The sequence below is a fragment of the Panicum virgatum genome, chromosome 3K, assembly GCF_016808335.1.
Source record: "Panicum virgatum strain AP13 chromosome 3K, P.virgatum_v5, whole genome shotgun sequence".
NCBI lineage: Eukaryota > Viridiplantae > Streptophyta > Magnoliopsida > Poales > Poaceae > Panicum > Panicum virgatum.
In genome coordinates, this window is record NC_053138.1 from 62,739,949 (window position 1) to 62,881,953 (window position 142,005).

At 48.1% G+C, this 142,005-nt stretch overlaps 7 protein-coding genes and 1 long non-coding RNA gene across 10 annotated transcripts; 4 read left to right on the forward strand and 4 right to left on the reverse strand.

Annotated features, from left to right (window-relative positions):
• Positions 1 to 12,487: 12,487 nt before the first annotated feature.
• LOC120700179 (protein downstream neighbor of Son-like) lies at positions 12,488 to 19,701 on the forward strand. The gene is made up of 15 exons (XM_039984399.1): positions 12,488 to 12,743; positions 13,270 to 13,456; positions 14,416 to 14,483; positions 15,571 to 15,688; positions 15,807 to 15,889; positions 15,974 to 16,133; positions 16,207 to 16,406; positions 16,632 to 16,843; positions 16,924 to 17,019; positions 17,375 to 17,493; positions 18,033 to 18,134; positions 18,258 to 18,367; positions 18,449 to 18,536; positions 18,849 to 19,048; positions 19,133 to 19,701. The coding sequence occupies exons 2-15, from the start codon at positions 13,355 to 13,357 to the stop codon at positions 19,335 to 19,337; spliced, it is 1,863 nt and encodes a 620-aa protein (XP_039840333.1). The 5' UTR covers positions 12,488 to 12,743; positions 13,270 to 13,354; the 3' UTR covers positions 19,338 to 19,701.
• Positions 19,702 to 20,598: 897 nt separating this feature from the next.
• LOC120700181 (protein AMEIOTIC 1 homolog) lies at positions 20,599 to 25,477 on the forward strand. The gene is made up of 7 exons (XM_039984402.1): positions 20,599 to 22,355; positions 22,456 to 22,519; positions 23,551 to 23,610; positions 23,802 to 23,864; positions 24,029 to 24,112; positions 24,280 to 24,846; positions 24,983 to 25,477. Exons 1-7 carry the CDS (start codon positions 20,902 to 20,904, stop codon positions 25,091 to 25,093), a joined length of 2,403 nt encoding a protein of 800 aa, XP_039840336.1. The 5' UTR covers positions 20,599 to 20,901; the 3' UTR covers positions 25,094 to 25,477.
• A 449-nt stretch (positions 25,478 to 25,926) lies between these two features.
• Positions 25,927 to 40,023, reverse strand: LOC120700180. Of its 2 annotated transcripts, XM_039984401.1 has the most exons (4): positions 30,279 to 30,750; positions 30,157 to 30,221; positions 26,650 to 28,609; positions 25,927 to 26,546 (listed from the first exon to the last, which is right to left on the reverse strand). In XM_039984401.1, the coding sequence occupies exons 3-4, from the start codon at positions 28,570 to 28,572 to the stop codon at positions 26,256 to 26,258; spliced, it is 2,214 nt and encodes a 737-aa protein (XP_039840335.1). In that variant the 5' UTR covers positions 28,573 to 28,609; positions 30,157 to 30,221; positions 30,279 to 30,750; the 3' UTR covers positions 25,927 to 26,255. The 2 variants fall into 2 exon arrangements, with proteins under 2 accessions (XP_039840335.1, XP_039840334.1); XM_039984400.1 differs by lacking the exons at positions 30,157 to 30,221; positions 30,279 to 30,750 and adding an exon at positions 39,483 to 40,023.
• Positions 32,371 to 35,245, forward strand: LOC120700182. The gene is made up of 2 exons (XR_005685792.1): positions 32,371 to 34,504; positions 34,591 to 35,245. It is a non-coding gene; the product is annotated as an uncharacterized LOC120700182 (long non-coding RNA).
• A 2,158-nt stretch (positions 40,024 to 42,181) lies between the features above and the next one.
• On the forward strand, positions 42,182 to 69,937 carry LOC120701154. The gene is made up of 6 exons (XM_039985297.1): positions 42,182 to 42,664; positions 65,141 to 66,015; positions 66,110 to 66,338; positions 66,593 to 66,702; positions 66,871 to 67,013; positions 69,726 to 69,937. Exons 2-5 carry the CDS (start codon positions 65,631 to 65,633, stop codon positions 66,975 to 66,977), a joined length of 831 nt encoding a protein of 276 aa, XP_039841231.1. The 5' UTR covers positions 42,182 to 42,664; positions 65,141 to 65,630; the 3' UTR covers positions 66,978 to 67,013; positions 69,726 to 69,937.
• LOC120701153 (putative cyclin-dependent kinase F-2) lies at positions 43,628 to 43,978 on the reverse strand. The gene has a single exon (XM_039985296.1). It carries the CDS (start codon positions 43,976 to 43,978, stop codon positions 43,628 to 43,630), a length of 351 nt encoding a protein of 116 aa, XP_039841230.1.
• A 37-nt stretch (positions 69,938 to 69,974) lies between the features above and the next one.
• LOC120700183 (cationic amino acid transporter 3, mitochondrial-like) lies at positions 69,975 to 74,906 on the reverse strand. Of its 2 annotated transcripts, XM_039984404.1 has the most exons (14): positions 74,435 to 74,906; positions 73,430 to 73,631; positions 73,245 to 73,329; positions 72,994 to 73,134; positions 72,788 to 72,906; positions 72,603 to 72,699; positions 72,301 to 72,473; positions 72,154 to 72,220; positions 71,724 to 71,882; positions 71,282 to 71,531; positions 71,070 to 71,178; positions 70,860 to 70,972; positions 70,694 to 70,769; positions 69,975 to 70,595 (listed from the first exon to the last, which is right to left on the reverse strand). In XM_039984404.1, exons 1-14 carry the CDS (start codon positions 74,580 to 74,582, stop codon positions 70,433 to 70,435), a joined length of 1,902 nt encoding a protein of 633 aa, XP_039840338.1. In that variant the 5' UTR covers positions 74,583 to 74,906; the 3' UTR covers positions 69,975 to 70,432. The 2 variants fall into 2 exon arrangements, with proteins under 2 accessions (XP_039840338.1, XP_039840337.1); XM_039984403.1 differs by having other exon boundaries at positions 69,981 to 70,595; positions 72,788 to 73,134; positions 74,435 to 74,833.
• A 7,022-nt stretch (positions 74,907 to 81,928) lies between these two features.
• On the reverse strand, positions 81,929 to 84,635 carry LOC120700184 (plant cysteine oxidase 2-like). The gene is made up of 5 exons (XM_039984405.1): positions 84,035 to 84,635; positions 83,671 to 83,795; positions 83,363 to 83,537; positions 83,037 to 83,240; positions 81,929 to 82,402 (listed from the first exon to the last, which is right to left on the reverse strand). The coding sequence occupies exons 1-5, from the start codon at positions 84,321 to 84,323 to the stop codon at positions 82,266 to 82,268; spliced, it is 930 nt and encodes a 309-aa protein (XP_039840339.1). The 5' UTR covers positions 84,324 to 84,635; the 3' UTR covers positions 81,929 to 82,265.
• Positions 84,636 to 142,005: the final 57,370 nt, after the last annotated feature.

Sequence of the window (142,005 nt, forward strand, 5' to 3'; positions counted from 1 at the left end):
TTCTGGAGTGATTGGTTCGCCATCTGGACCAACTTCCGTTATAATGAACCGCCCTTCTAGTTTTTTTGTCGGGCCTCGCTTCGTCTTTTTCTGCTGCGACGATGATCCAGACGGCTATAAAAAACATTCATAGTATTCATATAGATTCAGATGAAAATATGATTTTCACTATAAATAAGTATAGTTTTTTTAGGGTTACAAATAAGTATAGTTGTGATATGTACATTAGCACTTTGTTCACCAGCAGCGTCATCCTGAATAGATGGTGGCTCAATTCCATCACCAGACATATTCAAATATATGTCAGTATTGCTGCCATCATCAGCTTGTTCAGGGATATCTCCTTGACCTTCGGCAATCATATTCAACAGGAACTGTTCAACCTGTGATCGACAAACATGATGGTGTTGTAGACATTCTGCCCCTGATATATGTATGTATCGCCGCCGTGTGGTTTTATGGTTGTGGAGCGGCAAGCGAGATGAAACCAAGAACGGGAATATCGCCGGCCGAGAGCCTGCGTGGCACGTAAAACTGGCGAAGAATAATAGTTCCCTGTATTGCTATATTTTTCTTTATTTAAAGAAATTTAACTAGGGAGATTGATGGATGCAGTGTACAGCTTAGTGTAGTATATCATCAGTATTACTACTTCATTGTGCATGGCTAATTTGTCTTTATAGCAAAAAGAAATATGTTTCAATTACCAATATAATGGTTAGACCAAAATACTGGGACAGTTTTTTCTTAGAATTGTACGTTTCGAATATATATATTTTGGTCTAACCCAACAATTTGCTACAATGGAAGCTGCTATAGTGCTCCTTGGAGTATCCAGACTATATGTATATAGTGGCAAAATATCTGCCAATGAATTACGGCTGGACCTTCTCATAGCTTTCGTCTCTACACCGGCCATGGCGATGTGGTGACCGTACTAACTTGTCGCCGCAGTCGAGGTCAGACATCAATTCAAGCCTAGTAGAGATTAGAAGCTCTGCATTAGAAGTGTTGCAAAGGTTCAGAGATGACGACGGCGTTCGTATTGGCCATGAAATGAATCCGTTATCTCGAATGACCAATACCAGTCATGCTTCGTGCCGGCCGACTCGAATATCGACGCGTGTCCGCGCAAGATTGATAGCGTGACCTTTTGGTCACTTTAATCACCAGCACAGGCGTGCAGGCCTCCGCACCGACCATGGTGATGGCGACTGTAGAATCTTCTCAGCGAGGTGGACGAGACCACCATTGCACGCTTTATCTTCATGGTGGTCGAAGCCTCGCCCATGTCAGTTGGCCACAACCTGCAACACAGAAGGTAAGGTGTGTTCATGGATTCAGCGGTGGACAAGCTAAGCTGATCTGCAGGTAGGAATTTGGATATAGGACGTACAATTGCTTATAGCAAAGGCAGCAAGATCATGCACGGTGCTTCCACAAGTGACCAAATGGGCGCAGTTCCTGATGCCTCCTTCTCCCAGCATTGTGTTGCATGCCATGCATGCCATTGGTGGTGCTAGCCAGAGGAAGAACAAAAGCTATATACGGTAAGAGAAGACAAGCAACACCGCCGATTGTTTGGTGGCATGATGTGCCTTTCTTTATAGCCATGCGCTTCACTGATGAGCTTGTGGGTCTGTGGGTGTGGTACTGGTGCATTTGATGTGCCTTTCTTTATTTTTTTTAGTGGATTTTAGTCGCAATTGATGGAATATTGCCCTCCAATTACAGCATTGCAAGTAGTAATCATTTAATGCCTACAATGTACTCCCTCTGTCCACAAATACTACAATCATTTCTGGGTTTGACCTAATTAAGTAATAAAACAATAAACATGATTATCAATAGCAAAAAAGTTACAAAGATTACCAATGTAACAAATTTGATGTTACTAGTTTCATTATGAAATCAACTATCATAATATATACATGTACCTCTTTCCATTTGAAATTATTTATTTTTATATTATTGGTCATATTGAAGATCATGGTTTGCACACCTTGTGGGTGAGCAACTTTAATGAGCTGAGCTAATGTGGAAAATATGTGTGGCTCAAAATTCATGTGTATTGCGCACCTACCCCTTCAATGTTGTATGAAATGAGTTCCTATATATATACTGATTCAAAGTCTTCAAACCAAGGAAAATTCCTTCCAGAAGGAGGAATAATGTATTTTGCATCGATAGACAGATAGGTATGTGAAGCATCTGGAATGTTTGACCCACTAGGTACTACTCATATCAAGAAGACAGTCGCAGCCAGCGAGCTCTGGTGGTTGCTGCTAGTCCTATGGGCGGGCAGCAATTAGATCCCAGGTCCATTCCTTGCTGGCCAGATCTAGCATCTTTCAGGGGAGCTGTGGCGGTGCTTCTTCATGTGCCTACTCCCCCGATTCGAATTGCCCCCTTCTTGGGAGAGGCAACGCCGGATCTTGGGCCAGTGAGGCCGGATCTGCTCAGGAAATCGGCGCGGCGGCAGATGGGGGACGTTAAGTGCTCGCTGGTGGGTCGCTAAGCATCGACAATATGGCAGATCACTTGCATGGAGAGACCTAGTGGGTGTGCTGCTTAGGAGTCTGGCCGGCGGCGTGCATGGCGACGGCCTCATCGTGTCCGACCTAGCGCGAATCGGATTGTGTGTAGGTAGCACAGGTAGAAATTCCAGACCGGCCGGCCTGGTGCAAGCCAAAAATGGTGCCGCTTTCCTACTTGGAAGCTTTGTCGATGTGCTATCCTGCTTGCTGATCCATAGATGTTGGGTGTTACATAAAACCGTTTGAGAAAATTCTTCATCGGCATTGTTGACACCTCTTGGTGCCATTCCCTCTCTAGAGGCAATGTCGATAGTTCCTCACACCCATAAGCTAGACGGATGTTTATATGAAAAGGACAAATAATAGATGATCCGCACATCAAATTTATAAATAGACGAGAGATGTGAATGATTTATGCTCGTGAAGACATTGCAAGGTTGAAGCAGGAACGAAAAAGAAGATCGAAGTTTAGTCTTCTAGCTTTCTTTTTTTTGTTTTATAGCTTTTTTATTGTATTTGCGAAATCCCTTATTTGAGATTTATAGTATAAGAACTCTTGCAATATTTGGTAGCATATATCCACATAGTGGATATAGAGGCTGGGTTAATCCTTTATCTAAAAAGGTACTACCCATATCTTGGCGTGGCAAGCCGACGTGGTGGCCATTATGGACAATGCCACACTACTACTATGTGGCGTGATACATAAAACGCGATGAATAGTTCCCTGTATTGCTGTATATTTTTTTTATTTAAAGCAAAATCAACTATGGGAGGTTGATGGATGCAGTGTACAGCATAATGTAGTATATCATCAGTGTTACTTCATTTCATGTCTAATTTGTCTTTCTAGCAAAATGAAATATATTTCAATTAAGTATACCAATATAGTGGTTTGTTTCAGAATCATTTTGAACATAATATTTGGTGTAACCCAACACTTCACACTACAACGCAAGCTGATATCTATTCGCCTTAGAGTATCCAGACTATATGTACAGCAGCAAAATATCTACTCAATTATCGATATCTTTTTTTCTTGAAACTTTTTTGAGATTTAAAACCGTGGACAGGGCAACTATGTGAGTAAGTACTGATGAAGTGATGATGCAATCAGAACAAGAGCGCCACTCTATTGCCAAGCAGATGTTGTATTGCGTGCCGTGAGTTGGTGACTTGGTATTAACCAGCGGAGCAAGAAGTTAGCAATGCAGTTTTTTATAAGAGTCATGCATGTCTCACGCAATGAGGTAGTACTAGGCGGTGCATTTGCTGGATCTCAGTTACACTACGAAATGATAATTGTGTCGTATCTTTTTTTTCTGTACAAAAGGGGTCAGAATTCATGTGCTGCGGACCAATGCATGCATGGTCATGTGCTGTCATACCTGCCCTGAGATAAATGGAGACACGATGCACATTCATAACCTCTAGTTACCCGCAGAGATAGTGTACGTAATGCCATGATTTGGTTCTTTCTCTTCCTCTGGCTCTGATGCATAAGTGCATAAAACTACAGTCGATCCCTACTGTTCTTTCAAGTTGCAATCCTCCTCCTGGCTCCTATCAATTGTCATGCAACCAATGAGCAACGATTCATGGCATCCAAGCAGCCAGCGTGCAAATAGAGGACATTTTGTCATTTTTTGGAGCGAAAAGGACATTTTGTCATTGCTCGTCCACACCACACAACCGGAGCTACAGGTTTCATTGCTGAACAAAAATTTCAGAATTTGGAAATTTTCATATTGCAACCGGAGACAGAAACGGGATTTAAATTCCATTTCGAATATACTTCGGTCAGAGCGAATTCACAAAAGTTCATCAGATTGTTGGTCTTTATTTTTATACTGCATAATATTGGTCTATATACTAGTGTTTGAAAAAGACCAGTATAGAAATATCCGACGGCTCAGATTAATTGTATATTACTGAAAAGTTAAGTAATATATAGTATGGGGAGCATAATGGATTAATGGTAACTATATATGGGAGACCATATGTAATAATGGTATAAGGATCCATTTCTTTTGGTCTATTTTTCTAATTCTTTCTCTTCTTCATTTATAACTGAAAAATAGTTGCAAAATTATCTTTACTAATGAAGGATTATATTTCCTCTGTACTGTAGACCACCAATGCAAGTGGCGATATTGTGCACCATTAGAGATCTTGATCTCATTCGAAGCCTAGTAGATTGGAAGCTCTTGATTAGAAGTGTTGCATGCATGGTAGATGCCGACCTTGTTCCTTGTTCGATCATATTCCATGGAAATGAGTCTCTCGAAAAACCAATGACACCTGTCATGCATGCATTTGTCATCACATCGGCCGAGACTAGCACCTCGATCGACATGCGACCGCGCAAGGTAGAGGCCGGACCTCCTCATGGCGGCTTTTCATCTCGAGCACAGGCGCATAGGTCACCTGCCATGGCGACTACCATCACTGCACGCCTCTTTTGGTTCACGGGCCAAATCAAAAGGATTCAAGCCGGCCGATGCCTGGACCTGGTACGAACGTGTGGCAAGATCGTAGCTACATACCCAAGCTTATTACAGGAAAGGCAGAATGATTCAAGGTGCCGCTTGCCTCCATGAGCAAGCAGATCCAGTTCCTGATGCCTCCATGAGCAAGCAGATCCAGTTCCTGATGCCTCCTCCTCCCACGCATCGATCACCCCTGCCTGTACCACATGCCATTGGTGTTAACCAGCTGGAGGGAGAAGCTATATACAATTACATATATGGTAACGTGGTAAGAGAGACCAGCCACATTGATAGTACAATGTACTCCCTTTGTCCACAAATACAATTATTTATGGGCTTGACCTAAGTCAAATATTTTTTGTTAACTTTGATTATCAATAGCAAAAAAAACAAACAAAGATTACCAATGTAAAACTGATGTATTACTAGTTTCATCATGAAATCAACTATCAAGCTCTTCTTTCCATGAACTATTTTTTTATATTACTGGTCATATGGAAGATCATGTCCATGTCAAAAATGCTAATATATATTTGTGGACGAAGGGACTATGATGACTTGCACCTTGTGGGGTGAGCCACTTTAATGAGCTAATGTGTAAAGTATCTGGGTCTCAAAATTCATGTATTGCACCGACCCCTTGAATGTTGTTTGACATGAGTCCCTATATATACACACTGCTATCAAGCCTTCGAACCAAGGAAACATTCCTTCCGCCGAAAGGAGGAATGTATTTTGCATCCATATGCAGATAGGAGATAGCTAGGTATGTGAGGCATCTGGAGTGATTTTTTGAAATGAAGGCATCTGGAACGATTGACCCACTAGTTAGTACTCATATCTTGGTTCCATTCAACAGCTACATTGTGCATGAAGCATTGTTCAAAATAGCCCGCTATGCCTTTTAGCAGCTGGGTCTTCGAAAGGCTAAAAATGCTATAGCCGGCTATATCCTCGAATAGCCACGTTTAGCGGTTTAGCAAAAATATATATCAAAATCAGTGGATTATGGTTAGGATGTGCCAATATTATGGTTGGACCAAAAGAAAATACAGGGAAACTTTTTTGAGAATAATTTTGAAAATATTTCGGTCTAACCCGAGACTTCGCTACAATGCGATGCAAGCTGCTATCTATATTCACCTTATTAGAGTATTTCCCGATCACTATATGTATAGTGGCAAAATATCTACTGAATTACCAATATATTTTTTCTTTAAACTTTGTTGAGATTTTAAACTGTGGACACAGAGAGAGAATAAGTACATGATTGAATCAAAATATAACTTATTTAAAAAAGTCAAAATATAGATGAACTGTGAACAAAGTCACCTCGCAAGCCAAGACACTAAATAAAAAGGAGTCGCGAGGCCTTTGAAGCCTGTAGATTTTCTTGGATCTGAATAATGTAAAAAGAGCTCTTTATTTTTCTTTCTAATAATGACACTAGCTACCATATGTAAGCATAATTAACTACTATACACATATATATAACACCATTTTTAAGCCTCACACGATCGAGGCCCCACAGCCTTGAGCTCCCTCATACGTAAATCCGAGCCTAGATTAGAATCTCTGGATTGGAAGCCTTTCAATGGTATGTATGTATATATATATATATATATATATATATATATATATATATATATATATATATATATATATATATATATATATGACGTTCACATTGCATGAAAATGTGATGAATTCATTATCTGGAACAACAACCAATACTAGCTGGACTTCCTCATCGCTCTCCATACCGGCGGCCCTGGCGATGGTGATCTTCTGATGAGCAAGCTGGACCAGATCTCCACTCAGAGGTCAGATCGAGCCTCGTTTGGTTATTTTTGGGCCAAGTCACACCCGTGTCGATTCAACGGCAACTGCATGCAACACAGAGTGTAATGTGTATGAATACAATGGATCAAATCAGCATGGATCAAGCTGCTAGCCAACCTGTAGCTGGCAACAAGATGCATATGGTAGGGAGCTAGCGAGGTACATACGGTTCCTTTCAGGAAAGGCATCAAGAATCATAGCGCCGATCCACTCGATTGCCAAGCGGAAGTAGTCCCTGATGCCTCCTCCTGCCAGCACTAACCCTTGACTCCATGGCACAGCGTTGTTGCATTGCATGCCCTTGGTGCTAATTAACCAGAGGAAGAAGAAGCTGCTAGCTATATATGGCAAGAGAAATTAAACCCACTGGAAGACGGCCTGCTTCACCAATTGTAATCTTTCAAGAAAGCTACACTACACCAGTTGTTTTTTTTATAAGGGCCATCTTTATTTCATTCACTGGTGTGGTTCTGGTGCATTTATTTGCTGGATATTAATTACTATAAACTACTCGATCCTGATCATATCGTGGAGTATATTTTTGTGCACAATGTGATGGTCGTCTATATATGTTGGTGTGTCGCACCTGACTCTGAGATAACATTGCCCGGGTTGGAAAAAATGGCATGTAGCCCTGTGGGAACTTCCAAGCCGAGCAAAAGCCTGAATTTCATTATCAAGGCAACGAAATTACAAAGTTTTGTTCATCCAGAATTACTGGTTCAGCATTTGAAAAAATCAAAAAGAAAAAATAGTTCGTCTTCAGTTTAGCAAATACTCCACTGGTTACACCTAGAAAAAACGACTAGACAAAAGGCCAGACTACTAGCTCCACAGGCAGCGGCCACACGCTCATCACTGGAGGATTGCTTGGCGATTCTTCACGATGAAAGAACACAGGGCCACGTCCTTGATAAAAACGATAGTAAAAAAAAAAGGAGGCTGCTACGTGGAGAGCCTCTCATTTTAGTGCTAACCGGAGAGCCCTGTCAATTTCCATTTATGATCTGTACGCGGGGCCCAAAATTGGAAAAAAAAATCGAACAACTAGTCGCGTGCGCCGGGGGGGCGCCAAAAATGGCGTCAGATGCAAAAAGCACGGGAAAAAAGGCGGGGGAGAAAAAGCCCAACAAGACCCAGAAAAGGAAAAAAGTAACAAAAAATCCAGCCCACAAAAAAATGAAGCCAAAACCCTTGATCTGAGAAACAGACGTCGACGTTCCCAGCCGCCGTCGCTGCAGAAATCACCGCTACAGGAATAGGATCAAGTTACATGCTCTGATGAATTAGACCATTATATAACAAGTAACTTTCTGCAAGTTTGGAAAATAGTACAATTGTACTGAACTGGATTGCTACATGATGGAAAGAAAAATGTAAGAAATATTACCATTAGGAATGTCAGGCATGGTTTGAACGAGTGCTTCTTGGGATCAGATGAACGGCTTAGCTTCAAATTCAGGATCACTAGCTCGCACCAATTTTATTCACGGATTTTTTTTTGAATCAACAACAGCTGAAAACAGTCTTGGGCTGACCTTGGTACTGAAAGTTGGAGTTATAATCGAGCATGCAGCAAAAAGAGCCCATGTCCTGAGATACTTTGGGTTGGCACTCTTATTCATCTTCAGTGAGTTGAGAAGCTCTGAAATCTTTGGTTGATTCCCTTTTGTAAAACCAAACTCATTTTGCATGAAAGAGCTTGCAGATGCATTAATTTCACACTTTATTAACTTGCTGCCCCTTGGAATGCCCATAACTCTGTGCACAATTGCTTCTGTAATAGGTATTCTACCTCTTCTAGGTAACACCAATTCTGATGATTCAGGGTCATAGCAATCCAATAACCACTGGCACATGTCTGGAAAAAGTTGTGAGCACCTACAATTCAGTAGACCCCCAAAGCCGGCATCATCAATCAATCGACGTTGATTATTAGACATATGAGAGTACAGCTTCACCAGCATCATTGGGGAACCACGGTTGTTCTCCTGCTGCATATGACAGAAAAAATACATGGTACAAAATAGTTAGAGACATAAAAAGCAGTTTATGAAAGAGATATCTAGAAATGAAAAAAATGGTAGAGTCATTCGATCTGCTGAATAAAATGCACATAATTGAAAACAATTTCTGGATAAAGTTACTTTCAATCTTATGTATTGATTGATAAGGTATTTCCTAATCAGGTCAAACTACTTTATGTCTCAAAGAATTCATTGGAAAGTTACTCCATGATAAGTCTCAAATTAATGTTTACTTCTGATATGTTCCAAAATTATCGATAAGTTACTATGTGCTGCACATGTCTGGCAAGGTACTTCCTATTTCATGTGAACAAATAATAAATTACTTCCTGAACCAAATTTGTAGTGACAGGTTACATACTAAACTTACAAAGATATAATAAAGAAATAAGCATGATAACACAAGCAAAAAAAGGAGTGAATGTGTATCTAGCAATGGATTTACAAAAAAGTAATGGATAATGTTAAGTTTGGTCTATCTCTAATGGCTTCAAACGTCAGAACAAAAATAACATGCATGTACAAATGAAAATAAAAATGCTTTGATTCTCTGAGTTAGTGAGTTTCACAAACTTTTCCAATCAGACAAATAAATCAAGCACCTAAAAACTAGCAAAATACATCACATTCCTGAATCTCCAAGTTCAAGAAAAATTATATGTTGAATTTGGTCTTTGAAATCATGCTACTAGAATATAACTTGGATTGTCATTTGCATCATGTAAGACAAATTAGCTCAATATTAAAGTAGTGTGGCAGCCACATGTGTGTGTGCATGACAAGCAGCATTAAACACCAGTGTGAATACTAGTAACTTAAAAAAAATGAACACACCAGCAAAATAAAACAACTAGATAACAACCCCTACAAACATGAGATACTAGCTGTAGTGGTGTGAAATTTAAAAGAAAAAAGTGGCAACATGTGATAGGAACAAACCTGAAGCTTCTTCTTCGGCATTTGTTCATCACCAACAGTAGAAGTACCTTGATTTACTTTTTTCATCCTGATAGGGATTGGCCTGAGCTTTCCCTTCAATTTGTTATCTTGATTTTTACTGGTTGACTGCTCTTCCGCATTGCAAGCAGGATTACGGGTTAACTTCATGGTGCGTACAAAAAAATATTTCTTTAAAAAGCAGCTTTCCTGAAAAACATATATTAATAAAACAAACACAAACATATCAGTTATTGTAAAAAAAACTAATTTATTATGTTGTAAATTTATTGATAAGTTATTTCCTGTTCAGTTTCAATTAAGGGGCAAGTTACTTCCTATCTGATGAAAATGAATATCTAGTTACTTCCTACATGTTAGAAATCATGTAGAAGTTACTTCCCAAACTCATGTGAGATGGTGATAAGTTACTGTATATGTCATGCAAAGCAGAGTCAAGTTACTTTCTAACACATGTCAATTAGTAATAAAAAATTACTTTGTATGTGCTGTAATTCAGGGGGGAGTTACTTTTCTACCCAGTGTCAATAAATAATAAATTACTTACTAAACTAGATTTGTATAGACAGGTTTCATGCTGACACTATATATTCAGATTTTGTAAAATATGAACATAGAACATTAGAGGTTAGTGTGCAGAACAAACCCCATCCAGTTTAATTAGCACAAAAAACACGGAACAAAACAAATCCATATTGTAAAACTAAATACCATGAAAACCCACTTTGAACTCAAATCCACTTGAAGGGTTTAGTGGGAAGTGCTAAACTACTAAGAAGACATTATGCAACCATTTAGTCCCTAAAAAACTGGCTGAATATAGACAAGAATTATAGGCGTTAATCAGGAAAAAACAATCCAGAACAAAATAACCATCTAGACAAGAATATAGACAAGAATGGAAAAGGGCTAGACAGATTACAACCTGTGGGATGAAATCGCCCCGGCCAATTCACGCGTAACCTTGACGAAGACAAGAAACTCCCCTTGATCTGGTGTGGAATAGCCGAGATTCAGCACCACCGCGCCTCACTTGGTCGCGCACGTGGTGTGGCGCGTCGAAGAACCTCAGCAAGGATGGCACGCGAGCGGACTTATGGCTGCGAAGAGCGACCCGTGGAATCCAGCCGCCGATGTGCAGTGGCGCACCGATTCCGCGCCTCCGCTGCTGATGTCTCTCCTCCTTTTGCGCCGAAATCTGCGGCCCGACTCACCTCCGCTGCTGACGCCTCGCCTACCTCTCTGCCGAGGAGAAGGGGTGCGTTGAATCCGCGGCCCACGCCTCGCCAACCTCCGCCGTAGATCCGGGCCGCGGCTCGCCTCCCTCTGCCGTGGATCCAGCCCGCGCGTCGCTTCCCTCCGCCGTGGTGTTGCGCCTCGCCTCCCCATTCTCCACCGAAATCGCCCCCAATACCACCGGAGCAGCAACTGAACAGAGAAACAGAGGGGAGGGAGAAAAAGTGATGAGGAGAGAAGCGAAATGATCTTCTCTATCCTCGGCATGACTCCCCAAATTCAAAACATTTTGGAAACAGCTGCTCGTGTCCGCCGCTGAAGTGGTGCGTTGCCACTTCCAGGTGGGGCCACCCCACAGCGACCGACACAATAGGCGCGACTCCCAAAAATTCAAAAACAATTTGGGGCCAGCTCCCGCATCCACGGCCGCGGGGCTCACGTGGGACGCCCAGCCCGTGGGATATATGATGGACGGTGATTAGGAGGGGTCTCGCGATAAGCGTAGATAGAGAGCCCTCTTCAAGTAGGATACACGAAAAAAATGTGGGCGAGGGGTGAATGGACCCCACCGTTTTTCATTAAGAGGAAGCAATACGGCTTCACCTGGCCGCGTAAAAACCCCCGAACCCTGGCCCATGCCCGAGAGGGCCAAGCCTTGCGGCGAGCACAGCGAGGGAGATTTTTTTACCCACAAGCAAAAATTCGTCCCAGCTGGGATTCGAACTCGCGACTTTGTGGGGACGACCATACCTCAGCTCCTCTAGCCAACTAGACTCGAGGAGCTTTGATATAAAGAAAAAAGGACCCTAATGTCCAAATAAATAGCATCGGTATAGAAACACAAAGTCCAAATAGCATCAACTAAACCTCAGTGGGAAAAAAAGGAGAACAAAACATCAGCTGCTGCGGCAGATCGTGCTAATTATTCAGTCGCGTTCAATTAGGCAACTTGAGACCCCCTTTTTGCAAGGAAGACACGGCACTACGAATCACAACAAACCCTGTACCAGAAAGGTTCAGAAATAAGTTTTTTATTTCTTTTTCAGAGGGAAGTTTCTTTTTAGTAAGTGGAGGAATTTGGTGTGCGGACAGATTTTGCTGTGTCGTCAACCATTTTTCGCCAACCACTAGGGGTCCCGAAACATGAATATTTAGCTCTCTCCGGCCCATAAATCCACTGCAGGTATCAAGCCCGGCCCACCGCACCCCTCGGCGGCAAAAAAAAAAAAAATCAAAAGCGCGGGCTGCACCCGAAATTTGGCTCCCTCGGTCGCGGGGTGGCTTCACAAAATTTTCGGCTCGGTGGTGGGTCTCTCTCTGCTCCGAGCCTCCGACGCGCCCACCGACCACCACTCCACCACTAGGCACGGGGGCGTTTTCCCCGCCGCGCCGCCCCGAGTAACCCAACCAAGCGAGCGGGCAGGCGCGATCCCGCCTTTTCAAATCCCGCCTCCCAAATCCCCACCCCCTCGTCTCTCCCTCTCTCTCTCTCTCTCCCCCCTCGCCGTCGCCACCACCTAATCCAGTAATCCCTCCCGTCCCCGCCGCTCGCCCCCGCTTCCGGAAGCTTCCAGAAGGTCTCCGGGGGGGCGGACGGACCGCGCGGGGCTGCTGCTTCCGGAACCGAACCTTCCGCCGCCCCGCCCTGCCGTCAGGTAGCAGCGCCGTCCCGGGGCCTACTCGTCGCCTGCTCCCCGTCGCCGTCGCCGGCCCCGATCCGCCGCGCCTCCGCACCCCCGCCGCTCCGCCGCCTCCACCCCATCCCACCGCCGCCGCCGCTTGGTCGTCCCACTGTAGCAGCCACCCAAACCCTAGCTCCTTCACTCCCGCCGCCGCCCGTCGCCGCCCCGCCCCGCCCCGTGGCCCTTGTGCCGGGACTGTCCCCACCGTTGCCGGTGAATGCGGCAACGCGCCGCCGTCCCTTCCCCCGCCGCACAACATATAGCATTGTTTTGAGGAGCCTTGATTTGGGACTCGAGCGTATTCGCGTGATTTAGGGGTCGGATCCAATGCGCCTGCCACTCTATGCCATGCTCCCCCACAAAAAAAAAGATACATTGGTGTGGAGTTCATGATCTGTATGCCTCGTTTAGGAACGAGCTAATTTGTACAGTAGCGAGCAAGTGATAACCAGCGAACGAATGGTATCTGAGTTTGTGTTTTCGCTCTGTGGTGGTGTAGGCCGAGGGACTGGGCAGTGGTGGGCAGGGGAGGAGGAAGCAGAGGGGGGGATGTGGAGGTAGAGGATTGATTGGATGCTGCTACGATGGCGCAAGCTGCTGTCGAGTCCGCTCTGAATGGTGACTCGTTGATTGGGAGGCAGGCGGGGGTTCCGAAGATGAAGAGGAAGACGCCCTCCCAACTGAGAGTAATGCCTTGCTCCACTTGATCTTTTATGCTCACTGATGCTGGATTTATTCTCCCTAGGAATGCGCACAATAGGATGAAATGCTTGCTGAAACACTAAAGCTATTTCAAGAGATCTCCAAACAGATTGTCATGACACAATATTTAAGTTGTTCCTGACATATGTATGACACCTGCCAAGATTACATGGGAGTTAAAACGTGAAAAAAAATGCACTGTTTAATCCCGATTGACCTCTTTAGTCCATAACTCCATATCCTTGTTGCATTGCTTTGCTTTCTGAGGTATTTCTCCGTAGATTATGCTTTGTAATTTCTCATTATCCTAGTTCAAAGTTCTAGTGTACAAGCACATAACAGCAATGTATAACATTAAATGCTCTTCTTCTTTCATTGTTTTTTTTAAGAACTAAAGAAAATTAAAACTAGACCAACCTAGGAAGAACTAGGTGGTTTTATATTAAGAAGAAAAATAGGCACCCAAATTTGCCTCGATGAGGACTTCAACCTGGGTGATCTAGGTGTACATTCACACCCTCATCCAACTGAACTAGTCTCAGCTACCTAGAACTGAAGAACAATGTTATTCGTCCACTTTGTTATATAGCTGGCTTAATGAAAATCTGACTGGATTATCACTTTTTTAGAACCACGATGGACATAGGATATATGGGGAAATTCATCATGCGTGTCCATGACACTTGTTTTGTCATCATATTTGGATGCTTCTGGCTAGGATTTGCTGAGGGCAGTCTGCTCTCAGAAACTACTGGAACACATCCTGATGTAGCATTGTATGTCACGGAGTTATTTAATAGTGAAAATATCCACATTCCTGTTGTAAACATCATATAAACATAGGTGCACAGTAATACAGAGAGATCTCACATTGTATTCTGTGCATATTATTGTACAAAGTGCAGATAAACACTGAAAGTGTTTCAATAATTATTTGTTGCAGGGTGAGCAACTGAAGCGGCGTACCTCTGAAAAGCTTGCAAATGATCAATTACCTTCTGCATTTGATAGGTAGCTTTCTTAACCTTGTTATGTTCCTGAGTTTCAATTATGCTCTAAGTTGCACGGATACGGATACGTGTATCGGTATCGGAAGGATACGGATACGCGGATACGGCAATTTTCTAAAAAACCCGATACGCGGATATGTTTACTATTTAAAAAATAAAATAATAATAATAATAATGCAGCGCCACAAAGTATTTCCTCCACCAATAATAATAATGGCTTCTCCAGAATGGAGCCAGTTCATGTTAGTACCTAGATATTTCATAAGAAATATGGCACCAGCATATCAACTACTAACTGCGGGTCCCACATATCATACACTTCATTTTTTATCCACCCACTCCCCCCACCCCGTCGCACTCCACTCTCTCTCCTCCCTTCACTCTCCCCAGGCCGGCGGCGGCGCTCCTCCGGCCTCCCTCGCCGGCACCGGGCTAGACGGCGGCAGGTGCGGCGGGCGGCCACCGGATCTGGTCAACGGCGGGGGCGCGGCGGCCCTCCTCCCTCGTCGCGCTGGATCCCCCTCCCTCCTCCCTGCTCCCTCCCTTGGCGGCCATGGCGGCCGCGGCGCGGGGCGGAGGCGCGGTTCGTGGTGTAGCGGAGGCGCGGGACGGCCCTGCTCCCTCCTCCTCCCTCGATTTGGGGCGGCGGACGGCCCTGCTCCCTCCTCCTCCCTCGATTCAGGGCGGCGGCGGCCGGAGCCCCTCTCTGGCTCTCTCTCCCCGGCGGGCGACGAGCTCGGCGGCCTCGATGGTCTCGGCGGGCGGCGAGCTCGGCTCGGCTCCGGTGCCCCGCACCTCCATCCTCCCTCCTCCCTCCCCCTCCCGCGGCGGCGGATCTCGAGCTCGCGCGCTCCTCTCTCTGCTCTCCGATACGGCAACAGATACGTATCCAAACCTGAGTTTCAAGGCCCATTGCGGCCCAGTACGCCGATACGCGATGGATACGTATCCCCGGCGTATCCCTGGCGTATCCGTATCCGATACATATCGGATACGGGATACGTGGTCTCCTGGACGTATCGGGGTCATGGAGATTATGCTCCTTTTCTTTTGTGTGACAAAGTTGACTAATAGCTTGTGTTATATAGGTCAACTAATGGTCTTCGGAACACAGAACAACAAAAGATATCCAAATACATTAGCACACGTGTTACAGAGGTCTTCCCTGTGAGAAAAGCAAGAAACCTTGGGAAGGAAAACTGTAAGGTTAGAATTCGACATGCTTTTCATTTATATGGACTAATTAATGCCCAATCAGTCTTTTAGCACCAATAGTGGCTAGTTGGTTCATTGGTTTGGTTCTAAATGTAAAAGTATCCTGCAGGATGTCTTGCAGAGTAATGAGAAGATTTGTAAGACTATTGATGCTACAACAGTTTCAAGTTTTGCATCGTCTTCACTTACATGGTAATTATCTGACTGCAGAACTTTAGGTACATACTTTTCACTATAACATGCAACCTCTTATTTGGCTTCTTTACCATAATTCAGTGGCAATGGTGACTCAGCTAAGTCGGATTCTTCATCAATGATGGAGGCAGTGAAGCCAGGTTTCAAGAAAGTTGAGAAATGTAGTGAAAATGCTCTGCGCAGTGTATCAGAGCTTCATGTTGGAGATGAGAAGCAGACTGGTTCTAACAAATTTGATATGGTAATAATCATTCATCTATTACAGTTTAGTATATGTTATCAGTTCAGATAATATTTGTACCACATAATGTTAGGAAAAAGTACTGAAAGGGTTTGGAGCTCGTGATGCTTCTGTGGCATCTGGGTTCAGCAACCTTAATGCACAAGTTGGTGATGCTGAGTTGAAGTCTTCAGATATGTGCCCTTCTAAGATCACCATTCCAGGGAAAAGAGCTCCTTTGGATTTTACCTTAAAGACTAGTTTGCAGTTTGTTTCATCATCATCTGTGAAATGGTGGGTTTGCACTAGCTTCTCTTGCATTTCTCTTTTGTATTCAGATTTTTTTTCAATTAGAAATCATACTCCTAATAAGTATCACATGTCTATTTTGCTTGAACCTTTAATGTCAGTTGGAATTCTGAAAATTATATTTGATAAATGATAACATGGCAATTATAACATCTTCAGATTCTGTACTGATCTGCAAAATACTGTCAACAACTCTTGTGCTTGTAACAGGTGTCACAAGCTGAATACGAGTTTTGGCAGGAGCAGCATCACTGGAGCCATAGGTCAGAGCTGTCTTCGTGGGTGTCAAAATTTAGAGTGTCCAAAGCCTGAGAGCAAGAAGGAATTCTTGTTCTCAAAGGCACTGCAATCATGGGTATATCCACAATCTTTGTTGCCTTCATCCATCATATCTGCTATGCTCTCATCAACTGCGCGAGGAGGTAATTACTACACCAGAATTGCTCCTTATTCTTTTCGCGAACACAATTCCATAAGAGTGATTTAATCTCTGGCCTTGTAGAAAACGACTTTCTTCTCAAAAGACATCAGGACTGGGAAGATTCGTTTCAGAATCTTTACTACATGCTCCGGAAGAATATGCTGAATGTATTTTATGGTACCTTCTTACTCCACATAACATTATTCAATGTTCCACTATGTATGTATGTTCCTATATGCACAGAAAAGTAGTGATATGTTCCTTTTGTAACAAAAAACAGTAGCTAATTATAATTCATGCAAAAACCTATAACCTATCTGCTTTGAGTTTTCTTTGCTGGAAACTCGTTACATCCTGGGAAGTTGCATTTCTATTTAATTCTGCAAAAATACTGATACATTTTGCTCAAGGTCAGCTCCATCTGCGATTCCAGTTTGTGTGCTTTTGTAGTTATGGATTTTATTGTTCTATTAGAATAGTAATTCTCTGTCTAACCTCATCAACCATTCTGAGCATCACTTTCTCATCACAGTTTATACGACACAATTTGTTGCTCTCTTCATTGGTGGAAGCCATTTGGAGAAAAAGCAGTCCTGTAATGCCTACTTGTCACAATCTACACGTGGCCTACGCTCATTACTGCGGAAACATGTGAGTTGCTTATTCTGATTTCAGTATCCGCAGGAGTGATTCCCTATGTTTTGCTTTTTGGGATATGATTATCACACTTTGTAGTTGCTGACCAGCAATGCCACTGTATGTTTTTACTAGAAAAATGTGCTTGAATGAAACATTGAAACTAGATACCTCTGGCTATTTTTATCAAGAGATATCTATTTTAATTGAAGTCATTTGTCTACCATTGCTTGGTATAAAAAATGTGTTTGAATGAAGTAGATAACTCTGGCTGTTTTTATCAATAGATATCTATTTTAATTGAAGTCATTTTTCTACCATTGCTCGGAATTGAAAATATGTTTGAATGAAGCAGATACCTCTGGCTGTTTTATCGATAGATTATAGATACCTATGTTTGTTAGTAAAGTCATTTGTCTACCATTGCTTGGTATATGATGGGATCAGGATCGTGGGGCTGAAACATTTGCTCCAGATATTGGTCTCCGTTAAGCTTGTTTTTGAGCTTTGTACCATGTTTATCATTGTAACAATATATACCTTGCTTGTTGCAGGGTGTTTGCTTTTCCATGCCTCTTTGCAACACTGAAGTAGAGCAGTCTACTGAAGATGACCTGATCGAACTCTCAGAAATCCAAAGGCGCAATCTTGGCCAGGTTTATTTTCCTTCCGATTTGTGTTTGGGAAAAAAAAATTCCTTCCAATTTTGTGTGGTGTGCTTGATTAATCAATATGCAGTAGAAGTAACTATTGGAGAACAAACATCATTTAACTTGCAGGCACTCCATTTAGATGCTCTATCTGATGTGGACAACACCGCACAATCATTACTTATGTTTACTGGCAATGAGAGTGTTCATGGTTTATATGACATTCTGTTGAACTGCAAGTAGGGTGACTCTATTCCCTTATCCCATTCTTGTTTTGATTCAAAAGTTCTGTTGCTTAATCTGATATTGCGGTTCTTCAGGTCCTTGCTGAATTCTTTATCTGCTGTGGACGTCCCAGTCTTGTATTCACCGCAGCCATTTCAAAATGGCTGCCTACATATTCCAGAAGTTGCCTCATCTCTAGTCTTGTTTTTTTACTTCTTTTCTTTTGAGGTCGTTTTTAATACGAGATATACTAGATAACTTAAATCTTCAATTGTTTTCTGATAAAAAGAACCTTTTAAATTTGCTTGACAATTATACTGTAGATGCAAACTGTTCCATGCAGAAGCCTTTTGCTTTGGCATGTACCTGAATAAGAATCAGCCACGTGTATTTTACTGTTTTAATTTCTGAGCAGTCAGCTTTGACATGGCTAGTTATCTTAAGTTGCATTGCATAATTGTGAAATCATATCATCTGCACCTATGTATGTTGCAGGTGAAATGCAGGGAGATGAGGCGAGCTGACATGGGGCTGCTCTCTTCCGGTGGGTTTGACACAGAACCAGGGTCAGCATTTGCCTCCACGACTGGCAATATCTGCTACAGCATGGAAATAAAGGGCCCGATCCTCCCGCCCTGGGTTGTCTCCGGAGTATGCACTGCGATGAGCTCGGACGCAAGGAGCTTCGATTTAACGTGAGTACAAACCTTCCCCAACCCATGGCCGCCTATTCGGCTCATGTCACGCGCTAAGGCTTCACCATTTCACTTCTGCCGCAGAATTGCTACAGAGCCATCGTCCCTAGGCTTGAACGCTGCCCTCAAGTCCCTGACCACAGCTCCTCAACCCGAGACGGCACCTCCCACTGATGGCGCACCTGTGGGTGGCATCCCCAATGCAGTCCTTGTCCACTCCTTGCACTCCGCCTCGCTTCGGCGGCTCAGCTACACTGACGGCGAGTACGTAGCCTACACAACCGTGTGAGCTCGAGCTCCGACAGCTGCAGCTCCCTGGAGCATCGTGATTGCAGGGATGGAGGGCGGCTCTTATGGGCAAGTGCAGCCACTTTTGTTGTCCGGTGGGAGAAGGCTGCCGCCGTCTGCCCGGACGGGCTCCATGTCTCGGTCTGCAGAAATCCTGCACTTTTCAGAGCTGCTTTGTGTATCATGAGCAGGGTCTTTGTAATTTTGGAGGCTGTGTGCGCGGTCACACGGGCTGTCACGTACGTTTGGATGCTAGTAACTTATGAGGTCTGGTTCTTGGGGGAAAAGAACAGTTGTTGCATGCATCAGTGTTCGCCTGTGCTTGGTGTTGTAGCTCTTTAGACAACCTGGTTACCTCTCCTCTTGTTTATATGTTACTGTTTTACTTGATTTCCCCTGGCTTAAAACTCGACAATGAGAGTCCCTTCGTTTGTTTGGTTGAACTACTTTTGCTGCAAGACGCTGGAGGGAGGCGCAGGGGTTTTCAGCTTTGGGTCTCCCGTCTCCTGCCAAAACTGCCCGTCCCAGTGTGGAAGCGGGAGGAAATAGGAATAGCTGCTGTGGACCTGTTTGGCTCCAGGACTTTTTCCAAAAGTCCTTATCACATCAAAAGGAATCTTACTATTTTATATTATTAAATAAAATCTGTTTATAAATGTTTTTTGACAGCTGAGTGCTTTTTCGCGAGACGAATCTAATGAGCCTAATTAATTCATAATTTGCTACAGTGATGCTACAGTAACCATTCGCTAATCATAGATTAAGATACATCATTAGATTCGTCTCTCAGTTTAGTCCCAGGGTTCTGCAGTTAGTTTTATAATTAATATTTATTTAATACTTCTAAATACTAAAAAGTCCCTGGTACTTTTTTGAAGTCCCTGTTCCTAAACACCCCCACTTGCTGGACGCTCCCTGCGTTGCAGCATCTGTGGGCAGGATCAACGCATGAAAGGAGTGGTGATGATCAGGCAGGTGGAAAAAGAAGTGCAAGGCGCCCAGTTCTCAGAGATGGAGACCAGTCTGATGCTCTCAAAAACTGCTACTAGTACATGAGATTGTTTTGAAATAACCTACTGTACAACGGCTCTTTCTCTCTCGCTCTTTTTTTTTTTGGAACCAGACCCATTTCCCGCCATTTCCCAGCCAGTTTCGGTACCACCAGAAATGCGCGCGAAAATTAAAATTTGTAAAACCGCCCCCGGCCCGGTTGGCTCTCCTCTCTCCCAGTCGAAGGGAGTCGGTTGCGTCTCTTGTCGCCACTCCAGGGATCAGACACAGGCGGCGGATCAACTTCGAGTGGTGTGAGTGGCTGTTGCCTGATCATGCGACAGGTGATTAGCGCGATCCCCGAGGCAGACGCCGCAACACGACGAGCGGCCGAAACCGCAGCAGCTGCCACCTGCCACGCCCCTCCGCTCCTCCTCCACCCTTTTTGATCTCCCCTCTGCTTCCCCTTCCCCTCCAGGCTCTGCTTCGCGCAAAAGCTTTGTCCTTTTTCGCTCTCTCCCCGTCTCCGTCCCCTCCTCCTCGGCTCTCTCCCCTCGTGACTGCTCCGCCTCGCCATGAGCATCTGCGGCGGCGGCGGGGGCATCATCCCCGCGTCGCGCTTCCTGCGCCGCCGCGCCGCCGTCCGGGACCTGGGCCGCGACGCCGACGCCGACGCCTTCTGTGTCGCCGCGCCCCTCCTCTACGACTTCTCCCAGCAGCAGCCGCAGCTGGAGGAGCAGGTGCCGCCCGCGGTGGCCGCGCGGCGTTCGCCTCCGCCGGCGCCCAAGCCGCGCAGCCCGCCGGCTCCCGTCGCCCTGGAGCGCCCGCGGTCCCCGCGGCCGCCGCCGTCCCCGGCCGCGCGGCGCTCGCCTTCGCCGGAGCCGTGCAGCCCGCGCCTCCTCGGCCTGCAGCCACCGTCGCCGCCCCCGGCCGCGCGGCGCTCGCCTTCTTCGGGCGGCAGCGGCACCGGCCTGCTCCTCGCCCTGCAGCGCACCTGCGTGGGCTGGGGCGCCACGAGGCGGGTCGAGTACCCCAGCCGCCACCGCCCGGCCTCGCCTGCCGCTCCTTGCGCGGCCGCCGTCGAGGGGACGGGCCGCCCGGGAGCGCCGGCTCGGCGCGGGGACGAGGACCAGGAGAGCATCGGCGGCGGCGCCAAGAAGAGGAAGCGCCTGGAGGAGGAGGAGGAGGCGCAAGAGAGCGGCCGCGAGGACAAGCCCGTCATGGCCAAGGCGGCGGGGAAGTCGAGGTCCAGGAACAGGTGGAAGGCGAGGTGGAGTAGCCTGCGCCGGCGCCGCGGCGCCGCCAGGCTCGCCAAGAAGGCCCCGCGGGTCGTGAAGGAGGAGGAGGAGGCGGCGGTGGCAGAGGACGAGAGCAGCCGGGACGTCAAGCCCGCGGTGGAGGCGGAGAAGACGACGAGGAGGAGAAGGAAGAGGGCGGGGTCGAGTGCCCGTGGCGGTCGCCCCGGCGCCGCCAAGCGCGCCAGGAAGACCCCCCTCAAGGAGGAGAAGGTGGAGGAGGCGGAGTTGGAGGAGGAGGAGGTGGCGGAGAGTAAGCCCGCCGCTTCCGCTCCCGCTCCTGCTCCGGCTCCCGAGCCCAGCTCGCCGCGGGGCAAGGTCGACCGCTGGTCGGCCTGGAGGTACGCGGCGGCCGAGGCGGCGCTGCTGGACATCCTGCGCGCGCGCGGCGCCAGCGCCGGCAAGCCCGCGCCGCGCGCCGAGGTGCGGGCGCAGGCGCGCCGCCACATCGGCGACACCGGCCTCCTCGACCACCTCCTCCGCCACATCGCCGACAAGGTCCCGGCCGGCAGCGCCGAGCGGGTGCGCCGCCGGTACAACCCCGCCGGTGGCTTGGAGTACTGGCTGGAGCCGGCCGAGCTGGCGGCCACGCGGCGGGAGGCCGGCGTCGATGACCCGTTCTGGGTGCCGCCGCCTGGGTGGAAGCTCGGTGACCCCGTGTCGCCGGAGGGCCGCGCGCTTGTGGTGCAGAAGCAGGTGGAGGAGCTCGCCGGGGAGCTTGACGTTGTAAAAAGGTCTCCTTTCTCTTCTTCTTCTTCTTCCCTCTAGTCTCTTCTATTGCAGCATCTTCTTCTTGCAGTGCTGAGATTGACTTGTGATTTCTATGAATTGAAGGCAAATGAAGCAGCTCGATTCCAATCTGATGCAAGTGAGCAAGGAAGCCTACATCTCATGGAAGGTGATCATAAATCATACCTTGATCTGAATCCCATTCCTGTCTCAGATCCAACTTTTTAATCAACTTCTGGTGCAAAACTGAAAATGGGTTATCCATTTGTGACACTCACATAGTTGTGCATCTGCTCAGCACTTGTAATGCTGTGCATATATCTGGTTCTGGCAGAATGTTATTGTTTGATTTGGATTTTGTCGGCTAGATTTGTACTCTGCATAAAAGAATGGCAGACCAGAAGTATGTTTTGCTTGGCATTGGTCCACTGGTAACTGTCACCTCTCTGAAGTTCTGAAATGCACTGCAATGAGACATAAAATTGCATCAGACTAACATATATGTGCCTTACTTCTTGCATTGCTTCATTGGCTTAAGTAATATTCTGCACATACACTGGAACATTACTTATACTTTGGTAGTGTTAAGCTGCATATATGTTTCCATTAGTTTTTGGAAGAACATGAAGAATTCACACTAACTTGAAATATCTGCCTTACAACATGCCTTCGTGTGAATCTCGTTCCAGTCTTACATTGTTTATATCTGTTGCAATGTGTAGGGCAGCACTTATGAGATATGCATGTGTGAAACACTCTTACTTGTAGTTGTGGTGTGCAGATGTCTTGTTATTGGTTGATGTTGTAGTTTTCATGAGTAGCAAAGTCTTGATTTGAATTTTGTGAGGTACATTGTGTTGTGCACAAAAAAATTGGTGCAGCAGCAGGACCAGATTTTGCTTTGCAGTAGTCCATAGCTCTTCCTTCCTGAATTCACTGCATGAACATGTACTATACTTAATATGTGCTTTGTTTCTCATTGATTCATCAATATCCACTTTTGATCTGCAATCCTGCACTTACACTGGAAGCTCACTTGCGCAAAGATAGATTGATATACAATTCTGTTTCCATAGTAGTTAATGAACTTGGATAATTGAATGTTCATATTTTTCTGTTCAGTGTAGCATTTTAATTTAGATAGGTAACTACCCTTCTTGGAGTACATATATGCAGGAATCATGATGATCTTGTTTGCAGGGGTATGACTGTATGGTGAAGGCCAATGGCAAGCTGGAAAAGGAGGTGCTGTCCTTGGAGGTATGCTTTTTACCCTTCTTCCTAAGTTTAATCTGATTTGATGCAATGTTTATCTTTCTGATCCTCGCCTACCCCACTCTCCTTGCTTGGGAGTTGGGACTAAAGGCTTTATTATTTTAATTGTACCCATTAATTATTTGCTAGCTTAATTTGGTCATTGCCATGACTTGCTGTTGGATTTTTTTTCTCAGGAGAAGTATGAGAACGCAACACAGGTGAATGGTGAACTGAAAGAGCTGCTGCTGTTACTGAAGGTACAACACTCTACATTCAATCAATCTTCACAATTTGCACCTCATCAAATTAATGAATGATGTTTTGTGTTCGATACTGCTACCTTGTCTATATATCTTCTCATAACATTTGGCCTCTATATTAATAATAAGTGTTGATATGAAATTTTGGATCTGTTTTCCAGGACAAGTATGAGACTGTGCTTGAGAAGAATGACAGACTGGAGGAGCAGATGGTTGCCTTGTCCACTTCTTTCCAGTCCATGAAGGTACACTCCCTATTTACTGCAAAGGACTTTTAGATTTAGCAGACTCCTGCGATGTAATTTCTTGGTTTTGCCACACTTTTATGCTGTGCCTGATTGCGTATTTAGCAGTTGTAGTATGTAATCTACTAACGAAACATTGCTTGATGCATTGGACTATATGTGTGCAGGAAGACTTGCTCCTGGAGAGAATCGGAGAACAACCCATGCTGATGCTAGCGCAAGAGCCTTGGGATGCTGACAATCAAGAAGCCAGTGCCGGCAATACTGCTGCCAGTGCAGGCAACCAGCTGGTGGACGCTTATGCTGTCGATGGCAACTTCAGCAGCAATGGTGGCACCTCTGGTAGCACCAAGAGGGCGTTGAGGAGGTGCAGCGTGCGCATGCACAGGAGAGATGGGATGTTGCAGTGGCCAACGGCTGCATCTGATGGCACGACCAGCAGCCCCAGGGAACTACCAGAGCCGCTAACACCCGGCGTCGATTTGGTCATCACCGATTTCGATGCAGTGATCAACAGCCTCGCGCCACCATCCATGGAGGAGTACCTGATGGCTGAAGGCCTCCCAACATCAACGTCCGCGTCATCCTCCAGCGCCTCTCCCAAGCTCGCGCTCCTCCCCGCCCCAGCCTCACCAGTCCAGGTCCAGCCACTGCAATCAACAACCGTGGCTATGGCAGACCAGCAAGCGGTGCAGCCATACTCTGGTGACTTCAACCTGCAGCTCCAGCACAAGGTGAGCAAGTACTTCCCCTGATTCATGTTCAAAATCCACTCTTTGGTCCCCTTCATCAGGCGTCAGTAGCACACAACAATTGACCATGAAGACGACTGACCTCTACCTGACCAGTGCTACACTGCAACTGCCACAGGACACGTCATCTTCACCACGGCCATGGGGTGCCAAGGCGCTGAAGCTCGACGCCGGTGCTGGAGTCGGCGGCGTGGGCACCGAGCTGGCCCTGGCGACCCCCACTTACTGATCCAACCAACGCCGACAATCTCCAACGAATGAGCAGATCTCACCACAGAAGTTTTGCCTCACCACCGTTAACTAGCAGTAACTCACCTCAGAACATAGCTCACGGGTCCACAGGATAAGCTGAAGAAAGACAGAAGAACACCAGAGAAGATAGATTACCTTTTACCTTGCTTAGGCAATGCACTTAGTTGATTTTGTCCGTTAATTACGTGTAGTTATCGCTATTGTCAGTTTCTAACTTGATTGCAGATGGCTTTGCTTACAGTTGAGCACCACCATGCTGCTGCTACTGCTGCTTTAATTCCTAGTCTGGACTTATGCCAGGATAAACGATCTGCCACTCTGTTTTAAGTCAAATTGTTGCCAGGAGCCAAGTTTCATGCCTGTGTTGTCGCTGATCTTGTGATGAATTGCACGCTGTTTCTGGATTTGCATATGCAAGAGCAAGTCTTGGTACTGGTTGATTGCTTCTGGGGACATGATGCACATGCACCTAGGCAAGTCCGGCATTACGTCGAACAGCTTGCTCGCGCGCGCGGCCACTCCAGCCTCGCGCCCTTATCCCGTCAGCCGTGGAGCGTGACAGGCGAGGGAGCCCCTGAGCAGCTGCGCGGAAGAGGGCTCCTGAGCGAGGGCAGCGGTAGATAGAGCACAGGGATGAGTCGCCGGCGCCGGCAGCGGAGGAAGCCGAAGTGCGCAGCGCAGGGGGACCTCGAACCGCCGCGGCCGGGAACGAGGTGGGCCAACTCGGTGGGGGCCAAAAGTGTCTTTGCATTGAAATCTCTCCTTGCCATTGTACAAATCCGTGTGACATTGTAATCAAATCGAGATAGAGAAATTAAGGAAAACCAAAGTTCAAATTCAACGTAGTTTTGCTTGGTCTCCCAGTAGCATCCAGGAGAACCAAATATTACTAGCAGCAGAACGCAAACGGCTCACAGGAATGCCGAAGCATCTGCTCAAGTAGATAGATAGATGTTCAGTACTCCTATGTATGTTCTTAAAATAGTACAATGAAACCAACCAAAGAAGCACTTTGTGTTCAATTATCCAAGGCCACGCAAGACACACCGGACATCCTCATGAAACATAGAGTAGTTTTCTATGAGGATTGAGGACTCATGATCAACATAAACAGAACACTGCAGATGAATGTGTACTTTTCAAACTACTAAGAGTGATTTGAAATACTTGAAAGACTTCCCTTGTTGCTTACATATTTCAGGTGCAATCTTCTTGAACTCAGGCCACAACCAGAAGTTTCCCATATAGCCATCCCGGCACAAGGATATCAAGGCTTTCCGCAGTCGTCCATTGTCAGTGTAGCCATCATCCTGGCACGTCCTGCTTTCCAGGGCACAACCCTGTGAGACACCACCATTTTCCACATCAGTGCCCTGTGCTTGCCTTTCTTCTCTTGTGGACGCACAACGAACTAGTATTTCCTTGACCACCTGCGACATCAATAGTATAGCAGTCTGAAATGGGTGATAGGTGATGTGGGTGAAGCTTAAGAAACTGCTTTTAAAAATTTTAAGTTGGCATACATAGGTTTACCTTTGGGATCACATCGACCAACATCTCTTTCACTTGCTTGGCAAGGGCAAGGTCAATATAGCGCCTGTAACCATAACATAGACCCTCCATGATTATTGCTGCATGTGTTCTGATTGAAATATCTTCAGCATCGTCAACAAATGCAGTAGTTAGGTCTCCAAGAGCAAGAAGAATTAATTGCAACTTTCTCTCACTTTCTTCTGAAGGTAGTTCATGCTTCTCTTGAAGCATGTCCTCTAGCTTTTTACGTGCTAAACACCTGATGCTATCGAAGTCACACTCGTTCTTCTTCGTATCTGTGAAACCGCAAACCATCCAGTACTTAGAGTCATCATAAGATTCACAAGCAATAATAAGAAGCAGTATCCAGGTGAGTCTTCTTGTCCCGCTTTCATTGTCCATGATTGAGGATAGATCCAAAGAAAGATGCAGGAGAATCTGTATGCCTTGCTTTTTTTGCGTCGCTCGACAGTCGAGGCAGTCAAAGATAGTTTTAATGCTGATGATGATTGCATTCTCAAGGGTGGAACCAACCTTGGACCGAAGAAGATCCCCCTCTTGTCTTCTGTCTCCTCCACCAGAAGGGGCTCCCTCCAAGATACACCCTTGGTTGTTGCTGTCTTTAACAGCAGCCCCGAGCCCTTCCGTGACTACCCAACATTTCTCTAGCATCTGGAGCTCTGACTTTTGATATACCCTACACGCATAATGATTGTTCCTGTGGAATTTGAGGGGCGCCATGGCAATCTTGTGCTGTAGCATTGTGTTGCTCGTAATCATACTTATTCGATTGTCCTCATCAACTGCGAGCTGGTGAATGATATTCACGGCTTCCGTAAGCAGTCCGTCGAAGCCATGGACTGTGTTTTCCCTCCGTCTTTCCTTTTTTTTTCGTTTGCACAGAAGGCATTGGACTAACCACTGTATTAGACTGCTTAAGGAGAAATCAGGAGAACCTTTATTTTTATGCTCACTTATTAGGTAGTCTAGATCATATTCCTCAAGCAGCTCGACTCTCTCATAATTGTTGAGTCCGTTACATGCCTCTAGCTTATGGATTCTCACATAGTAGTACGCGGATTTTCTACGGCCATATTTGCGGTTTATCCGGTAGAACTGGCTGTCCTGCTGATTGGACTCCTCAGCAGATGTGTCAAGCATGGAAGTTATGACCTCAATCATTCCTGGGAACTGCTCCAAACGGATGCCACGGGCAATAAGAGCCACTATCCTCGCCGCGTGCTCCCTGACATCTCTACTATATGGGCTTCTAGGACCTATTACTGTGTCTAGCAGTCTCTGGATCATGTAACTCCAGGAATCCGATCTAGTCAACAGATGTTTTGCTAGCACCATTCGACCCCTCAGGTAGGGATCCTTGATAGCCCCACCCAGAACCCTTATCCCAGCAATGAAACCCTCATTTGACTTAGCTTCCATCATTAAGTTCACACCATACGTGACAAAATTCCTTCCGGTAGCGAATGATGGGTCCTTCTCGCACCCTGCTATGGTCTCCTCTAGGTACCCTGCAACTAGCTCTTCGTCCACCGTGCCAACCACTTCTGCCCCAAATTTCGCTAGCCTGTTTCTTGGCCCAAGAGCATGTATGGTCTTCTTGTATCCAAAGAGCATGCCTTGTGCCACAGCTAAGCCATAGAGGACTTGTAGTGCCGGCTTCTGGTTGGCACCCCCAGCATTACCGAAGTCATGCTCTATTAGACGCCACAATGAAACTCCAGTAGAGATGTACAAGCCAAGCATGTAGAGAGCCCCAAGAGGACATAATACAATAACATGCACAAATACTTGAATCACCACTAAAAGTATTGTTACCACCATTTTTTTTCCTTCAACTTCTTCTTTGTCGTCTTTGATTGCGACAGATACAGCAATCAGCAGACCCCACCAAGAATGCACCATGTCACTTAACTTTTCCTTTAAAAGAAAATTGAAGACGCTGTTGTACATAGCAAGTAGCAACATCATCAGTAAGATGCAAAGTAACGTTTGTATGTGTCAAGGTTCAACGAAAATCTACTATATATATATATATATATATATATATATATATATATATATATATATATATATTCAACGAAAATCTACTATATATGTATCCGTCATCAGGTTGAAATTAGAACCTGTTTGTGAACTGAAAATAACTTAGCTCGCTAGGACTTATGGTATAACTATGTATGTCCCATTCGGCTCCGAGTTTGACAATCAGCACGTGTACACGATTACAAATTGTACATGGACAGGTTGGTGACTTTTATACTAAAAGCTCGTGTCCATGGTATGGACATGCAAGCCTCCAATGTAGTTTAGGCATGCGCTCTGACACAATGATAATTAAGCGCGGTGTGCAGTGTGTGCATACTTGGTTGTAAGAGCATCTCCAGCAGTTTGACAAATTGAGTTGCCATCTTTAATTTTTGACAAAAACATTAAAAATACTCCTCCAACAGTTTGGCAAAAGACTTGTCAATTTTTGGCAACTTGGGAAAAACCAGCCTCCAGCGCGTAAATATACGCGCGCGGTTGGCATCGTGGTTTCTAGTCATGTGGGAGGGTGAAAAAAGAAATAAATAACAGAGAAGGGTTCCTGATTTAAGTTTTCAAGAGGTGGAAGGGCATAAATATAATTTTGTTTCTCTCTCAGGGTTTCTGATGTAAGTTAGATCTAGATTTGACAAGTGAATTATGCCAAATTGTTGGAGATAAACTCTTTTTTACTTGGCATATCTTTTTAGAAGTTGGCAAAACACAAGATATGCCAAATAAAATATGGCAAGCTCTTGGAGATGCTCTAAGTACAACAATTAAAACCATCCCAAAAAAGGTATTAATTGTGCAGTTAATTTAGATTGGAAAATACTAGGTATAGCGCCTATATTATAAAAAATTACTTTATTACCTGTCTCTCGCTAAAATTAAAGCTCTGCAAAAGATGGCCTTGTTTGGATGCATTCTAGGAATTCTAGAATGCCACTTCTAAGATCCGCATGAAGGGCTAAATGAAGTTTATTTCCAAAATCTCTTCAGGGATGAGTATAACTTTTCGCGACGAATCTAATGACGGTAATTAATCCATAATTTACTACAGTGATGATACAGTAACCATCCTCTAATCACACAGTCAAAGGGCTCATTAGATTCGTCATGGTTCCTAGCGCAGGGGTTCTGGAGTTGGTTTTGTAAACTCTATTTATTTAATACTACTAATTAGTGGTCAAAGTGATAAACAGTGTCACTTCTAGAGATTCTAGAAGTTATCCAAACAAGGCCATTAACGACCCAAGATAGCATTGTACCTCAATAATATAACTAGCCAGCTTGAGTAGTCGAGGTGGCTCGCGAGCCAAAGGCGAGTCTTCACTTCAAAATCAATATATTTAGAGGGGAATCAAAATCAAAGCAATTTTAGGCGCTTCCCTAAATTTCTCATATTGCTATGATTTTATTATAAGGAAGAACGAAAAACTGGGCCAAGGTTTCACATACCTGTTTATTTGGGGCGGATGGAAGACTGGAGGCTTTTAATACCAAGTGATAATATCAATCGGTGTGGACGGCGGATGGAAGACTGGAGGCTTTTAATACCAAGTGATAATATCAATCGGTGTTTAAGGGTCCACATTAGTTCCGGTTGTTCGCATTAGTACCGGGTGGTATAGCTTTTACTAAAGAATCCTCCACGTGTTAACTTAAAAAAAATATCTCTTCCCCAATCACAATTGCTGTGTAGGTAAGATGATAAGCCCGATACACATGATGCAAAAGGTCCTAAGTTCGAATCCAACGGACCTTCTCCATGATTATTTTTTGAACGTCTATGCTTTGGTACTGGTTGGTGTTACCAATGGTACGAAAGTTACTTTTAGTACCGGATCATGCAAGCGGTACTAATGACTGAGATTTTTAGTCTACCGATCGCGGAACCGTCTATGCTTTGGTACTGGTTGGTGTTACCAATGGTACGAAAGTTACTTTTAGTACCGGATCATGCAAGCGGTACTAATGACTGAGATTTTTAGTCTACCGATCGCGGAACCAGTACTAACAGGCCTTATGACCTGTTACTAATGGCCTATTCTCTAGTAGTGCTTAAGGCTGGACGAAAAACTCGTGGCTCGCTAGCTCGCTCGGCTCGGCTCATTAGTGGCTCGGCTCGTTAAAAAATGTTACCGAGCCAAGCCAATGTTTCAGCTCGGGCTTTTATCGAGCCAGCTCGAGCTGGCTCGCGAGCAGCTCGCGAGCCGAATCGAGCCAAAGGCTAATTAGTAGCCGGCCCAGCAACCAGGCCCAGCCCAATCCACAAGACAACAACCTGTCGCAGGCTCGCAGCTCTCCTCTCCCTCGTCCCTCCGCCGCCTGAGTGCTCTGCCCGATTCCCCATCTCCCCGAGAGGTCGAGACGGCGAGAGTTGCGATTCGCGAGACCCCAACCCGACTCCCACCCTCGCGGCCTCGCCCCGCGCCCCGCCCGTCTGCTATCGGCCCTTCACCCCCTAGCCCGTCGGCCATCGCCCGTCCCTGGCCACCACGGCAGCGCCGCCTACCCGGATCCAGCCTCCGCCCCGATCCTCCACCCCTCGAGCCAGGCAGACGTGCGGCGCAGCCTGCACCACGGCCCTCGCTCAGGCGGCCAGCGCGCAGCCACGGCGGTCGCCCCTGCACGTGTGACCGCGCGGCCCCTCGGCCTCGCCAAGATCTGCTTCGCGAGGTAGAGCTCGAAGACCTAGCCCCAGTCGCTGCGGTGGATGGAGTCGGGGTCCCGATTCCTGAACTGTCGGGTGCTCCGCCCCAGCATCTCCATCAGCGAGCTCTCCTCCACACCCACGCTCTCCTCCACGCTCACGCTGTAGTCCAGGTACCTCAGCCCCATGCTCGCCGCGGCCTCCGCGAAGTCCGCCCGCGCCATGGCTGGTGGCTGCTAGCATTTTGTCGAGCCGGCTCACGAGCTAAACAAGCCAGCTCGAGCTGGCAAACGAACCGAGCCGAGCCAAGGTTTTAGCTCGTTCTAATATTGAGCCGAGCCGAGCCAGCTCGTTATCCTATCGAGCCAGCTCGAGCTGAGCCGAGCCGAGTCGAGCTGGCTCGATAGCCAGCCTTAGTAGTGCTAGCGGCTCGTGGTTACCTCGATTGAACTTTATATATTATTTAAACGAATCAAGCTAATAATTTACCTTATTTATACTATAAAGATAAAAAATAATTAAAAGTATTTATCATCTATATTAGACCCACCGTACCTCTCACGCTGGATCCACATGTCGGAGTTGAGAGTGTGGGAGAAGGTGTAGACACGTAGAAACCTCGGGCTAGAGCATGTTTGTGCCAAAAAGTAATTTTTTTGAAATGCTAAATCATACCCAGGCATTTTGTCTTCCCTCCACACCCGAATTTTTCTTCACCCCCATCCCTCCTCCTTCTCCAACTCCGGTGAGTTTCTAGCCGGGTTAGAGGGTTCGGGGTTAGTGTTTCGGGGTTGCCGGGGGGCGAGTGCTCACCATCGGCCTTGGGGGGGCAGCGGCTCGGCGGAGGAGGCGGGTGTTGGGGCGGTGAGGTGCGGCAGCAGGGGCGCCGCCACGCCGGGCGGAGGTTGGGCGGGCCGAGGCAGGGGCATCTATGGTGACGGCGGTAGGCCGGCAGTGGCGGGAGGCGGCAGCAGGCGGCCGGTGCGGGTGGGCTAGGGTCCCGCCGGAGCTCCATGCCGGTCCCGGACAAAAAATAATAATTTTAGAACCCCCAGCCCATGAAGGCCCAGTAGCCCAGCTACGTTCTTTTCCCTGAAGTTCAATCGGCAGCCTGCCAAGCTCGCAGACCCCAACGTGCGTGTGCGACGTTTGGTTTCTAAATCCATCTGCTATTTTCGCTTCCGCCTCTGACTCCCTCACGACTCGCCGCCTCCCCGACGCGACGCCGCAAGCCGCGCGCGCCAGACTGCCGACGGCCCGACGCCGTGCCAGGCGCCAACGAGGCAACGACGGTTGACGGCGAGCAGGCAGCCAGCCAGCCGCGGCAACCCATGGAGGGAAACGACGACGGCGAGGGCGAGCAGGAGCAGTCGCACCCGCAGACATCACGTCGGCCGGTGACCACATTCCTCCTCCAACTCAAACCATTGTAAGCAAGATCCTATTTTCTTAATAATCCATGTCCCCTAAATAATCTTATCTCAAAATAACATAGAATTTTTTGATGAAATTATGCCAAATCCCTGTAGGAAACCAATGCAATCTCTAAGTGTATGCTTGTGTGGATAATGAAAAATTGGGGTAAATTATCAAATTCTTGAACCACGTATATGTTTATCTGGCCCCCCTCCCCCCTAATTTTGTCCCCAGTTCCACCACTGCCTAAAGTAGCTCATAGGTTAGCTTAATTGGATTAGTTCTAAGTTACAAACATTTATAGGTGGTGGGTAATACACTATATAAACTTTAGAGCGCATGTAGACAATATGATTTAGGTTTATTTTTGTGCAAAATTTTAGTCTAGCACTTGAGCCCTAGGTTTAGTTTTCAAATGTCCCAATTCAATCCCTCCCTATAGAATGACATGGCACACCAAGTTCCTACAGTTGTGACATGGCACCCGAACAAATATTTGCAGATCCAATCCTTTTGGTCGCGCCGATCCGCGATAATCTTAGTGACTTCAAATGAAAAAACTCCAAACTATAAAGTTGTAGATTTCGTCGAGAGCTACAATTTTCATATAAAAATTATCTTCATCCGAGTTCATATAAAAAAGATATAATTTTTCTATGGTGAGACCATGTCGCGCCGGTGGGAATGGCATGACAAGACTGCACTGTCACGCCTGTGGGAGTGGCGCGCTGGCAGACCCCTCCCTCCTGCTCCAACGTGGCATATCTTGTCACGTCAATGCATGTGGCGTGACAGCCTGTTTTTGTTATGCCACGCGGACCGGTGCGACCAAAAGAGTTAGTTCTGAAAATATTTGTTTGGGTGGGTTATTTTTAAAATAAAATTTTAAAATAGGTTAAAAAGTTCTATGGGGACTTGAACAAACATATTCATGGCGATAAACGTAATGGTGTTTTGCAAGAAGAATATCGGATGATTTTACTAATCATGTAGGCAAACACAATGCTAAGATATCAATGGAAGCGCATGTTGCACCAATATTATGAGCTAAATTTACCCTACCAATTTTCTTCCACTCGAGCATAAGACCATATTTTTAGTTTAATATATAGTCTTGGATTTTTCTTGCACACTTGGCCTAAAAATATATGCACATGAAAAAATAATCATCAAATATATATAGCCAACAAATAAAAGCGAATTACTTCTTACTGGACGATTCAAACATAAACACATTAATGGTAGGGTTAATTGGATCTGTGCCATTACAATTTTCCAAGTTCACTGATCTACCATTACAATTCGTCTATTTCAAACTGTGCCATCACAATTTTACCACTCTTCAAAACGTACCATTACTTACCTCTTTGTTGTGTTTCTTAAAATTTAAGGGCCAAAATACCCTATCTTCTTCCTCCTCTCACCGCCTCTCTTCTTCCTACCTCCCCCCCTCTCTCTCTCTCCGTGACCCGAGCAGATCCGCCCCGCCCGCCATGGGCCGGCGTCCCTCCATCCCGCGCCGCCGCAAGGCCCGGCCTTGCCGTGGACGAGCTCGAAGTACTCTCGGGAGCCGAAAGGAAGGCAGCTGACACGGCGGCGCGAAGACCCCTCTCTCTTCTTCCATGGCATCCACGACAGCGCTCCTCCTCCAACTGCTCCGGGTGGCGGACGGCGGCCAGCCGCAACACGCTAGTGCGCGATGTCATCTTCCTCCTCCAGAACCAGATGCAGAGATGGGTAATTAATTACATCGATGCATGCTTGTGAATTTGCTTCTCAGATTAATTAATTTCGTTGCCGTCTGATCGATGCTTCTGCAAAAGGGGACATTTTGTGGAGAGATTTGATGTGCATGAGCTAATCGAGAGGGCAGCGCTGACGGTGAAGCCGGTGGGCATCGGCGGTGGTGACACTGACACCGCCAGCACAGCGGCACCCACGACGAGTTCCGACAAGAAGAGGCAGGATGGGGCGAGCAGCAGCTGCCCGTAGCTGAGGCCCCATCGACCGTTCAGGCAGAGCTGCTGACGGCGCGGCGTCGGCATGAGCGTGGAGCACTGAGAACGGCGAGGCGCCGCGGCTGCGTGCTCCCATCGGCACGGTTGAGGCCCTGGAGTTCACCGACAACGACGGCGCAGCACCCTCCGTCCTCGACGTGCAGCTCCGACGACCAGGAGCGGCGTGGGATGGAGGGGCCCTGGCCGATAGGGGTTGCGGCGGATTTGCCCGCGCCATGGAGAGTTGAGGCATGAAGGAGAGATGGGATGACAGGAGGAAGAAGATGGAGGTATTTTTGTCTATAAATTTTAAGAAACACAGTGAAGAGGTAATTAGTGGTGTATTTTGAAGTGTTGTAAAATTGTGATGGCACGATTCGAAATAGACGAATTGTAATGGTACATCAGTGAACTTGGAAAATTGTAATGCACAGATTCAATTAACCCTTAATGGTATATGAGGGATTATGAGTTTTCTCGATGGCGTATAATGAAACTCCCCAAACATATTACCCTAGCTAGCTGATCACCAATTTTTGTTTGAAAGACATGACTTTTGAAACCATACAAAGCAAAACATGTAACGCTATAAGCACCACTTCAACTGTCTTTCTGATGGGCATGCGCTGATAAAACAAATTGCCAAATCGAACAAAGGACGTCACACTCCCCTTTTGGAGTTTGAAGAATTATATAAATCCCGTATATGTCACTTTGATCATGAGTTTACCCTATAATCGATTTATTTCGGCACGGTATAGTTCTTTCTCTATTCATGCCCGTGATGCATTCATCATGTTTGGTTTCCTACTTTAGTTTCCTCATATCTCCAAACACGAATTCCGCGCTCAAACCGGACGAATCCATCGCGCCACATCGCCCGTTAGCCGTCTAGCCGTTGGATCTAGCGAGCTCGCGATATCGACCATTCGATTGGCATCATTGTGGGTCTCTCCCCGTTATCCTGCGAACTGGGCTCTTGCGAATCCTCAGGAATCCGCTTGTCTGCCCACCGTCCTCTACCCTTCCTGCTGCTGCGCCTCACCCTATCCTCCATAGTTTCGGCTGCTGCGCCGGCCACCGACCTCGACCGCCGGCCCCCAACACTCTTCCCCTTGAGGCGACTGCCCCCTCGTGAAGCAACCTCGCGCATCTCTCTTCCGTCCCCTCCCCTCGCCGACTACCTCGTCATCCCGCCGCCGCAGTCACGTTTGTTCAAGCCATAGATCCTAGGCGTGCTTTACCCCCTCCGCCTCTGACTGCTCCGGACGCCGAAGCTTGAGGAGAGCTTGTGCTTCTCCTTCTCCGTCCAGTACGCTGGTTGGGAGCTCGAATCGCTCTCCTCACCATCGACTACGTCGCCGCCACTGACCTGCGCCCACCCCCATGCCCCCAGGCGGCCAGGCCCCAACCCATTCCCCGTTGCACTCGCCGTCGTCTCCGTTCTCTACCTGAACTCTCACCGTATCTGTAGGAAAGGTAGGATAAGTATAATGTGATCAATTGTATTGCAATGAGCCCTTTGGGCGGTATATATAGGAGTACAAGGCTTGGAGGGCAAGGCACCTCCCCTAGAGATAAGGAAGGCTATCACGGGATTACATCAATCCTAAACTACCATATCTGGAGTTGCTTAATATACTCTTTAGTGCCGTAGTAGCCGAGGTCGAGGTGGACGTGGTCGAAGCCGTGGAGGGGGCGCGGGTCGAAGCGTCGTCGAGGTGCTCGAGTACGCAAACTCAGCAGCTTCTTGCCGAAGACAGCAGCAAGACGGTGCGGCGGATGATGATGGTAGACGACGCGGTTTGCAACTTAGGTCACGCTCAGGGCAGGGGTGGCGACGGCGCAGGTTGCAGCAAGTGTCGTGCTCAGATCAGGGGTGGCGACGACGTCTTCCTTCAGGAATATCGGTGGCGATGTCCGCGCGAGAACGGCTGGAGGCGCGGAGGCGGATCGAGCGCCTGCTTGACGAAGACCGGCGGCGAGTGGCGCCACTGCCTGAAAAGGCGGCGACACCGGTAGGGTGGCTTGATCACGAACGTCGTCGCTGCAGCCTAGAGGGCGCAGCAACAACCTCGTCCTTCGGGAGGGTCGACGATGGATCGAAGACGAATGGCAGGGCGACGCAAACTGATCTTAGATCGGAAAAAGAGAAAATCAGCAGCAGCATCAAGACGAACCTGCAGGTACAATCTCGGGTGCACCAAGTAATGCCCCCCCAAACCTTATCCTCATCCGCCTGTTGGCCAGAGGACAAAGGAAGGGACAAAAATAGAGGGGGCGAGACCCGAGTGGCCTCTGCTCCAGCTGCGGAGTGGACCGGCGGCCCCCGGGCCGCCCTAGCTGCCGCATCCTCGCGCACAAGGCGGCGGCGGAAGCGGCGCTGAGGACGAAGGGGACGCAGGCTTGACTGCGCGGAGGAGAGAGCTGGCGATGGAAGGCGGGAGGGGCGAAGCCCCTGGGCGCAGCGGCCCGGAGGCGACGTCGATCGGCGGTGCGGTGGCCCACCGGCCCCGATGGTGCAGTGGCCTGGCGTCCCCACGGTGGTCCTCCGCAGCCACGCACTCGCGCTCATGGCAGCGGTGCGGCGGCGCTGGTTGGAGTCGGGGCGCCTGGCCTGATGCGCGGGAGGGGCGGGCGGATCCGGATGCGGAGCCGAGAGGGAGGACGACGCGGAGGCATGCAGGCCCAGTGGCGCCCCCATGGCGATGTGGTACCTGACGGGGACGTCGAGCGGCGCCGCCATGGGGCGGCCAGGGAAGAGGTAGGTCCTTCTGCTGTGCTTGATGACGACGGCGGCGCAGATCAGAGGGATCCGCGGTGCATCCTAGGAGGGCGCTGCCCCCAGCGGAGATCAATCTCGATCTCCCCGGGGGCGCGCGGGTGCAGCGGAAGCGGCGGTGCGGCTAGGGTTAGGATCTCGTAACCTAGGCCTCTGATACCATGTAGGAAAGGTAGGATGCGTATAATGTGGTCAATTGTATTACAATGAGCCCTTTGGGCGGTATATATAGGAGTACAAGGCTTGGAGGGCAAGGCACCTCCCCTAGAGATAAGGAAGGCTATCACGGGATTACATCAATCCTAAACTACCATATCTGGAGTTGCTTAATATACTCTAACAGTATCAGTTTAGGAGAGTGCTGCATTGCTACGAATCTTGATGCCTCCTCCCTGGACTCAGCACCGCTGCCGCAAGCGCCCCATTCTCCGGTGTCGGTGTGACGTTCCCTGGACGCAACAGCCACCGGCGGAAAATCCCCCGTAGGAACGCCACTTCATCCGACACTGCATTCACAAACCGCTGTGGATTTTGTATAGTTTTCCAAACAAATGTGCTTCTGAGGCTCCTAGGAGTTCTTATTGCTATGGGTTTGTGAATGCATATCGAGTTTGAGATAGAGTACCATGTGAATGTTGGTAATGCCATTGGAGTAGATGGTTCAGAAGGTGAAGCCGCTCATGGTTGCATATCAGAGCATCCAGAACAAGAAGGAATGGAAGGTATTTCTTCAACTGTCCTTGCACTGAAGTTGGTAATATTTGTAGTACATTCTATTCTTTGTTACTTGAATTAGGGATCATACTTTTTTTTTATGCATTGAAAACTTCAGGTAACCAAGGAGCACCACAGGAAGTTCCTTGACAGCTTCAGGTAGGCAGGCAAAGAAGAAAGAAGAGGCATATCCAAGAAACTTTGCAATCAAAAAGATACTGATGCCAAAGTTTTGGTTATGAATTATGTATCCCGAGCTAAGTAGCAAAACAGAAGACAAGGAAGAGTTTAATTTCCTACAAGTATTATCTTCAGAGCTAACTAATAAGATGTTTGCTGCCCTTTCTATATACCATTCATCCTTAAGCTTTTGTGCTTCTGCCTTTTTATGCTTATTGTCATGAGTTGACCATGCCCGAAAAAAGAAGCCACGGAGAAGCAATTTTGCTTTCTAACAAACTATGACTAGAAATATATTTGCCATGGTTTGGCAGTTCCGAATGTGGTAGATCTTCACTAATCTATTATGAAACCATTTTTAAATGGTTTTAGTGCTGAATCTAAAACATAATCAAATCTTAAGTTACAACCTGATTCTCCCATCTCAAAATTTAGAATGAGATTTTTTTTCTATATGAGATGCTAATACCAATATAAAGCAATATGGACATCCACTTCTGCAGAGCTGGTAACATAAGCATCACTAGCCTGATAAGGAATGTTCATTCTGGCAAGATTTTATTATGCTATAATAGCAGATGCAAACCATTGTGGCAGTATGTAGATATTGTTTATGGGGATACATTTATTAGTTTAGATATCATGGAATCTAGATTTAGACGGACACAGTGTGGCCACTTTGAAACTTTCTTATCACCAATTTATTCCAGCAGTTACAAAATACTACAGGTAATAACTGTTGAATCATACTGTGTTTTTCTGTCCCTTATTAACTAATATTGTTCTAAATTTGTCAGTAAATGTATACCAGGCCTCTTTCCTTGACTTTTTTTCGCTTAGTCATATGATTATCAAGTATTCATGAAGCCACTATGAACTGTGAAAAAATACAGTTAATACACCACAAATATTAATCTTCCTCCTTTGATTTTGTACAGAATGCCATCAATGGATCAATTTTATGCCATCAGCTCAAATAGTTATAACAAATTAATTTGTCAAGATGCATGAAACATGTACTATATATGTTGAGGAGACTAACCCAGCAGTTTGGACGAGCGTGATTCCTGTGAGACACCAAAAGTCCTTCTTCTGAAGATCAGAGACGAAGCCACCGAGGAGGACGACAGTGGTCCAGGTAACAACCAATAAGCCCAACCCCCTTACGCCCATCATCAGGTACCCCAAGAACACGGCGTACCCATTGATGGCCAACACTTCAGGCCACATGGAGTCATCCACGGCATATCGGCTAGCCATATTGTTCCCCTGCTCAAGAGTTGAGGTGGGCGCTGCAACAACTCAGCAAACCTTGCTTATATAGAGAGAGAGTCTGAGGCATGCTCACACACTTGCTTATTAGCTATTACTGCTAACAAGGCTTCTAATACAATTGGGAGCCGATTTGTTTGTTTTTTCTGAGAACGAGATTGGACGATCTTGACCAACAACAGCGATCGCGAGGTCGGCGGCGGCGTTCTTAATTCCAACACACAACAGTCTGTTCAGTTCATACTACTCTAATTTTAGAGCCAAGCTGCAGGTGGAATGAAGGCCTTTGATATATGTTGAGGAGACTGTAATGTTGCTACGCTGTCGTTGCATTCCTTTTAATGCAGAGTAGCCCCAGCTTACTTAGCTGTAATTAAGCTATAAATATCTTGAATATTACAAAAAAATAAACTTGTGAAGAGATGTAGTAGGGCCAGGGGTCCAATAATGCAAGGGAGGTGAGAGGTGCCCGCCACCAACTCTAATGATGCCCGGCCGGTGGCGGTGGACTTGGAGTCAACTGCCACCAACTTTAATGATGCCCCGCCGGTGGTGGTGGACTTGGAGTCAACTGCGTGTAGGATACGAGGACTTTTACAATGTACAATACTACCATATAATACTATTTGAAAATGAGTCGTATTTAAATATCGGACGGTCAAGATTTATTCTATACCATTGGAATATTAATTAGTAGTATAAGGTAGTATAGCTAGGTAGTATAGTTAGTATAAGGGTAATATAGAAAAATCATTTGCATTATCATCTCTTTTTTTATCTCTCTTCTTATCATTCTTTTATTTTTCTTTACTTCCCAATCCATTCCCGAGTCTCTTCTATTATGCGACATGTACTTCCGGCGCCTAGGTTTCCAGGCCCGGCGGCGCCTTGTAAAACTGAAAACTGGAGCACATGGAGACGAATGACGCATGTCAGAGACTCGGTTCACGGAAGAGCACGTCTCTCGCATGGTAGATGGCAACACTGGACCAACGACCCTTCACAATGTTAGGGATTGGACCTTCGGACAGCGTCCCGAAGGTTGCTCCCAGCACCAAAAATATCTCCTGGTCTGTCTGCAGGTTTGCGGTTCTGGACGGCGGCCTGGCTCGACTGATGACTCGAAGGTCACAAGGGACCTGTCACGCTGACGTGCGCCTAAGGGGCCACCTTCGATACAGCGAGGGTGCTATAGCGCCTGATGAGACCTTCGATGCCGAAGGAGGCGAACGGCTTCACGAAGGCTGCAGCTCGCTGATTGGAGCATGCGGTGCTTCACGTCGCCCGAAGATGGAGAGCCGTGAAGCCTGAGGCATTGGCGAGGGACTATGGAACCTTCATATGTCGCGTGTGCATGTGTGAAAAATATGAACACGTGAGAAGGTCCAAATTGTACACTCTTACCCGTGCAATTACTGTGTGCCCAGCAATTCCTGTGAGCTGTAAATGAGTTGGGAAGGGACAATTTAGAGATAGCACAACAGTTGTCTTGGGTATAAATAGCCCCTCCCCTCTACTTTGTAAAAGATTGAATTTTGTAGTTATTTACTAGAGAATTTACTATTTGCCATTATTGTTCCAATTTATGCTTGCTGTTTGGGCACCATTTAAGAAAAGATCTCAACACACAACAATATAATGGATGGATGGCACAAGAATGAGTTGCCGGCGTCGCCCGCTGTCCCAATCTTGCGGCTGGCGGCGACGAGGACGGGTGGCGGCCTGGACGGAACAGGCGACCGGTCCTGGTGACCTGACGATGACGGGTGGCAAGCGGATGCAATCAGCGCCACATGCACGATGGGGAGGGGGTGCTAAAGTGGCCATCTGATTTGGCTGGGTGTTCCAAACACGCAGCCATCTGATTTGGCTCGCTGGTTCCAAACACAGAGCCATCTGATTTGGCTCGCTGTTCCAAACACGCCGCCATCTAGTTTGGCTCGCTGCTTCCAAACGCAGAGCCATCTGATTTGACTGGGTCTTCCAAACACGCAGCCATCTAATATGGCTCGTACTTTCCAAACACGAAGCCGATTTGGCTGGTACTTTCCAAACACGCAGCCATCTGATTCGGATGGGTGTTTCCAAGCACGTAGCCAACTCATTTGACTGGGTCTTCCTGCGCACCTAACTCGAGCCTAGCGGCTCCATGCTTGCCCGCCGGCCGTGGCATGTGCCGGGCGCCAATGCCTCCTCGGCTTGGCCTCCGCGCACTGCCAGCGCCGCCTCCACTCTCGAGTGGTGTTGTCGGGTTTTTATTCTATTAGAGCAAGGGTTTGGGACAGTTTCTTTAACCCGTGGGTTTACTAATAGATAAAAAGTCTGACCCATCGGGCTTGCGGGTCCAGATCTAGGAACATATAACCTGTACCCATAAACCCATGGATTTATGTACACGGCCCAATAGTTACCTCAGCCCAAATAACCAAAGCAGCCTGGCCCAATTAAAGTCATATAAAACCTGACACCACCTCCCGAAAACCCTAACCTAATTCATTTCCACACCACACCACACCACACCCGACCCCAGGCTCCCATGGAGGCGGCATCTGAGGCCGGTGGCAGCTTGCCGGTCCCGCTTGCCTCCTCGCTATCCTACGCGTGGCGGACGGCACGACGGTTGATATGGTTGCCGGGCGGAGGCAAGGGCGGCGAGGACCCCGAAGGAGGTCGGGGTGGCTCGCCGGCCTGCAGCACGCGGTGACAGGTCTCGCAATAACCCGTCATGCTGTATTGCAAGGTCATGGTGCCTTCTCCACTTTCTCCTCCTCCTCGTCTCCTCCTGTTTCCTCCGCTTCGCCGATTCGAGCCTCCTCCTGCTACTCCACAGCCTCCGACCTGCGCTCAGTCCGTCCGCCGGCGCCGATTGAAGCCTCCGCCTGCAGATTGACGCCTCTGACCTCTGCAGCTTTGCGATCCCCCCACCCCATCCATTCGTGGCTGTTTCCTCTGGTACGCCTCTCTGCCATGCCTGCTCCTATTCTTTCCCTTTGCTAGGCTGCTAGCGCATCTGCTTGTGCTTGGAGTTGGTGCTCTGCTCTGCTGTAGTGCTGTTAATAGAAACATAGATTGACCCGATGAAACGACAATTTGACATGGTTGTATGTTCATTGACACCAGAAGGAGAGCTACCTCATGCTAAGAAATGTCCCTAAATAGTATTCAACATTCAGCCCGATTCCATTTCTCTAAATGGGCCACACAGCCCAACAACTAGACCACAGCCCAACAACTAGACCATGCAGCTCCTATCCTCCGGCCCGCACTGCTACTCCGTGTGACCCCGCTGCCCCATGCCGCCCTCGCTCGCCCGCCCGCCCGGCCACCTATGCGCATTCTATGTTTTAACTTAGGATTCTATAATTTCATACATGGATTCTATGATTTCACATGGATTATAGGTTGTTTCAAGCATTCTATGCTTTTCAAGGATTATAGGTTTTGAAAAAAGGATTCTATGTTTGAAATATGAATTGTATGATTTCATAACTTAGGATTATAGATTTCATAACGGAAGTTTGAAACGAGCCCGCCCGACACGTCTCCGCCGCTCCCTACTTCCTTTCCCTACCTAGAGCTGGGAACCCCTGCGTTGCGGGCGTCCGAGGGATCGCATTCCTCCTTCCCGGTACCCGCCGCCGGAAGCCAGCCCGATGTCCCGCCGCGGAGGAAGTGCCTCGAACACGCGCTGCATCGTTTTCGTCCGGCAGCCGGGGTCACCGTGCGCCGCAGCGACCCCAAGCCACGCCCCCGTTTCGACCCTTCTGCTTGCAGCACCACGTTAATGATTCGTAACGTCCCCAATGGTTTCAGGTGAGGCTGCTATTTTTTCTCCTCCTCGTGAATACATATCTAGTAAGCGCTACAAACGCAAGGACGTGTTGATTTGTGCAAGCAATCTTGTTCCCTGGCCGGTCACGGCACGAAGCAGAATCCAGCCAACCTAAAGCGCCGGAACCATGGTTTCCGGAGCACGGCCTTGGCGGTCAGCCTGCGCTCCGGGTTTGCGTCGAGCAGGCCGCTGAGAACCTCGAAGTCGGCCTCCGAGAGCACCTCCTTCGGGAACACCTCCCGCAGGCAGCCGGTGTACGCGGGGCAGCCCTTGTCCCGCAGCTCGGCCGCCAGATCGCGTGTCGCCAGCCTCTGCAGCCCCGGCCACTGGACGATGCCTTGTGTCCCGACTGTGCAATTCATCTTCTCGAAGACCTTGGCGTCCAGGTCGGCGCCCAACAAAGGCTTGCCGTTGCCGGCGATGAGCTCTACCATGATGCAGCCGAGCGCTCACGTGTCGACCCAGCCGTCGTAGTCCTCGGAGCCGAGGAAGATCTCCGGCACGTGGTACGGGCTCGGGCTCGGCCACGCCAGCGGCGCGGAGCCGGCTCAGGTGTGTTAAAATGTCATCAGATCCTTTCTAGGCACGAGTTCTTGAATGCTTATGTATACTTTGTTCCTGTAGAAAAGGGCCGGCTCTGAAATACACCTACCCAACCTCCATCCTGAGGATGATTCAGAGGCACCACCTGCGCCAGAGTACTGCATAGATGCTAGTTCTATTGACAATTTCGCAAGGTTCGTGATGGGGACGTGGGTTCCCGATCTTCCATCAGGTTCTAGATAACTCTCGTTGTAGGCGAAGCACGACACACCGATCCGGCTTCAGATCCTAAGACCCGAACTGTGGCAGAACCGCTCGAATTGATCCGGCTCAAGTGCGCTAACCATCACTATAAAGGTAATCCCGGCTAACACGCACTTCAAACGGAGTAATCCGACAGTCCAGTCGGGTAAAGTCCCGATAAAACCACCTGAGCTGCATTCGAAACCCAAAGCTTACATACAACTCACACGAAGGTGAGTCCAGAGAGTACAATATTTCACAAATATATTACATTACCGAGTCTTAACTTAATTATTACAAACCGAGTTTGAAATCTTAAAAAGGTACTTGAAATTCAAATTGAAAGTAGTTCAGAGTTCAACTGCAGCGGAAATAAAGCGAGTTCTAAACGACGATACAAGATGTCATGATGAAGCCCGTACATGACATCACTCGGCATTGTCATCGTCGGCCGGAGTCGGATCCCACTCCACCGACCAACCACGAGGTAAAGTACACGGCCCAGTCAAGCTAGCTATTTGACCTTCAAATGTATTACCTGAAAACCAAGTTGAGCCACAAGCAAAGCTGAGTATGCTAATACTCAGCAAGGCTTACCCGGCTATGGATATACTTAGCCCACTATCTAGACATGCAAGGCTTTTGGCTGGAGGGGTTTGATTCGCCGGAAAGCAACTAAGAGTGAATCCTTAATTTCAAATTTTAGCTTCAAAATTCTAGTTCAATTAACCATTCTAAGTGAGGCTCGGCTTGGCCTTTATAGCGGCCTGGGAGAGGGGAGGGAGGGTTGGGAAGGGCCGGGGCACTGCAGGGGTGAGGCGCACGGTAAGGGCGAGAGCGGCGCAGCGAGGCAGCAGCACACAGTGGCGTGGCCGGGCGGCGTCGCAGCGAGACGGTCAGGCAGCGGCGGTGAGTGCGCGTCGGGGCGCGGCGTGCTCGGTTGGAGCGGGGTGTCGGCAAGCTCAGCAAGCGCAGCAGCAGGGCGGCAGCAGGGCAGCGAGCGCGGGCGGTGCAGCGGCGCAGCGAGGGCGGCGCTCGAGTGCTCTGCCACGCGCGCAGGGAGGAGGAAAGGGAGAGAGAGTTGACTTTGATTTTTCTCAAATTTTTCAATGGAAGCTCGAAAAAGTTTGAAAACGAAAGTTGTTCAAAATTCAAAATCCTACAACTTTCATTTCAGGCACATTTCCATTTGAAGCTCTGTTTGAAAGTTAAAATTTGAAACTTAAGGTAACCAAGAATTCCCTACACAGTTTGTATTTCAAAATTTTCTCCAAATTTTGCATGGCAACTTGAAAAACTGTGAACATGGAAGTTGTTTGTCATATAAAATTTTACAACTTTGGTTTTAGGCAAAAGTTTATTTAAGCAACGGTTTGAATTTTACCTTTTAGGCCTAATTAAAGAATTTTCAAAATCAATATATGTTATAAAAATTGAGTTGAAACAACTTATCATTTCATGTGCAAAATTTTATTTTCTCCTCTTGAGCTCAACTAGACTTTGGTTCATCATGATGTTTGTGAGATGCCTATGCAATTTCATAAGCATACTCGCAACGGTTAAAAAGTTATTCACGTGTTCTGACTTAGGGTCAAATTAATTTGATATGTTTTAATCCTAATTTTTGTTTATAACTTCCTTGCTCGTTTTAGGTCTAACCCATGCTGAATTACCATTAACAGTTTGGGTGTGTTCTCTCAGTGGTTTAAATGTTACGAATGGTTCCTGAATTAAGGTTTAAATTTTGTTAACACGTGTATAAACATGTGTAGGTGTTCAAATTAAACCCACTTCAAAATGCATCTTCGGAGGATTAATTCTTAATTAGCGTTTTAATAAGTTGTGTTGTCACAGCCTACCCCCTTAAAAAGAATCTCGTCCCGAGATTCGGGTGAGTAAAGTTAGAGAGGAACGTGCGTGTACCTTGGAGTGAGATTAGGAAAACACGAAAATTTTGGTTTAGATACTTTCAGTGGCGCACGTGGCTTCGTTTTCGGTGTGGTGACTCCTGAGGATCTTATATGTACATAATTGAATAGTTGCACTGGCACATGCGTAGCATGGAAAACAACAGGATCAATTCTACTACTATTTGAGGCATTTTTAACCCGAGATCTTATTATGTGGCATAAGCAAGGTTTTCTCAAGACATTCTTGCTCAAAGTTGCTTTTATTTTAATGGAGTTGATATTGGTTTTGAGAAAAATAATGTATTATGGAAATGCCAACTTGCCAGGAGACTGTTGGTACGAGGTGGCAACTTATGGAGCAGATGTGTGGTTGCAATTAGTTAAAGCACCCATGGGATCAATGTTTGCGATGACGCAATGCACGGATGCGATAACCTATGCATTGATGAAATAATGTACATGGTGTGAGGCCTTGGTTATGATGTGCCGGTCATGATGCATGACTGATGGTGCACATGTTGGAATGCATGTTAGCAACCGTGGGAGTCATGCAAGTACTCCTTATTATTTTTATTTTGACCTGAATTAGAACCCAAGTCATCACATTATGCAGGTTGCGAAAAATAGTATGTCTCAGAGTTGCTATCGCGGACTATGATACCAGCGCGCACCTAGTGACACAAGCGTATGGCTGTAGTGCATACGAGGCCCTAGGTTCCGTCGCGGCACCATATGTCAGTGACAAACACCACAACAAGATGAAAATATAGCAACCCAAATACTGTGCATGGCTAGGAAGGAAGATAGGGCCTGGTGAAAATCAGAAGTCCTTCCTAGATGCATATGATGTTAATGGAGACGGAGCCCCAAAAATGCAGGTGATTTGGCAATGGCAATGCCACAACCATGCATGTAATGATCCTACATGATATTCTTGTATTTGTATGCACCATTTTTAGTTTTCAACAGAATTATATGAGCAAGAAGAGCAACTGAGATTTCCTGTAACTCATCCGAGGGAAGCACCTTTACTCATCTTCGAAATACTAACTAGGAGCTAGGTGGGTTGGATAGGAGAACGTACCCTTCCTTTCTGGTGTACCTTCAGGAAGATCGGCAAGTGTGGTGACTTTGACCCTTCGTTGCAGAATAGTCTGTCTCATGTCCTTATTCTTGTTGCTCTGTATAGAATCTTGACCCTGTTTTGGCCGTCTGGGCTAGGAGCAGTCTCGAGCAAAGTGGTTAGGATTCCCACAATTGAAGCAACATTTCATCTTGCTTGAACCACCAGGCGGTTTGTTAACTAAGGATGTACTGGCAGGCACACCTATTGAACCTTTCTTGGGCGTAGTGCACCTGGCAAGGTCCATCGTTTCCCGGACAGGCGAGCGAGTTCTTGCTCTTAGGACGGTGTTGGCATTAATAGTGTTGCTAGTCTGCTGTCTACCATGTGGAACGAATTCTGTACATGTAATTTCCCATCCAGCCAAGTCTATGTCGCTTGGGCCATGCTTGAGAGTCCGACACGTTAGTTGGTGATCCTTAAGCTTCATCGGAAGTCGTGATGGTGGCATTAGAGAGTCGGAGAAAACATCCTTTGTCTCCGTTATCTCCTCATTGAGCTCTTGATAGCCTACAACCTGAGGTTGGTGGACATTGTGCCCATCCGGTTGAAAGTGTTGTTGCAGCAGGAATTGACCAATCGCTACCTGTCCCTGGACAAGCTGTCGAAGCAGAACAGTCTGGACATCTATGAATTCAGCCAGGTTGCACGGTGGTGGTGGCGGTGTGGGCTGTTCACTACCACTAGCACTTCCTAAGCCTTTAGGGGTATCGCGTATCCCTGGATCCATCTGCAATGTGCAAATTTTTCCTTTAATTTGGGATCCACCATAATTCCGTGCTGAATAGGATAAGTGTGGAAAGATGTCGAACTCAAACGATCACAGACACGCTGGGGGCAGAATACTTGTCTTTACCAGAAAATTCATATCTCCCGCTCTCTTCCACCAAAAATTCTCAAATTTCACCCGAACATGCCTAAGATAGTTGTGCCCAACTTTGCTAGTCAACCCTTGGCTATATCAGACTCTAAGATGGTCATATCTTTAGGTTTTCCAGTGACTGTCCACCCAGAAATTCCAGCAAACAAGAGCTAGTGAACTGATTGTGGTAAGCCAAAAATTGCCAAAAATTACCAAATTTTAACAGTAGCTAGATGAGTAAATTTGCTACAAGTTTTGTGTTGAACATTTCTGCAAAATACTTCTCTCAGATGGCCTAAAAATTCGTGCAACCGAAGTGCTCAAAACTGACAGAAAACAGGGTGTCAAAGTTTCTAGTGTACCCCTATGTATACTAGTCGAAAAATTCTCCAATTTTAACAACAGGTAGTAGAAAAATTTTGGAGTAAATTTCTCCTTGTGCACTTCAGCATATAAGGTCCTTGATATATCCAATAAGTCCCATCTCTCTAGATACGACAGAAAAGACAGATTTCTAGATAGACCTTGATCGAGAGAAAAGAATCATGCTCAGATGCAAACCTTAATATTCCCAACTAATCCACATCCATTTCCATTGGCTTTTTGTTTATGATCAAGATGCATGCAGGTCCTATTCGTCATCACAAGGAAAACAATTGACAAATAGCTTTGGACTTACGGGGTTAGCACCGGTGGCATGGCACAATTTACGTCTCTCCCTATATATATTTTTAGCCGAGTTCTAACCGTTTTTAACTTAGGTAATCGTGGTTAGTGTACCTGCAGAAAAAGGACAGATACATATTCATTGAACCTTTCATGCCAGCACACATGAAAGCGTCCCCATACATTACCGCTCACTATAGAAGCGGCATCCATGCGTCCAACACTGCATGGACAGTGCTCATACGCTACCGACGCGACGTATTCACGGTCTCTTTTACTCCCAATATAATCGACCGATGGTCGGTATATTGGCAGCAGCTCAAGTAGGCCACTGCTTGAGCGCAGCGTTCGGTTCGCATCACCGACGGGAAGGTCAGACTCCCTCAGCTGACTGAGTATACTTTACTCCCAATATAGCCAACTAATAGTTGGTATATTGGCAGCACCTCAAGTAAGCCACTGCTTGAGGGCAGCGTTCGGCTCGCATCACCGATGGGAAGGTCAGACTCCCTCAGCTGACTGAGGATCCTTACCGTCTTACCTTAGCGTAGGTGCATCGTTACATAATGTAAAGTACTGAATTTAAAGTACAGAAAGAAATGTGCTGGAAGTCAGTCATAAATAAACCATAAGTTAGATAGCCACCTAGTACTCCCATAATTTTTCCTAGGGCTTTACGTACTATACCCGATCCTTAGCCAACCAACGTATTTTCCAAACGCGATTGTGTGGCTAAGTTTTAAATAAACTTTTGAAATCTAGTCGCACTCTCGGGTGTGCGCTTTGTTCGGCTCTGATACAAGCTGTGGCAGAACCGCCCGAATTAATCCAGCTCAAGTGCGCTAACCATCACCATAAAGGTAATCCCGCTAACACGCACTTCAAACGGAGTAATCCGACAGTCCAGTCGGGTAAAGTCCCGATAAAACCACCTGAGCTGCATTCGAAACCCAAAGCTTACATGCAACTCACACGAAGATGAGTCCAGAGAGTACAACATTTCACAAATATATTACATTACCGAGTCTTAACTTAATTATTACAAACCGAGTTTGAAATCTTAAAAAGTTACTTGAAATTCAAATTGAAAGTAGTTCAGAGTTCAACTGCAGCGGAAATAAAGTGATTTCTAAACGACGATACAAGATGTCATGATGAAGCCCGTACATGACATCACTCGGCATTGTCATCGTCGGCCGGAGTCGGATCCCACTCCACCGACCAACCATGAGGTAAAGCACACGGCCCAGTCAAGCTAGCTATCTGACCTTCAAATGTATTACCTGAAAACCAAGTTGAGCCACAAGCAAGGCTGAGTATGCTAATACTCAGCAAGGCTTACCCGACTATGGGTATACTTAGCCCACTATCTAGACATGCAAGGCTTTTGGCTGGAGGGGTTTGATTCGCCGAAAAGCAACTAAGAGTGAATCCTTAATTTCAAATTTTAGCTTCAAAATTCTAGTTCAATTAACCATTCTAAGTGAGCATCTATCCAATAGCATACATGGTGGAAAACAATTATTTTTCATCATTCATCCATATTCATCATCCTCATTGTTCCACTTCTTACTCTATGTGGCAAAAGGGTTAAGCAGTCCCAATATCCGTGAGAGGCGGACGATTCGAATCGAATTTGTTAACCTGGCCAGGCAGACCTAAACACACGCATGGGAACAGAGTCACCCACGCAACAGTTCCCTTCAATTCCCGCTTCACGGAACAGGCCCACCGCCCTCAAGTACAGCAGTACGACAACTCTGTACTCGCCATTAGCTAGATGTGAACGAGTTCAAGACGGTGGGGAGTATGTTCCGGCCTCGGTTCAATCCAGTACTTAAGCTTACCGATTACCATATTCTCGGCATGTGGCGTTCAAACTCTTAACCACCACTACCACACACTGCGACCTTAACCATTTTAACTAAACAGACGGGGTATCACAAGTACCACAACCCCGCCCGCGAACCTTATAGTTGCAGTATGTAGGAAACATTCAACTCTTATAATTCTCGCGAGTGATAGGAAATCACTCGACTTCTACCGAACCATTAGCCTAGCCATCTAGCGACCTATACATGCTAGTATTCAAACATATGTACTTAAGGTTATGCAACTAGGGTTCCAAGTAATTCCTATAAACTTAAATGCACAAGTAGATAGGAATATAAGCAGTTGCATAAATTTATAATAGATAGGACATGCTCCGGGGCTTTCCTTGCTAAGCAAAGTTAGCCTTGGGCTCTTCCGAACTTTGGTTCGGGTCTTCGTCGGCTTCAGTTAGATTAGTTTGGGCTTCACGCTGCTCACTCTCGGACTCCGGCACCAGCTCGTACGTACCGTCGGCGAGAGTAGGCGTATCTATATGGAATGCACATGCATGAGTTGTGTGACCGTAACAACTTTTTATTTACTTCACTATAAAGTTGTAGTCCAACAAAACCCGAATTGGAGAATGAAACACTTTCATAAATATTTTATTGGGCAAACATTCATCGAGTAGTATTTTATTTATACTTAACTCACAAAGGAGCTGGGTTTGCTGTTTTTCTTTTAGAGACATGCAAAAAAGTGTTTTTCATTATATTAATACATGGAAAACAAGGGAAAACTATACCTAAAGCTAAAAGCATAGAATGGTGTTGATATTTTTTTATGAGAGATTATTTACTAGGTCACTAGTGTGCAGTAAAATTTTTAGGTCATTTGATGTAACAAATAAATCAGACAAACTCATGAATCTATTACTACTAGAGTACAAAAACAAATCTCTAGGGTAGAGAATGCAAGTTCTGGTAATGAAATTTTACCAGTAGGTTAGATTCCTTAAGATGAGCTTGTGGTAAAGTTTTCATAATTTATTGAGCTATACAGCCAGTATATGAATTTAGATTCCTCTCCAAGGCATTTATCTAACTAAAAAAAATCTACAGAGTAAACTACTTAGTTTCAGTGGCTAAAATTTTACAGTAATGTTCATGTACTGAAAACCAAGCTATAGTGAAAATATGAGATTTTTCTAATGAAGGAAACTAGGTCTTTTGATTTACAAATTTCATTCATGAATAAATCAAAAGGACTAGTTATACATTACTAAAAGTTCCCAAAATTTTTATATAGCATCTAGAAACTAAGTTAAGACTTCTGTAAAATTTCAGCTCAAGAAAACTAATATAGAACCCTGTGGATTTAATTCTATTTAACATAGGCATAAACCAAGATCTAATGAAACATATAGATAGATTTGTCAAAATGTCCTCAAATTTTTACAGTAAGTTACTCATCTAGGGTATAGCACACTATCCAAAAATAAACTAAATATCATGGATAGAACTTGAGGTACATACAAATGTGGATAAAACTAATATTTAATCTAGAGATAAAACTATTGGTCAAAAGCAAAAGTGGATTTAACAAAAGTTGTAGATCTATGTGCAAGGATTTCATAACAGTTGAGTTTATATTTTTCCGATTTTTCTACGATTTTCTACGAATTTGCAAAGTTTGCTGTTTGAAGTCCAAGTACATTTTGCAAACTAACCCCTGGAAGTTTTGTTTTCCTTGCAGGGAAGTCCCTGGCCGGACTTGCAGAGCAGAGGACCGGCGGCGGCCGGGTTTCCGGCGTGCTTGCTCGCCGACGGCGAGGGAGATGTGGGGAAAAGAAGGAGGGGGCCAAGAGCTACCTAGGGGTGTGCTTATTGGGGTCGGGGAAGCCGGATTTGGGGGTCGCCGGCGGTGTAGGCGGGCGGGGCGGCGAGGTTTGCGGCGGAGGTGGTGTTCCGGTGGCGGTCTGGGGGTGGGAGCAGGCCGATGAGCTTCTCAGGATGCAGGAGATGCTCGTGGTTGGGTTGAGTTAGCTCGGCGGTGGCCTGTAGGGGGACCTCCACGGTGAGGCCACGGCCGGCGGCGACAATGGTGGTCGCGGCAGCATCCTAGGGCGTGGGGAGGAGAGCAGGGGCTTGGATTGGGGTGGAATGGATAGGGGAGGAGCCGGAACGCGTGATGCGTGACCAAAAGAGGGAGGAGAGGGGCTGCAGAGGGGAGCTTGGTGGTGGAGCTCGGGCGGCGGCCATGGCGGGCGGCTGTGGCTTGCGTTCCGGCGCGGGGAGAGAGCGCAGGGTGGTCGGGAAGCTTCACCAGGCTGAGGCGACGCTAGTGGAAGGGTCGTTCGGGGTCGTGAAGGGGAGAAAGGGAGGGCTCCATGGCGAGCCTTGGCTGGCGGTGGCAATGGTGGGCGCCGACGAGGTGGGTAGCTCTGGGCACGCGTGTGAGGCTCGGCTTGGCCTTTATAGCGGTCAGGGAGAGGGGAGGGAGGGTTGGGAAGGGCCGGGGCACTGCAGGGGTGAGGCGCACGGTAAGGGCGAGCGCGGCGCAGCGAGGCAGCAGCACGCGGTGGCGTGGCCGGGCGGCGTCGCAGCGAGACGGTCAGGCAGCAGCGGTGAGCGCGCGTCGCGTTGCGGGCGTCGGGGCGCGGCGTGCTCGGTTGGAGCGGGGCATCGGCGAGATCAGCAAGCGCAGCAGCAGGGCGGCAGCAGGGCAGCGAGCGCGGGCGGTGCAGCGGCGCAGCGAGGGCGGCGCTCGAGTGCTCTGCCGCGCGCGCAGAGAGGAGGAAAGGGGGGGAGAGAGAGTTGACTTTGATTTTTCTCCAATTTTTCAATGGAAGCTCGAAAAAGTTTGAAAACGAAAGTTGTTCAAAATTCAAAATCCTATAACTTTCATTTCAGGCACATTTCCATTTGAAGCTCCGCTTGAAAGTTAAAATTTGAAACTTAAGGTAACCAAGAATTCCCTACACAGTTTGTATTTCAAAATTTTCTCCAAATTTTGCATGGCAACTTGAAAAACTTTGAACATGGAAGTTGTTTGTCATATAAAATTTTACAACTTTGGTTTTAGGCAAAAGTTTATTTAAGCAACGGTTTGAATTTTACCTTTTAGGCCTAATTAAGAATTTTTCAAAATCAATATATGTTATAAAACTTGAGTTGAAACAACTTATCATTTCATGTGCAAAATTTTATTTTCTCCTCTTGAGCTCAACTAGACTTTGGTTCATCATGATGTTGGTGAGATGCCTATGCAATTTCATAAGCATACTCGCAACGGTTAAAATGTTATTCACGTGTTCTGACTTAGGGTCAAATTAATTTGATATGTTTTAATCCTAATTTTTGTTTATAACTTCCTTGCTCGTTTTAGGTCTAACCCATGCTGAATTACCATTAACAGTTTGGGTGTGTTCTCTCAGTGGTTTAAATATTAGGAATGGTTCCTGAATTAATTCTTAATTAGCGTTTTAATAAGCTGGGTATAAACACACGTATAAACACGTGTAGGTGTTCAAATTAAACCCACTTCAAAATGCATCTTCGGAGGATTAATTCTTAATTAGCATTTTAATAAGCTGGGTTGTCACACGAACCTAGCAATCTTAGCACCACAACTCCTTTGGTTGACCTTGCCACTACCCGGTTGACCTTGCCACTAAGGCTAATTCCTGCAAGCGCAATGAAGAACACAAGCAAGAACTCGAAAGAACGCAGTTCAATTGAAGTGACTCTGCAGATAAATGTTTAATCTCACGAGTTGGGGTCTCACAAACCGATATGGCGGCGAAACTGTTCTTGACAGAATAATCAAGCAAAACCCAATCATCCTAGGCAGCGGCTACTCAGTTTATACCCTATAAGGGACGTCCTAGGGTTGTTGGTGGTGGCCAAGGGGGCGTCCACAACTTGGGCCACTTGGCCCGACACGGTACAAGGGACAACAACCCAAAAAACGGCGGCACAGCGCCCTGGCAGATTCTGGATGTCACATTGTTTCGACGATTCCCATTGACTCCTAATGAATTTGGGGAAAATGGTGTCATTTGAAGTTCCTTGAAATTATCTTTCCATCCATATAAAGAACGTCCAAAACGGACTCCGTATGCGACCTGGGCGCCATTTTTGGTGCGGGCTACTCCTGGACTCCGAGACGGACTTAAAGCCGAATTGATTGGGTTTCCAACTTGGCTTGGATGCCCTTGCTGACATCCTAAGGTGGTGGCCAAGGTGGAGGACTTCTTGGGTCATTTCTAAGGTGTTCTCCATGTTCTTGGGCCATGCTCCAACTTGGGCCAGGGTCCCAAGAGTGAATATCAAGCCCATGACGACAACATCGCTTCCGGCAAAAAACAACGATATATTGTCTTGATGATTCAAAGGTCTTGCCAACGTGATATTGAGGTATGACCAGATCTATTTAAAAGATTTTCAAACAAGCTTTCTATGAAGTCCTCATCGACCTCAATCGCACTCTGGATGGATGAGTTATGGCCTTCCCAATGAAGCATCATTGGGCTGCCGACGGACCGAATGTTGGATTTTGATGAGCTTACACTTTGAAACACAATTTGACCTTCAATCAAATAAAGACATGTACATGTGGAACCAAGTGAATTGTACCAAAAGTTACTGTGCAAATATTAAAACGAGCTCACCATATAATCAATGGTCGTATTTGATGGTGTCATATCCTCATCAGTTCATAAACCACAGTTGCCAACCTAACCTTTTCGTCCCATGCCTATTGAGCTCGCACAATAATGTTAAGCTGGCAAAAGTACCACTTTTTGCTGCTGACACTATACTTCCTCTTCAGGTGAAATGGATTTGACTTTTATTTAATAAAAAACTTTAAATTCTATTTAAAAAATAGAAAAGTACTGACTTCCATGTGCTTTTCAGGAGCTATCCTATGACTATGGTTATCGCTTGGACATTGTTGTTGGGCCTGACGGAGAAATTGTGAAGATGCCTTGCCACTGTGGTGCTCCTGATTGCCGGAAACGCCTCTACTAGATCCTTGGCGAAGTAATCAAACACCTGCCCACTTTGGATTGTTTAATTTATGGATTCTAGTTTTTTTCATGCATTCTACGGTTTTCAAGGATTCTAGGTTTTTAAAAAGGATTCTATGTTTGAAATATGAATTCTATGATGTTACAGCTGGATTCTATGTTTTAACTTAGGATTCTATGATTTCACATGGATTATAGGTTTTTTCAAGCATGCTACGTTTTTCAAGGATTATAGGTTTTGAAAAAAGGATTCTATGTTTGAAATATGAATTGTATGATTTCATAACTTAGGATTCTAGATTTCATAACGAAAGTTTGAAACGAGCCCGCCCGATTTCATAACATGGAAGTCAGTACGTTTCTATTTTTTAAATGGAATTTAAAGTTTTTTATTAAAGAAAAGTCAAATCCATTTCACCTGAAGAGGAAGTATAGTGTCAGCAGCAAAAAGCATTACTTTTGCCAGCTTAACATCATTGTGCGAGCTCAATACGCATGGGACGAAAAGGTTAGGTTGGCAACTGTTGCCCTTTCCTACGATTGGATCGCGTGTTGCGCGCCACCGCCTTAGTAGAGTAAAATGCGCAACCAGTCTTTAAACTTTTTTCGGTGTGTCATCCCGGTCCACAAACTCCTAATGTGTCTCTAATCAGTCCGTAACGGGTCCATGTGGTCTAATCTTTACTCAAAAACCCCCCGCAACTTTCTTTCTCGATAGAAACATCCCTCCACCAAAAATCAATCTAATCTACCGATCACGTTCCCAGAGATCACGTTCGCTTGCTGCCGCCGCTGCTTCTTCTACCGCTCGCGATTGTTCCCGTGCCCGCACGCGACTCCGTCCGTCTCCGAGGGCACGACCGCTCGCTGCCGTTCGCCAGGCACGGCACGGCGCGGCGCTCGGCTGCCATCCAGCGATCAGGCTGGCGAGAAGGCGAGGTGGGCAGTCTGAGTGAGCATGGTGGCGCAATTGCGCGGCAAAGGGCATCATGCGCCGGTGTACAGTAAGTTCCTCCATCCCTAATTATCGTATATGGCTGGTATACTCTATTGCTTATGTCATCGACGAAGGCATGCATGCATCCTGCTAGTCTGGCTACGGATTTAGTTTAGCGATGCCTTTTTTTTTGCTACTTTATGATCCACATCGTCGGCGCCGGCGCAAGGCGTGGGCGTCCTCGCCAAGGTCAGGCGGACGAGACCTGTGTAAATGTCAGCGGCACTTCCACCAATTAGTTTTATGTCCTTTTTGTTGATTTATGTCTTTTTTTTGCTGCTTTATGATCCACAGCGGCACTTCCACCAATTAGTTTTTTGACCCCTTGCAAATGTCAGGCAACATGTAATCTCGTTTTTTAAATTCAATCACACCATCATTATTTTGTGACCCCTTGCAAATGTCAGGCAACATGTGAACCTATTACCTATCCATTGCAAATATCCTCATTGCTGCAACAGCATCACATCTCAAAGCCAGCAAAACATGCACGCATGTTGAGTAAAGAAAAAATATAGCTCAACAGTCTGACTATTTTGAAGCTTTATAGTCTTCCCGTCTTGTTCCACTGACCGAATTTTCTACTGAAAGATAAAATGAACTTATTGCAAAGGTTGCATTTGTATATTGTTCACTCATAGTATATTTCTATCGACTTACTATTCCTGATAGGTTGTATTTGTAATCACTTAAATTTTTGCTTTATATGTAACTGCATGCCATCCAATTTTTTTCATTATATGTAAGCACTTCAATTTGTGTTGGTCATGTAGGTGACATCGGGGATCAGTTCACCGTTGAAGTTCACCGTTGGGGTTTTTTTTGTTGGTCATGCTAATCTAAAGAGATATGAGGAGCACGAGCCTTCCAAGTTCCAAGACTAATGATGGCGTGAAGATTGAGCGCGCGTGGAGAGAGAAAGTCTCACGTCGAGTCACAAAATGAATACTAATTTGACTGCCGAATCGGAAGAAGCGCTTATTCGGCCCCCAATGAGCTCCTGGTTTTTGGCCCTGTATGGATCCGGGGCCTAAAAATTAGCCCCCTCCTTTTAGCTTTTTTTCAACATGCATTGATGTTGCAAACACCAATTTTAAATGAGGTAGCAAAAAAAAACGGGGATTCAGTTCATATAAATTTGTTTGCCGAAAGAAAAGTGGGCATCTGTAGTAATATGGAAAAAGGTAAAGCAGACCTCAAGACAGACTGGCTTACTGTCGAAGTCTCGAAGAGTCTTCAAGGCTTGAAGCCCGTCCTGTGTCCGCTGCCCCAAAAATCCCCAATTCTCTATAGCCGACGGCAGCTCGCCGGTGCTTACCGACTAGCTTGGCAACTCCCCGAGAAGGGAAATGCGCCCCGCTTCCGCCTCCGCAGGCACAGCGGCGTCCACTGCCCGAGAGCAGCCGCCGCCTCCTCCATTGCCCCCCTGCTAATTGCGTCATTGTGCCTGGGCTGTGAGGGTTCTTGGCCACATGGATAGTTCAATGTTGACAAACACCGAGCCATCTGATTTGGCTTTGTGATTCCAAACAAGCAGCCATTTGATTTGGATCGCTGTTTCTAAACATTGAGCCATATGATTTGGCTCGCTCTTTCCAAACACAGAGTCATCTGATTTGGCTTTGTGATTCCAAACACAAAGCCATCTGATTTGGCTCGCTGCTCCAAATACGGTTTAGAGTTTAGGGTTATCGGCAACTTTTGGTTTAGATGTCAACATTCGGTACAGAACATACCTTCCTAGTCTACAACAGGTAGGCCTATATACTATCGGTATGTCTCATAACCTATCTCATTTAACATAAGTATGTACTCATACCATAGATTGCTGGGGCGCAACGAACAGCAGGGGGGGCACACTCACCGTCTCGCCAGCGTCTGCAGATTCTCCTCCTCTGCTGGGGCGGCGGCAGCGGACGTCAGGAAGGGGCACGTCGCCCCGCCGCCGCCCGCGCTGTACATGGGGCCTCCTGCCGCGACCCTGCTGCCACCGGTCTTCTGCTACTCGCAGTCGGTCCTTGTCGCGCCTCCGGCACCAGGGTTCGGCTCACCAGCCCCTGCGGTAACATAAGTATCTACTCGTACCGTAGATTACTGGGCGCGCAACGAACAAGGGGGGGCGGGGCGGGGGGGGAGCACACTCACCGTCTCGCCGCGCTGCCGGGGACGGACCACCGCCGCACTTGCCAGGACGCCGTCGAGGTGTGCTTGTCGCAGCCCGTTGGTGCGCAGCCCTGGAATGTAGTACAACCGCTCAAATTAAATCGGCTTAAGTATGCTAACTATCATCTTAATAATTAATTAAGTTACCACACACTTAAAATCATGTAAACTGGCAGTCTGTCCGGTAAATTCCGATTAAACTACTGTAATCAAGGATCGATACATACACTGGGAGGCTCGCACGAAGACGAGCACAGATGATACAAGCATACCGGAATTCTCAAATTAATTTACAACATAGAGTTTAACAGATCAGCTTGAAATACAAATGATAGAGTTCAAACGCAGTGAAATTTAAAACAGAGTTCAAGTTTAAAATATGATAGCTAAATGGACGACGATACAAGGTGAGCTTCGCATCTTGCCCACCGATATGCTGTCAACCTGTCCGAACTTCATGGAGAAGACGGGACCCACTCGACGGTCCAACCAGGAGGAAGAGGATGACGAGTCCACGAAGCACAGACCTCCTCAAAGTCAGCGGAAACACAACCTACTCATAAGGGTTACAACCACAATCCTGAGTATACTAATACTCGCAAGACTTACCCGACTATGGTATATACTTAGCTGACTCCTAAACATGCAAAGTTTTTGGCTGCTGGGTTTGTTTTGCTGGAAAAACTACTACTAATAGTGAGTCCTTACTTTCAATATTTTAGCTCAGGTTTAGTATAACCCTTACCAACTAGATTTGCTTAAATCTCTAGAGCACACATGGTAGATCAGATTAACCTATAAGATTATCACAATCAAACAACTTCATTCCATTCTCATTTCAATTCTTTACTACGATGTGACACAGTGACCAAGACTCTTATATCCGCGAGTCACGGCAAATTAATCCGATTTAACTTTACAAGGTGGACCTAACTCACATGACACATGCAAGCCTTATCGGGCCACTTGCGTCAACTGTTCCCAACGTCTGAACCACGCCTGCCAAAACCCAGGTGAGGAGCCCCACACGGCGAACACCCAGTGAACCCGAGGATGACTACAACAACCGTCATCATTCCACTCCCAGAGTAGCAAGTCGCGATTTAAAGTATCGTTGCAAATCAGGTAATTAGCTTTCTGGTTTCGACTACCTCCTACTTTCCGGCATATGGTTAGTACTGTTCAATCCTCGATCAACAATGCCAACAATGGTAAGGTCCTCAATCGACACAGGTGGAGGCTTACTTTCCATCCATTTCATACCCTTAACCAAACTCATCTCCGCCTGGTCTCCATTTTCCTTTCCTCATTGATTCATTCTCAAGGAACTTTGCCAAGTAACAAGGCCATATATCTCATGAGTGATATGACATGACATCACTTGACTTCTACCGAATCCTAATTAATAAGCATGGCAGTACTAACAACCTACACACTAGTAGAGTAACTGAGGGAACCTAGGGATCATGCATCTACGGTTCCAATCAACTCCTAGAAACATAAATGCACAATAATTATATAATAAATATTGAATACTGAAATTAAGGGTTATACTCCGGGGGCTTGCCATGCAGGTCAGCGGGGTTAGCGACTTCTTCCGGAGCTTGCTCAACTGTTTCTTCTTGCTGCTCTCCTGCTTGCGGCTCCTAGACTGGCTCAGCAACCAGCTCGTAGACTGCTTTGTTTTCAGCGTCTACACAAATGGAATGATGCCATGCAAGCGTTAGAGGACATAGCGGTGCAATGAAATGATGCATGAGTGCTTGTGATGCAATGCAATGTGATTAAAAAGAAAGATAGGACTGGACAATCATTTAAGGAGTAAACAAAGCAAACCAAAATATAAAGGAAACAGCTTGGTGCTGATGGGTGAGTTCAGTTTCCAAATTTGGTTTAGCCTGAAGTGTTTCTTTTAAAAAGCACTACTAAACTTTTTTTAGGAAAGCTAAGCACATGCAAAACAAGAGAGCGCACTAGGACCTTCATTTAGCTAACAAGCCAACATAAGCGAGTTCATAAAAACCACCAGCATTCTGATACTAACTGGTTTGACAAAGTTTACACATGAACCAAAAGAAGTTGCTGAAATAACATATGCAGAAAAGTATTTCTTGGCAGCAACATAAAAAGGAAAACTATAGCTAGGAACTAAACAAATGCAAAAACTTAATTTGCAGAAATATATGATCCAGCAACAAAATTTTACCATCATGCTGAGATATTGATTAAACATGCAACAACAATTTATCAACATTTATTGGTAACAAGAAATATTTATTTTGGCCTTAGCAAGACAAACTGAACAATTAAAGCCTTACAAACATGTACATAGATTCTGCACATGAAAAATTTACAGTGAACTACACATGTGAAGAGTAAGCTAATGCATAAATTTCATGAGTTTTAGACTTCTAGAACTGCAGCTATTATATAAAAAGCTTAAGCACAAAGTAAATGCTAATAGGGGCAAACTGACACTTCACAAGCATGGAAAATTTTTACTCTGAAGATCTGGATCTAACTAAACTAACAAAATTGAGTTTGCGTTTTTAGCATTTTTTGTGATTTGTTATGCATTTTACAAGATCTCAGCCGAATTAACTATATTAAGAAAAACCCTAAACCCTAAACAGGGCTGACATCCGAGCCCCACAGGTCAGTGGGAGGCCCAACCAGCCCCCAAGCTTGCCAGCACCATGGCCAACTCGACTCAGCCAGGCGCAGTGGAGGCGGCATTCCCGCCGGCGCGCAGCCTGCCAGTGAGGTGGCGAGCCTTGCCCGCGGCCAGGGAGGTCAGGCGGTGGCTAGGGGTGAAGCTAGAGGGTGCAGGGGGATCAAGCCCCCCTACCCCGTCACAAGCAATGGATACCCCCCCTTATACCCCCCAACTATTTTGTGAAGAAGAAATGAAGAAGAAAGGGGGAGGAAGAAGAAGAGAAGAGAAGAGGAGGAAGAAGAGCCCCCCTAGGTTTTGAGTCTGGATTCGCCCCTGGCGGTGGCGGTGGCGGTGGCGGTGGCGGCATGGTAGCTGCGGCGGCGCGGCAACGTTCCGACTGTGGGAGCGTCAGGAGTGAAAGGAAAAAGGGTTGGGGAGGAAGAGAGCGACGTGGCTGAGCTCACCGTGCACTCGAATCAAATGGAGCAGGGCCAGGAGATCGAGCTCGACGTGTGGGGGTGGCAATCCGGTGGGGCAACAATGGCAGCCGGCAGTGAAGGTGTCGATTCGACCGTGGAAAGGCTTGGTTAGGCTCGTGGAGGAGAGGCGTGGGTGCGGGCTGAGGCGAGGAGGCTTGGGGCACACCGAATCGAAGCGGGGCGGCGAGAGATGGCCGGCACGGCGCCGGCGGTGGCTTCCTCAACTCCACTTGACCCGAGCTGGATGAGGGGAGGAGGAAAAAGAGGATAGGGCGCTAGAAGAGATAAGGACTTGGTCATGCGGCGGGCGAGGATCGTCAGCGCTGGAGTCGTCGGCGCTGTGCTGGTCGCTGGCATGGGCGTCGGTACGGTGTCTCAGGGGAGCAGGCGAAACAAGGGATGAGTTTGAAATGGTTTGACTCAATTTTGACTAGTGGAAACTCAAAATTTTACAATGCAACTCCAATTTTGGCCAAAACAAAAAGTGTAGAGGAAGAAAAAGTTCTAAAACTTTGATGTTGGACAAAAATTGATTTGATCTTTAGATTTGGCAAAAAAAAAGGGATTAAGGATCACCTAACATGGAATGTAGCTAAACAATCAGCTTAAAACTAATAATAATGATTATGCTATGATTAGCGATTAAAACATAGGATTAACACTGGGGTGTTACAACTTGCTGGCCACGGGCCCGCCCTGCCCCACTGCCGGTGGCTGGTCCAAGACTGAGACAGAGTAGCACCGCACCCAGCGCGCCAAGGCGGGCCCTGACGGGCGGAGCGGCGGCAGGTAACGTGCCGCACTGTGTTGGTGTTCCTAACCCGCTCTGCGGCACCCTCGAGCACGACGCTGAGGAGGTCCCCCGTGGTGGCTTGGTCCAGCACCACCGCGACACGGAGCCCCAGGTTGCGACATGTCTTGGCGGAGGCCTCGGTAGCGACTGTGGCGTGGAGGCGGCGGCAGAGGAAGGCGACCTTGACCTCAACGCCAATGAGGATGACGAGTACGAGGAAGACATGGAGGCTGTGAAAAGACCTCGGATGTCACCTAGAGGGGGTGAATAGACGTTTCAACAAATTCTGCAATTTACAAAACTTAAACCACTATCAGCACACTGACCGGTCAGGCAGACCAGTCTAACAATTAGAATTGGCTGAAAACTCACCAACCGGTCAGATCGGTTGGGGTGTCCAGTCAGACCAGTCTACTGCAAAACCTACACAAATTAGAGTTACTTTTCCTCCTCGAGCTCTAGTACAAAAACAACTTGGTGTAGTGCCTCTAAAGGTAATGTTAAGTATATTTCAAGTCCCTGCACACACAGAAACAACACAACCAAGTAAATCGAAGTGAAAGTACAAATATGAAGCTAGAGCACAAGTAGTGAGGCAAACCGCAAAGGAGACACGAAGATTTGTTTCCCGAAGTTCAGATTTATCTCTGTGAATCCTACGTCTCCGTTGAGAAACTCGTTGGGCGTGAAGCCGTGAACCACTCCTCGTTTCCACTAGAGTTGATCCTTTCCACCAAGAGACAAACCTCCTAGACGACAGACTTGCTGTTGCTCACTATACTGTCGGGAGCTAGCCGGTGACGCCTAACCATCTTGGAGGCAAATCTCCAAAAGTAACAAATACAAATTAAAAGCTTTGACGTAACCAAGAGTGCTCAAGCTATGGGATTGCTCACTGCTACTCAAAATAGAGCTCTCACAATGCTCACACAGCTCACACACGGTTAATCTCTCAACCAACTAAAAGATATGAAATCTATTTAGCACAACTCACAAATAGTGTTGGGGAGAGCTCGCTGGTCAAAGAAATGGCTCTAAAAAGCTAAAAGATGCCAGGGAACCAACATCCCACGAAAGAGGGGAATGATGGGTATAAATACCCCACACTTAAAAACTAGCCGTTTGAACTGTCAGTATAGATCGGTCAGACCAGTCAGACTGGTCTATCTCAAAAACTAGCCGTTAGTGCTCTGACCGGTCAGACTGGTCCCCCGGACCGATCAAATCGGTCTGAGCCAGAGAGGACCCAAACTAGGCTAACTTGGTCCACCAAGTCAAGACTTGATCAACAAAGTTTCTCACAGTTAGTAACAGAGTTTCTCTCAAGGTTTTCTCACTGGGTAACCTATGAGCACTTTTGATTATTGTGATATTGTCAGACAATCAATGTTGTATCCCTTTTGATAGTACAACATACATATACTCAAGATTAAATTAGATTACAATTCAATCACTTGAGCTTTAAAACACTTCAATCTTGCCATACTTTAACTTTGTCAACCTTGGGACTTCAACATTGCATGATCTTCTCTTGAGCAAATCCATACTTGAGCTAGTGACTTAGATTTCCCATCACCTTTACAAATCTGTCCTTGGAACCTTAAGTCACACCAAAAAGTATTTGATGCATTGCATTGCTTTTTCTAACAAGGTTTAGATATGATACTTCAAAAATCCCACATATATTAACCACTTCACTCTAGCAATTTGCACATGGTAAGCCGTCGCTTCACCAAAGCTTGCTTAGTCACTCATACTAGTCATCTTGGTTGGTTTCTTTACCACTTACTTTCACCTTATTTAGTTAAGCTTTGCACATCAACAATATAATGAATTCCACTTTTCATTATTTGATTGCTTGTTCTTGATTGATAAACATATTCCATGAATTGCAAGCTTCCAATGATAAGATCAATGTGTAGCTCATAAGCATATGTCATTGTATTCCATGAAGCCTTGCAATATTTTGCTTCAACATTGATTTCTTGATGATCCTTACTTATAAATCTAGCATTGAACCACGGGATCAACCACTTGCTTGTTTTGCTTTGCAATCATACTTTCAAAAAATCATATATCAAATGTGCCAAGCCATGAATAGAAATCATTTGTTGCTATTGCATGAACACTCGTTTCTTGTTTATCTTCACACTTTGCTTGACATTCATCAATATTTCCTCTTTATTTGAATCCATAATACATGAGCCAACAATATAAATATTTTATAAATAAATTTCTGCTCATGATATCTCAGACAACAATGTTAGTCCTTTAATCATGTTGTCATTCAAATAACCAAAATTCATTGGGGGCCTAGATGCACTTTCAGGTTGAGGTTCCCCTGGTGTTCCTCAAGGAGCTGCACAGGCCAGAGGAAGAGAGGCCCCCCCGAGGAAGAGCTGCAGTGCCACCAATGCGCCCTATTTGTCTTCATGTGCCCCACTATGGCGTGCTTGCCCAAGACCAGCAAGAAGCGGCAGTGAGAGCGGCGGTGCCGAGGCCTGCGTAGTAGGTGCAGGGGCGGCGTCGACCAGGCAGTGAGGAGAGAAAGGGGAGGGGAGGAGTGGACTGAAAAGTAGAAGACGATAGAAATTGGAAGGGTTATTTTTATATTTGCACCAAGGTGGCATGCCACATCAGCATCAAACGTTTGCATGGCACATGTGGAACCTGCAATGGACCTCTTTGTACAGTTTGGGGACCTAAATAGACGATTTGAGAGTTCATGGATCTAGATGGAACTGCGGGACAAGTTTGGAAACTTAGAGTGTAATTACTAATTTATTTGTTCATGATCACCCATAAGTATGTGCAAACTTCCAAAAAAAAAGGAGGGAGAGAGATTTCAAACGTTCGGCCACTGGGCCTACATAGTCGGCCCATATAAAATGATCACAAGCCTCCTCAGTCCTCCCTATCTAGGCCTGCCCAAAAGCCCGATAGCACATCCGACTCAGAGAGCCAATACCTCAGAAGGGCCCACCCGTCCGCGCCATCCTGGCTTAAGTTTCGAAAAAGAAAGGAAATCCCCCCAAATCCTCCTCCCCACCGCCGCCGCCGCCGCCGCGATGGGAGGGGAGATGGAGCGATGCATCTCGTCCCTGTGCGCCTCCCTCTCCACGGTGCTCGACCACGCCGACTCCTCGTCCCGCGAGCTCGCCGACGCCGTCTCCCGCCGCCCCATCCACCTCGGTAATAACCACCTCGGCACGCGCGCCCCTCCCTTCTCCGCCCCTCTCTCTCTCTCCCCCCGCACCGCTCCTTCTCACCGCGTCGGGTCCCGCAGAGTCGGCGACGACCGCGTTCCTGCAGAAGCTGCACCGGCTGGAGGGGGCGGCGGGCGCGGACCTGCAGCACCTCGAGTCCATGGTCTTCGGCGCCGTCTCCTTAGAGGAGCTCCTGGGCCACTGCGGCGAGGCGCTCGACGTCTACGCGCGCCACGCCGACGCCATCGAGTCCCGCCTCGCCTCCTTCGGCTACGAGCCCCCCGGTATTTCTTACCTACTTGGATGCTTGTAGTTCTGCCCATATAACTTTATGCATGCTGGATATGGATGGTCACAAAATTACAGTATGTGGTTATTGAATTAGTAACTTTACTCTCTAAGGAAATCAACTGAAGACAAATATTCTGTAACATCTTCACTTTCTATTTCCTCAAATTATTACTTTTTCTTTCTTTGTCTTCTTGATCCAAAACGGACTTGCGGTGTCGTGATTCATGAACCATGGTAATAGCTATGTTATCACCGTGTCGTCTGCCTTAAAGTTGTGCTGTTTTGTTGCATCAGGAATTGCAGGAGGGAATATGCAAATTAAATTCATACTTTGGCAGCAACAATGCGTTGAATCAAGATGATACTGGAGCAATAGGGCTTGGTATGTGCAGTTTCTTCTCTTAGCCTGTAGATTTGAAAATGTCAAATGTTGTAGCACTCTGAACAGGGTTTTTAGTCAGGTTGCTGTTTCATTGAAAGATGTTCTTGATGAATTTCTGCTGTGGTAGCTAACATTTGTTGTGTTTTCTTCTGCTTTTCGTCCTTGTAGGGCGCAAAGGAAGAGCCTGCCTGCTAATGCTGCTGCGGATGAATCAATTAACTATGGAGACAGTTGATGGGTCTACCTGTTACACCGTCCGCAAGATGAATCAGTAGGCAATTTCAGAGTTCTGTGGGAAGCGGAAGGGGGGTGTGTCACACCCGGTTTTAAGGACAAAACCGAATGCATAACTATATGTATGCCAGGATCAAGTTTCATACACATAGAGACATCATAAGTGAATAATCAGTAACAGTATCACGAAAAAGAGAAACTAAAATAATTAAAAGACTATCAGAATTATACAGCTTATCCTGGAAACGAAGACTCCAAACTTCACAGGCAATCGACTGGGGGTTGCGTACGCCTAAAACTCAGCATCATCTTCAGAAAATTTCATAAACCTTCTCCTTCTGAGCAGCAGTAAGCAAGGGTGAGTACACTTATGGTTGGTACTCAGCAAGGCCACAAGAAATAACCAGAAAATGATTTATATCCATCTTTAAGTTTATTAATCATGTGAGGGTCCAAGCCGCTCTTGACCGTGAGCACGGCTAACCGGTTAGTTTTAACTCTGCAAATGTTGTACACTTTCACCACAATTCGCGTAAAAGTTCCGAAGAACTTTGAACCCAACCACGCATATGTGCTGATCAGGCACAATACCACACTTTCGATGTGTGATTGCATAGGGACGCTACGAGGCCTTTACAAAGAATCCATATATGTATGTGTTGGTCCCTGCCGTGCGGTCCCTCAGAAGACGCAGCTTCCTTCACCCGCTCCACAACACAAACTCATAACCACCAAGTGAAACAACCCCAACACAACATATAGTTCATCTAATTACTTAGCCAAGACTAGAGCCATATAGTATTGTGGTTGTACGGTTTTCTTGGGTGGTTCTCCATGTTCCAATTAAATTATATCATCTTGTAAATAAAGCATAGATAGAAAGATGGTTAGGGTCACTTGCCTTTCTCCAACAAAAAGCTACTCTTACTTCTTTTCAGCTTTTGCTCACTTGGAACTCTTGATCTTCAATCTTCGAACGGCGATCCTTCTACTCGGAGCAATCATCGGGCAAACATACAAAGCAAACAATAAGATACAACTAAGAATATTACACCATAACAAAAGAAAGGCTTTAAAAGAACGCACTAAAGGATAGAGCTCACTGCTACGGTTACGAAGGCGCAAGAAACACGGAAAACGGAGCTAAAACGGCGATTCTATGGGTTAACGGTGCTTTAGGGATCTAGTCGCGATTAACTATAGAGTTGAAGACTAGCGGGAAAGATTTGTAAGACACAACAAAGTGTGCTCATAGAGGATAACAAGGTCATAAAACTATCGCACACGTTGCAAGGATCACGTGAGCGCGAGAATCGATGAAAACGGAGTTAAAACGTGGAAGATATGGCTAAAACAAGGCACCAGGGACTTGTTTGTGAGAGTTTTGAACTTCCAGGGGCTAGATCTGAAGAAACCAGGGGCTAAAACCTAATTAGCATAGACTTCAAGGGCTAGCACGTAAAAACACCTAAGCAGGACTGCGGGTTCTATTTTGGAAAAACAGAGGGGTTAAACCATAAAAGAAAGGACTGGTTTGTAAATTATTTTCACCTAGCATGGACCGCGGGTTGATTTGCATGAAACCGAGGGTCTCTTTTGCAAAAAGTTCCTTAGTTGACCGGTACCTGGCTTGATTGACTCGGGTAAGATCTAATCTGCACCGTTGGATCTAGATCTGACGGTGTGGAGTAGGTCAGAGCGGCTCGGACTGGGCTCAGCTGGGTCGGCGGCTCGGCTTGGACGGCTGGCGGCTCGGAGCGCGCGACTTAGGCGAGCGGGACGGTTCGGAGGGTCCGGGCGGAGCCGGTGGCGGCGCACGGTCGCCGGCGGTGAGGGACGCGGCGGCGGGTCACCGGAGCAGATCGGAATCGGCCGTCCGGGGCTCGATTTCGAGCGCGGCTAGGTTGGGAAGCGAGCGCGTGGCACGACGGACTCGAAGGCGGAGCTTGCGCGAGGTAGGGCGAGCAGAGCAGGCTTGCGGTGGCGTAAGGCGGAGGGGCGGCGCCGGCGAGGAAACTCGCGCAAGGGAGAGCGGAAGAGAGGAAAAGAAAAGGGGCGCGACGTTTCTCACCCTGCGGAGGAACTCCAGGGACGCTCGGGCGTTGAGGGGAGGCGGAGGAGCGGCGATTCGCGGCGGCTCCGAGCTCCAAAGCTCTAATGGCGGCGCTAGGGTTTGGAGCGGAAAAGGCGGCGGTGGTTTGCGAAGGAAGGCAAAGAACACGGGCGAAGCTATAAATAGGGGCGGCCGGGGATCCTTGGAGTGCGCGCCAAGGCAAGGAACGGTGGGGCGTGCGCGGCCGGGACTCCCTGAGCTGGAGTGCCGCTCGGGCGGAAGGAAAGGGACGGGCCCGACGGGCGGGGCCCGCCTGTCGGCCGGGAGAGAGAGGGGGCGCTGATCTGGGCTGAGAGAGAAAAGTGGGCTGGCGGGAGGGGGAGTTTGGGCCGCGGGAGAAGAAAGAGAAAAGGAGGTGGGCTGGGCCGGCTGGGCTGAAAACGTTTTTCTCTTTTTTTTCTCAAAACCAAACAAACAAATTTAATTCAAATTCAAACACAATGATTTGAATTCAAATTGAACTTCAAACATTAAAACAAAGCAAGGAGGCTTGAAAACAACACACAAACAACTTCATTTTATTTTTTAGAAATTCAAACAAGCTTTATTTATTTCCTCTAAATTCCCTGCGAACAAAAGAAAATGTTGCAAAATTTTAAAACTATGAGAAAATTGTTTATTTATTTTTAATTTTAATCACATCCTGAAATCCAAAAATTTCAGGGTGTGACAGGATGACTCCAGGCACGGAAACCTGGTGGAAACAAGATGCTTCATATCTGTACAATTGATAGCCTGTTACTATTATGTGTTGTGATGTTCTTTTTGTGTGTTGCAATGTAGCTAGTCTGGTTAAAATCTTTTGTTGTATTAATGTATACTGAAACTCAGTTGCAAAGGCGAATTTGATTACCCGAGCAGAAGGCTCTTCTGCTCATGTTATGTTCATCGTATTTCAACCTGCTTGTATGACAAATAACAGATGTAGACATGTAGTGGAGTTGCCTCCTACAAGACAACTTGGTATTGTCCATTATGGTATAAAACGTGTTCGGGGCTTTTAGCACATTATAGACCTTACACTCAGCCCTATTTGGGTTGGAGATTATAACTCCACCTTTGAATTTGGAACATATTTTTACTAACCGTACAAATTCCTAGAGCAACACCCTTTTGCCAAAAACCTTCATAACAATCACACCTACAATCTATGTAATATTTACATTCCTCCAATAGAGGCACACAAGCATAGACGTGCATTACAATTTACACATGCACATTTAAAAAAATTGACGTATAAATTGAATTCTTCAAACCCGCCTGCAATGCATATTGCTCAAGCTGGGATCTGCTCCAGTCTGATTCCTCAAGGTTCTGCAGAAACTACCCTGGAGCATGTAATAGCTAAAGATAGGCTTCTACAATGTCTCCTTCCATCTCCCCTTAGGCCACAAACCCTGACGCAGATGATGACCCGTATATCTCATTCGCATCAGCAACAGGGATGTACACGACATCCGTCAATGAGCTGTGGGTGCGCCCATAGAAAATGTACACAAACACCCCCATCACCAGCCACACCCCCACTCGCATCCATGTGCCACCACTGAAGAACACAAGGGCAAATTGACAAATTCAGACATGTGAAAGTGTATATCGGTTCTGAACATGTTGTTCAAAAACTGGGAAGGACCAGAAACTCACCCCAGATTTATCAGTAAGTATGTGTTTATCAGGATACACATCACTGGCAGCAATGGAACGAATGGGCAGATGAATCCTGCAGCGGAAGCAGCAGCAAGATGTGTAACCCAAGTAAATTTATAAATATGATCTAGCAGAGTGGCCAAGTGTGCTGCGATGCAAGTACCTCCAGAATGACCAAAGGAATGCCTCCCGTCATCTTGGTCAATCCAGCAGAGCATGCCCAGACCAGTTAGGAGGAGCAGGCCACCAAAAGCACAAACAAAGCATCGCACCAGGCTGGCATTGGCATATGCTAGATTGTTGAGTGTTTCACTTATACGCAGGAAAGTTCACTGTGCGAGCTAGCATAATAAGCTGAGTTGTTCGTACTTACAAGGGCAAGAATGTCGCAGAGGCTGAAGTTGTGAGAACCAGAACCCCTATGCAGACAGATGCAATGCTGCAAGCAGCAGTCTTGCGCCGCTTTGTCTCATCCAACTTGCCTAAAAATCACCAGGCAGTTTTATTAGCTACCTTAACTGAAATACGCGTACTTAGAAATTTAGAGGATATTAATAAGTCGGACATGCAATTGCACAGACATACTTGCATATAGCTGCTTCTCAATAAGGGGGTCCTTAATTGATTCTACTACAACATCACTAATCTCAGATGCCCCTTCTTCATGATCCTCATATCCAAGAGTATCCCTCAGCTTTTCCTCATCATTTTCGTGGCTCCGACGGAATGATGCTTGCAGGGAAGATGGCAGGGGTACCTCATCTGGAGGAACATACCTGAGAATCAAGATGGACACAGCAACTGTAGTGAAGGCTAGGAGCGTGCCAACACTGACCTGCAACCAAGAACAAACCTTTTTAGCTTCAAGCTACATTATTCAATAATGCTCCTATAGTCACATGCATACACTAGTGCACTACCATGATATCTGACATATTCTCTCTCTGTGGAGAAGGATCATTCATTAAATGGAACCTCAAGATAAAGTTCATATATAATCTCAAATATGTGATCTGTAAATTCATACCATGCCAGCCAGTTGAGAGACATCCATGAAGAAAGCGAGAGAAGCTGCGCAGATGCCAGTGACGATTGTGCTTTTGACTGGAACTTGTGTCGTCTTGTGGACATCAGAGAAGAATGATGGTAACAGGCCATCTCGTGCCATGGCCATCAATATTCTTGGCTGAGAGAAGTATTGAAGTGGACTTATAAATATCCATAGCAGCATAATCGAAGTTGCATTATACATATGTTGGTTATAAAGCAGTACTGGTTATCTATATCCAGATAATATGGCAATATTCCTCAGGTGTTATTTAGAAAAGGGTGCAGAATTCAACGGTAATTTACATTAATCATTTGAAGCAGGTATTATCTGCTTGGAATGTTTTCCATGAATCACATAAAAAAAATTGAATGGCACGTTAAATAAAGTAAATAAAATATGTTTATACCTGTGGCAATATAGATCCCATCAAGGTTGAACAAAGAGCAAGAACAGCACCAGTTGTTACCAGATACCTAAAACAAGACAAGAACAGGAATAGTCTCAGTGGGATGCACACCAGATCATTCATGGCAAAATGGGGATTAGTCCTTACATTGCCCAGTGCATCCCATGTTTTGCAAAGGCAGATGAAATAGGGGTATCTGGGTCCATAGCAAAGTATGGTACAAGACCAACAATAACAACTGAAACCAACATGTACAAGGAACAGCATATCGACAATGCTGTTGCGATTCCCAATGGCAGATCTCGTTGCGGATTTTTCACCTGTCAGAAATTAATATAAGATAATTATTGTTTTACTTTTTAGATGAAGGAATAATATTTTGAATTTGACGCCAACTGTCCATCAAATAAGAAGTGGCAAATCAATAAGGAAATAGGATGTTTCCTAACCTCCTCAGCAGTGCTGGCAACTGAATCAAAGCCTATGTAGGCGAAGAAGACAGTTGCTGACCCAGCAAGCATTCCATTTGCTCCAAAAGGGAAAAATCTGGTATCATTGTAGTTTAAATATATAAGTGCAATACCTGCCGGCTTGAGGAAAAAAGAAATCAAAGTACCAGGTTTTTTAGCATTACCCGCCGGCAACCTTGTAGCCAACCCATCCTGTTTGAAAGCCGATGTAACTACCAGCAATAATAACAAATAGCATCACAAAGCAATTCAGGACTGTCACAACTCCTTGCACAAATGAACTCTGAAAAAAAAACAGAGAGGAAAGATCAAGTGCCATATTCTCAGAAAAAGGAGTGATAACTCTTGCTGAATCAGAGAAGGTAGCAACCTCTTTGATCCCCACACATAGCAGACCAGTGACAAGGAAAACAAGGAAGGCAGCACAAGGATCAACAACAACATCAAGCCATGGGATCTCGTGTCGAGCTAAGATCCATGGCAGACTATCAGCTCCTCCGAAAAATAGGGCCTGAAAACATAGGGTTAATATTTTTACTCTTTGTAAAGATAGATGCTAAAATTCAATCATTGATTGATATGCCGCATGAACAAGTCATATGCAGGGGAAATCCCACTTACTAAATTGGGAGATATGCCACGGGCGACAGCTGACCCACCAATTGTATATTCAAGTATCAGAGCCCAACCAATCAACCATGCAACTCTGTATAATGAAAAAGTGAACAATGTGAGAACAGAAACTCATCAGCGTAAAAGACATGGTCAAAATGAACAATATTAACTCCATCATATCAGTAAATTACCCTTCACCAACGCAGATGTATGAATAATGGTAGGCACTTCCTGCAGATGGGCAGCGGCTTGCAAGCTCTGCATAACAGAACGCTGATAGTGCAGCGGCTATTCCGGCTATCAGAAATGAAAGAGTCAATGCTGGCCCAGAATGCTCCCGAGCAACTGTCCCAACAAGAACATACACCCCAGCTCCAATCGTTGAACCAACACCTGAGGCATAACACAGGTTGCACGGTCAACACTTGCATTAATGAGATACTATAATTAGTAATAAAGACAAATAATCCTTTTGGTCTAAAATAGTATGTTAGTCCAGCAAACGAGCCATCCCCATATGCTCTACAAATCTGTGGAAAACACTTAATATCACAATCATGTAAACATTTCTACATCTTGCACTACTTTATGAAGTAGATAATTTACGTGTTTAGCATCATCCAGGTAGCAATGTCTGGAACATTAAGATCCTAGTTAGTGGCAAACCGCCCCACCATACCAACAGTGACCCAACAACAACCAAGTCGAATAAGCACACCAACAACTAGAGTACTATACAAGGCAGCAGTATGACAGTATCCATTTCAGAATTCAGATTCCTTTTAAACCTTTGCTCATGAGTGAGAATCAATGAAACATGAATTAAGAACTTTCTATATTGTTGTCGAGGTTTTAGCCCGATTTTCCCAAATTAACCGAGCGTTGTAGGGTTCTTTCTAAGTGAAATCTCAGAGTTAAATAATCCAAGCTCGAGTTCAGGACCAACATCTCTAGAATTCGGCAACTCATTGAAGCCGGCGGCTGATAACTATTTAAGCTGCGTCGTTCACAGCAATTCACAAAACCGCAACAGTTCTTAACGCAGAGAAGCACCAGGATCCAAGAAGAAAAGACACAGCAAAGCAAAGATCGCACCTTTCCGCAAAGATCCACCAAAAATAAACCAAACAACGCTCAGGGGAGAAAAAGAGAGGAAGTAGTAATGAAGAAGCAAGAGCACGAAGAGGTGTCTCTACCGATGGTGATGAGCTGGGCGACGGAGAGCTCCTTGCGGAGCTGGTTGCTGCTGCCGGCGGGGCGCGCCCGCTCGGAGTCCACCTGCTTCCGGCGCATCAGCGCCCGGACCCCTCCGCCCATCCCGCCGGCCGCCCCCTCGAACCCCATCGGCTCGCGCCGCGCGACCCCCCAAGGCAGAAAAAGGCGTGCCTTTTACCGCGCCTACGGCTCGATCAGGGGCGCCGTTTGCCGGCGGATGGAGCTAGCTGCCCCCGCGCGCGCGCGCTGCAGGCCTGCCAGCTCCCCGCCGGCCGCCGCCTCTCTCCTCCCTCTCTCCCTCCCCCTTGCTTGTTGTGTTTGTGTAGGGGAGATTCTTTGGAGAGGATGGGGAGAAGGGTCCTCGCGGTTGCTGTTCTTCGATACCGTGCCGACGGTGCGTTTGTCTTTATACGGTGCGCAGAGGATCAAGTCAAATTCCGAGCATTGATAGTTTGACAAGCTACGCGCACAGTACGAAGGATGGAAGAATCTATAGCAGCTAAATCAGGTCTCTTAATCAGGTCTCTTAATAAACTCTAAATTTTGACTGGTCGTGGTGTATCTGCACATGTAAAATCCGTACTCCCTCTATTTTTTTTAACATAAGCTATTGGTTCAAAAATAAAAATGGAAGGAGTATGTGTTTGCGGTTTCTGAATTTTGCAATTAACGAGCCGAGTGTGTTTGTGGTTTCTGAATTTGCAATTATTCCCTGACGACATGAGTTTAGGACATGAGTGTGCATCAGGCAGGGCAGCCTCTCAGGCTGGAGTCCTGGGGAGGGAGACACGCTTGAATGAAACTATAAACATTTTTCAGAATAGTGCCAAAAGTTTCATCGTGTCGATACTACTGATGTGCTTGTCCCCCCTTCTACTATGCCAACCACAGATATGACTGATGTGCTTGTCGATTCCAGCTGCTTCCGATAAGCCTTCAATTATTGCTTCTAAAGGAAGATTTTGAAAACATTTCGTGTGGTCACAAATCAAAGTGGACACGAGCATGTTTGGTAGGGCTCCGGCTCCTCAAAAATGGCTCCGGCTCCGGCTTCTCTGGTGGAGCGGCTTCTCAGATGGAGCTGGAGCCGTTTTGCAAAATGTTTGGCAAAACAGTTTCACCTGTTGGTTTGAGGTTGTAAAATGTCTAAATTGCCCTTCTCTTTATTTTTCTTTTTCTTTTTCTATTTTTCCTTTTCTTTCTTTTCCTTATCCTCTCATTTCTTTTTCAATCCCTTTTTTTCCCACCTCTCCTCTAATCCATTCGCTCCCCTCCTCCGTCCCCAATCTCCTTCCTCGCACCCCCCTGCTCCACCCCCTCCGTCCGTGCATCCGCAGCGCCGGCCTCCCTCACGCTCGCCTCCAGGAAGCACGCCGGCGCCCCCTAGATCGGAATCAGAGGCCGGGACGCCGGCCCATCTCCATCCCTCCAGGCTCCCTTTGCCGCTAGGCCTAGCAGGCCTCTCGTGCTGCCGGCCGCTCGACCTCCCACGCAGCCGGCCGCTCGGCCTTCGAAGCAGCAGCCGCCGCTCGCCTCCCGTGCAGCCGCTGCTGGTCTCGCTCCGCCGCGCGTTGGGCTGCCCCCACGGCGAGCTCCCATCGGCCGTCCTCCTTCCCTACGGTCTCGCTGACTCGCCCCGCCGCGCCTCAAGCTGCCGCCGCCGCACGACCTCCCTCTGCCGCGGCGAGCTCCCACCGGCCATCCTCCTCCCCGCGAGCTGTGCCCCTGCGGCCGCCGGCGGCCGCATGCCTGCCCGGGGGCAAGGCTGGCACTTGGCGCTGTGGAGCCGCTCGAAGCTGGATGGAGCCACGATTTCGTGGCTCCGCCAACGCTAAAGCGCTCCAGTCAGCGGGTTTCGCAGGGCTCCGGAGCCGGAGCTGAGCGTGAAGACCCCGTTTGGCAAGGCTCCGGCCGGAGCCAGTCTTGGAGCCGTTCGTGGAGCCCTGCCAAACAGGGCCCTATTATGCGTGTGGAGCTAGGTAGTTCGGACCGAAATTCTCTGCAAATCCTGAAAGCTGCAAAGCCTCTCTTTTTTTTAAAAAAAAAAGACAATAAAACGCGTAATACGATCAAAGAACGCAAGTAGAAGTAGAGCCGTAGAAGCTTTATCATATTCACATAACCATGTGGGTCTGACATCTATATAAATATCAATAGCTTCATTTAGCATCTTGGTTGCGTGCAGCTGTGCATCTCCACATGACATGTACTAACTAGATCTCCAAAGAACTGGTACGGAAAGGTTTGTCTGCTGCATCAATTATGCTACCTTGCACTGGCTAGCAGGTTAGATCTCCATATTTACTTGCAGGTCAATCTTTTCTGAAAAAAAAAAAGGTTTTCAGATCTCCAAACTAAGATAAATTCCAGACTGTTGAGTTACTCTGAAAAACTTCAAGAATGTCAACAGTCATGGACTAATTAGGCTTAAAATTAAAGATTCATCTCGTAGTTATTTGACAAATAATATCCAATCATGGACTAATTAGGCTTAAAAGATTCATTTCGTGCTAATTAGTTAGACTGCGTAATTAGTTATTTTTTCAACTACATTTAATGCTCTATACATGTGCTCAAAGATTCGATGTGACGGGTACCGTAGAAAAATTTTTAGGAACTAAACGGGGCCTACGTCTGGTTCAGAGTTTGGTCTACATGCACAAAGAATTGAAGCATCATGTTTAGCTGTTGGCAAACCAAATTTCTCTTCTTCCGACGATGGTTGCATTCCGGAAGTAAAAGGAAATGCAGTTATGCAAGCAATGGAAAGGAATAATGATATAATATAATGTCAAATAATTTCATAAAAATGATAATATAACTGTGTCTATCTGTATTACTGTGTAGGCATCCAATCAGCAGAGGGAAGACGAAAGTGACGCCTTGCGTTGAAAAGCAAGGATAGACATCGACAAGTGTAGCCAAAAGAACCAACTTGTCCAAGTGTTTGATCTCACCTATACAGTGCGACTTGGAGGCTACTGTCACACTCCTAAATATGTTCCCAGGGAAAATCGACCCGTTCCCAATTCGTTACCTAGGTATTCCTCTTGGTCTACGGAAGCTGGGCAAAACTGAGCTACAACCTCTGGTCGACAAGGTGGCGAATCGGTTGCCTATTTGGAAGGCCAACCTTCTGAACCGAGCTGGTCGAACCGTCTTGATTAAAAACACTCTGTCAGCTATTCCAACGTGTAAATCTTTCTCCCTAGGTGATCAAGTGTATTGATGGTTACAGGAGAGGGTTTCTGTGGCAAGGAGCCTCAACGGCTAAAGGAGGACACTGTTTACTGTCTTGGCCAAGAGTATGCAGGCCGACTGATTTTGGGGGACTTGGTTTACTTGATCTGCAGCGTTTTGGCTATGCCCTACGCATGAGATGGTTGTGGTTGAAGCGAGCTGAGGGCAACCGGTCTTGGCAAGACCTACCCACCAAGGAGGAGCCAATAGTTCAAGCCATGTTTCAGGAGTCCATTTACTTTGAGCTGGGAGATGGAAACATGGCACTCTTTTGGCCGGATCGATGGCTCCAAGGACAGTCCCTCCTCGATGTTGCTCCATGTCTTTGCAATGCTGTTGACACTAGAGTCAGGAAACGGAGAACTGTCGCCCAAGCTTTACAAAATAATTGCTGGATTTCCGATATTAGTGGGGCGTTAACAGTGCAGGTTCTTATCGAGTATCTGCGTGTCTGGGACCTGACACATGACATCCACCTTTTGACCGGCCATCGTGACAAATTATGCTGGAAGTGGACGGCTGAGAAGATCTTTTCCACATCCTCAGCATATTCAGCTTTTTTTCATTGGTCAGCATCCGATCGAAAGAGCAAAACTACTCCGTAAAGTACTCCATGACAGATGCTGGACTGCGGATCGCAGAAAGAAGTATGGGTTGCAAGAGGACCACTCTTGTGCACTATGTGCTCAACTGCCTGAGACAATTGATCATTTGCTCCTATGTTGCCCTTTCTCCAAGCAAGTCTGGTTAGGTGTTGAAAGCGATCGGGTGCTCTAACTTAAGAGGGGGAGGGGGTGAATTAGGCTCTCTCAAAACCTTAACCTATGGCTCCAACTAGTTTGCACAAAACTTAAACTAAATCAAGCTATCTAGATGTGCAACTACGATTCACTTTAGTGTGAAACCCTCATCCCAAAAGAGTTTTGCAACCTATAACCAATCCTAGCAAGATACTACACTAAAAAAAGTAAAGGCACACAAGTTGCAATATAAAATGTGGAACCTTTAAAGAGAGGGATGAGAGGAAGCGAACTCTCGACACGAGAATTTATCCCGTGGTTCGGATTGCCACAAAGGCGCCCCTACGTCCACGTTGTTGAAGCACTCACGAAGAGTATCGCTTCCCAGCAATCAAGTCTCTTCTGTGAACACAATCACGGTCACCTTGATCCCGATCTTCACTAAGAGAGATTGCCCATGAAGGAGGGGTCTCCGTCCCCCGCACAATGTCATCGACGCCGCTCCACACCAAGCCGGAGGGTCGTAGACTTGCCGGCGAGCCACCAAGGCTCCAAGGAGGCCGGCGCACCAAGATACAAGGATGGTTCACTCTAGAACCACATCACAAGGATCTAAACCTTGCTTGATCACTCACTCAAGAGCTAACCTTGCACTAACACTCACAAAGCTTGTGCTAAGGACTAAGGATTTGATCTTTATGCTCTTGGATGGCTTGGAGGTGTTCTTGGGTGTGTGTGGGATGTCCAGCAACTCCAGCAAACTTCAAATGGCCGGGGGAGCTCATATATATAGGCCTCCAAGTCGAACTAGCCGTTTGTAGCCGTTTGTAGCCGTTAGCAGATTTCTGTGCAGGCATCGGAACTTCCGGTGCAGAGGCATCGGTTCTTCCGGTCACTCTGTGCTCTGAACTAGCCGTTGGCTTCTCTGACACAGCCGCAGCAACTTCAGAAACCATCGGTTGAACCGATGCTTAGTCGTCGATTCTTCCGGTGACACTTGATCCGCAGATAGCCGTTGCACCTTGCTGACGTCATTGCACCGACGCTTGCTCCGATGGAGCATCGGTTCATCCGGTGCTGAAAGCTTGGCTGCTGCACGCTTGACGACGTCTCTGAAACATAGTACGTTGATTGCACCGATGCTTTACTTGACACCGTCGGTTCAACCGGTGCTTCACTTTTTTCTTCACTTGATCTCCAGAGGAGCTCAGTCTTGCACCAAAGGAGGGCCGTCGGATCTTCCGATAACCATCGGATGCACCGATGCTATGGGCATCGGTTCTTCCGGTGCTACTGATTTCAGTAGAACTCGTCCAATTTAGCGTTTTTTGAGTTCTTTCTTCGTGTTTTGTTTTGTATGGCTTTTTTACTTCATCCCTGGGATCTAGAAATATTCACTTAATAAAACCATTAGTCACATTAATTACGTTGTCATACGATCACCAAAATCACTCGAAATGACATAAAAGGTGCCATGTTACAGGTGTTTTGTGGAAGCTTGGTTGGGAAGCTGTATTCCCGGACCGTCAGCAAAATCGACTTGTTGCTTGGTGGAGTGACGCGTGGAAGAAGATCTCAAAGGACGAAAAACAGTGCTTCGATTCTATTGTTGTCTTAATTTGCTGGTTGCTCTGGAAAGAGAGGAATGATAGAAATTTTGATCGTCAGAGTTCGTACGGTGGTTGATACCGTAAATTGGGTAGGGGACGAGCTTCTAGCTTGGTTCCATGCTGACTTCAGACGCCTACAGCCGGCGGTAGTTGCCTTTGGTAGGTATACGGGTCGCGCAATAGATGCTGTGTAATACTGTGTTTTTTTCGGTTTTGCGTTGGTATTTTCTCGGAAACCAACTCTATTGTAACCTAACTTTCTTTTCTCTTAATAAAAAACATGCTCAAGTACGGTTGCGAAAAAAAAAGAAAAAAAAGTGTAGCCAAAAGAGCATGTAAAATGAGACGTGTACTTACAGCGATCTGGCCATCCAGAACATGTGAGTAAGAGGCCTAGCTAGTTTTTTTTCTTGAAAAAAAATAGGGCAAATATTATCCGAAATCAATTATTTCTTGCAATCATTAACTCCAGATTTTTATGGGTTTGCTTTGGTTCAGTGAGTTATTTTATTGATGTGATATCTGCTCTTTTTTTTTTTGAGTTACTAATGAAGCTCACAGAGCTTTACCTCTGCAGCTCTGCTTGGGCCGCGAAGTACGGTTGGGCCAGAGCATTCGGAAAAGTGAAGCTTGCAGGAAGATCTCGTGCATCGTGGATCAGGCTAGAGCAGATCTCGAGAATCCAGCTGGCCCAGGCCATTCATCTCGACAAATGCTAATGTGGATAACAACACTGTAACCAAGTCAGCCATGTTCACTCCAAATGTTCTTTTAATATGGGCTACGATGGTATATATCTAACTTTTAAATCTTTTAATAATATAGATCTAATTTTTCTTTCTGTTTATATGCATGGTTTTCATGCCGTGTGTTAACCACAATTGTGCCTGAAAATCTGCACAACACAACTTCTGTTTCCACATTGCTCACCGCATTTGTTCGATTCACTTTTGGTAAAAAATGAGGATCCGCATAGTCATTGTTCACCGCATTTGTCGCCGCAACGGCATCGGAAGACCACGCAAGCGGCATTGCAGCTACGCCAAAGAACAATTCAAGAGGCGGCATGGCGAAGAAAGAAATGTGCAAGCCATAAATTGTTTTTTGAGGTGGTAAAATGTCGTTTGACACATTCGGGCAAACAAAGTAAGGTCCTATTTGGATACAAAGTATTTTCATAGTTTTAGAAAAAAAATAATATACTCGTGAAATACTTTGGTTTTCGAACGTTGCGGATTTTTCTGGTTTCGGTTATTTTGAATTCAAACTCAGGTATTTCGGATGAGGGAGCGCTGTCCTGCTGTTTTTGATTTTTTTTGGTTAGTAGGCATGAAACAGACAAGCCCAACTGTATTGTGTGCCTTGTTTAGCTTGATTATAATAGCCCACGACATGGGCTTGCCTAACTTTTTTAACTGGGCCTGTATAGGTTTAGCCCACACTGACATGTCAGTGGTAAAAAAATGGGCCGCACTTTTGGCCCATATATAGTTTCACTCCTGTTGTGTGGTACAAAATAAACGAAAGTCCTTCCACATCTTGTTTGGTGTTCGTCATATTTCCGTTCAGATGTCAGGACCCACAGTTTCGGATTCTGTTTGGAAATTGAACTTTGGCAACAGTTCAAAATGATGTTTAAATCTAAAAAACATATATTTGTTTTTTGCGAGGGAAAACAGTTTAACGGCGGGTAACATGTTTCCCATTTCCCCCCTTTTGTGAACAGAATGCATTTCTTTTACTTTTTCTGACTTGCATTTGCACCCACTTTTTCTGACTTGCATTTGCACCCACAGTTCATCTTATTCCTCCTCCCACAAAAGATTTCAGAATCCACAGCATGCAAAACTAATTGAAAGTAGAAACATATGCAAACACTCAGACAGATAGAAATGGAATGAAAACTATGGATAACCAAAAACAGGAAGCATACATTTTCTTTAAAAAAAGAAGAAAGAAATAAAGACCGAGAAAACATCTAACAACAACAACAACGCCGCGCGCACGCAAGCAAGCAAGCATTCTATTTCTTGCCAGCTGGTGGGAGTCAGTCTGTCAAGGCTTATGGCTTGCTGCTAGTGCTATTCACAAGGTTAGACGACAAGAGTCGACGATCCAATCCAGCCAAGATCAATTGCACATCATTCAGTTAGGTACAGGACAACTACAACAGGACTACAGGAGAGATCGAGCAGGCCTTCGTTCACGCCGAAGGCCAGCGGTCACTTGTCACAGATTGGGGGGCCGCCGTAGTGGACACTGCACATCTTCAGCTCCCTCGGCATGTCAATCTCCTTCAGCCATGCCAAACAGCCTTGATCTTGCTCAACGTTGTTGAGGTCACTGGTGCTGTCTGCCGCTGCAAGCAGAAACACAAGTCAACCTTCGGTGAGCAACTGAATTTAATTTCCAGGGTTGCAATACAATTAGCACAAGCATCAGCATTGCAAGTTGCAAGACACTAGAGATTGGTGCAATTAATTATCTATTGCAGTTCATCTGTCTAACATCTTAAGGGTGAAGCTAGATTACTTTATACGGCAGGAGGCTCCAGCTGGTACATTTTTTTAAGGGCGAAACTGTGTGCTAAAACCACTGATCACGTGGTCAGGTTGCGAGATGGATTGTGCCTGGATTCTAAAACAAAGCCTTCTGCTAGCTGTTATTTAACTAACAGAAACATTTCCCTATCCGGTGGGCTGCTCCATGCAAAACAACTGTTTTGGATAAACTATCATTAGCTACATGTTTGCAGATCATGCCTAAACCGTCCATAGTTTTTCAATAAAGAAATATAGAATATCTAGCATGATGTCAATACAATAAATCCCTGAACCAACTTTGTTGGCCTTTTGAATCTAGTTGGAACAGCGACATGTCTTTCAAGTGGCAAACAGCGGTACTGAACGTTTGTCTAAATTAAGAGCTACTAGTGATTAGTGGATGCACAAAGTATTCAGATTTCATCAGAGGTAAAAAATGTGGCTACTTACTCGAATGTTGCGCATACGGAATATCGCTGTAGTATGTGCAATCCCTGTCCTCTTCTATGGAGTACGGGGGGCCAAGAATGTCGAGGATTGCGCAAGGCGCAATGGCAGTAAATCGATGCATGTTTCCTCCAGTCGTCGGATACAGTACTGAGGTGTCACACGGCGCCGTAAAAACATCATCGACTACCAGTTTTGCCAATCTCACTGTAGAAAATAGATATGAACACATTAGAACATTTGCACTGTATATAGAGGGTGAATGGCAGTAAAAACAAAGCGAAACTGATGACAACACATAATAATTAATAAAGAGATAAAAAGCCTACATTGATCATCAGCTTGCGATGAACAGCTGGTCACTGAGGGATCTGCAGAATCAGGATCAACCCAGTCATATGACTTTATATGCATGGACCCGAGGAGCAGCTTGCTGAACACCGTCATTCCAGGGTGATTGTGGAGAGGGATGACCGCATTCCGCGGCAAAAATAAGATAACCATCTGCCAAGCAAAGGACGGACGACGACATCAGTAAGAAGAAGCCTTTTAATACCGCAGCTGAGCGAAGAACCTTAGATATTGATAATGTTCATATATAGTTGAGTTAATTCGCACAGCTAGCAGACATGCTTACCGAGAAATTTGGGCATTTGTATATTGTCGTGTGTGTAATTGTGGGGGTGGTTCCTTGAGCAGCATCTCTAGTCCTGAAGAACTTGAGATCCGGGCTTAGGCCGACATCCTCCGGCTTCATGCTGTCTGCAAACAGCAATCCAAATTCAGTAAACCCATGAGTGAGACATACAAAATACTTATATGCTGAGGCAGGGACTGTCATCATGCTTCCTAGGACAAGATCACAAGATGGCGTGGATCAAAATTTTGCTAGTCTGCTGTGTTTCAGCAAACACGCTATATATTAAGCAGTAATAACAATCAGGACACCGCGCAGTAGTAGAATTATTAAGATCAAAACATGCATGTTTGTTGGAACGCACCGAGCATGGCGCGGAGCAGCCGGACCTCGTCGGGCATGGGCACGGTGCCGAGGCCCCTGAACACGCCCCGGCATGCCTGGAAGAGGCGCTGCACGGCGGCGGCGTCCGCGTCCGCCTGCACGCGCCGCCGCCTCCCGCGCCGCGCCACCGCTCCTCCGGCCCGCGTCGCCCCCGCCGGCGCCGGCTCCGCGCCGGCGACCCGCCGCCGCTTGGCCGCGCGCTCCCCGGCCGCGGCCGCCGCCGTGGCGGCGGGCTCCGGCACCCCCACTCCCCCAGCAATCACCTCCATGGATCACTCACCGTACCAACTGGGCGGCAGCAACTGAATAGCCCCACGAAAAAAGCGATCTTTTGGCAGCAGCGGCGAGGAATTGGAGAAAGAAGGTAGCGATAAGGACGCGGTGGGAGGAGGAAGAAGAAAGGGGAGCGGCAGCGATGGGGGAGGGACAGGCGCGGCGGCACGCGACTATAAGCAGGAGGAGGAGGTGGTGGTAGCGAAACCGTGGGCTGTGCCATTCGCTAAGGCCATCCAAGGGGCTGGTCTGGTCTGGTGTGGCTCCGGGGCTCCGGGCCGACGACGCAGGCGGAGCGAAGCCGTGGATGGAATGGATGGTGATGGTCGACGCACGCAGGAGGGAGGTCGGGTGGGGAGGGGCGGTCGCTGTCGGTGTGGCTCGGGTCCGCCGGTCGATTGGGAAGGGAAAACCGGCGGCGGCAGGCGGGATGGGATCCCGGTCGGTTGGGAACATGGTTTCGTTATCCGCGCAGGTGCGGCCGACGCGTGGGCCCGCTGACTGGCCGCCGCCGCTACGTCCCTGGAGCGAGCGGTTTCGCTGCTCGATCGAGCAAGCCAGAGACCACCACCACCCGTCGTTCTGCTGCTGCTGCGGTTACCCGACGTGTGGTGGACCTTTTCTTTCCAGCTCTGGTAACCGTGATGTGATCTCACGTTAGGCTAGTAGGGTAGTCTTCACATCCATCATCTATCATCCAACATCTCTATCTCTATTTCTATAACACGAAAGCTATGTCCATTCCCGGGCACCAAAATGTGCCACGTCACCCAAAAAAAGAGCAACCGTCCTATCGGCCGTCCTCGGCTCCTCCAGGGAGTGGGCACTGCCCCCACGAGCCGGCCGCCGCCGCGGGCCCTACGAGCCGGCCGCCGCTGCGGCGACGCGCGTAGCCCTCGCCTGCGCCGGCCGCCGCCGCCCCACGCGCCGCCCGGCCTCCGCAGGAGTCCCGCCGCCGCCGGCCTCGCGCGCCGTTGGCCGTCCTCGGCTCCTCCACCGAGTGGGCACCGCCCCCACGAGCCGGCCGACGCCGTGCGCCACGCGGGCGGGCCGCCGCCGGCTGCGCGCCGCGAGGCCTCGCCCACCGCCGGCCCGAGCTCCGGCCACCTGGTCCCGGCTTGTTGGCGCCGGATCCGACCGGCGCAGGAGGGAGAGAGAGAGTGGGGAGGAACGGAGCGAGGGGAGGGCTGTAGGGCAGCACGGCGCCACGCGCAGCCCTCGCTCGCGCCGGCCGCCGCCACCGGTCGTCGCGGCGAGGCCCGGTCGTCGCGCAGGAATCCCGCCGCCGCCCGCTGCTCGCCGCCGCGCCCCTCCATCGCCGGCCTCGCACGCCGCCGACCATCCTCGGCTGCGCCGACGGGAGGGCGCAGGGGAGTGGGGGACGGCGGGAGGGAGCAGGGAGAAAGCGTTTGGCCCGCTAACGACGCGGGGCGCTGGCGACGGATCCCAGCGTCTCTTCTGCGAGGGGCGCGGCGCGGAGGGGACGGATCCCGGCGTTCTCCCGTGGAGGGTGAGGTGGCGGCGGCGGTGGGTGAGAGATGCGGATGGGGGGAGAGAGAGAGAGAGCGAGAACGAGCTGTAGAGATAAGAATGAGGGTTGGGAGCGGCGGGCAGAGGATCAGGGAGGGAGGGTGCTCACGGACGCGAGGCAGCTGAATTGGATTGCAAAAAAAAATTCGGGTCCGGACTTGGGTTGCTACGGTGACGGGGCTTAACAATTCGAGTCACCAGGCATTTGCTAAGTCAGTTTCAATTTAATGTATACCGTTGTGACTTCGCGAGGCTAATTACAGTGGCAGAGTATCTGGCTTGAGCCAAATGTGGTGTAACTTCTTAAATAAATAGTAGCATCACAACCCGTTCTATCCGTTACTTCTACACGAGCAATATTATACTTAAGATTTAAATATCAAAACACGTTAAAATCAAAAAATTAATCAAAATAGAATTTGATCAAAATTTCAAAAACTACAACTTTATTATAGAGGCATAAGAAGGTATGACAAAACACACACCCTGCCGCATTGCGCACAGGTGTTCGGGTCCTCGTGTGACTCCGATAGCCAAAAGAGTGATTAGCCTGCGACACACGTTTAAAAATCCCATGCACGGATAACATAAAAATACACCATTACATGCTAATACTACGAAGGGCGGGCCTGGTGCAGCGGTAGAGCCTACCGTCTGTAACCGAAAGGTCTCGGGTTCGAGCCCCAGCCTCTGCACATTTGTGTGGGTAAGGCTTGGGGCTTAAAAACAACCATTTCCCAGACCCCGCACAGTGCGGGAAGCCTACGGCACTGGGTACGCCTTTTTTACATGCTAATACTACGCAGTTGTTCCACTATACATGTTACTCTAATTGCTACAAGTGAGTGCATTACTAACCTGTGAAAAAAAAGGAGATATCAAATTGACCAATTCGTCTCGCATATGTCGCAAGCTTAAATTTTTTTTGTACCAATCAAATTACATTTTTCTTCCATGTATCAAATAAAGTTTCATATAATACACCCGCAAAAAAAAAGTTTCATATAATACAATTAGAATGTAAAAATCAGGTCTTCTTGCTGCGCGGTCTTTCTAGTACTAGCGGTACGTGGCAAGGTATTTTGTACACTTTTTTGTTTGTTTGTTTTTACTCTTGTTTGGAAATTTCCAGTGTCAGAGTAGTCATCAGGCTTCATTCCACTTCCACAGGGGCGGAACCAACGGTGGGTCTGGAGATACTCTAGCCCCTCCTACTATCGTTGGATCCTAGAGACCCTCCTAAGCCTCTCCTATACCTTTTTGTTATGAATGCACTGCAAGAAGAGATTGAAGTTGTCTACGAGTAGAAATAAATTTCTTCTAAAAATTATCCATATCCGCCACTGCACTTGCAGTCGCAGTTCCGAACTACTCCTACGTAGAAGAGGGCAGCGGTAGGTATACTCTGCCTGCCTGCCTGCCTGCCTGCCTGCCTGCCTGCCTGCCCCTTCCAAACAGAAACAGTGGGTGGGCACTTGGCAGCAGGGTATCCGTTTGGGGTGGGTCAGCAGTACGGGCTAGATAGATATTTTCCCGTGAGCGGTGCGTCGCCGCCTGCCGGTGCCGGAAAAGCAGCTTCGAGGTGCAGATGCTTCTTGCTTGCTTTGCTGCCCGTTAACTTGCTGTCCAAACTAGTTGATGATTGATACCGTGACGGGCCCACGAGGCCACTGGTTCGGATGCTCTGACACTGTCCTCCTCCTAAACCAACCCGCTTGGCAGGGCAGCACGCAAACGGTGGGCACTTGGCAATGATCGATCCAACGTTACCCGTGTTGTGCTCCAGCTCTCGTTGAACCAAACCGTCGACACAGCAGCAGCAGCGGCAGCATCACGGATGGATGAGTCTGCTCTGTGCTTCCCAGTCGTCGTTCAAAGTCCGAGACAGAGTTGACAGGGAGGGAGATTGGAATCGTTCAGGAAAGAGCTGCTCGGTTATGGTTGGACTTCTTTTGACCAAACTCCTAAGTCCTACCTCACTCTTAACTCTTCTAACACGAGATAGATTTCGTCCGTGAAATGCCTAGATGTTCATTGGCACCTGCAGAGAAACGCAAAACAACTGATGAAGCATGAAAACTTGAAACGACCACGCTAGCTGGGCTTCAAACTCATCACACATGATGGACGAATGATATGTCAACACTTTCTGGATGCGTTAGTACTTACGCATGCTTTTACATGCATGCTGGCTAGCTAGGACGGACGACCACAAACAAATATAGGGGTCAGACACCAAGTAGCTCTATATACATAGGCGCCGTTCGGATGAGCTGAACTAGCTGGGCTGGATGGACTGATCAACCCAGCCGTTCGGCAGCACAAGCCCATCCAGCCCAACCGAACGGCTGTTGAACAAGGGAGGCGCTGAACAAGGGACTTTGGTGCCTGGAATGGTCCGTGCTTGCATCAGCCGGCTAAGCTGCTGGCACCAGCCAGCCGGCTGCTGCTTCCAATCCAGCAACAACAGTGCATTGCAGCCACTACAGTTTTCACCAGCCATCCAGCCAGCCATCTGAACAACACCATAGACTAGAGAGAGAGAGAGTCGCATGCCTCGGATGCAATTAATCAACTCATCAAAACCCTGTACATACGAATCGGGAAATCCTGCACCGATCCTCTTTCATAACATCTTTAGCTCGGAAGCATTGGAGGAAATTAAACCAGAATACCATACCGAGCTTTGACTTCTAACAATGTATGCATATGCAGATGCCGATGTCCTGAATTGCCACAGTGCTACGGGAGTGTGGTTTATCCGATCCAAAAGGGCCCACGACTTCCTGCCTGTTGATTCTGCTCCAGAATTCGTGTATCTTGGTGAGTGGGATTGAAGTTGGTCCTTCGATTTATTCTAGTGGGGCCTACTTGCTTCACGAATGAGCGGATGAGCCTGCTGTCGATGTTTAACCACTAAGCTTTCCGAGGTATACTCCGAGAAGATTGATTGTAGGTAGTGACTCGTTTAGATCAGAACGTGATGGTATAAAAAACATAAAGATTTAGACAAGTTCAGGCCGCCGGAGCGTAACACCCTACGTCCTGTGTGATTATTTGTATTGGCTTAGGTGTTGAGATGTGGATCGTTATTTTTGGAGGGGTCCCTGCCGCCCTTATATAGTCTGGGGGATAGGGTTATATTGAAAGTTCTAACCGAGTACTACTAGAGTCCTACTCCAACGTAGTCGGGTAGTTTTCTTGTACATCAACTAGTTTTGCTGCTATCCGAGTAGTTACGGACGAGGTAAGGTATATCCATGCACTATCCCTTACTCTAAAATATTCCATGCCTGTGAGCAGTCCCGCTGCCCCGAGTCTAACAAGCCCCCGAGCTCTTCATAGTCGAGTCCTGCAGACGTCGAGTACTTCTTAAGGTGTCTTCGAGTGCTTCGACTGCTTCTGGATTTCAACATCTAGTCCTGAAGTCCATCGAGTGCTTCGAGTAGTATTACGAGTACTTTTTTGGCTGCATCGAGGCTATGAGGTGCTCAAACCCTGAATCTCTTCTATATATGGTGCTGTGATGTACTCGCGCTCCATATAGAGTAGCCCCCGAGTCTTAGGTTGAATCACAGGATCATGTTGAGGGTCAAATCAGTCTTCTAAGAATCTTCCAAATCTTTATTTGAAATTCAAATCTTCCTTGAAAAAATATGCCATTTATGACATATATCCCATAGCCCCCGAGCCTTGAATCTAAATCCCATGATTTGGGGTTATGGATCCAAAGTCGTGGCATATTAATGTATGTTTGCAATAGATTTGGAAGAAATTTTTCCTAAATTTATTGCAAAGAATGCTCCGTAATTGGTGCGTGTCCTTTGAACTTCCCAGTATTCTCAAAATTGCCACTGACCAGGTTATTTAAGTTACGCAAACAAATTTAGGGTTCCACCCTTTCTCTTGCCATCTGCAATTCCAATTCGCTGTTGCGAACTTCCTCAAAATACTCTGTCATCTTGCAATTCTTTGATCCCCAAACCAATCCGTTCATCCCCCGAGCTTATGCGAGAGAAAAGACTCGTGACATTTCGGATGGCGCCCAGGAAATCGAGCGGCCAAGGAACGGGAAAGGAAGCAATCATGGCTGATGGCAGGAAGAAAAGTAAGTTGTCAGAATCTGAAATCTCTACTCTTGTTAGTCGTCATATGCTGCAACCGAGAGAAATCATCCAATGACAAATCGGTGGAGGGCCATAGTAGGCCTTATGAGAAGGTTGCAGAGACCGTTGTTCAAGTCTTATGTCGAACGTGGTCTTGCAATTTCAATTTGCGATTTTCTGCGGGGTTTATTGTTCCATTGGAGAATCCAGCTCCATCACTTAGCCCCAAATTCCATCCTCCATATTTCAATTTTTGTGCATCTGTGCGAAGCTTTCCTTGGAATCCATCCCCATTTCGATCTTTTCAAGAGTCTCTTCTCCTTGAACCCCCATCCGAATGGTAGAAACATTGCCAGAGTAGGAGGTACCGACTTGCAACTATGCCCGAAAATGGCAGAAAAGTATATTCAGTATACTCCTCATCACCAAATTAGAGATTGGAGAGCCGAGTGGTTCTATATAAATAACCATGCCCCTGCTTTTCCCGAAAGAATTCCTAGTCATCCCCAAGTTTGTGGTGAGTGGTTTGCTCATGGTCAAAATGAAGAGCAGGAGGATGAATTGTTGAGACGAATTGCCAATTTGAGGGAAAACAGAGTAACTGGAGTGACGGTGATGCTAGCCTAGATTAGGAGACAGATTCAGCCATTAAAGAGTCGCTGACATCTTGGTTTTGAGGATACTGGTCTGACAGATCCATCTCGGTTTTCTTCGGAAAGGATTTATGAAAATGAAGCAATGGAACACATTCATAATGTCTTTGAGGGAGTGAATGCTGTTCCGAAAATCCCTCAGTTGTATCATGTCAAAAATCCTCCAAATCAGATGATAATCTGCTCCATCGAGTAGTTATATTGCGTTATAACTGTTGTTATAAGCTGATAACTGTTATCTATCTTGTAGAATGATTTGTTGGTCTTCCGAAGTAATCCTCCTTTGCCTGAGGGTTTCCGACCAGTCGATCTGAGAGCTAGCTCTCATCAACCATTTAATCGTCATAAATTGGATCCCAATGTGACGGAGGCGCTATCCAACTGTGACTCCGATGATCGTGTTACCCTTGCAGAAGTTTTGAAGGGTAAGACAGGAGGTGTCGACTCTGATACATGTAGTGGGTCGCCTAAAGGGGAAGCTGCGAGTAGTTGTCCCAAGAAACCGAAGACAACTGTACGCAAGAGGAAAGCCAGTGCCGTCGCCAGGTAAATAGTCGATCTGTGCTTATTTTGTCCATTGAGATGATAATCCTTTGACTTTTGTAATTGCTTTGTTAGTCCTGAAGAATCCCAGAATCAGAAACGACAAGAGTCATCCAGGATAGCAGATGGTGCAAGAAAGCCGTCGTCACAAGAAATCTCCACTGGTGAGCCCATCGTGCCGCCATACAATGGTTCGGTAAAACTGCCTGTTGCTCGACTGCCTGTTGGGCGAGCCACATACCTTGGTAAACTAAGCACCTCGTGAGGAAAACTGGTACGGGAACAGAAACCCACTTCTCCCCAAATTCCATTCATCCACACCACTCTCCTCTCCCACTTGTTTCTCTCTCCGCTTCTTTCTCAAGAAGGAACGTACCACTAGCGGCCGGGCGAGCTCATCATCTTGCCGGCATGCTGCTTTGCCCTCTCCATCCAAGCACCCGCTCCTGCCAGGATTTAGTCCTCCAGTCGCGCAGACGAGATCATGATACATATATTGCAAAACGGGTCCGCTACTGTGAGAACATGTGTGCCCGCGGATGCGGTATGGGGCCGACACCTGACTGACAGAGATAGAGAACAGAGCGGACTCTACCACACGGTGCAGCAGCAGCAAGGCGATGTGTAGCGGCAGCGCGTGTCTCCTCCGCCTTTGCTCTCGTATCTTGATGACATCTGCGTGCGTGATTGACGGATAAGCTGGAATTCAGTCGATTGACACGGAGACACTTCCTTTTCTTAATTACTCACTAATCATGAATGTGCTTAAAAAATGTGATCGTAACTTTGCGAGGCTGGCCAAGTCATGCTGCGGCCACGGCCCACGGAGACGACTGCCAAGGGTCAACACACAGCGGTGCGCCTTTTACACAGGCATGCCACCGACGAACCGGAGAGCGTGGCGGCGGTGGAGTGGGAAGGCCGACGGCCAGGTCGGGCCGGGGTGGTCAGTGTTTGAAATCAAGCTAAGAATAGTTGGAGCCATGATGCATCCTCTGGTTTTCGTTGACGGTTGACACCAGTTCGCTGACGATATGGAAATCATCCCGCCACTTCATTGTGAATTCCGAATTGTGATCCCCAACCATGACAAAATTGCAGAAGCGGTGTGCTAGGCTGCTAGCTGATGATCAGGATCGGGACGATGAGATGCTTCGAAGCAGCCGCGCATGCAGCAACAAACAACACTGACATCTTGTTTGAGATTCAGACTTGCTTGGTCCGGGTATTTGATCCTCATGCTCAAGTTACTCGACGCAATTTTCTACTGTGGCGCCCGCAAGGAGTTCATGATTATATATATATTGAGGACTACTTATGTTCTACTTTTTTTTTTGAGGGGTCAACGGAGGGGGAGAGAATCCCCCACCTGATTTCATTTTCTATTTTCAATAGTGGCCCTGAAATGACCAGATAGTTTTAGGAGTTACAATTTCTAGGCGTTTACATTGCCAAAGACAGAAAAGTACACCAGTGTTCTCCGATGCCACGTTCTGCACGCGGCAGGCGGCAGCTCCATGCCTTCGCATCATTCCTGCAGGCCTGCAGAGTTTGCCGCAGCGTCATCGTTTCTTGCCGGAAGGTGATGCCATTCCTTCGCTTCCAGATGTGCTAGCAGCAAAGCAGAATGAAGGTGTCGAAATGGGCGACAGGGATCGTGTCCGGGCATGACAGTTTATGCACATTGCAAATGGCAAAGTCAGCCTGCAGTGTGATTCCAATGGATCGCCAGAAGGATGCCGCGAAGGGGCAATGGAAGATCAGGTGCGCCGCTGTCTCCGGTTCACACCCACACAGGTCACATGTGCTGTCCTGCACGATGTTCCGACGCTGTAGCATTTCTTTGCACTGAATCCTTCCATTCACCAGCAACCAGGCAAAAAATTGCACCCGTGGCGGGGCACAGCTGCTCCAGAATGCACTAATCACCCCCCCTGCCGAGCCACCCATTGATTTGATTAAGGCATACAGATCCGAAGTACGCAACTTTCCATCCTCATCGGCAAAAGGCGAGCTCCTCCTGTCAGGGCCCTCCACAAGCGTCACCTGAGAAAGGAGTTCAGTCACCGCAGCGAGCTGAGCCTGGGCACGAGATGCTGTCGCAAGCCACCACTAAGGATGTCTGAAACCGACTGGTTGGCCTGCTTGTAGTGGCTCCGAAGCAGAGAGAAACGTTCCGAGACGCTTTCCTCCCCGTTCCAGACATCGTCCCAGAAGGACGTGGAGCGACCATTGGCCACTGTCACAGTGGTGATCGCCTGATACAATGGCAACAAACTGCGAAGCATGTCCCAGTGTTGGCCTTCGATGTTTCCTTCAAGAGTAGCTAAGTTGACATTCTGTTGAACCCAAGCTAACCATGAGGACTGAGCGCCATTGTGTAGCTTATGCAGCAGCTTGAGCAGTAGACATGTGTTCTGGACTGCCAGATCTTTAATACCCAATCCCCCCTGAGCCCGTGGCAGGCGTACCTTGTCCCATGCGATCAAGCAATTTGATCCATTTGCTTCCCCTTCTCCTGTCCAAAGGAAGGCCCTACGGCGTTTGTCGATCATGGTGATCACACCCAGCGGCAGTGGGACGGCCATCATGATGTATGACAATTGCCCGTCCAGGACGGCGTTAATCAGAACTGTCCTGCCCATCGGATTAAGGAAGGATAATTGCCAACTTGCAAGGTAACGATCTGCCTTGGAGATGTAGGGATCAAAAGCAGACACACATAGCTTTTCACAAGACAGTGGCAGCCCAAGGTAAGTTTGTGGGAAACCTTCTTTCCTGCATCCCAGTTCGTCAATGCATTGCGGTATGAGGCTCTCTTCCATGTGCATGGGCACAGCAGTGCTCTTGTGATAGTTAATGAGCAAACCAGTGGCGGCAGAGAACTGGTCTAGTATGTTCTTCAGGTTCTTCACATCCTCCAAATCACCCCCTCAGCAAAATGAGGGTGTCGTCGGCGTATTGTAGCACTGGACTTGGACCTGATGGATCCAGCGGGTTGTGCACCGAGTTTGCTTGCTTAATCAGCGCTTGCAAGACATCCGCAACAAGAAGGAATAGGTATGGTGACATAGGATCCCCCTGGCGTAATTCTCGTTTGCAATTAATCCACGGACCGGGACAGCCATTGACAAGAACCGCGGACAGGGAGGTTTGCAGTAGCATTTGTACCCAGGAGCACCACTTCTGCTGAAACCCTCGCGCTTTCATGATTTGTATCAGGCAGTCCCATTGACAAGAATCGCGGACAGGGAGGATGAAGTAAAAAGGCCATACAAAGCAATACACGAAGAAAGAACTCAAAGAAACGCTGAATTGGATGAGTTCTGCAGAAAACAGGAGCACCGGAAGAACCGATGCATGTAGCATCGGTGCATCCGATGGTTGTCGGAAGTTCCGATGCCCTGGCATCGATGCAAATCTGAGCACCAAATGGAGATCAAGCGAAGACCAAGTCAAGATAGCCAAGTCACCAGTTGAACCGACGGCGTCAAGCTAGGCATCGGTGCATTGGATGTACTATGTTCCAGATATGATGTCAAGCACACAGGAGCCAATTCTTCAGCACCGGTTGAACCGGTGGTCCATCGGAGCATAGCACTGGTGCAATGACGTCAGCAGGAGAAAAAGAGGCCAACGGCTAGTTGAGTGCTGTGAGTGACCGGTTTAACTGACACACAGTCATCAGTTAAACCGGTGGTGTCGCAGACAGTGCGTCAGAAGCTCAACGGCTACTTCAGGTCTGAGAGTGACTGGATGAACCGACACCGCCCCATACAGAGGCATCAGTTCATCCGATGGTATGCTGTTTTTTGCTGACCATTGGAGCAACGGCTACAAGACTTGGTGGCCTATATATATGCCTCACCTCGGCCATTTGAAGTTTGCTGGAGTCCCAAGACATCTCATACACACCCAAGAACACCTCCAAGCCATACAAGAACTCATTGATCATATCCTTAGATTTTAGCACTAGCTTTGTAAAGTGTGAGTGCTAGTTTAGCTCTTGAGTGAGTGAACAAGCAAGGTTGAGATCCTTGTGGCTGGTTCTAGAGTGAACCACACTTGTATTACGGTGCGCCGGCCCCTTGGAGCAATTGGTGGCTCGCCGCCAAGTCAACGACCCTCCGGCTTGGTGTGGAGCGGCGTCGACGATATTGTGCGGGGGACGGAGACCCCTCCTTCGTGGGCAATCTCCCTTAGTGAAGATCGGGATCAAGGTGACTGTGATTGTATTCACGGAAGAGACTTGATTGCCGGGAAGCGATACTCTTTGTGAGTGCTTCAACAACGTGGACGTAGGAGCGCCTTTGTGGCAATCCGAATCATGGGATAAATCCTCGTGTCGAGAGACCGCTTCCTCTCATCCCTCTTTTTAACCTTTCGCATTTCATATTTCAACTTGTGTGCCTTTACCTTCTTAGTGTAGTATCTTGCTAGGATTGGCTATAGGTTGCAAAACTCTTTTGGGATGAGGGTTACACACTAAGGTGAATCGTAGTTGCACATATAGTTAGCTTGTTTTAGTTTAAGTTTTGTGCAAACTAGTTGGAGCCATAGGTTAAAGTTTTAATAGTGCCTAATTCACCCCATCCTCCTCTTAGGTTAGAGCAACCGATCACTTTCAATTGGTATCAGAGCCGGGACTCACTTCTCTCACAAAGAAAGCCAATTCCATTGGCAAATTTATGTTTATCGGCTCATTAGATCGGTAGACTTCACCGCCTAGTGAGTTAGCTCTTAGGGGGAAAGGATGGATCCTTTTAGACCCGCTCCATGGTTCGACGGCACGGGCTTCCAACGATGGAAGATGCTAATGCAAGCCCATCTCCAAACGACAGGACTAAACGTTTGGAGAGTTGTGAGTGAGGGCATAAAAAATAATTGTCAACAAGAGAAGCAATATGATGTCACTACAAAATGCTTAATTTTGTCTTCTCTTAGTGATAATGTGTTCAATCGTGTTTATTCTTATGAAAATGCTAAAAAGCTATGGCAAACTATCATCGAGAACCATGAGGGCACGGAGGATGTTGCCAACAAAAGATATTATATTCTCATTAATAAACTTAATAGTTTTAAGCAACTTGATGATGAGAATGTCGAATCTATGTACTCACGATTGAATACTCTTGTGAATGAGGTTAATTCCTTAGGTGTGAAGCAAATTAAAGATTTAGAACTCATTCGCAAGATCCTTCACTCACTCCGAAGGCCGGACTATGATTTGGTGACAATAATTCTATATGAAAAAGATCTCACCACAATGACACCAAATCAAATCCTCAACAAGGTGATCGCCCATGAGCTACGCAATGACATCAAGGCAAAAGCGCCTTCTTCTTCACCAACGCATAGCGCTCTTGCATGCAAATAACTCAAGAAGTTGAAAAAGATGGCCATCAAAGGTAGCTCAAGTGATGAGGAAGAAGAGGATGCAAGAAGCTCCTCAAGTGATGATAAAGAGCCAATGCACCCCAACCTCTACAAGCAAGTAAAGAAGATGAACAAATCCTTGAAGGAAATCAACTCAATGGGGTATATGGTCTTCCTCAAAGATGGGCCTCACCATTAACTTATGAATGTTGAGAAGAAGTTCAGGAAGAACAAGCAAAAGAAGGAGAAGAAACTCAAGCATAAATCATTTGCCATACTTAGTGAATGGGTTAGCGGTGGTGAAGAATCAAGTTCAAGTGATGAATCAAATAAGAAATTCACCACTCGCATGGGATCATCATCCAACACTTGCTTTATGGCCAAAGGTATGGATAGCGATGTAAGTGATGATGACTCCGACTCTCCTTCAATTGATGAACTTTTTGACCTTGTTCATGAGCACCAAAAAGTCATTAAGAAGCAATCAAAAGAAATTAAAAACCTTAATACTCTCAAAGATCTAAATGCTTCTCTTGCTATAAATTTTGAAGATTTGATGTGCAAATTCAAATTGCTTAGCAAGGAGCATGAAGAGCTCAAATTAAAATTTGATAGCATTAATGATACTAATGACTCTATGGAAATAAAGCAAACTATCCCTTGTGCAATTCCTATCTCTAGGCTAGATGCTTCAATATCTTGCATTGATTTAATTAATGATTCTTGCTCTAACCCTTGCAATGAGAAATACTATGAGAATGTTGTTGTAGAATCATGTGATGATCTCATTGCCAAGGAAAATGATGAACTCAAGTAAGAAGTGGAAAGGCTCATGAAGAACTTGTATAGATTGAAGGGCAAAGGCATAGAGAGCAATGTCCAACCTTTTCAAGATAACCGTGAAGACATGGTGAAGAAGCTTGAGAAGGGGTCCACCATGACTTGCTCAAAGTGCCACAAAGAAGGCCACACGTCCAACAAGTGTCCTCAAGCAAGGAAGAAGCTTCCGGATGAGAAGAACAAAAAGAAGCTCACAATCAAGAGTTCTCTCATCTACACCAAGCCCAACCGGAGGAACAAAAGCAATAGCACCTCCCGTGTAATAAAAAAGAAGACAAATGGCAAGGTGGTTGCTCACAAGGTTGGGAAGAAGGAAATGAGTTGGAACCACTCCATTTGGGTGCCCAAGGACATCATCACCAATATGAAGGGGCCACAAATGGTGTGGGTTCCAAAGGAGACTTAAAGCCAAGAACGGCTTCGCGGGATTTGGAGGCTTAGCTTACAAGTTGAAGTGAAGGTTCAAGCCAAAACAAGCTAAGCTCACAACTTGGACATTCGTTGTCCAAGTCTCCCATTAGGTAATGGCAGCTAGATTTAAATTCAAGCATCATGTAACTCCATTGCTCTTGCTAGGATGTTTGCATGTTTTGCATCTCCTAGTGTTATATATGATAGGTTGCTTGTGTCATGATTTTAACCCATGAGCAATCTACATGGTTTGATAAGTGTGTAGAAAGCTACACAAGGTTACCCTTCATGGTACATGGACTTCATGAGGTATGTGTTTCATATGTGTACCATGAACACAAGTTATAGGGTAAACTTCACAATTGTGTTAAAATCAATGTGCATACATTTACTTGGTGATTCAAACACTAAATGCACATATTTAGGGGGAGTTCATTCTATAGGTTGTGATTTTGAGACTAACATGTTTGCAAGTTTATCTTTTGTAGTCTCACGATGGAGTTAACACTCTAAGAGAATGTTATTCACGCTTAATGTGAACAAACAACTCTACAAGAGTGATTAGATAAATTGTGCTTCATGCATATTGAGCCATGCTCCTTAGAACTTAAATGCTCATATCTAAGTTCTTAGTCTATGTGCTCATACATTTGCTTAACCTTGGTGTACCAAGTGCTCTTTGTTTAAAGACTTTCAATTGATTGCAAGTCACTTTCAATTGGTACATGCAATGTAAATAAAGTAACCCCCGGAGGTATGCAAGGTTCTAAACTCATTCAATTGGTATAATGGTCAATTTCTTATTTTTTTAGAGCTACCTCCTTGCATGATATGATCTAAGCTTTCTTTTTGAATCTTTTATTTGTACACTTGATTTTCATATTATCATGTTGTGTACACACTTGTGGAAAGCTTAGCTCTTGTCATGCTAGTTTCGTGATTTGGTGATCCATCATAGTAAATTTTCAATTGGCATCTTCATTGATGTCATACAATTGGATCATAAGTCTTGGAACTAACTCTATAGGCTACTAATCTTCTCTTGAGCTATATTGTTTTGTAAGACCTTTTAGGTGCAAGACCTTTTAGGTGATTTGATTCCAAAAGAGGAGAAATGTGGATCAAAGCAAGGCATGTTCCCAACAAAGAGGGGAAGATGTTCCCAAGAAGAAAAAATATTTTCCAAAGGGGGAAAATGCCGACTGGATCAAGTCAACATATGAGAGAAGAGTAGAAAATAGGGGGAGGAACAAAGGGGGATCATGGTTTTAGGGGGAGGCCAAACCGTCATTGGATGATGGTAAGCATCCAAGCAAGTGTAAGTGGTTCAATTTGTCAATTCTTGCAAATTTTATGCTTGTTTTGATTACGTTGTCATCAATCACCAAAAAGGGGGAGATTGTAACGAACATGGCACCATTTATGCCATTTCAAGTGATTTTGGTGATCGTATGACAATGCAATCAATGGGACTAATGGTTTTGTTAAATGGACATTTCTAGATCCTAGGGATGAAGTAAAAAGGCCATACAAAGCAATACACGAAGAAAGAACTCAAAGAAATGCTGAATTGGATGAGTTCTGCAGAAAACAGGAGCACCGGAAGAACCGATGCATGTAGCATTGGTGCATCCGATGGTTGTCGGAAGTTCCGACGCCCTGGCATCGGTGCAAATCTGAGCACCAAATGGAGATCAAGCGAAGACCAAGTCAAGATAGCCAAGTCACCGGTTGAACCGACGGCGTCAAGCTATGCATCGGTGCATTGGATGTACTATGTTCCAGTGACGATGTCAAGCACGCAAGAGCCAAGTATTCAGTACCGGTTGAACCGGTGGTCCATCGGAGCATAGCACCGGTGTAATGACGTCAGCAGGAGAGAAAGAGGACAACAGCTAGTTGAGTGCTATGAGTGACCGGTTTAACCGACACACAGTCATCGGTTAAACCGGTGGTGTCGCAGACAGTGCGTCAGAAGCTCAACGGCTACTTCAGGTCTGAGAGTGACCGGATGAACCGACGCCGCCCCATACAGAGGCATCGATTCATCTGATGGTATGCTGTTTTCTACTGACCGTTGGAGCAACGGCTACAAGACTTGGTGGCCTATATATATGCCTCACCCCGGCCATTTGAAGTTTGCTAGAGTCCCAAGATATCTCATACACACCCAAGAACACCTCCAAGCCATACAAGAGCTCATTGATCATATCCTTAGGTTTTAGCACTAGCTTTGTAAAGTGTGAGTGCTAGATTAGCTCTTGATTGAGTGAACAAACAAGGTTGAGATCCTTGTGGCTGGTTCTAGAGTGAACCACACTTGTATTACGGTGCGCCGGCCCCTTGGAGCAATTGGTGGCTCGCCGGCAAGTCAACGACCCTCCGGCTTGGTGTGGAGCAGCGTCTACGACATTGTGCGGGGGACAGAGACCCATCCTTTGTGGGCAATCTCCCTTAGTGAAGATCGGGATCAAGGTGACCGTGATTGTGTTCACAGAAGAGACTTGATTGCCGGGAAGCGATACTCTTCGTGAGTGCTTCAACAACGTAGACGTAGGGGCGCCTTTGTGGCAATCCGAACCACGAGATAAATCCTCGTGTCGAGAGTTCACTTCCTCTCATCCCTCTCTTTAAGCTTCCGCATTTCATATTGCAACTTGTGTGCCTTTACCTTCTTAGTGTAGTATCTTGCTAGGATTGGCTATATATTGCAAAACTCTTTTGGGATGAGGGTTACACACTAAGGTGAACCGTAGTTGCACATCTAGTTAGCTTGTTTTAGTTTAAGTTTTGTGCAAACTAGTTGGAGCCATATGTTAATGTTTTAATAGTGCCTAATTCACTCCCTCCCCCTCTTAGGCTAGAGCACCCGATCACTTTCAGGCGGTGATGTGCAAGCCGTCCACCTCCACTACCTTGATTGTGTTCCGCCACATGCGTTGTGTGGCATGCGCGTGGAAGAACTGGGTGTTTGAATCACCCTCACGCAGCGCTTTGTGTTTGCCCCGCTGCTTCCAATACGCGGCGCGCTCCTTGATGGCCTGAGCGAGACAGGCCTGGCTGAGGCTGCGTACTTCACGCTCCTGCATAGACAAGCTGCGAGTTTCTTCCAAGTAATCGAAAAGCATGAATAAGAATTTGCAGTTGGGTATTAGAGTAGGTGGTGCCCGCATACGCCGAGCCCAAACCTTTGCCGCCGCTCGAGTCGTCTTGAGGCATCCGGCAAGCTGGCCGGCAGCATCCGCATGAGGTGGAGCCTCGCGCCAGGCAGGGAGCACCGACTGGAGAAAGGATGGGTTGTGTAGCCAAGCATTTTCGAAGCGAAACAAGGCTGTTTTGGGCACAGTTGGTTCAATGGTGAGCAGTAGTGGGGTGTGATCGGAGGTGGGGCGGACTAGGGAGGTGAGCGTGGAGTTAGGGAAGGTGCTGCATTGTTCAGTGTTGGCAAAAACTCGGTCTAAGCGAGCCAAGACCGGGTTTGATCGCTTATTGCTCCACGTGTATAAGCGATCCAAAAGAGGGAGCTCAACCACACCAAGTTTTTCTAAAGTATCGTTGAAAAATGCACAGAGGCTGGCGTTTAGGTTTGCAGAGCTTTTTTCAGTAGCGCAGCGGATCAAGTTGAAATCACCGACAAGAAGCCAAGGACCATGGATGTGAGACTAAAGCTCAAGAAGGTCCTCTAGGAAATCCTGGAGTCCCTATGGTCAGATGGGGCATAAACACTGGTGACAGTAAGCTCGTGGTCTGAAGCAGTGGAAGCTAGAGTGGTGGTGAGGGTGTGGCGCCGGCTAATGAAGTGAACAAGGGAGAGAGCATTGGAGTTCCACGCGGTGAGAATTCCACCGCGAGTACCCGCCGCACTGACGTACTGAATCGTGCTCGCGAAGTGTGGAGGGAGGAAACTATGTGCTTGGAATTGGTCGATGTTGTGCAGCTTAGTCTCTTGAAGACAGATCAAGGAGGGAGCAGCTGACACAAGAGCATCCTTAATAATAGCACACTTGTCCGGGTCGCCTAACCCACGCACATTCCACGACACGATACAAATGTTCATAGAACGATTACTCATTAGCTAAGACACATACACCAACAAGCTCATGACCATTAGAAGGACATGACAAAAAGCTAGGACCAGACCACCACAGAGAAACAACACAAAAGAGTTCAACAACATAGGTACAGAAGGGAACATGCAGTAAAACAACTGCCAAAAGCCCGACGACCCCAAACTGGCAGCAAGGAGCACACTGTCGTCGGTTTGAAGGAATACGCTTGCTGATCATGTTTGCGGCTCAAGCACCGCAGGCTTGGCACCAATCCCTGCTGCCGCAACCATACGACGCAGTTCTGCAGGGGCTATTGGCAGCTTGGAGCGGGCCAGCAGGATCTTTTTGTCCACTTCCTTCTTCAGCTTGGAGGAGCAGGGCACTAAAGCATTCTTGAGAGCTTTGAGCTGCACAGCTGTCGTGGCTCTAGAAAGGAGGGCCACAGCCGGGTGGCGTAGCGCACCCGCCTAACCCCAGAGGGTGGATACCCAGGGAGGAGCAAGCAATTCTTCAGATCTACTCATGGAGCAAGAACACAAGAGCACTCGGGATTTAGAGTGGTTCGGGCCGCCGGAGTGTAATACCCTATGTCCACTGAGAGTTGTATTGTTCTTAGGTCTGTGGATGAGTCTATCCTCTGCCTCCAAGTCCCCTACTGGACCTGAGCCTTCCTCTAATGGGCGTCTCCCTTTAATAGAGCAAGGGGGACGCGTACACAGGCGTCGGACCCCGACAGGTGGCCCCAACTAGGATGTATACTTTACTAAATAGACAGTAGTGGTGCTACAGTGATGGAGAATCTCTTGCCGGATACACTTCATCGTCTTGTAGACTCTCTGACCGAGGGGGGGTCTTCTCCTGTCTCATCGGTGAGACGCCCGTTGAGGTAGTGTAGGTTGCGGCGTAGACTGCTGGGTCTACCGTGCAGGCGTTATGATACTCCGTCGCCGAGTTCTCGTGTCTAACTAGTGTAGCAGACTGACGTGCATGGCGTGAGTGGCGCCAGTGGCTGTACTGTGCACCTTGGTAATGCGCGATCAACAATACAGCCTGGCGAAAGTCTCCTCGGGTTCTGCTGTGGCAGAACGCACTTAACGCCTCCCGCATTGAATGTGGTAGGTGGCCAAGTCTTCCCGAGGAAGCTTGGCAACCGCGCGCGTATCTGCGTCTGTGGACACGCGGTGGCCCCGGACCCCCCCAGGCGGGGTGTCTGTTCCCTCCCTGCCGAGGGGTCCGGATAGTATATGGGGGTCCGGGACATCGTGGGAGGTCCGGGGCTCCCGGCTGTTTCGGCTGAGTGCTCCGTTCTCTGGGACACGTGGTGACACCAGACCCGTCCCCGAGCGGGTTGCGGGTCCGAGACCGTTGGTCCGGTGAGATGGAGTCGGACCCCGGGGGTCCGGTTGCTCAGCTCCTTGGGCGTAGTTACGGATAACTGCGAGTCTTGACACAGCAAGAGGGGGTACCCTAGTCCAGAGGTACCGACAGTGGCCCCCGGGCCCACCTCGGGAGAGGTACGAACCCGCAGGTGGGGCCATTATTGTGACGCAATGCTGATTGCGTTGGCGTGCTCATGTTGAGAGCGAGTGCTCCGGACCCCTCAAGGCCGTAGCACTTGTTGCCAGGTCCAGGTACTAGAGCGCTCTCCGCAGGGCGGCAAAGGTGCAGGCTTAGGGTACGGAACCGAGCTAAGGGGCTGCTCGGACCTTGAACCGCCCAGGGAGCAAGCTCTACTTCCCCGGACCTGGCTCCAGGCGACCGTGGCGAGCGGTCTCCGCCGGAGCGGGCCACCGGAGTGGATTTGGAGCGACCGTGGCGAGCGGTCTCCGCCGGAGCGGGCCACCGGAGTAGACTTGGAGCGATCGTGGCGAGCGGTCTCCGCCGGAGCGGGCCACCGGAGTGGACTTGGAGCGACCGTGGCGAGCGGTCTCCGCCGGAGCGAGCCACCGGAGTGGACTTGGAGCGACCGTGGCGAGCGGTCTCCGCCGGAGCGGGCCACCGGAGTGGACTTGGAGCGACCGTGGCGAGTGGTCTCCGCCGGAGCGGGCCACCGGAGTGGACTTGGAGCGTTGCTGACGATCCCATGAATTACGTCACCGGGCCTTGAAGCAAAGTGTAGGAAACCAGGCCTTATACTAGAAAGGAGCCCGAGACCTCTAGGGACAGCAGACTCGGATACTAGGGGACTCGTAATAGGGCAGTGAAGTACGTAGGCTTAGGGTACATTACCAGGCTAAGCTACGCAGAACTTCTCTACCCCAGGATACGGGCACCACTTCTTCTGAGTAGGTCCCTAGGGGTCCGAACTGCTTTCCAGCTAGAAGGGGTGTCCCAACCTGACCACAAGCTAGCAACTTAATTTGGATTATTAGCAACAAAAGAAAAAAATTCCGTGCGGGAGAAAGAAACATGCAGGTTGAACGAACAAATGCTATTAGGTTAAAGTAAAGATAGGACTGAGAAAGCAAATCTCCTTCATTACTTGATTTGTGGTGTACATCAGAGGTCGGGATTACAAGGGCGGACCTCTACCGCTCTGGACCACTTGGTGTCGCCTGTTTGTGCGATGAAGCCAGAGGCCGGGTTTACAAGGGCGGACCTTTACCGCTCTGGACCACACGTAGGCACCATATCATTACAAAGGAGAAACTAACTCAATCCTATCTAGTGGTAACCTACAGCTGCCGCTTCGTAAGGCATGCACGTTCCTGGCTGGAGTGGATCTGCCACCTTGGAGGTTCTTTTCAGCCATTGGGGGCGAAGGTGCCCTGGACATGCTTACACAGCATCATCCAGCATCACATCGGGAGCTTGCCGGGCCCTCCTTCGCACAAGAACTGTTTCATGCTTAGTTTGCATGAGAACAAATTCTTTGGCTTTGAATGGGAGTGGCCCTGCCACTGCCAGCTGCCAGCGAAAGCCAGCCCGATGGCTACCCTCGATGTGCTGAAGCCAGCTTGGCGTCCTGGCGCATCCGAAGGTCGGGTGCTCGTTTGGACGAGCACGGAGCGTGGAGAAGGGCGGTCGTTCGCCGGCTTCGCCTTGGTGCTGGCACAGGGCCCCGGCGCCCTATGGCGGAGGTCAACGCCTATCTGCAGCAGCGCCAAGAGAGGCCTATGCCAGGCGAGGGAGAAGGCGACAGACATCCTTCCGGCTCCAGGCTCCGTCTTGAGAGGAAACCTCGAGCCGACACCGTGCCGCCGCAGGGGGCCCCGGGTGGTTGCTTGAGAGGAAACCTTGAGCCGACTCTGGGATGACGCAGGGCGACGCACAGCAGGCATCGCTCCCGCGCACCACCGTGCCGGCTCTGGGGTGTCGTAGTGGCGACGCACAGCAGGCGCCGCTATCTTGCACCACCGCACCGAGGACACTGTCGCTTCGGTGTTAGGGCATGCGGCGCAGCTGGCGTCGTGCCCCTCTTCATCTTCTTCGTCGTTGTTGCAGAGGATGAGCTCAACCCCGGAAACGAGGAAGTGAGCGGAGATCTGACCGACACTTGCGCGCTCCCCACGGACGGCGCCAGATGTCGTGGCTGTAGAAAGGAGGGCCACAGCCGGGTGGCGTAGCGCACCCGCCTAACCCCAGAGGGTGGATACCCAGGGAGGAGCAAGCAATTCTTCAGATCTACTCATGGAGCAAGAACACAAGAGTACTCGGGATTTAGATTGGTTCGGGCCGCCGGAGCGTAATACCCTACGTCCACTGAGAGTTGTATTGTTCTTAGGTCTGTGGATGAGTCTATCCTCTGCCTCCAAGTCCCCTGCTGGACCTGAGCCTTCCTCTAACGGGCGTCTCCCTTTTATAGAGCAAGGGGGACGCGTATACAGGCGTCGGACCCCGACAGGTGGGCCCAACTAGGATGTATACTTTACTAAATAGACAGTAGTGGTGCCACAGTGATGGAGAATCTCTTGCCGGATACACTTCATCGTCCTGTAGACTCTCTGACCGAGGGGGGTCTTCTCCTGTCTCATTGGCGAGGCGCCCGTTGAGGTAGTGTAGGTTGCGGCGTAGACTGCTGGGTCTACCGTGCAGGCGTTATGATACTCCGTCGCCGAGTTGTCATGTCTAACTGGTGTAGCAGACTGACGTGCGTGGCGTGAGTGGCGCCAGTGGCTGTACTGTGCACCTTGGTAACGCGCGATCAACATTACAGCCTGACGAAAGTCTCCTCGGGCTCTGCTGTGGCAGAGCGCACTTAACGCCTCCCGCATTGAATGCGGTAGGTGGCCAAGTCTTCCCGAGGAAGCTTGGCAGCCGCGCGCATATCTGCGTCTGTGGACACGCGGCGGCCCCGGACCCCCCAGGCGGGGTGTCTGTTCCCTCCCTGCCGAGGGGTCCGGATAGTATATGGGGGTCCGGGACCCCGTGGGAGGTCCGGGGCTCCCGGCTGTTTCGGCTGAGTGCTCCCTTCTCTGGGACACGTGGTGACACCGGACCCGTCCCCGAGCGGGTTGCGGGTCCGAGACTGTTGGTCCGATGAGATGGAGTCGAACCCCGGGGGTCCGGTTGCTCAGCTCCTTGGGAGTAGTTACGGATAACTGCGAGTCTTGACACAGCAAGAGGGGGTACCCTAGTCCAGAGGTACCGACAACAGCTTTGTCAGTGGAGTCCACAAACGTGCCAGTAGCTTTCTCGGTCAGACGGTTGCTCTGGCGCAGGGGCTTCAGAGCACTGAACTGCAGGCCAACGCAGTCGCGAGGCCCCTAGGCAGCTCGAAGTCGGGGGCATCGGAAATGGAGGGCGCGATCATGCCCAAGGGATCATGCCCACACGGGCGATCGGCATCTTGCACTCGCGTAGGCGGTGGCCGCTGCCACGGCAGTTGCGGCAGCGGATCGGGTCACGGCAAGCGCTCACTTGGTGGTCGGTTGCAAGGCAGCAGATGCAGCCAGCGGCGGTAGTGATGGGGGTGGGGCGTTTGCCTAGCGTTTTGGCTGGCTTTGTGGGTGAAAGGTGGGCTTGCTTGTAAGTTTAGCGGGGTGGGTGGGGAGCAATCAGTGTGGGATGGAGGGCGGAGTGGGCGTCGCACGCGGTTCCGTCCCTGCACGCTGTCCGCCGGGCCTACAAGACGGCACCAGAGGACAGCGCAGTGCCGAGCGTATCTGCGGAGATCTCAGGCGCCGGGAGAACCATAGCAGGGCAGTTGACAGCGCAGATAGGTGCCACGTGCCGGCATAACTCGCTGCTGTTTGAACCTCCCCTCATAACCACAGGCGTTTCTGGTAGGTGCGCCTTAACTGCCACCTCGGGAGTTGTGCTCGCGTCTTCGACCGAGCCGGCCGCCCGCTCGGCGTCCGGCAGGTTGACATGGAGTCGGAGCACCGAAGAACTCAAGCAAAGATCACCCCCGACGACAAGGACATTCGCAACATTCTTGCACGCTACAGCAAAACAAAACACCCTAGGACCCACACGACGGACATTAAGGTGACCCGGACTGGTAGTGAGCAGGAAGTTAAGCATGTTCTTGACGAAGGCAAGGTTGTAATGCGGGGAGTTGGAGGCAGGAGTTGCCCAGACCCAAGCAGGAGTGGAACGGATGATGGCACCTGGAATGGCAGTGGAGTGGTAGTCGCGGAGAAGGCGATCTTGGAAGGTGCTCCCTGGACGTCGCGAAGGATCCTTCCTCAGCTGCGCGCCGTTGCTGTGTCAGCCATCAAGACGAGGACGAGCTCGCGGCGCTGGGCGAGGGAAGGCGGTCGGCGGTGGGCTAGTTGTGGTGGAGGCTATGGTGGTGGTGGTGGGCTCGGCGGGGTGTATGGTGGATCAGCGGCGGCGGCGGCGCACAGGTTGGGAGGGTCGGCCGTGTCGCCTCCGCCATCGCCAGAGCGGTCGCTAGGAGCGAGCGTCATCCTTTCATCCCGGGCTGCCACTTATGTTCTACTCATCATCAACTCCTGGCCAAATGCAGAGTTGTTCAGTTCCTGGCCACCCGAGAGCTTGGTAGTGCTGCAAATTAGAACTGATGAGACAAAGCTACAAGCATAGTGCTGACACTTCAGCCCCTTCATCTCCTGCAGGGCTGCAGGTCACACGATCGACACTGGCACTAGGGAAAAAACTGTAACGCTGTCTCATGCAAAACGAATTGAACCCATCATTGTCGAATACAGACATGATCGATATAACTGAATGATATGCGAACACTTCCTGGATGACTTGCAGCAACGGATTCATGTTTTCACTATCTAGTTACTAGTTATGAGAGAGGGAGAGAGGAGATGTAAGTGGCGAGGTTTTGATCTACACTACTACAATAATTTTTACCGAGGCAGGCAAATTTGATTTTCCGAGGCAGACAACAAAAACGCCTCAGAGCTAAGGTCACAATAAATAGAGTATTTTCCGAGGCACTTTGGTGCCTGCCTCGGTTAATCAAATAAAAAATATAAAAAAGAAAAAGCCTGCGCTGAGCCCATCCCAGGCCCGCCAAGCCCATTGCCGCCGCGCGCAGCCCCCGATCCGGCCTCGACGGCCTCCCGCCCGTCCGTCGCCGCCATCCTGCGTGCGCGCCGCCGCCGCCCCGCGCCTCCTCTAGTGAGAGAGAGAGAGAGTGTGGGGGAGGGGGTGGATCTAGCCGACGCCGCTGCCCGGCCACCCCGAGCCCGCACGCCGCCCACCTGCACATTGCCGTCCGCCCGACACGCAAGGAGGGGTCCGCCGTCCTGTCGCCCGACATGCAGGGAGAGGGGCGGATCTGGCCGGCGCCGCCGCTCGAGCCCGTGCGCCGCCGTCCGCCCGACACGCAGGGAGGGGGCACCGTCCCACCGCCCGGCACACAGGGAGGGGGGCACATCTGGCTGGCGCCGCCGCCCGGCCACCCCAAGCCCGCGCGCCTACCCGCGCCGCCGCCCACCCGCGCACTGCCGCCTACCATCGTCGGCGCAGGGGAGGAGAGAGAGAGGCAGCGCAGGATGGGGAGTGAGGGAGGAAGAGAGTGGAGTGAGTGTGTTAGGGTTAGCATTTTGTTATATAAGCCTGATTTTTTTAGGCGGACGTCTTATACATGTCCGCCTCCGTAAATGATTAATCGAGGCTGGTATTTTTAACCGTCTCGGTAAATAAGACAACCGCCTCGGTTAATCTATTTTGTGAGGTGATTTTTTAATGCCTCGGTTAATGCATTTTTAAAGGTCGCGGTTAATGTTTTTTGTAGTGCTACCAAATTCATCCATTAAAGAGTGAAATTAGAGGGGATTTGGAGCCTCCCCCAACCTTGTTGGCTCCCAACTCTTGTATCTTCATTTTTATAGTGGATTGTTTGCTCGTTGCTGCCCGTGGTTTTTTCCCGCAAAGGTTTCTACATAAATCCTTATGTCTATTTGTGATTCGGTATTTATCTTGCCATACTTACTGATTGGTTGCTATCTTACTTGCTATTGGTGCTATTTTGTTCAAGTTCATGGTGTATAGATGAGATTAGCATATGATGTATACATAAGTTCTTTGATATGTTGATGATAGGGATTGATGTGTTAGTGAGCTAATCTCCACAAGTATATTTCCATTTGAGAAGTTTGGATAGCACTGTATTTGATGAATCGATACTATAGGACTATTTTGATATATGCACATAAGGTGTTCGGTGAAACGGTTAGGAGTGCCCCTCCGCGCTCACACCGACCACCCGAGAGCTTTCGGCATGCATGAATCGTGGTTGGTAGTGCTAGAACTGATGAGACAAAGCTAAAAGCATAGGGCTGACAACTTCAGCCCCGTCATCTCCTGCAGGGCTGCAGGTCATACGATCGACACTGGCACTAGGGAAGAAATGTAACGCTGTTTCATGCCAAACGAAATGAACCCGAATACAAACATGATCGATATAACTGAATGATATGCGAACACTTCCTGGATGACTTGCAGCAACGGATACATGTTTTCACTATTAGTTACTACTACCTCCGTTCCAAGTTGTAGTTCGTTTAACTTTTTTTATCTCAAATTTGACCACTCGTCTTATTCAAAAAAATTTATGCAAATATTGTCAATTTAAGTTATTTTTAAAGACCTTGTATTGATAAAGCAAGCCACAACAAAAGAATTGATGTTTTACACAAATTTTTAAATAAGACGAGTGGTCAAACTTGGGATCAAAAAAGTCAAACGAACTATAATTTGGAACGGAGAGAGTAGTTATGAACGCAACAGATAAACGGGTTGGCTACCGAGTACTAGTATTATATAAATAGACCCATACCTTATGACTCAGTACAAAATGTTGTACGAGTTCAAGCATCTTGTGCTGCTCTTTGATCACATTTTGTACATATATGAGAAACCATGAAGTATTGGAGCAAACCAAACGAAAACAACATTGGAGGCTCAATATGTCCAAAACAATCAACAGGGTGACGTGGGCTTCTCTCTCGAGCAGCTATACAGCCGGTCATCCAAATATGGGAACTTGGAAATTTTAAAGTATTGGAGCAAACCAAACTACTCTGCTGAGCTTATTCATCGATGCTTTGTTCCGGAGCGGAGCCCAACGCAGCCGTGGCGAATGGAGGTGACCGATGGCAATGGTGTCCTCCCTGGCCAGCGCTGGTGACATCCCATACATTTGTAGAAGCGAATTAAGCACGCAAGGCGATACATTAGTATCCTCCTGTCATGCATGTTTGGTAACCATTCGCCGACCCAGTCCATTTGGTGTCATGTCCCTCCACATCTTTTTGGATAAATTTTGAACTTTTTTTAACATATACAAGCATCAATCGTTTACTTCTGTTTGAGTTGTATTCTGCTGAGCCTAATCATTAATGTTTTGTGGCAATTGGAGACGACGGATGATAATGGCATCCTCTCAAATCGGTCGCCACATATGGTGGCATCCTACCCAATCGGTCGCCACAGATGGTGGCACAGACCACTTTGGTGGAAGCGACTCTGTTGGCATCATTTCTTTTGATGGCTTTCATATCATGCAAGCATGGCAAACCAGAGCATTATTTGTTTACCTCTGTTCGAATCGAATTCGTCAACACGGTCTCGTAGAGAAAAAGTGTTTTGCGTCGTTGCCGTGCGCGAGGTGTTCAGGATAACAGCATGAGCTGGAGCTCGGTCCGCCCCAGCGAGGTGCGCCGCCGTAAGATCGAGCAAGATGAGATGGTCACCGGGCAACGCGCGCGGGGTCAGCCGAGCGGGGGCAGCAGCGCCCTCCGATCCCGGTCACCGACAGGAAAGGCAGGCAGTGCACGAAGGTTGTAGACATCCTGTACGGCTGTACACCGAGAAGCCGGAGACGCGCGGCAGGGCCGGAGGACGTGCCGCGCGCCGGGAACGAAAGGCCGCGGCCTGCTGTGCCGTCGCAGCTCAAGGATAAGCATGAAAAACGTTTATTCGTTAAAGCAGCTGCAGCAGCAACAGACCTCTTCAGGATAATTCAGTCTAGTCTGCTCTGTCATGTCCTGCTTGGCTGCTTTGCTCCTATTTTCGGACCTAGTGCCGATGCCTCGGACACTTGTCTATAGTTGTCTTGCAGATCACACGAACGGTAATTGGCACGCTGATCAGCTGATGCATGATGTAAAATGATCCCAAGATTCTGAAGGGCACTCATGTTGTCACATTCACATACTCACATGCAACAGCAGAGGAACAGCACTGACCTCTTGTTTGAGATTCAGACTCGGTCTGGGTAGTGTTTATTTCATCTTCAAGCTCGAGTTAATTCGGTCTGTTTCTTGGGAGACTGGCGCATTGGAAAGGAGTTCATGATTATTAGACTTCTCGTGTTCTAATCATCATCAGCTCCTGCTCCGGCAAAATGCAGAGTTTCTTCAGTTGTTGGTCGTCCGAGAACTTCCGGCGTGCATTCCAAGAATCTAGGCAGGGTACAAATTACAACTGATGAAACAAAGCTAAAGCACAGTGCTGACACTGGAGCCCAACATCTCGTGAAGGTCACACGATCGACATTGGCACTAGGGAGAGAAATGCAACGCTGATTCATGCAAAATGAACCCATGATTCAGGAATACGGCATGATAACTAAATGATACACGAACACTTCCTAGATGACTCTTGCAGCAGTTGGTGCATGCTTTTACAGTTTACTATCTAGCTATGAACTCAACAGATAAAGGGGTCGTTTACCAAGTACTAGTATATTATATAGACCCATGCCATGCCTTGGATGCGGTTCAAAATGTTGTACGATTTCAAGCATCCTGTATCACTCTTGCATCACATATATCGGTAGCCATGAAGTATTGGAGCAAACCAAAAGTTCAACGTAGCATGGTGCGTGTTGCCTTCTTTACAGCTGTGTACGTCCCAAGCTGGACTGGACACTTATTATCAAGCTGCAGCCATCAAACTGGCACCTTTGCTACATGCAGTCATCAACTTATCAATCCTATCGTCCTCGTCGACGCAGTTGCTCCTCTCCTGCATCCTAATGGTTGATGGTTGTTGCTGTGACCTTCACGGCCACCAGAGTCCTCCTCTAATATAGAGATTTCCTGATATCACGTCACCATTGTATCCAACCGACCCTCTCCACCATCACCACCATCAATGTTGCCTGCAGTGCCAGTACAGTCACCAACACTTGCAGTTGCAACTGCTACCATCGCCTCATCGATCCAGCTTTCCTTCCACTACAGCCAGTGGCAGGTTGCGGCACCACCACCACGAACAGCCGGCTTGGCGTGGCATCCGCCCTACAATATCGGGTCTCGGTGCCTGGAGGCAACAACTTGAACTTGTTGATCGAATCCTCGGTGAAGAAATAAGATGACAGTGAAATGAGACCCAACCAACAGCTCTTCGTGTCATTTGGATTTAACTGTGAATTAATTTCTGTAGTGGATCCGTTTGAACAAGCAGTGCAAGTGAACGATACAGATGTACTAACTGCTATGGGAGTCAATATGCATATTCAACAATAATGAAAATCTAATACCAATTAAAAGCATGCCTCAAACTTGTTCCTACCATCATAATTAATATTTTTTTAGGTCCGTAAGGGGGAATGAAATATGTTTTCACAAGGGCTCCAAAAAATCTCTATAATATTCGTGAAGCATCTTATATTTGATTTTTAGCCTTCAATCAATTTAGACCACTTCCGGCGTGACTCGTGACAATCTGAGCCATGTTCATCTAGTACGCAACCAAGAAAATATAAAAGTATCCTTTTATGTAATGTTGGCGGTTTTCTGATGTTTGTGCGCAAGAAGGCTACTTTGCTTCAACAACAGCTTATTGTTTCCATTCTCCCGCGAAAGGGCATTTATCTTAGTGGTTACAAGAATTTCGATAACATGGCGTTGCGCTTTCACGGCCGGCCCTGAGCTAGCGCGGTCGGTGCGGCCGCACTGGGCCTCCAAAAAATAGGGGCCTCTAAAAACTATTATACTTATTGGCATGTCAAATTACAAATACCAATAAAATTTTAGTACATCCAAGTTACATAGCCTAGAACTTGCAGCTATATAGCACAATTCATTAGTGACAATGAGTTTTTCAATATTATTCCCTCCATTCAATTATGATAGCTATATTTTCACATGACACAGTGACCAAGAACACCAAGCACCAAGTATGCTTATTAACCCATTAATTCATGTTAACCTTGCTCTCCTCGTTTCTGCAATTTTTTCTTGGCGAGACTCCTCATTCCCAGCGATTATTAACTACTACGGTCCATGCCAAAAACCAACGGATTGAGTTTTTCTCCTTTCCGAGATACGTATGCTGGTGCCGGAGTTACTGTGGGGAATAGCAAATGGGCTACTTGCGGACTCTCGAGGCAAAGGTTCAATATAGCTATCAATTTTGAATTTTTTTGATTTTAGAAATATAGCTATCATAATCGAATGAAGGGAGAGACTTGTATTTTTATGGTGAATGTTGGCCTCTATTTTTTATTCCGCACCGTGCCACCAAAAAGTCAGGATCGGCCCTGTGCGCTTTTAGTGATAGACGACCTGTGGTGACTTCGTCAATGTCGAGAATTTATCGGCTGTATTCATATTTTTGCTCATAGGGGTTGAGTTTGCTATGCACGTTTATAAGGGTGAGTATGTGTGCGTTGTGAGTGTCAGTGACGGAGCCACCAGTATGGCGAGCCATGGCGGCCGCCATACCTCTCTTGGCTCCTGTTCCTATGAGGTTCAGCCACACCATGAAAATAGAGGCATATTCGACTGGAAACTGGAGAAAGAAGAAGATTGTACCAAAAGAACAGATTTTTAGTATTGGGGAGATGGATGACTAATCTGCTGGTAATGGAAGGTGCTCTAGTAGAATACCAATTCTATCGCCAATATCTATTTAGTAGGGGGATTCCTCCCTTCACCCTATTCTTCGAGTAATCTGCTATAGTACATGTTACTCAAACATAAAAAATATTATTGGTAATGTAGTGACATTTTGGCTGCCCCTTACTGGCTGCAACCAGCAGCCGCGAGCAGCTGGCTACAGCCAGCAAGTAGCAGCCCAGCTGGCTGTGTACAGTGCAGCCGAGCAAACTAGGATACGGGAAATAAGTAATCTGCTGGAGATGCTCTTAGACTATAGACTTTTGGATCGTCACACCCTATGACCAGCCCCATAGTGTCCTTGGCTGCCTTCACGGTTTCTTCCTTCGCCGCTTCACATCTCTGCCATAGGTAGATTTTAATCCTGCTGGCTCCGCCACCGGTGAGTGTTAGAGTTGGACTATGTAATCAAAAAACAAAAAAAAAATTCTATTCTCCCTATGTTATCAACTCAGAGTTGAATATTTATGGGTGCATTTCTTTACCAAAGATTCTTTCTTTTTTAATCCTAGGTATACTGTTCAGTTTATAATTCTGATCGGAGATCATCGACAAGGCACTAAGGCAGGTAGGCGGTACACAAAGGTCGTAGTGTTGACATCCCTGTCCACCGAGAAGTGGAGGCGCGCGTCAGAGCCAGAGGACGTTACGCGCTCCGTGGGAACGATAGGTCGCGGCCTGCGGTACGGTGCCGGGCGACAACACAGTGGCCGTCGGCACGCGGGCAGCTGAGGAAACCAGCTACCTTACGGCCTCCCGTCATGCCGTGAGGCGTGGAGGATTAGGGGCGATGCCGTCGTCGCCGTGTGTGGTGGCCACAACTGATGACGCCAGTCGCCAAGGCGCGGGCCTTTGCTATTGGGTGCTGCTAGTGTGATCCAGTACTGGACCTATCACAGGCATTCCAAGATTTCGTATTTTCGGCTTAAAACTGGTCCAACAAATCGGTAGTTGATATGCATATTCATCAAAGTCTCAACCAAATAATGATGTGCCAAAATTATTTAGTACAATATAGTGAAGCCCGATGGATACGACGAACGAAAGTCTAGACAAGCCGATGATCTTGGAGGCCAATTGACATTCGGTCACGTCCAATCCATGATGCAAAATCTTAGATGGTGTGGCCGTGCATGGTCTTGCGGAAATAGCGATTAGTTCCACTCATAGTTTCTTCTTGTTTTCCATAGTGCATGAGGGCACGCACTTCTTTTTACTCACACTCTTCGGTTGAAGATTAGTTGTTCGGTTGTCATAATTTTAATTTTTTAGGTCCGTAGGGGGGAAGTGAAATATGTTTTCACCAGGGTTTAGCTCAAAAAATTCTAATATTGGTCTTGGACAAGAGTTGAATGTAAATTGTTGCATTTTTTTAATCAAAGGTTCTTTTTTATCTTGAGTACTGTTCAGTTCCTTGTTTCGATCGGCGATCGGGGTCACTGACAGGCCGAGAAGCCGGAGGCGCGCGACAGGGCCGGAGGATGTTGACGCGCGCTGTGGGAACAAAAGGCCACGGCCTGCGGTGCCGGGGCGACGACGACATGGTGGCCGGCCGCGCGCAGATAGCTGAGGGACACCTTGCTACCTTTACGGCCCTGCCGTCACGCTGTGAGGCGCAAGGCGTGGAGGATTGGGACGGCAGTGCCGTCGTCGCCGTGCGATGGCCACAGGTGATGATGCCAAGCGCAACGGCGGCGGCCGACTAGGTGCGCGGGTGCAACAAAGGGGAGCGATGGCGCCGGCGCTGGTCAGGGTGGTCGGTTTCATTTACCGTCTGGACCCGAGGTCATGTGGCCCGTCGGATCCGTACGACGGACCTAGAAGAAGCCCAGTTGCGGCTTGCGGGAGCCTGGCCGCAATCTCCTCCGACGACTTCTTTTCTGCTCTGTTCGGACTGCATTCCTCTTGTTCTCTTGCAGGTCATATGATCCGACATTGGCATCAGGGAAACAACACGCTGATGTGTGATGTAAAATGAACCCCACGATTCTGAAGGGGCACTCACATAGGAAGTGAATGACTTACAACAAAAGACGCATGCTTTTGCAAATAAGCTAAGATGAACGCAACAAATAAAGGGGACAGGCACCAGTTATATATAGTTTGATGTCGATGCAATTGCAGCAGTTTAAGAAACTTGGCACTTCTCTTCCAATCCATCAGTTATTCAGTTTATACCGAAAAATCTGAAACATGGGAGGAAACCAAAATACCATGTTGGTCATTCTGTTGTGAGGGACCGAAAAGTCGACCAGAAGGGGTGAATGGGAGCCAATTAAAAATTCACGAGCGAAACCGATTTGGTCAAGTCCCAAGAGTACACCCAAACCCTCTCTTCTAGAGTGTGCAAAGTGTAGCTATAGCTGAGCTAGACACCAAGCAAAAACTATAGAGCAAGCCGCGAAGAGATTGGATCAAGAGCGGAGAGCAAGCAGCAAAGATAGCACGGTATATGAACACCGGTTAAACCGACGTGCGAAGAAAATCTTCCCCGGTTCAACCGACGTCACAGAGCCGGCAGCAGATAAGAATCACTCACCGGTTAAACCGACGCTACGGTTTAAACAGCGTCGGTTCAACCGGCGATAGTACACCGGATGATTCGATAAAATCAAACTCGAGCGTCGGTGCAGTTGTCCAGAGAGGCAATAAAACGAACTGTACTGAGCACCGGTTGAGCCGACGTTGATGAACTTCTATACGCCGATGCAACGAGCAAAAACAGCACGGAGAGAGAGCTTAGTAAAGCTTCACCGGTTGAACCGATGCTCGTGGAACTAAAGCACCGGTACAACCAAGCAGAAAGTCCAAAAACCCCAAAGTGCGAAAAACCAACTCACCGGTTGAACCGACGCAACATATCACAAGCGTCGGTTTGACCGGTGATAGGAAAAAGTTTGCCCGTGCCCAGAAACGATTTTTCCGGCCCGCGACCTTTGGAAATCTTGATGATTGGGGGATCAAATCAAGTCCAAAGGAGCTCAAATTTTGGGGGAGATGAAGATGATGACTTCAAGAACACATCCCCAAAAGATTTCAACGAAAGTCCTCACGGATTAAGAGGAATCGGAAGAAATCGGAGCAAGAGCGGGGTTTTCTCTAGAACGTGAAAAGCTTCGATTTGAAAAGACTCGTGATTCCGTAGGATTTAGCACTAGGCTAGGTGGATTAGAATCACTTCAAAGAGTCACGTGATCATCAAGAAACAACCCCTCATCTCGTGCACAAGAATCGACACGGGAAAATCGAATTTCAACCAAACAAGGCACAAGATGTATGAAATTGAAACGAATTCAAAAGCCCCGAGGGCACAAGGAGGAGAGGGCCTCTTTTCCCGATCAATTTCATACAAGTCTCAAAAATCCATAGCCCTAAAATCCTAATCCTAGAAAAGAAGGAAGGAACAGGGAGGAACAGAGAAGAGAGGGAGGTGCGCCTGGTAGAGGTCTCCAGAAAAGAAAAGCGCACACGTCTTGCTGCTGCCCTCCTCTCCCTTTTAATCTCCTAACCTCCCTGGCTAAAGACTAAACTACCCCTAAGAGCTGAAATTAAACTAGAAGGCCCGTAGGGACAAAATCGGAAAAAGATACAAGGACTCATCCGACGGCCAAGATTCTTTCTTCGAGTTGAAGTCTTCTCCACGATGCCGCCGTGTGGATGAGGATCCGGTCCGCGGTTTTTTTGGAGGGTCCGCGAAACCCGGGTAGGTGGCCGGTTTTGAGAAAACCGCAAAAACTCCACGTGCGGGAAGATTCCCGCCTCCACGCCGTGGCCCTGGACGCTGTTCCCGCCTCGGCCTTCTGACGGCCCTAGACGCCGCCCGGCGTCCGTCACCTCCTCGCCTGCAGCGAGGCCCTAGACGCCGTCGACGCCCGTTCCTCCGCCAATCCCGAGACCGACGCCCGTGCCTCCACGACTTGGCGTCTTCAACCGTCGTCCGCCAACTTGGTTTTGTGGCGCAAACCAAGAAACCCGCGCTTCTATCGGCGCTTGCGCCCTCGATCCAGGAGTGGACGCCACAGCTGACGCTCGGCCCGAGCTCCGGTCCCGGCTACCCTTCACCGCCGTCCACCGCACGGTCCATCGGCCAAAGCACCTCCACGGCAGCTCTCCGTCGACACTCGACGCCCGTGTACCTGCAACCAAAGACCAAGCACACGATCACACCGCACGGTTGACAATTCACTCATCACAGCCAGGAGAAAGTACTCAACATTCCTCAATCTCCCCCTTGATGAGTGCATTGTCAACACACCACAAACGAAATAAAAACAAACTAAGAGAGAAGCAAAAACCGAGAAGAACAGGGAAGAAGGAGAACTCGAACAAGTGACAAAAGCTCGAAAGAGGCAAGAACAAGTCACTTGACCAAGCAAAGATCGATTCCCTAAGACAAGGGCAACGGCTCGACGCAATCGATCAAACACAAGCATGACTCCTCAAGGACAGAGGCAGGGCTCGACACAGTCATGCAGAAGTGACGAGGAAACCAGGAGCCAAACAAAGTAGAAACACCCCCTGAAACGCATATCCCCCTCACCAGTGCAACTCTCACCACATGTACACAATCTCAAAGCCCTGTGCACAACAAGTTTTTGGTTCTCTCAAAAATCAAACAATTCTCCCCTTGTTCAATCCCTAAACTTTTCCCCCTTGTTGGCACATGCACACATCAAGACTAAACAGACCTAAAGCTCCCCCTGAAAATATGCTATGCAATGAATGCAATGCAGGAGGTGTAAGTGAAAGTATTCAGGGATACAAGGATATGAGCAACAACTAGTCACAAGCACGTGTGTATCCATAAATAAGACCTGCATCTAGCTCAACAGGGTATATCAAATCATGTCTAGAGCTTAGCAAGTTCAATTTAGCAGAAATAAAAGCATCACCCATGATCTAGCACTAACAAGTAGGGAATGGAAATAAGTGCTAATCAAACTCATACAAGTGAGCCAAAAACAGCCAAAACATGTTGCAAACACCCATTTTGCAATCAAATTATATCAAGCAATTATTAATGTCAGGGGTTGAAAGCTTGTCATGCTTTACTTAGCAGCGAGGCCAAGCCTATGCCAAAGACAATCAGAAGCTTAAGACACTCGTTTCAGTCATGCACAGCCTTGCCCGGGTTCTCACAAGTGCAAAGTGAGCCGTCCCGAAAGCTCGATCAGTGTGACAAGCAATCCCACCTGTATCTTTTCAATCCATTTCAAGCACAATTCAAGCGATTTTATCAATTTTACAAGTTAAGTATCAAGAAGCTACACTAGCATGAATAAGATAGCAAAACATATCAACACGCCCTAACATGCTAGTAGCCAAGACAGGGTGACCATGTTTTCGAATTTTCAAATCAAAATAGCTTAACTCAGAGGATATCATATACACAGTGGAGCAAGCTATTCATGATCACGTTTATAAACTCACACTAGCAAGCACTAGGAGGTCATAGCAATGTATACAAGAATGCTAGTGCAAGTGAGGCAATGCAAAAATACTGAAATGTACAATGCAAGTGCAAAATGCAGCTACCAAACCTAGAAAAACGAAGAGAAAAAGAATCAAGCCCTACAAAGCTAACCAAAGAAAAACTAGCTACTAAAAGGGGTAACAAACCCTAAGCTCCCCTCGCAAGCGAGCAAAAGTCTCATGCTCAAGTTGTTTGGTAAAGATATCTGCTGTTTGCCTCTCGGATGGTACATGGATCATGTCTATGTGGCCTCTCTCATGATTATCTCGCAGGAAGTGGAACCTGATGTCTATGTGTTTGGTTCTGGAGTGGAGCACTGGGTTCTTTGCAATGCAAATGGAAGACATATTGTCCACAAAGATAGGAACCCTACCAAAACTCAACCCATAATCCTGCAAGGTTTGTTTCATCCAAAGAATCTGAGAGCAGCAGCTAGCAGCGGCAACGTATTCGGCTTCTGTGGAAGAGAGCGCTACACTAGCTTGCTTGCGAGAGGACCACGAAACCAGTGATGTACCAAGAAAGTGACAAGTGCCGGAAGTCGACTTGCGATCCAGCCGACACCCGCCAAAATCGGAATCCAAAAAGCCAACCAAGACAAGAGATGAATCCGCAGAATACCAAAGACCGAACTCAGTAGTGAACTTGAGGTACCTGAAGATGCGTTTCACCACTTGCTTGTGGGAGCTGCGCGGCGAAGTCTGATACCGCGCACAGGGGCCGACACCAAACTGAATGTCCGGCCGCTTCGCCGTCAGCTACAGGAGGGAGCCGATCATGCTCCTGTACTCCTTCTGGTCCACCACCTCGCCGTCCAAGTCCGCATCATGCACCGTCGATGTGCTGATCGAAGTCGGCTGTGGAGACAAGTCACTCATGTCGAACTTCCGCAGCAAGTCCTTGGTGTACTTGGCTTGATGGATGAACGTGCCCTGGGAAGTTTGCTTGATCTGCAGCCCGAGGAAGAACTGCAGCTCACCCATCTTGCTCATCTCGAACTCCCTGGACATCTGCTCAGAAAACTTGGAAACAAGAGTGTGAGAAGAGCCACCAAAGATGATATCATCCACGTAAATCTTAACCAACAAAAAGTCAGAGCCAGAGCGCATGAGTAACAATATTTTATCAACACATCCCATTTTAAAACCTTGAGCAAGTAAGAAATTTTTAAGCCTATCGTACCAAGCTCTAGGCGGCTGTTTCAAACCGTAAAGATCTTTCTGAAGTTTGTAAACTCAGTTTGGAAACTTTGGATTTTCAAAACCAGGGGGTTGTTTTACATAAACTTCCTCTTCAATAAAACTATTTAAGAAGGCAGATTTCACATCCATTTGGAAAACTTTAAAACCCTTGGAAGCAGCAAAAGCAAGAAAAATTTGAATCGCTTCTAAGCGTGCTACCGGGGCAAAAATTTCCTCATAATCTATCCCTTCCTTTTGGCAAAACCCCTGGGCTACAAGTCGAGTCTTGTTCCGCACTACCAACACATCTTCACCTTGCTTTTTCTTGAAAACCCACTTGGTTCCAATGGGGTTACAAGTAGGCGGAGGCTCAACCAAAATCCAAACCTGATTCCTTTCAAAATTTTCGAGTTCCTCATGCATGGCATTGACCCAATTGGAGTCAGAAAGTGCGTGTCCAACATCTTTGGGCTCGAAAGAGGCAACAAACGCTGAATGAGCAAAGTCAGCGATACTTGTTACCTTGGACCGTGTGACTCGCTCGTTGAGGTCACCTAGCATCTATTGAGGTGGATGACGACGCTGAATGTGTCGCGGTGCTTCCCTTGTCGAAGTCGCCTCCTCCTCAACCAAAACTGGTGTCTCCTCAGATGCAGCTGGTGAAGGCTGAGTCACCTGCTCGATCGGCACCCGGGAAGTGGATGTAGTCGGGTCGGGGCCGTCATCATTGTTCGAGCTCGTGGCAGAGGCGGCTGGGTCCACAGCACGCATGGTAGCCACAGCATCACCCTCCGCAGCTTCTTTCTCTTCATCTTCAAAGATGGGGGTGCCGAGCTCATCATCTCCTGCAACCTCAAAGACAGAAGAATTGCACGGTGCAGTCTCGTTGAAAGTGACTTCACAAGTCTCTCTGACGATGTTAGTATCAATAATCAGCACACGGTAAACTCTAGAGTGAGAAGCATAACCGATAAAAATACCGTCAGACGATCGAGACTCAAACTTATCAAGATTTCCTTCCTTCAGCACAAAACACCGGCAACCGAAAACTCTGAGATGGTCAACACGGGGCTGGCGTCCAAATCACAACTCATAAGAAGTCTTGTGCATGAAAGCACGCAAGAAAAGACGATTGGACAAATAACAAGCAGTTTTAACCGCCTCAGCCCAGTACTTTCTAGGAGTCCTTTCTAGGAGTCCTATGCTCATCGAGCATCGTCCTAGCCATCTCAACTGGCGTCCGATTCGTCCGCTCCACAACCCCATTCTGCTGTGGAGTGTAGGGGGAAGAATACTGGTGTTCAAGACCTTGATCACTGCAGAAGGTGTCAAAACGAGTATTTTTTAATTCTGTGCCATTGTCACTGCGAATCGATCTCATGGCATGGGGTAGCTCGTTTTTCAACCTCAAGATCAAGTCTCGAACAAACTCGAAAGCCTCATCCTTGGTTCTCATGAAAAAGACCCAAGAATAGCGAGAAAAGTCATCCACGATCACAAGAATGTACCACTTCCCACCAACCGACATCACCCGAGAAGGACCAATTGTGTCCATGTGTAGCAACTCTTCAGGGTGAGTGGTCATCACTTGATTAATCGGCGGATGAGAGGTGGCAACCATCTTCCCGTGGCGACACGGGTGGCAAACAAGATCCTTTTCAAACTTCAATTTGGGCAATCCTCGGATCTGGCCAAGTGAGCAAAGTCTCGACAACAAGTCAAAGCTCAAATGTCCAAGTCTCCTATGCCACTTTCACAAATCAGAAGGACCAGCCAATAAGCAACAAGGAGGACCAAGAGAAGTTCCAGAGAAATCAATCAAGAAAACCCGATTGCGAGGTACAATCCGGCAAACCAAATCTCCTCTGGAATCTAAAACACGAGAACAACCCTCCTTGAAGCGAACTTCAAACCCCTCATCAAGAAGTTACGAAACAGAGAGCAAATAGAACCCAAGGTTCGAAACCAAAGCAACTTCTCTCAGGGTAAAGCGATCGGAAACACGAACAGTGCCAATTCCACGTACCTTTCCTCTTCCATTGTCCCCGAACACAATGTACTCCTTTGAGCGCATCGGGGTGAGGCTGGAGAACCACTTGTCATTCCCGGTCATATGGCGCGAACAACCGGAGTCCATGATCCACCTGTTCTCCAAACCTCCAAACTGCACATCAGTAGCGAGACAAAGGGTGAGCAAATGTCTCAACACTGGGGTTAGCAAACTGTGAAGCAAACCAGTGTCGAGCCATTTGCTCTACAGAAGGGTTAGCAAAATCAGGCAAAGCGTATCCCCCGTCTCGTCTACCGCGAGGCTGACGACCACCATCACGAGGAAAGCGTGGTGTCTCGTAACCTCCTCCAAAGCCTCAGTCCCGTGGTCCATAGCCGTACTGAAGATGACCAAGAGCACGATCGGCAAAGCGACCACCCGCTGGAGCACGGTAATCACCACCGTCTCCCTGTCCTCCACCTACACGGCGCGCCCTAGCATCTTGCCTACCACCATGCCGAGGAGGACCATGTACTCGAGCAGAGTACATGTCCGAGTTACGTCTCTCCTGCTCACGCCTCACAGCCCGCTTCCTCCTAAAGCAAAACTCCTCCAAGTGACTGTCTCTGTGACAGTACTCGCAGTGGTACCTCACCTCTCTCTTGGGAGGTGGATGCCCCGCCTTTGGATGGGAAGGAGCAGCCCCCTTCTTCTGGGCAACCTGGCCTGTGGCAGCAGGGAGCGTATCGAGGGGATTCCTCAGCTCATTGGGCTTTGGAACCCAAACCTGCTTCTATGGAGGTGCTTTTTGTGGTTCTTTCATCACACCATCCACGGGGTCAATAAGCGAAGGCTGCGTGCTCGTACTAGCAGTGTTTAGAGCACTTGGAACTCCAGCAGCCTTGCCGATCTTACCATAAAGCATGTCAAAGTCTGACTTCGTGTAGGTATAACCGACCCCAAACCCATCACCATGCTTAAACTGCTTGATCATCATGTCCAACTACGGCTCACTACTAGAAACCCAACTAAGAATCGCCCTAAGATATGTGTTCTCATTCTTCAAGTTGGCTTTCTTTACTGTAAGATTATCCAAATCAGAAATCAGACCAGGGTAAACATGACAATCAATAGGTGGGCTAGACTCCCCAACCTTAGTCTTCCCCAAAGACTTAATCAAGATGTTCTTCTCATCTAGCTCTGACCTAAGCGTGGGACAAAGCTTACAAGCACCAGACTTAAAGATGGAGCACTTATCACATTCAAGCACATCACTAACGATAGGAGCATCCTTGGCCAGTTCAAGCTCATGCTTGGCCCTAGCTAGCTCGTGAGACACGTCAGCCAGCGAGATCTTGGCAACATCCAAGTTCACTACGTTCTCATCATGCTTGGCACGGAGAGCAACAAGATCATTCATGTGAGATATGCAACCAGCGCACTCATTCTCACCAGATTTCTCTCTAGCACAAGCCAGCTCAGCCCTAAGCCGCTTACGCTCTCTAGCTGCTTACTTAAGCAACATTTTCTGATTGTCGAGAGCGGCGTACAACTCCCTAACCTCAGTATCAAGCAGGACGATAGTGGAGTTTACCTCTGAATCACTCTCGGATCCAAGAGAAGAGTCATCGTGCGTCGGTGTAGCATGTCCACCTGGAGACGCACGAGCACCATTGGCCTCAACCGCCATGGTGCAGAAACTCTTGCGCCGACCGGCCGCCAAGCAAAGGCCGATGAAGCCGGTGGCTTCCTTGTCCCGCTTCTTCTTCTTCTTGTCGTCGTCGTTGGAGGTCGATGAAGAAGAGCGGACGGTGTCGGAGCTCTTGTCAAGGTCACTGAGGTGCGCCAAGAAAGCCTTCTCTCGCTTCTTGGTCTTGTACTGGAAGCGCTTCTTGATTAACTCCTTGTCGAAGCGCCCTCCCTTGTCCCGGTCACGGCTGCGGTGCTTGTGGCGCCGACGCTCCTTGTTGGAGCCTCCCTCGTCACGGTGGCGGTGGCGGTAGTCGTCGAAGTTGTTGTTCTGGCCACCGTCGGACTTCTTAGGGCAGTCGGCGACGAAGTGGTTCGGATCGCCGCAGTGGTAGCACCCGGGGTTCTTTCGCCTCTGCCTGTTGTGGTAGACACGCTGGAACTTGCTGATGAGGAGGCACAAGTTGTCGTCGCCCAGCGTCTCCAACTGCTCATCTGTAACAGGAAGCAAAGAGCCAAGAGAAAAGCCAAGAGCAGAGTTAGCGTTAGAGCTCGATCCACCTGGGCCAGTCACAAGAGTGATGCTCTTGGAAGGAGGGGCACCATTGAGCTTGGCTCGTGTCTGGTTATCCACCTCAGTGGCCTTGAGCTTGCTGAAGAGCTCATTCACGATCAGAGTCTCATAGCCAGCAGACTCGATGATCGTGTTCACCTTGAGATCCCACACAGAGCGGTCAAGTGCGTAGAGCAACTTGAGAGCCTTCTCATACTCTGTATAGTCAAGGGCATCAGCAGATCTGTTAGCACTGACTTTGTTCACAATCGATTGAAACCGACTGAACATATCGCCAATGCTCTCACCCGGCCCCTGTGTGAAGTTCTCATATTCACGCCGGTGAGTCTCGAAAAGTCTAGCCTTAACCTGAGGTGTGCTCTCGTGGTAGTTCTCAAGGCACGTCCAAATCTTGTGGGCTTCCTGAAAACCCTGGATGCGTGATAACTCCGCACGAGAAACGCCAGCGAACAAGGCATTGACAGCCTTGGCGTTAGCCTCGTGCTCGGTCACTTGAAGAGGAGTGACCCGAATGGCAAGCACCTCGTAAGCCTGGTTCTTGGTTATATTCCAAACCTCGGCTCCCAAGCTCTGCAAGAAAGCCCGCATGCGAACCTTTCAGTAATCATAGTCCTCGCCGGTAAACACAGGGATCTTACCAAGACTTGCCATGGTTGCCAAATGGTTTTCGAACCGGTTAGAGTAATGAAAACCTTAACCAAACTCTGATTCCAATTGAGGGACCGAAAAGGCGACCGGAGGGGGGTGAATAGGAGCCAATTAAAAAATTCACGAGTGAAACCGATTTGGTCAAGTCCCAAGAGTACACCCAAACCCTCTCTTTTAGAGTGTGCAAAGTGTAGCTATGGCTGAGTTAGACACCAAGCAAAAACTCTAGGAGCAAGCCGCGAAGAGATCGGATCAAGAGCGGAGAGCAAGCAGCAAAGATAGCATGGTATATGAACACCGGTTAAACCGACGTGCGAAGAAAATCATCACCGGTTCAACCAACATCACAGAGCTGGCAGCAGATAAGAATCACTCACCGGTTCAACCGACACTACGGTTTAAACATCGTCAGTTCAACCGGCGATAGTACACCAGATGATACGACAAAATCAAACTCGAGCGTCGGTGCAGTTGTCCAGAGAGGCAACAAAATGAACTGTACTGAGCACCGATTGAACCGACGTTGATGAACTTCTATACGCTGGTGCAACGAGCAAAAACAGCACGCAGAGAGAGCTTAATAAAGCTTCACCGGTTGAACCGATGCTCGTGGAACTAAAGCCCCGGTACAACCAAGCAGAAAGTCCAAAAACCCCAAAGTGCGAAAAACCAACTCACCGGTTGAACCGACGCAACATATCACAAGCGTCGGTTTGACCGGTGATAGGAAAAAGTTTGCCCGTGCCCAGAAACGATTTTTCCAGCCCGCGACCTTTGGAAATCTTGATGATTGGGGGATCAAATCAAGTCTAAAGGAGCTCAAATTTTGGGGAGATGAAGATGATGACTTCAACAACACATCCCCAAAAGATTTCAACGAAAGTCCTCATGGATTAAGAGGAATTGGAAGAAATCGGAGCAAGAGCGGGATTTTCTCTAGAACGTGAAAAGCTTCGATTTGAAAAGACTCGTGATTCCGTAGGATTTAGCACTAGGCTAGGTGGATTAAAATCACTTCAAAGAGTCACGTGATCATCAAGAAACAACCCCTCATCTCGTGCACAAGAATCGACACAGGAAAATCGAATTTCATCCAAACAAGGCACAAGATGTATGAAATTGAAATGAATTCAAAAGCCCCGAGGGCACAAGGAGGAGAGGGCCTCCTTTCCCGATCAATTTCATACAAGAGTCTCAAAAATCCATAACCGTAAAATCCTAATCCTAGAGAAGAAGGAAGGAACAGGGAGGAACAGAGAAGAGAGGGAGGGGCGCCTGGGAGAGGTCTCCAGAAAAGAAAAGTGCACACATCTTGCTGCTGTCCTCCTCTCCCTTTTAATCTCCTAACCTCCTTGGCTAAAGACTAAACTATCCCTAAGAGTTGAAATTAAACTAGAAGGCCCGTAGGGGCAAAACCGAAAAAAGATACAAGGACTCATCCGACGGCCAAGGTTCTTTCTTCGAGTCGAAGTCTTCTCCGCGATGCCGCCGTGGGGATGAGGATCCGGTCCGCGGTTTTTTTGGAGGGTCCGCGAAACCCGGGTAGGTGGCCGGTTTTGAGAAAACCGCCAAAACTCCACGCGCGGGAAGATTCCCGCCTCCACGCCGTGGCCCTGGACGCCATTCCCGCCTCGGCCTTCTGACGGCCCTAAACGCCGCCCGACGTCCGTCACCTCCTCGCCCGCAGCGAGGCTCTAGACGCCGTCGACGCCCGTTCCTCCGCCAGTCCCGAGACCGACGCTCGTGCCTCCACGACTTGGCATCTTTAACCGCCGTCCGCTAACTTGGTTTTGTGGCGCAAACCAAGAAATCCGCCTTCCGTCAGCACTCCACAACAGCTCTCCGTCGACACTCGACGCCCGTGTACCTGCAACCAAAGACCAAGCACACGATCACACCGCACGATTGATAATTCACTCATCACAGCCAGGAGAAGGTACTCAACATTCCTCATGTTGCCTTCCATTAGCGATATGTCTAAGTCCTTCTATGATATGTGTGGTTCCAATCCGATTTTAACACTATCCACTGAATTGAGAGCTATCAACTTAGCAAATTTGCATTGAACGTAAAGTAAATTATGGCATAGGATGATGAGATGCACTAAACTATTGGTAGTTGATATGCATATTCATCAGAGTCTCAACCATATGATGTACCAGCTCCAATCCATGATGAAAAAAAAAGTGTTTTGTTGGTGTGGCCGTGTATGGTCGTGCGGAGATAGCGATTATATTCACTGAGTCGTGTCATGTTCTTGTTTGCTGTTCTGACAGAGCTCTCGTAGTATGCCTATCAGACTGAACTCTGAAGAGTGAAGAGCCCAGTTCCGTTTCCTCACTAATAACCAGAATTTATTAGCCTGGTATCTTCGTAGAGTTAGGCTTTCCATCGGAGTTTACCCTCTTACCGGACCAGAACTGCAGAACACTACCAAAACAATGAAAGAGGCCTTTAGGATCACGCTTTGTCCGTGATATTCCGGCATGTCTAGCTGTGGTAAAAGCAGTGGTTCAACGTGCATCCGTGCCGCCAGCGTTGGACGTTGAGATGGTGCGGGGAGCCGTGGAGGCACTGCTCGGACGCGGTGTCGCGCCGTCGTTTCCGAGCCCGGAGCATGGCCACCCAGGCCGTCGTCCGCAATGGCGACCTCACCGTCTGTTGGCCCATTGAGGCGTGTCTTTCCTGTGACCTGTATGACCTCAGCGACGAGACGGGCGGCAATGACCTTCCCCGGCGAGTGTCGCCGCCGCAGCGTGCGCGCGCACGGAGAATTCGAAGATGCGGCGGCGAAGCGCCGCGCCGCCGGAGAGGCGAGGCTGGCGACGCCAAGGAAGATGCTTCGGCCACGGATTCTGACGCGAGGGTGAACGCGCGGTGCGCCTGTCCACGGCGGCGAGTGGCGACGCGGCGGGCAGGCCGGCGGGCAGGACAGGACGGGGTGGTCGTTGTGCTACCCCGGACGGCATTTCATTTACCGTCCGGGCTCGGGTTCCCTCTGGCCGTTGGATGTAGGTAGAGCGGCCAGGATTCTTCCTGACGACCTCACAATCCAATTTTCAGGAGCGTTCTCTGGGCCGCGGCCCAATTATCCGAGCCCACGGTTCACTGGAGCCCGTGGGCTAGCTGCTGGGATTTTCTTTTTCTTTTTTGATAATTGGCTGCTGGGATTTCTGGTGCTCGTTGGCGCCGCCAGTTCGCCGCCGACGACGTCGAAATCCATCCGCCACCGCCGCCGTCGCGATCCCCAGGCGAGGCGAAGGAAACGCAGGAACACGGTGATGCTAGCTGACGAAGGACCAAGAGTCCAAGACGATGAAATGCGTTGAAGCAGCTTCGCATGCAGCAACATACAAACACCCAAACTGAACTCTTGTTTGAGATTCAGTCTTCTTCAGTACGTTCTCGTGCAGGTCCACACAGTCGACATTGGGACTATAGGGAAGAAATGCAACGCTAGCTGTTTCATGCAAAACGAACCCACGTACGACACATGCTAACTGAATGATTGAAATATGAACAATTGATGCATGCCTTTACTTCTACTAGTTATGAACTCAACGGATGAACACGGGTCGGCTACCAAGCTTAGTGTTATATATATATAGTCCCGTGCCATGCCTTTGATGCAGTTCAAAAATCAAACTGTTACGAGTTCAAGCATCTTGTGTTACTCTTTCGTAACCAGTGAAGTATTGGAGGAAACCAAAAGTCCAAAACAACATGGTGGGTGTTGACTTCTATACAGCTGTGTGAGTCCCAAGCTAGGATGAATAGCTAGGCGTGCTACGTGTGCCTGGTTTCTGCTACTTCTAATTTATACAAGAGATACTCCTAATTTATGCTAGAGAGACTGAAGAATATAGAAGGGAAACCAAGCTGTGGGTATCAAACCGGCACCTCTGCTAATCGCAGTCGTCATCAACTAATCAACCATGTCATTCTCACCGCCACCATTTCTCCTCTTCACCGTCCTCATGGTTCATGTATGCTGTTGTGTTCTTCGTTGACTCCAGAGTCCGCCTCTAGCATTGTGCTTTTCCGCTATTCTGGAAGCCAGGCTATGGTACACACAACTGACTCTCTCTGACACCCTTCTTCGCGGTGGCGGCGCCATAGCCGAGCGGCACCCTGCGTATGGTATCTGGTCTTGACTCTAGGTGGCAGCAACATGAGCTTGTCGGCGGACTACGCTTACTAAGTGAAATTAGACCCAACAAATTAGCTCTCATATCATTTGGATTTGCCTTGGAATTAACTTATATAGAGGATCCATTTGATTTTATTTGCAGCACAAGTGATGCCATGACAAAAGTGTTTCACTAAGTTAAATATGCAGCCGCTGCAAAAGTATAAATCTCTTCAGGGTTGCAAAATAAGGAGAATTACCGCCAATTCAGCTTCATCTCATAATAAAGATGACACGATTGGCATGAAGCAAACACAAAATGATGCATATGAAATGAACACAAGATCCTAGTTGTGCACTCATGAGTCGTGATAGATGAATGAATGAATGGTACACGAACAGTTTTATGATGACTTTGCAGCACCGTACCTTAATAGCTAAATCAAGAGCCATCTATCCGAAACAGTTCTAGATCGGTGTTTGGATCATGGCATGTTCTTAGTAGCTCGTGGACTCTGAGAAAGCTTATATGGGCTGCATGTTGGCAGACAGAGCACCAATTCGGGCTGTGCGCCCGTGCCGTTGCCGGACAAGAAAGATCGCCGCCAGCGGGCACCGTACGGTCACCATAGCAACAGGCAGCGGAAGGAGGCAACGCAAAGCCAACCTTGACGTGCGCGTCGCGGAGGAGAAGTCTGAGGCTCGGGAACGAGGCGCTCAGCTCCCCGGAATCGTCGGCGGGAAACAAGGTGGCCGCAGCACTGCCACGGGGCCGCCGGGGACGGCGGGCGCGCGTAGGGTGGGGATCGATCGACCGGCCTAGGCGCTTGCGAGAGCAGAGGTGGCTGTCGCGGCGGCGGAGACGAACGCTGAAGATGACGCGGCAACCGTGTGGTTTATGGTCCACCGGCGGCGGCGAACTAGGAGAGCTCGCCGGCGAGGAGAGCCACCAAGTAGGGTGGACGGTAAATCAAATACCATCCACCTGCTCGGTATTTGGTTTCCCGTCCGGCCCTGGGGTCTCCTGGTCCGTTAGATCAAAACTGTGTGGCCACGATTCGACCCGAGCCCAGGATGCCTTGAAGCCGCGTGTGCTTTTGCGCTTGCAGGCAGGAGGAGGACACAGGAGTGTAGAGCCGCTATGCTGCTATCCCTCAATCGCCGGCCGGCCACGTCAAGTGCTCGTTCGCCGTCGCCGGCGCCGCCGGTGCGTCGCGACTGACGGCCATTCGCCAATGACATGGAAAGGAGGCGCCTGAAGCAGCTGGGTGCGAGTACTAGTCTGTCGGCGGGGCTCGTCGCCGGCGGTCGCATGGAGGCAGTCACAGATGCGCACGCACAATCCTGGTCAGATGGATTTCATTTTAATCCGGGGCTTGTGTTGGGGATTGGATCTTCGGATAGACTCCCGGAGGTCGATTCCACCATCGAAAATGCTCCCTAATTCGTTTGCAGGGCTCCAACGAAGGAAGGCGAGCGCACCCGAAGGGCGACCGTCGTATGCGAGATCGCCCCAGGCCAGGGAACCCACCTTCGGGGGACCGAAGGATGCAACTGCTCGCCCGGAAACATAAGTCAGGAGAACAAAACCTTCGAATGAACGGGGAAGATAACTTTCGGTAATGAAGGTGCCGACCGAAGGTTTTGAGAAGGAACCTACCTTTAAAGGAGGGACTAGCCAGGGACCTCGGAGCCCGAAGGGTACCAACTACAAGATACAAGCCGGACGAAGGTTGCTAGACCTTCGATGGAATAAGGCGTGCGTGTAGAACGTGAATACGTGAGAAGATCGGATTTGTACACCTCTCACCCTATAATTTTACCCTGAAACCATCTGTAAATGAGTTGTACATGAGTTGGAAGGAGTCAATTTGGGGACATCTGGCCGAAAGCCAGGGGTATAAATAGCCCCCCATCGTCACAGTGTAAAAGGGTTGAATTTTCTGGTTATTACTAGAGAATTAAGTGCCTATTTTCATTGTCATTTTCGTACTGTTCATGCTCCCTGTTTGGGCATCTAAGAAGCAAAGATCCCAACAGCGGCGCCCATCGTTCCAGCTCGAAAAACAACCTTCGATGGTGCCAGCGAAGAGGAAAGCCCCCGCCGGCACCACTAGCAACTCCACTCAGCCTGGCCCTGTCCTCGACGGCTCTCCACCGCAGCACGAGGAAGCCAACCTACGAATTGAAGACATCACCACCGAAGCTGTTCTTCATGGAGATCCGGTTGAAGACAGCGAAGACACCGAAGCTCATCAAACCCAATCCGTGGAGCTCACAGAAGAAGCACTCCAGCTCAAGGCCCTTGAAATGAAGAAAAAAAACATCGAAGCTCAGCTCGGCACCAAAAAGAGGGCACAAGACCAGACAAACAAGCTAGCCAAGGCCAGGCGCAAACTAGTAGAAATGGAGGCAGAAGTTGAGAATCTGCAGAGGACATACCAAGAAATGCGTGAAGGTTCTGCCCAACAAGAAAACCGCGTCATCCACCAGACCCGACCTAGCCACTCTCAGTCGCCCTGCAGCGAACTTCATGGCCGCCCGGCTACAAGCCCACACAGCTCCCCAAGTACAATGCTACAACTGATCTAAACCAGTTCCTCATGGCCTACGAAGCAACCATTGCTTCGGCCGGAGGTGATGACTCAACCATGGCCAAGTCCTTCGTCTTGGCTTGCGAAAGTTCTGTGGCCAACTGGTGCTCATACCTTCCCCAACAATCAATCAGTGACTGGTACCAGCTGAAAGTAAGGCTCCTCCAGGACTTCCAGGGTTTCAGAAGGCTAAATACCAACACTATGAAAGACTTCAAGTGCCCACAGCACGACCGCGAGCCTCTCTATGACAATTTCCGGAGGTTCATTCAGAAGAAAGCTCAAATCCCAAACTTCCCAGAGAAAGATGCGATTGAAAAATGCATCGAAAGTTTCCTGCCTGGCCAGTTTGCTTCTCATCTCACAAGAGAGCCCCCGAAGACCATGGAGGAGCTCTATATAGAAACAGAGAAGTACGTGAAGTCAGATGCCGACCACTGCAGAAGGGTAGAGCAAAGAAGAATTATGCGTCAGGCAGAAAAATACAATCAGCAAACATGGCAGCAAGAGAAGCAGCCAGCTCAGCAACACATTTTACCTGTGGAACCCTCAAAAGATGATGACTAACAGTTAACCTTTAATCTCTTCATTATACGACCAAAGTCGGAATCTCAACACACAAATGACAAGCAACCTTCGTCCGGAGCACGGGGCAGAAGTCGCGGCAGAGGAAGAGGCTGAGGTCGCGGACCTTCGCGTGAGCCCAAAAAACTGTTCTGTCACTTCCACGGGTCTGACTTTGATCATAGAACAAACCAGTGCCCAGAGAAGAAAAAGACTCTTGAGAGAATGGAGTCTGAGAAAAAAGCCAAGCTAGTTGGGCATACTACATTGCCTCAGACTCCATAAACTCAACCTCAATAAATATAGTACACACAACCTTTGTTCGTTCCACCCCCACCCCCCATTTATCCAAGCATACCGCCCACCCACGTTCAACTGCAACTACAACCACAACTGGTAGCCGCAGCCAAACCCTCAAACGCAACCCAGTCAACACACCACCCAAGCTCAACCAATACAAGAGCAGCTACCACCACCCCCAATCCACCCACCAAAACAAGAAAACCAAACCACAAATAGCCAACCCGCGGCACTATCAACCTTCGGGATGATCATGCCCATCTCCGGAGATTCCACCCTGGACTTCGAAAACAAGAGACAACGCAGAGACTACTTCAAGCAAGTCCATTGCATCGTCTTCAAAGGTCCAACCAAGAGAACCCAGTGGTCACACTCTCCGATCACCTTCTCCGAAGAAGATGTCAACCTCATCAGCTACCCACACACAGATGCTCTTGTCATCGAGGCAAATATTCAGGCTGGAGGATTGGCAGAATACTAGTTGACACTGGCAGTTCTGCAGATATCATCTTTTGTAACACCTTCGACAAAATGGGCATCGACCGAAGCCTGTTTCAGCCTTCAGAAATCCCTTTATTGGGATTCGGAGGAAAAAGAGTGAATGCAATCGGTAAACTATCACTCTCTGTGTCCTTCGGTGACACAGCCAACGCAAGAACAGAACATATCACCTTCGATGTGGTAGAGATGCCCTATCCCTATCGAGCAATTCTAGGAAGGGGGACCATCAACAAGTCTGAAGCTATTATTCACAAACTATACTTATGCATGAAGATTCCAGCACCTGCGGGGGTCATCACTGTCCGTGGCGATCAGCAGCTTCCAAGAGACATAGAGCGGGGCTACACCCCAGGCCAGAAAAATGTCCACAACCTTCGGACCGAATCCAAGTCCCATACCTTCAAAGTGCAGCAGAAAGACAAAGAAAAAGCAACCTTCGAAGAAGATTGCGAAGTCAAGAAAATCCTCCTAGACGAGCACCTTCCTGACAAAATGGTAACTATCAATGCAACACTCGAGCCCGAGGAAGAAAAAAAGCTTCTCGAGTTCCTACGCAAAAAATCAAGATGTTTTTGCATGGTCCGCCAGTGACCTTCGGGGTGTCAGCAGAGATATCATTGACCATCGCTTGGATATCAATCCCAACATCAAGCCGAAGAAGCAGAAACTTCGCAAAATGGCAGATGAGAAAGTTGCGGCAGTCAAAACCGAAGTCCAGAGACTGTTAGATGCATATGTTATTCGAGAAGTCAAGTATCCAACATGACTGGCAAACACCGTGCCGGTCAAAAAGAAGAATGGCAAGTGGCGCATGTGCATCGATTTCACTGACCTCAATAAAGCCTGCCCGAAGGATGACTTCCCGCTGCCAAGAATCGACAGAGTCGTTGATGATGCGGCAAACAATCAACTGATGTCTCTGCTGGATTGCTTCTTCGGATACTATCAGATATGGATCAGAAAAGACGATGAAGAGAAAACAAGCTTCATAATACCCTTCGGCACCTACTGCTTCGTGAGGATGCCCGAAGGATTGAAGAATGCAGGGCAGTCTTTTTCAAGAATGTCTTCGGTGGTTTTAGAGCACCAACTCAGAAGAAATGTCTTGGCTTATGTTGATGATATTATTGTGACCAACTCAATAAGGAGCAACCATGTGGCAGATTTGGCTGAAACCTTCGCTAGCCTAAGAAAAGTAGGGTTATCCTTAAACCCCAACAAATGCATCTTTGGAGTTCACAGGGGAAAAGTGCTAGGATGCCTCGTGTCCACAAAGGGCATCGAAGCAAATCCTGATAAAATAAAAGCTCTCTAGAACATGGAGGAACCCAGGTCCATCAGGGACGTTCAGAAACTCACAGGGAGGATAGCAACACTAAACAGATTTATCCCTCACTCCGCTGACCGAAGCCTACCATTCTTCAAGGTCCTTCGCAATGCGAACAAATTCAAGTGGGACCTCGAGCAAAGCGAAGCCCTTCGGGCACTCAAAAATCATCTCCAGAACATGGTCAAAATGGCCTCACCTGACCCGAAGGATGTGTTGCTCCTGTACATCGCAGCATCCTACTCTGCGGTCAGTGCAGGGCTCATCCTCGAGAGAGAAGTTGGGGGAAAGAAGAAGCAGCTACCTGTCTACTTTGTATCCGAAGCTCTTGCAGGCTCGAAGCTCCTGTACTCAGAGCTAGAGAAAATTGCATATGCAGTAGTCATGTCTGCTCGGAAGTTTCGACATTATTTCGAAGCTCACAATATAATCGTAGTCACAGATAAACCTCTGCATGATTTGTTCAGTAACAGAGAGGCCTCAGTCAGAATTGCCAAATGGGCTTCGGAACTCTGTGAGTTCTACATAGACTTCGAGAAAAGAACAGCCATCAAGTCACAAGTATTGGCAGACTTCATTGCCGATTGGACATCCCCAACCTTCAAGGACGAACCTTCGACTGAAACCTGGATCGTGCACTACAATGGGCCCTGGTGCAACGAAGGAGCGGGTATTGCTGCAATCATAGTCTAAGCTTCGGCAATACCACAGTGCTGTTCACATCCTACAGCATGGGAATATTTACAAACAAAATCTAAATTCCCCAAAATAAATCCCTACAAGCTAATCTTTAGACCTGAGCCCTCGGTGATCTGCTGGCATTGCGTCCCGAAGGAGACCTCCTAGCCCCGGGCGCCCGGTCTCCTTCCGAAGGTTCATCAGGAACCATCTCCTGTGCAAACAAGAAAACTTTGTCAGAAGCAAGCAAAAAAAGAGAGAGGAAAGTCACACAGAAAAAACCCCACCTCAGTAGCTGCTACTGCAAGAGTTCGAACGGCATCCTTGCCCGAAGGCTCCCAGAACCTCTCGAAAAATGCAACTTTCACATCCTGGATCCTGACCACTTCCTCAGATAAACCTTTGTAGGGGACATACCAGAACCCCTCCAGCAGCTTGGCGAGGTCAATCACACCAGCGCGAAGGAGGTTGCCAACAAGCCCCTCGAAGGAGACGGAAGCCGCGTTGTCATTTGCGACACTCATCACCTCTCCAAGTCCTTCAAATTCAGACACCATCCAATCCAATAGCTGAAAGATTACTTGAGAACCTTTAGCCGGTTCAGGCAAGGGAAAAGGCTCCGCTCCAAGCGCAGCAAGAGCCCTCTTGTACTCCTAGTACACCCCTTCGGCCCAACCAGCGACCTCCGTAAAGACATGCTCGAGCTCATCCATCTTGGAATGAACCGCCTCCAGCTCCGTGATCTTTCCATTAAGAGCGGCTTTTTTCGTTCGCGTCCTCCTCCACCGTCTTCCGAAGGCTTTCTAGCACCTTTTCATTGTCCTTCGCCGTCGTCTCCAACTTAACGCACCTCCCCTTCAATTGCTTGTTCTCGTCCTTCAGAGCAAGAACCTCCGCTTCAGCCCGCCGCAGTTTGTCCGCTAGACTCAATCTCTCGGTGGCGCTCATGACCCGAAGGTCCGCATCCGCCTTGGCCTTCTGCATCCAAATACGGCTGGCGTGGGCAAGCTTCTTGCTCAAGTCAGCAACAATGAAGGCAGCGTCGGAGGTGGACGTTTCTGCCATGGTTGCATTAAACTCTGAATCAAATACAAAATCACCTTCGGGGACACCAAAAAGTGAGCAAAAGCTAAACGCAATCAGGCTCCGCCTTACCCTTTTTTGGGGGGAGAATCCCGGTCGTGCCAGGCCCGTGCATCACAGCCAAAAGCTGCTTCATCGACGCAGACACAGCTGCGAATGAAATAAAAAGAGGGAGCCTCTAAGGTCACAAACAAACCAAGGGCTAAAAAAAAGGAAACGAAGCTTACCGGTTTCGTCGAAGTTCAACCCCTCCAACATCTCCACCTCCTTATCCGAAGGTAGAGCCGAGGAACCACTTGGGAAGTTCCCGCCCCTGAGAGAGAGCAGCGTCTCACCAACCAAAACCTCCCCCTCCTCGACACCCGCTGCAAGGGTAGGTGTGGCGACCGCCGTCATCGGAGCCGGAGCTTTCGGAGCACCAGCCGCAGGCCCGGTGGGCCTCGGCTCAGGCGGCTTCGGAATGTCCGAAGGCTTGGTGCCAGTCTTAACAAGACTCTGAATCCTCCGGCATTTCGTTATACCTTCGGGGGAACAATAAAGGTTAATCAGTGCCTTCGCCACCTCAACCCGACGGCCGGAACCAAAAAGTATGGTCCCGTGCTCATCGCTAAGATCATAACGGGATCTAAAAAGCCTCCCTTCGGGAACTACGATCTCCCCGCCCACCATCTCCTTGAGCTCTTTCATAAATGAGGGCGTACCACTATCTCCCGAAGAAACCTCCTTGTCCCGCGCCTTCCTCTTAGCGCTCTCGGCCCTCGCAACCGAAGCCTTCGAGCTCGAAAGTTTCCTCCCCCTTCCGCAACCCCGACCACCCCCTCCGCCACCTTCGCCCGAAGTCCCCACCTCCTCTTTTTAGCCTTGCCCTTGGACTTCTTCGACGCCACCTCAGAGCCAACATTGCCCGGAGGCGTCATCCTCGAAACCGTACCCGCAGGCACCGGCCGAAGGCCATACTCCACGACCATCTCCACCAAGCATCTGTTCAAACGAAGGTTCCTCTGGCAAACCTCGACCAAGGAGAGATATTCCTTCCTGTTCCCAGGCCCCAAGATGTCCGAGGCCTCCCGCTCCAACTCGGCAACAATCACCTCATCGCTCGAACCTTCGGGCCTTCGAAGCCCAAAAACTGGAGAGGTCAAGTCATACTCCATCCCAGCAAAACGCATTCGCTCGAACCCTCGAGGAGCCCAACCAGCGGACAATGGCCAAATCCCCGCGGCCAAAAACTCTTCCACCACATCTCTACCGTCGCAAACCTGGCAAGCTGTCATGAAGGCTTCCACACACGGCTTAAAACCCGATGCACGCTTGTTGTACTCAGGTTGATAAGTGTGATCGAACGCCTCGATATCCGAAGCTAACAAAAATCTCTCCTCACTCGAGCCCTAGGGATCCGGAAAACCGATCTTGGCATAAAACCAGTACCCCAGCCAATTCCCCTCCCATTTGTTTTTCTGGGCTGCGGCAAGCACAACCTTCGTCAAGCCTGTCTTCTTGTTGGACTTGCGAGGGACGAAGGTGCAACACCCATTCTGCACCTCACTCTCTTCATCATCATCATCCACAAAAACCTTCCGAGGCTGACAGTGCAACTGAAAGAGCCTGCAAAAAGCATCAACGGACACCCCACCTCCGAACATCCTCGCAACCCACAAAAATTTGGACAATGCTGCTATCCCGTTCGGGGTAAAATGGTGAAGCTTCACATTGAATGGCTCCAGCAGCTTCGGAACTACTGGATCCATTGGAATACGCAACCCAGCGGTAAAAAAATCCTTAAACACCACCACCTCTCCAGACCGAGGCACCGGTAAAACCTCCGGTCCAGGAGGGCGACACACACCTTCGGGAAAATATCCTTTTGAAACATAAAAATCGATCATATTCTAAGAGACGACAGATGGCTCGAAGAGCAAGGTCTTACGCTTCTCATGAGCCATTAGGTCAGAAACACTCGCTGAAACCCCCGAAAGGCTGCCGCTGGCCTGTTCTTGTTGGGCTGGCAGACGCGAGGCCTCGGACACTTCGGGATATTCAACGGGATCAGAGTCTGCGCGGAGAACCGTCCTCTTAATAAATGTCATATCTACATAAAAGCGAAGAAAGGCAAATTAGAAAAAAGAGTTCAAACGAACATTCGATTAACTTCGCTGTTTGCCTAGTGCGATCCATGAACCGCTAATCTACTTACACCGAGAAAAACGAGTAGCTTGATCACGCACGGAGTAGAACCTTCGGAAGAAGCGCTTTATAGCAAAAAGTGTCGAAGGTAAGCAAAGCTCAAGAGGCACAGGTTTTCCCCCCACCCCCTCCGCTTATATAGGCGGGGGGAAAGCAACAGTACCAATAGTAAAATCGAGGAGTCGGCCGCCCAAGCGACGCAATCGGAGCCTGACACGTACACAACCAAAACCGACCGTTGCAGCCGACGGTTCGGGAGACGTTTTTTCTCGGGAGCTTCCCGAAGGTTACGCGCAATCTTCTTTTTTAACGCGGGTTCGGACCATCGGCTTCGGACCTCGCCCTCGAGGGGCTACTGTTGGGGACTGGACCTTCGGATAGACTCCCGGAGGTCGATCCCACCCTCGGAAATGCTCCCTAACTCGTTTGCAGGGCTCCAACGAAGGAAGGCGAGCACACCCGAAGGGCGATCGTCGCTTGCGAGATCGCCCCAGGCCAGGAAACCCACCTTCGGGTGACCGAAGGATGCAACTGCTCGCCCGGGAGCACAAGCCAGGAGAACAAGACCTTCGAAGGGACGAGGAAGATAACCTTCGATAACAAAGGTGCCGACCGAAGGTTTTGAGAGGGAATCTACCTTCGAAGGAGGGACCAGCCAGGGACCTCGAAGCCCGAAGGATACCAACTACAAGATACAAGCCGGACGAGGGTTGCTGGACCTTCGATGGAATAAGGCGTGCGTGTAGAACGTGAATACGTGAGAAGGTCGGATTTGTACACCTCTCACCCTGTAATTTTACCCTGAAACCGTCTGTAAATGAGCTGTACATGAGTTGGAAGGGGGCAATTTGAGGACATCTGGCTGAGGGCCAGGGGTATAAATAGCCCCCAATTGCCATAATGTAAAGGGTTGAATTTTCTGGTTATTACTGGAGAATTAAATGCCTACTTTCATTGCCATTTTCATACTGTTCATGCTCCCTGTTTGGGCATCTAAGAAGCAAAGATCCCAACAGTTTGGGCATCTAAGAAGCAAAGATCCCAACAGCTTGCTTGGCATTCAGGGTCATCTTAGACCGAAGATAAGTTGTTTTTTCTGATAGTACTCTCGTTCCCCAGAACACCCTGGACGACGGATGGCAATGCTTTTCGCCAGTTGGGTTGAAGATAAGTTTTGAATTTGGACTTGTTTGACACAGAACTTGCTTGCAAAGCAAGGTGCCTAAATGATGCAATGTTCTTGCTTGCTGCTCTGAAACAGCTCAGTAGGAGTAGGATGACTGGCACACTTAACTCTGAACGAAGACATTGAGGCGTGTCTTCCCTGCAACCGCAGGCAGCCTCGTGACATCCTGTGATCTGTATGACCTCGGAGACGAGACGGGCGGCAAGGACCCTCACCGGCGAGTGTCGGCGCTGCCGCGCGTGCGCGGAGAAGATGCGGCGCGGTGAACGAAGCGCCGCGCGGGCCGGAGGGGCCGGGCGAGGCTGCCTCCCTACTGGCGACGGCAATCAAAAGGAAGATGCTTCGGCCACGGAGACGGACGCTAGGGTGAACGCGCGGTGCGCCTCTCACACGGTAGCGTCGCCTCCGGCGACAAACGGTAGAGCGCGGCGGCGAGCGGCGACGCGGCGGGCAGGCCGGCGGTCAGGACGGGGAGGTCGGCGCTTCACCTACCGTCCACCCCGGACGGCATTTCATTTACCGTCCGGGCTCGGATTCCCTCTGGCTGTTGGATGTAGACTGTGCGGCCAGGATTCATCCTGACGCCTCACCCACTCAAATGTTCAGGAGCGTTCTCTGGGCCGCAGCCCAATAGCTGAGCCCATAGCGAACTTAGAAATTCCATTTGAAATCTTCAGAGCCCTCCGTTCTGTGCTGCAGTATATCTCTCGATCGCCGGCCGGCCATGTCCGGTGCTCGTCCGCCATCGACGGCGCCGGTGCCCGCAACTGACGGCTGTTCTCCGACCACATGGAAAACCGGCGCCCGAAGCATGCAGCTGGGTACAAAGATTCAGTAAACTCCGGCCACAACGCCATGGCTCAGGTTTCACTTTTCTGGCTTGCTACTGATGGATTCCGATTTCTCTCCGGAATGGACTGTGTTTTCTCTCCTCGCAGTAGCAGCTCGAGGTCCACCTATCCGTGCGGTGTCCACAGCTGATGACAGGGCGCCAGACAGGGTGCGGGTGCGCGTGCGCGCGGAGAAGTTCGGTATTCTGCGGCCGCCTCCGGTAACCGCCGTCGTTCGGGGGTAAGCGGCCGCCGCTCGCCATCGCAGCTCAAGAATCAGCATGAAAAACGTTTATTCATTAAAGCAGCTGCAGTAGCAAACAGAACTCTTCAGGATAATTCAGTCTAGTCTGCTCTGTCCTGTTCTGCTTGGCTGCTTTGCTCCCATTTCCTGTCCTAGTGCCGATGCCTCGGATACTTGTTTTTTTACGCACGTATCATTGTATTAAGATGAAGAAGAAATTAGTACAGTGTTCGGTTACAACTGAAATGGAACAGACTCCAGATGGACACAAGTCGGCAAGCCAGATGAACACAACCCGAAAGATAAACTCCCACAAGAACTACTCACATCCCGCACAACCAAAGCGACTGGCTTTAAGCGTAGCCCTCAGTCAATGCTCCATCCCACTGAGGGAGAGCTGTTGCTCTTGTTCTTCAACATCAGAAATATGTCCTGCAATGCGTCCACGTGGTGCGGCGGAGGTTCGTGAAAGAAATTCTCCACCACTTGCTCTGCCGAAGCCGCCAAGGGCAGAGGCGCGCCAACCTCACCGAGTCGGCGTATCAGGAGCAGCGTCCCTCGCTTTGCCGGCTTGACGGCACCTGGGACACTTGTCTGTCTTGCAGATCACACGAACGGTATTTGGCACGCTGATCAGCTAACGCATGATGTAAAACGATCCCAAGATTCTGAAGGGCACTCACACATTCACATACTCACATGCAACAGCAGAGGAACAGCACT

Coding starts and splice junctions, on each gene's coding strand:
- LOC120700179 (XM_039984399.1), top strand. CDS start 13,355: ATGGCGCAAGCTGCTGTCGAGTCCGCTCTGAATGGTGACTCGTTGATT. Junction 17,020..17,374: donor TATGCTGAATGTATTTTATG/GTACCTTCTTAC, acceptor TTCTCATCACAG/TTTATACGACACAATTTGTT. Junction 19,049..19,132: donor GCAAGGAGCTTCGATTTAAC/GTGAGTACAAAC, acceptor CTTCTGCCGCAG/AATTGCTACAGAGCCATCGT.
- LOC120700181 (XM_039984402.1), top strand. CDS start 20,902: ATGAGCATCTGCGGCGGCGGCGGGGGCATCATCCCCGCGTCGCGCTTC. Junction 23,611..23,801: donor AGGAGGTGCTGTCCTTGGAG/GTATGCTTTTTA, acceptor TTTTTTTCTCAG/GAGAAGTATGAGAACGCAAC. Junction 23,865..24,028: donor AGCTGCTGCTGTTACTGAAG/GTACAACACTCT, acceptor TCTGTTTTCCAG/GACAAGTATGAGACTGTGCT.
- LOC120700180 (XM_039984400.1), bottom strand. CDS start 39,700: ATGGCTAGCCGATATGCCGTGGATGACTCCATGTGGCCTGAAGTGTTG. Junction 28,610..39,482: donor ACGCTCGTCCAAACTGCTGG/GTTAGTCTCCTC, acceptor TATGTACAACAG/CGTCTTCAATTTTCTTTTAA. Junction 26,547..26,649: donor TGGTCGATGTGATCCCAAAG/GTAAACCTATGT, acceptor TTGATGTCGCAG/GTGGTCAAGGAAATACTAGT.
- LOC120700184 (XM_039984405.1), bottom strand. CDS start 84,323: ATGGAGGTGATTGCTGGGGGAGTGGGGGTGCCGGAGCCCGCCGCCACG. Junction 83,796..84,034: donor GCTGCTCCGCGCCATGCTCG/GTGCGTTCCAAC, acceptor TGCTGTTTGCAG/ACAGCATGAAGCCGGAGGAT. Junction 82,403..83,036: donor TCCGTATGCGCAACATTCGA/GTAAGTAGCCAC, acceptor TTCTGCTTGCAG/CGGCAGACAGCACCAGTGAC.
- LOC120701154 (XM_039985297.1), top strand. CDS start 65,631: ATGTGCAAACTTCCAAAAAAAAAGGAGGGAGAGAGATTTCAAACGTTC. Junction 66,339..66,592: donor TCTTACCTACTTGGATGCTT/GTAGTTCTGCCC, acceptor TCTGCCTTAAAG/TTGTGCTGTTTTGTTGCATC. Junction 66,703..66,870: donor TACTGGAGCAATAGGGCTTG/GTATGTGCAGTT, acceptor TCGTCCTTGTAG/GGCGCAAAGGAAGAGCCTGC.
- LOC120700183 (XM_039984403.1), bottom strand. CDS start 74,582: ATGGGGTTCGAGGGGGCGGCCGGCGGGATGGGCGGAGGGGTCCGGGCG. Junction 70,973..71,069: donor TCTGCGACATTCTTGCCCTT/GTAAGTACGAAC, acceptor TGCCAATGCCAG/CCTGGTGCGATGCTTTGTTT. Junction 70,770..70,859: donor TTCCTTTGGTCATTCTGGAG/GTACTTGCATCG, acceptor CTTCCGCTGCAG/GATTCATCTGCCCATTCGTT.
- LOC120701153 (XM_039985296.1), bottom strand. CDS start 43,978: ATGGTAGAGCTCATCGCCGGCAACGGCAAGCCTTTGTTGGGCGCCGAC.